The 138,947-nt window shown below is 38.9% G+C and overlaps 18 protein-coding genes across 18 annotated transcripts in view; 9 read left to right on the top strand and 9 right to left on the bottom strand.

Moving 5' to 3' along the window:
* LOC310747441 (olfactory receptor 5G9-like) overlaps positions 1-580 on the bottom strand; it is a gene marked incomplete at both ends in the record, with an annotated part of 981 nt that extends 401 nt beyond the window's left edge. The window contains one exon of the mRNA XM_083581810.1: positions 1-580. This exon is cut by the window's left edge and continues 401 nt beyond it. Within this exon, the coding sequence (XP_083437936.1) occupies positions 1-580 (580 nt within the window).
* Positions 581-4,997: 4,417 nt separating this feature from the next.
* LOC310747440 (olfactory receptor 6B1-like) lies at positions 4,998-6,005 on the bottom strand (the record flags this gene model as incomplete). Its single annotated transcript, XM_083581809.1, has 1 exon — positions 4,998-6,005. The coding sequence occupies one exon, from the start codon at positions 6,003-6,005 to the stop codon at positions 4,998-5,000; it is 1,008 nt and encodes a 335-aa protein (XP_083437935.1).
* A 19,714-nt stretch (positions 6,006-25,719) lies between these two features.
* On the bottom strand, positions 25,720-30,059 carry LOC310747439 (uncharacterized protein; the record flags this gene model as incomplete). The annotated part of the gene is made up of 3 exons (XM_083581808.1): positions 25,720-26,772; positions 28,180-28,298; positions 29,126-30,059. The coding sequence occupies 3 exons, from the start codon at positions 30,057-30,059 to the stop codon at positions 25,720-25,722; spliced, it is 2,106 nt and encodes a 701-aa protein (XP_083437934.1).
* Positions 30,060-36,765: 6,706 nt separating this feature from the next.
* LOC310746724 (olfactory receptor 5AP2-like) lies at positions 36,766-37,695 on the top strand (the record flags this gene model as incomplete). The annotated part of the gene is made up of 1 exon (XM_083580716.1): positions 36,766-37,695. Exon 1 carries the CDS (start codon positions 36,868-36,870, stop codon positions 37,693-37,695), a length of 828 nt encoding a protein of 275 aa, XP_083436842.1. The 5' UTR covers positions 36,766-36,867.
* Positions 37,696-39,974: 2,279 nt separating this feature from the next.
* On the top strand, positions 39,975-40,940 carry LOC310747438 (olfactory receptor 2AP1-like; the record flags this gene model as incomplete). Its single annotated transcript, XM_083581807.1, has 1 exon — positions 39,975-40,940. The coding sequence occupies one exon, from the start codon at positions 39,975-39,977 to the stop codon at positions 40,938-40,940; it is 966 nt and encodes a 321-aa protein (XP_083437933.1).
* Positions 40,941-44,856: 3,916 nt separating this feature from the next.
* On the top strand, positions 44,857-50,653 carry LOC310747437 (uncharacterized protein; the record flags this gene model as incomplete). Its single annotated transcript, XM_083581806.1, has 2 exons — positions 44,857-45,783; positions 49,700-50,653. 2 exons carry the CDS (start codon positions 44,857-44,859, stop codon positions 50,651-50,653), a joined length of 1,881 nt encoding a protein of 626 aa, XP_083437932.1.
* Positions 44,956-59,950, top strand: LOC310746654 (olfactory receptor 11L1-like; the record flags this gene model as incomplete). The annotated part of the gene is made up of 2 exons (XM_083580634.1): positions 44,956-44,982; positions 59,117-59,950. The coding sequence occupies exon 2, from the start codon at positions 59,123-59,125 to the stop codon at positions 59,948-59,950; it is 828 nt and encodes a 275-aa protein (XP_083436760.1). The 5' UTR covers positions 44,956-44,982; positions 59,117-59,122.
* LOC310747436 (olfactory receptor 6B1-like) lies at positions 53,112-54,065 on the top strand (the record flags this gene model as incomplete). The annotated part of the gene is made up of 1 exon (XM_083581805.1): positions 53,112-54,065. The coding sequence occupies one exon, from the start codon at positions 53,112-53,114 to the stop codon at positions 54,063-54,065; it is 954 nt and encodes a 317-aa protein (XP_083437931.1).
* A 4,431-nt stretch (positions 59,951-64,381) lies between the features above and the next one.
* On the top strand, positions 64,382-65,338 carry LOC310747435 (olfactory receptor 2AP1-like; the record flags this gene model as incomplete). The annotated part of the gene is made up of 1 exon (XM_083581804.1): positions 64,382-65,338. The coding sequence occupies one exon, from the start codon at positions 64,382-64,384 to the stop codon at positions 65,336-65,338; it is 957 nt and encodes a 318-aa protein (XP_083437930.1).
* Positions 65,339-69,326: 3,988 nt separating this feature from the next.
* LOC310746659 (olfactory receptor 2AP1-like) lies at positions 69,327-70,280 on the top strand (the record flags this gene model as incomplete). The annotated part of the gene is made up of 1 exon (XM_083580639.1): positions 69,327-70,280. The coding sequence occupies one exon, from the start codon at positions 69,327-69,329 to the stop codon at positions 70,278-70,280; it is 954 nt and encodes a 317-aa protein (XP_083436765.1).
* A 2,832-nt stretch (positions 70,281-73,112) lies between these two features.
* Positions 73,113-74,063, bottom strand: LOC310747433 (olfactory receptor 10A7-like; the record flags this gene model as incomplete). Its single annotated transcript, XM_083581803.1, has 1 exon — positions 73,113-74,063. One exon carries the CDS (start codon positions 74,061-74,063, stop codon positions 73,113-73,115), a length of 951 nt encoding a protein of 316 aa, XP_083437929.1.
* A 4,845-nt stretch (positions 74,064-78,908) lies between these two features.
* On the top strand, positions 78,909-79,841 carry LOC310746692 (olfactory receptor 13H1-like; the record flags this gene model as incomplete). Its single annotated transcript, XM_083580673.1, has 1 exon — positions 78,909-79,841. The coding sequence occupies one exon, from the start codon at positions 78,909-78,911 to the stop codon at positions 79,839-79,841; it is 933 nt and encodes a 310-aa protein (XP_083436799.1).
* Positions 79,842-85,997: 6,156 nt separating this feature from the next.
* Positions 85,998-86,964, top strand: LOC310746691 (olfactory receptor 13H1-like; the record flags this gene model as incomplete). The annotated part of the gene is made up of 1 exon (XM_083580672.1): positions 85,998-86,964. The coding sequence occupies one exon, from the start codon at positions 85,998-86,000 to the stop codon at positions 86,928-86,930; it is 933 nt and encodes a 310-aa protein (XP_083436798.1). The 3' UTR covers positions 86,931-86,964.
* Positions 86,965-93,273: 6,309 nt separating this feature from the next.
* Positions 93,274-94,194, bottom strand: LOC310746710 (olfactory receptor 13H1-like; the record flags this gene model as incomplete). The annotated part of the gene is made up of 1 exon (XM_083580698.1): positions 93,274-94,194. The coding sequence occupies one exon, from the start codon at positions 94,192-94,194 to the stop codon at positions 93,274-93,276; it is 921 nt and encodes a 306-aa protein (XP_083436824.1).
* Positions 94,195-96,586: 2,392 nt separating this feature from the next.
* Positions 96,587-97,507, bottom strand: LOC310746711 (olfactory receptor 13H1-like; the record flags this gene model as incomplete). Its single annotated transcript, XM_083580699.1, has 1 exon — positions 96,587-97,507. One exon carries the CDS (start codon positions 97,505-97,507, stop codon positions 96,587-96,589), a length of 921 nt encoding a protein of 306 aa, XP_083436825.1.
* A 4,905-nt stretch (positions 97,508-102,412) lies between these two features.
* LOC310746708 (olfactory receptor 13H1-like) lies at positions 102,413-103,333 on the bottom strand (the record flags this gene model as incomplete). Its single annotated transcript, XM_083580696.1, has 1 exon — positions 102,413-103,333. One exon carries the CDS (start codon positions 103,331-103,333, stop codon positions 102,413-102,415), a length of 921 nt encoding a protein of 306 aa, XP_083436822.1.
* Positions 103,334-108,992: 5,659 nt separating this feature from the next.
* LOC310747432 (olfactory receptor 13H1-like) lies at positions 108,993-109,922 on the bottom strand (the record flags this gene model as incomplete). Its single annotated transcript, XM_083581802.1, has 1 exon — positions 108,993-109,922. One exon carries the CDS (start codon positions 109,920-109,922, stop codon positions 108,993-108,995), a length of 930 nt encoding a protein of 309 aa, XP_083437928.1.
* Positions 109,923-116,256: 6,334 nt separating this feature from the next.
* On the bottom strand, positions 116,257-120,491 carry LOC310746703 (olfactory receptor 13H1-like; the record flags this gene model as incomplete). The annotated part of the gene is made up of 3 exons (XM_083580684.1): positions 120,429-120,491; positions 119,006-119,752; positions 116,257-116,466 (listed from the first exon to the last, which is right to left on the bottom strand). Exons 2-3 carry the CDS (start codon positions 119,738-119,740, stop codon positions 116,257-116,259), a joined length of 945 nt encoding a protein of 314 aa, XP_083436810.1. The 5' UTR covers positions 119,741-119,752; positions 120,429-120,491.
* Between the last annotated feature and the right edge of the window lie 18,456 nt (positions 120,492-138,947).

Genomic DNA, 138,947 nt, shown 5'->3' with positions numbered 1-138,947 from the left:
CACCACAGGCAAGCTTTATAACTGGGGTGAAATCACAGAAGAAATGATCAAGAATACGAGGACCACAAAATGAGAGCTGGGACATCAAATATGTTGTTATAGTGTTAAGTAAAAAACAGCTTGCACATGATCCCATCATAATCTGTATGCACAATGTATGATTCATTAAGGCTGAATAGTGAAGAGGCTTGCAAATTGCTAAATACCGATCATAAGACATAGCAGCCAGCAGATAACATTCTGAACCCACAAGAGAGCCGAAGAAATAATATTGTAAAAAACAGCCCCACATAGGAATTGTCCTCTCTCCAGTCAAGAAGCTTGCTAGCATCCTGGGTACTATGGTTGAGCTGTAGAAGGTCTCCAGGCATGAAAGATTTCCCAGAAAGAAGTACATGGGGGTATGGAGATGCTGGTCACACATGATAAGAACAACAATCAGAAGGTTTCCAGTCATGGTCACAGTGTAGATCAGAAGAAACATCAAAAAGAAAATTAACTGTAGTTCAGGAACATCACTAAATCCCAAGAGAATGAATTCCGAAAAGTCTGTCTGGTTCCTCCAGTTCTGGGTTCCCATTGCATTTACTATGCATGAATAACAGAAACAGAAGTACACTCGTGAAGATAACCATATACACAGTTCTTAAAAAATTGAATCTGTTCATGGATCTTTTAATAGTTCAAAGATGGATAAAATCTGTAAGAAACATGGCAAATTAAGAGGTTAGATGAAATAATTCCACAGGTGTTGCAAAACTAACTCTTTAGTACAGGAGTGACCCACCAAAATGTTCTATTTGACATAGGTCTGTAACTTTGCCTCTAACTTCTTAGGAGAATGAGGTATGAAGCAGAGGATGGGCTATGCATGCAATGTAATGTCAGCCAGACATTGCAGAGTTCAAGAGGGAGAATGACTTCTCAAAGGCAGGATATATATCCATAAAATAAAGATTATCAGTCTCATATAAAGGTTAATATTTCACATACTGTATATATAGAATTTGGGCAAAAAAATTAGTTGATCTGAGAAAGCAGACCTTTGCATGTTCATATCTCGATGAACATGTTGAGATTGGCTTGGAAGTGTCTTCTAATGAAGGGTGGTTTTATCAATTAACCTGGTAATCACAATAGTATTATTTGCTAACTTAGCTGATTGTGGGACCTTATTGGTTCCTGCTACTTTGGTAACTGTGTGTGAATAAAAAATATTGAATTTTGCAGAATTTCCAAACTTATGAAGCTGCGTCATACTGACTCAGACCACTGATCCATCTAGACGAGTATGGTCCATTCTAGCTGGTAACAGCTCTCTGGGGTCTCAAAGGTCTTTCACAACACATGTTGCCTTTTCATAAAGTAATCACAGAATGGGTGGTATGCCAGGGGTTGAAACTGGGACTTTCTGCATGCTCTGCCACTGAGCTACATCCATTTTTTGTGACAATGGTAGCCAATGCTTCTGTTGCATTCAGCCTGAAAATAACATCTACAGAGATTGTTATGTGGATTCCATAGGTGTACACAGAACTCAGCCCACATCATATTTATTTTGCTTTTCTACAAAGGTTGATCTCAAAGTGGCTCACAGTAACAAGAGTGTTAAAAAATGATCACTATGATCACTATAATATCAAAACAATAATTTAAACAAAAAATATCATCAAAACAATGCAATTCAATGCAATCTCATAGTGATTCAAAATATCAGGAATAGCTCCTGAACACAAGCCCTGTGCCGGTTGGCATGCTCTCTCTTAGAAGAGGCTTCCTCGTTCAGCAAAACACTCTGAAGCTGCAAGTTATTTCATAGTTTTTCACCCGCAAAGAGAGAAACTGATTACTTCTATGTTGTGTTTGGAGTGGTGGTGCAATAGGTTTCATAGAAGACCCACACTGTCTATGGTGTCTTTCTTACATGTGGGATATTTATGATGACTCCTTTCCACAGTCCCTTTGTAGGAGTGTACTGGACTTTCTCTCTCCTCATAGGGGGCACAAGCCTCACGCAAAGAGTGATAGGACAACATTCCTTCAGTTCTTGCCCTTTGGCTCACATCACAGAAGCTTCTAGCAAACCCTTAAAAGCAACCAGCAAGTCCTGCTTACAGTTAACCCTGCTAAAAGTCAATACTCATCAAGCTCTGTATGCACCATGAGCCTCTACATGAATGATCCATGTACCCCATTGATGGGTAAAAAAAAGTGGCTGATTTTCCAACTTTGAGCACTTATTTTAATCTAGACATACAGAAGTTCTTCAGAACTAAATGCTGAACCAGTTCTAGTGGGTTAGTAAGCAGAACAAACTCAACGTTTGATGCAAAATACTCTCAAATCGTGATTTCTAGTGAACTTGATATCACACTCTTATTAAACCCATGGTTGCTGTTATGCTGAAGACCAAAATTCTAAATGTATAAATATACAGGTCATTTAATAAGTTCCTCATTTCTGCATTAACATACCTTACTGGAAATAATGCTCCATTCATGTCTAACTTAGGAGACAGTTAGAGTGTCTATTGATTTTTCGTAATTTTGCTAAAGGATTGAAATCCCTACCGCTTCTGAGGTGTTATTGGTGCATTTGATTGTTTTGACTGCAGCATCCTTCCAGTGTTAGAAAAAAGTGCAGTGTATCTCACAGAGCACGTGGCCTTACAGATTTGCAAAAATAAGGAAAGAAACACACCTAGTTCATTGCTATATACTCAGTTTAATTGGTGCCAGTTGTGCAGGCAACTGTAACTTGAGGTGCCTAAGGAATTCATTACCTACATTTTCACTAATGAAAGCTGCAATAGGGGAAAATGGGTAGTCATGGGGGGGGGGGGAATAACTAATTTTTGATCAGTTGACAAAACTGAATTATATTGTATGGATTCATAAGAGACTCTAAATGCGTAGTTAAGTTGCAATCCTGTACACACACTTATTTTGAAGTAAAACCCGCAAAGGCTAGTAGGGCTGACTTCTAAGTAAAAATACCTAAGATGTATATCATATAATTGAATTGCTTTATGGCATAAAACCATTGTCTTGTTTCAAAGCAGAGATGGGGGAGAAATTTAATTCAGTTCACATTTAAAGGCAAACCTATCTAATTCACACATTCTGAAAGATATGTGAATCCAAACATGGGCATCCCTTGAAATTTGCATTTCTTCAAATTTTGCAATGGAGCTCCCGGCCAAGTAGAGTGCATAAAAATGCATATAATGGGGTATAAAGCGAGCATAGAAATGTACATGTGAGTGAAAGTAACATACACCCTCCAGGTTCTCCTCCTCTTTCCCTCCAGGTTCTCCTCATTCCAGCACCATGTAAAGTTGGAATATTCTGCTTAACATCAGTTAAGTGAAAGGTTCTGACCCTGCATGGTGCTGTTTCTTCATGAGTGACTCATTCATTAAAGAGCTGCTCATAGGGAAGAAGCTACCAGGTGGGAGGATCTGATCTGGCAACCATCCTTTCCTGTCTATTTTGTTTTGTTTTGTTTTTAGCATTTTAGCACTGCTTCAGGGATGAATCCAGGGTATGGTAGGTAGCTACAGGGGTAGCACAGAGCAAATAGGCCCAGTCTGGGGGATACAGATCAAGGCCACACAGGGCAGATTGTGGGGCCTATGCACAGACCTACTTAGTACTAAGTAGACATGTCTAGGATTGCACAGTAAATGGTTTGAGAGCCTACTCTGGAATAACCCTCTTAAGGTTTGAATTCTGTTTCAGTTTTATTCAAGTGAAGTAATTGAGTTGAACAAGTGGGTGGATATGATGGTTCATTGTAAGATAATTCACAACGTAAGACATATGCACTGCCTACCCCCACCCCAGAATAAAGACTTGCACACAGGAAAGTTGGACTAAAGGGTCAAACTTTATTAACAGAACAAAAGCATTTGCAGCTGTGTTCTAAACACATGTGGGATGAATTTTGGCATACAGCAAGGGAATGCCAATAGCCTTTGGACAACAGCATCCCAGTAAAAGCCCAAACCCTAGCTTCAGAACTAGAAGAGGTTCCTATTGCCAGCCACCTAGCACAGCTGTGAGATGACAGGAAACCTGTTTCCTCACACTGTCCAGCATTCAGCTGGGTAGACCTCCAAGTTCCAGGATCATCAGACCAAGCAACAAGTCACTGTAACCAGCTGGCAATGTGAGGTGGTTGGTGCCTCAGGGAGCTTACATTATGGGGATGAGCTAGCTGCTATATTCTGGAAGATCAGCACTACATAGAACTATAGAACCATAGAATGACAGATTCATAGAACTGTAGAGTTGGAAGGGACCCTGAGAATCATCGAGTCCAATTCCCTGCAATGCAGGAATCCTGGCCACAGCCATTCCTGGTTGGCTTGTACCACAGATGCACTGACCCATTGCGCCACATGACCTGCATAAGCTTATTTGGAAGACCTAGGCACCCAAAGGAAAATATAGGAAACAGTGTTGTGGTCTCTTATGTGATAAGGAATACATTTGCTGCTACTAAACAGCAGTGTTTCAAATCCCCATAATGTAAATGTCATTTGAAACACTGCTGTTTAGTAGCAACAAATGTATTCCTTACTAAATCTGTCTGAATTGATTTGTGTTTAAAGCTGCTTGTGATAGGAAGAAATATGTTCCCCATTCACAAGTCCAGAGCATGTGCATGAGTTTGTACATAGGTGCAATTGCATTTTTGTCATAATCACATACATATTAACTGAATGGATCAGACGAGGCTGTATATGCAATTTAGCATTCTAATTCAAACAAGTCACTTCCCTATGAAAGCAAGGTATGATCATGGTAGCCATCTCATTGATATAGTAGCAGCAGCTTTTACATTTTTATTTAAATAAAAAAAGGCCCTCCAGATGTTGCCAAACTGCTTCTCCCATCAACCCTGACCATTATCCATGGTAGCTGGAACTCATGTAAGTTGAAGTCCAACCAGTTCCCCATTCTGGGAGTATACAGAAGAAAGCCTGATGATGCTTATGATCTATCGACAAAATATCTCACACCTTTCCTTAGCGCTTGTTTAATGTCTTTATTTCTCAGGCTGTAAACGAAAGGATTCACCAAGGGTGTTAAGACAGTGTAGAAGACAGAGCAGACCTTGTTAAGGTCTCTAAGTGTTCTGGTTTTTGGTAACACGTATACAATCACTATAGTGCCATAAAAGAGTGTAACCACAATGAGGTGTGATGAGCAGGTGGAAAATGCTTTCTTCCTTCCTAAAGTGGATGGGATCCTCAGAATGGTTTTTATGATGCAGCTGTAGGAAATAAGTGTTAAAAGAAATGGCACCAATCCAAACAGAGCTGACAGAACAAAAATCAGCAGCTGTATTTTCAGGGTATCGTTACAAGACAGTTGAAGTAATGGTGCAAAATCACAGAAGAAGTGGTCGATTTCATTAGGTCCACAGAATATTAAGTGCATCATTGAAGAGGTTGTTAAAGTATTAACGATGAATCCAATGACCCAAGAACCACTTGAAAGTTGCAGGGAGAACCTGGCATTCATAATGGTCATATAATGCAATGGTTTGCAGATTGCTAGATACCGATCGTAAGACATAGCAGCAAGCAGATAGCATTCTGCAGTAGCCAAGGCCCCAAAGAAATACAGTTGCATGAAACAAGAATTCACAGACATAGACTGGTTTCCAGTTATGAAACTGTTCAGCATTCTGGGCAAAATAGTTGAGATGTAGCACGACTCTAAAGAAGACAAATTTGCTAGGAAGAAGTACATGGGAGTGTGTAGGTGTTGATCAGCTGCAACTAAGATAACAATCAAAAGGTTTCCCAACATGGTCACAAGGTAAATCACTAGAAATACCAGGAAAAGGAGCTGAAATGAATGGATATTTCCAAATCCAAGGAGGATGAATTCTTTGACCATTGTTTGATTGTTCCATTGTTTATTATCCATGAAATGCTCCTCAGGGTATTTCAAGGAACTGCAAAAGGCAATAAGTAGAAATACAGGTTTCATCATTCAAATCTGATACATAACATTTAATATACAAGTATGACTACACCCTGAGTTTTTATGTGCATGTGCACAAGTGTGTGAATGTGGAGATCATTCTTTTAATAAGCAAGTTCCTCGGTTCAGCAGATGAAAGGAACAGATTATTTATTGTTTTCTGATGAAGTTTGGTTTTTTTCTATAAAACATAAATCTCTTTGGTTTTCTGCGATATTATGAACAGACTAAATGTAGCCCTATACAGTGGTACCTCGGGTTACAGACGCTTCAGGTTATGCATTTTCGGGTTGCGCACTGCGCTGAACCCAGAACGGGTACCGGAACGGATTACTTCTGGGTTTCGGCGCTAACGCATGCACAGAAATACTAAATCATGTTTGCACATGCGCAGAAGTGCTGAATCGCGACCCGCAAGTGCGCAGATGGTTCCACTGCACATGTCTCCTGAGAAGTCCCAAAGAGTCCAGAAAAATATGTATAGTGAAGTATAATACCAAACAGCTTCTAGAAGAGGAAACATAATTTTCTCTAATTATTTTATAGGTGAGACACAGGTGACATCAGTGTAGATTTTAAACAAATATTACCAGTACTTTGAAACTTACTCGCTTGCAAAAAAGGGAAAAAATGAAGTTGTACAGATTACCTTTTATGAAATAAGCAAATATTTACTCAGAGAAGGCCCACTGAAATGAATGGACTTATTCATGTTCATTCATTTCAGCAGGTCTATTCTGAGTAAAACTTAGTTTAATGAAACCCATTGTTCATGACTTCCGTTTGTTGTTCCTTATTTGTCTCTGTCAGAAGCAATTCAAAAAATCTAGTTGCCTATGGAAATTGACAGTACTGCACTCAGATAGCACTAACACATGTGCAATAAGAGTAAGTAAAGCTTATTGGATCTTAAGTGCCACTTAAGTACCATTTTAAGTGCTACATGTAACCACATTTCTCTTCTATTTATGTTTTTCTCATATTACATGAGTATGGTCTTTCAGGTCAAATGCAAAGACAAATGAGCACTTTTGTATCATCATTTAAATATCTTCTATTTCAATTTGGTAAGCATTTGCCCAATCATCTAAAATTGGCAAGTTCATTCAAGTTTAGCAACATATTTAAAAGGTAATGGTGATTTCATTATTATAATGAGATGGCATGTTTTCCTTTTAGGCCAAATTATCATGAATATCTTATCTGAAGATGCTGCATCATATCCCTCCTTTGTGCTACATTAAGGCTTTTAATTTACATCCTCACAGCCTACACTACAGTCTAACCAGCAGAGTCTACAACCTCTTAGAGTGAAACCAGCTGTCTCCATTTTTATTTGTTACCCTGTCTTGAGATTCAAGTAGAATCCAGTTGTTGGGCACCATCAAGCAGCCAGCTTTGCTCCTTGTAGATCACGCATGGGCAGCTAATCAAATGTGAACAAAGAACTTCGAATAAAATCACCTTATTTTTTCCCCTTCTGAATTTTGTCACAATGATCCAGATCACATTTGCAACAACAGTACCCCAACAACCATAGTTACACTTCTTTCTTTCTAGAAACGAAAAGTGAATGATTTTACAGGACGAAAAATGAGCTGCCCTCAACAGGCAACATTATATCCTTATGAAACTGTCATGCATGGAGGTTTGTGGACTGCTCTACTGTGATGTCAACCACAAATCTGTTTACATTCAACACGCTAGGGAATTAATTAAGGTAAATGTATGAAGAGAGGGAATTATTAAGGTCTAGTTGCAGATATCCAGAAATCCCAAAGTGGAAGACCCAGAATTCCCAAAGCTAGCATCAGTATTTTTGTTTAAATAATATATGCATAGTAAATAAATTTACATCAGGCATAAGAGAATCTCCATTGATTATTTTAATAAGCAAGTAGGCTCTTATGGGATACGTATGAGAACCAGTGTGGTGTAGTGGTTAAAGTACTGGACTAGGTCCTGGAAGACAGGGTTCAAATCCCAGCTCAGCAATGAAGTGGGTGACCTTGAGCCAGACGCTTCTTCTTGACCTAATCTAGCTTAGGGTTGGTTTGAGCATAAAATGGGAAAAGAGAGTTCTGTGTTTGCGACCTTGAACTTCTTGGAGGAAATGTGAAATTTAAATGTAATAATAAAGAAAATAAAAATAAAAATATGAGTGAAGGTGGTCTTTCGCATATGCCTATCCTAAATATGTGCCATAGTCAGTTCTTTTGTCCTTCAAGCCATTAAGAAGCAAGTTGAATTCTGTCTTCTTCTTTTTCTCATAATATTTTATTAAAGCTTTTTCATAATACAGTAAGATAAAAGAAACTAATCTAAATAAAACAGAGAAAGGAAGAGAGAGAGAAAACACAGAGACCTCTCTCAAAGGCAGCACTTAACCCTTGTCATGCACAGAAGGTGGTGAACCCTCCCAGCTCTCATCTGGGAACTCTTCATCTCCTCCCAGTCTCTCACTCTGGGATATCTTCTCTTCCCCACCTCTCACTCAGGGTCTTTCCACCAACCATCCACTGCTTTCATGTGTGTGCCATCATTGAGCACTATGTTTGGGGGTATTGCCATCTGGATTTGGCATTACTAGTATGGCCACCTTCCCAAAGAATTCAGTCTGAATTTGAAATTGGTCTGAAAACACTAATGAGGTGGAAATACTATGGTGCAGAAGCTTTAGCCAGCTGGGGCATGACTGCAACTTCTAGGGTTCACGTAGTGGAGTGTATTTTGAAACATATCTCACTAGGATTAACCATTTCAGTTAATTATATATGTGCTAAACTAAGACCAATTTTCTACACAAAATGGTACCCAAATTGTAAGATAGCTTCTACTACTCTGCTGCCTCTTTTTGCATGTAGTCAAAAGTGTCATTCTTTCAGGGATGTTAGGCAGACTGAGGTTGCTGCATCAAGTGGCAGATACTGAGAGACAGGAAGTGGTGTTCAAGGACAGAGTTGTGTGTGCTACTGAGCCCAAATTATCCTGCTGCCTTGAGGTGTCCTAGAAGCTGCTAGCTTATTGCCATTATTAAATATTCAACTGTCTATGCAGTTGACTTCTTTATGTGCAATGGTGTGTGTGCGTGCACATACACATCTTGTTCTCTGCTGCAGGTAACTGAAAGAGTTCTTAGGTGGGACTGAAAAGACCACATTTCCTACAGCATCTTGGCATCAGTTTCCATCAGAGGAGAGAACACCAGAGACTTTTAGTTTATCTCTTATGACCTCTTTATTTACACTCTTTATTTACACTTGTTGAGAAGGTTCTAGAATACAGAAGCAAATATTTAGGCACACAAGTTGTAGCATGGCTGGGGAAACCCAGCCAGATGGGTGGGGTATAAATTATTTGTTATGTACTGATGTTCTCACCCTGGGCCAGCAGGGGGATACTGTAGATAGTTATGCAAATGAAGGATCGAAAGTAACGTTCAGTGATTGGATAGTTTGTATGCAAATGAAGGATCGAAAAGTGACCTTCTATGATTGGATAGTTTTAGAAAGTTGCAACAGTTACAATTGTTCTGGAGCTCTATATAAGCAGGCTGACTGAGCTCCTCAGTGAGTTCTGTTCCAGCTTACAAATAAAGAGCTGCTTTGGAAGAATCGCTGTGTCATCTGATATGTTTGCCCACAACTACTTATTATTATTATTATTATTATTATTATTATTATCATTATCATTATCATTATCATTATTATTATATTGACCAGGAACTACCTGTATCATCTCTCAGGCACTGTGTGCTTGTGTCAGTTGTTTCTCACTTCATAACAATTTGTATTAAAGTTGTTTTTGTTATGCATCCTCTCTATGGCCTTACTTACCTTCACGATAGTTTTCACCAGAAATATTAGTCCGGCTTTTCTTTTTGGCAAGAAGTGGTAGGTGAATGGGATACATTTCTGAAAATGACAAAGACACCTTTGTCATATAGATTAAGTGGTTTTGCATATTCTTTTCCTTTGCTCAAAAATAAGAAGAAGCATTTGGGTGGTTGGGGGCTGCACTCTACTGCACTACTTGATCTGAATGACTGTGGGAATGATGGCATATAATGATGTCTCCCCCCCCCCTTTGGGAATTCTAGGAAAGGTGGAAGGCTATAGAAAACTTCACTAACCATGAGGCCTTTTAAACTATAAAGAGGCCTTCCACCCACATTTCCCAGAAAAGAATACCCATGGGAATTCTGGAACTGGAAACATGGTGGGGAGGGTGTACAAGCCTCATACTAACTCAGAGTCACTACATGTGCAAAAAGAACATAAAGATTATCCCACTTTGTTTAAACTAAGGTAAGGCATCCACCACATTATTTTCCTCAAAAATGTCTCCCCTCTCTCAAAATCCTCTTATACATTTGCAAAGAGAAAATTTCCCCATGGAAGGGGATGATTTTTTTGGACATGTTTTCCAAGAGTCCTTCTTTCCTTGCTAGGAATGTAAGAGCAAAAGAGTCTTTTATTCTTATAACTCATTTATTTGTTCCAGCATTTGATTTCTTTAGTAACTTCCTTTTGGTGTTCTGGTCAGGCCTCATGACAATAATGTAGACTTTGGGGAAGAAGATGCATCCCAGCACGCCTGCACTGGAGGCTAAGATGGAGAAGACCTCTACAGCCACCATAAACTTCCCTTTAGTGCTGAAATATGTGGGAATAAATGAGATCCAAATGCTGCAAAAAATCAGCATGCTGAAGGTGATGAACTTGGCTTCGTTGAAAATGTCTGGCAGCTTCCTGGCTTGAAAAGCTACAGAGAAGCTTACAATAGCAAGAAAGGCCATGTAACCAAGGACTGTGTAGAACATAGGGGCAGCTCCTTCATTACACTGGATTACGATGTGATTAGCCTCAGATTCAAAGTCAAAATCAGGGAATGGAGGAGAGGACTTAAGCCAGGCAATACAGATGATAACTTGAGTAAGGGTACAGAAAAGAGTGATGGAGTTTGTCAATTTTGTTCCATTCCATTTCCTAATCTTATTTCCAGGCTTAGTGGCCATGAAAGCCAGAACAACAGTGACAGTCTTTGCCAGGACACAAGAAATAGAGGCAGAAAATATAATCCCAAAAGTAGTTTGTCGGAGAAGGCAAGTCACTTTTCCAGGCTGACCAATAAATAGGAATGAACAAAGAAAGCAGAGCATCAGGGTAATGAGAAGGGTGTAGGTAAGATTCCGATTGTTGGCTTTTACAATGGGAGTATCCTGGTTCTTAATAAAAACCCCTAGCACCAAAATTGTGATAAGAAAAAGGGAACCAGCTGTCCCAGCCAAACCAATCCCCAAAGGCTCATGAAATGACAAAAATGTGACTGACTTTGGAATGCAGTTTGTTTTATCTGGATTTGGGTACTGATCTTCTGGGCATTTCTCACAATGATCTGCATCTGAATGAAAGGAAGAAACATTAAATTTGAGGGGGGAATGCTTTGCAGCCAGGACGTCCAACTGAAGTGATGCAAAGACAATCCATTTTAGTCTCAGAAACTGACATGGCATGCAGTGTGAGCTCCTGATAGTTTGATAATATATCTAAAGGTGCATGTGTCTCCCTCCTGTAGTTACAAACTGTTTGCCCAGGTTTGGGATTCAAACCAAAAACTGAGCTCCATCTCCCTTAGGTTGGAAAGTAAGCTCATCTGTTCAGATGAGGGGGATCTGCTTATCTTAGTAGTAGCAGTGGCATTGGTGCCAGCATCCTTTTTTTAAAAAAGTGTGAGTTTGGCAGCATGGGGCTTCTTCTGATCTTTCCTGCACCTACAAGTCCCCTCTGGGGTTCAGTGGTCAGAGCTCTTGTTCCAACCACCCCCATGTTTCTGCAGTAGAAGTATGCTGGGTCATGTATTGGTCTTTGGTTGGCCCTCCTTGCATTAGAGAACGAACCACAAGCCAACTAAACTCTGTAGGACTTAAATTTAAGATAAACCAGTATATTGATTCCACTGAGATTAATACAGCAAAATATATGCACTTGTTTGTTTAATCAGGCTGTAGAAACATCATAGGTGTCCTCTCCACTAGACATTGAAGGTAGTATTAAAAATTTTCCTATGCAGTTTCTACCACACTCATTTCACTGTCACATCAAGTAAACAGTTTTGCTGGGCTTTTCCATTGCATCAAAAACAGAAACAGTGAGTCAAAATACATGATTTTATGCCTGACATGAAACTATGTCTCTAACTCACTTTCAACTATCTTAAGGCCTATACTCACTAACTAGATCACCCTTCCCCAACCTCATGCCCTCCCAATGGGAGTGATGGGTGCTATAGTTTAGAACATTTGGAGGGCAAGAGGTTGGGGAAGGCTGGGCTAGATAAAATTCTGAGACCACTTCTTTCTAATCAAATAGGTTATGAAGATGCCTTCTGATAAAATGAATGAATTGTAAAAAACAAACAAACAAAACACCCTTCTTTACATGTAATAGAGTATTTGCATACAGAGCATTTGCAAAGAACAAAGTCCCTTCTGATTTTTCAGAGCTATATGTGTGGGTCTGAAATTCACAGAACATTGACTATATTCCAGGTTTTTGCAAGACATTGTCTCTCCATAGCTCTTACTTGTGTAGTTAGAAAACGTTCCTTCTGGGCATGGAGAACAAGCAAAGCAACAGACAGGATTCCCTTCAATGGCTATCTTATGCTGCCCTTCAAGGCAGCTCTTGGTGCAGATAGATTGTGGAACCTAAAACAACATGAAAACAAAGTTCACCACAGCCAATCACAAACAAACAACCACACCTTAGGCCAACCCCAACCTCTCTCACAACCAAAGGAACACAAACGAATAGTAAAGAGAACCCACACAAGCAATGCTGACACAAAACCTCACACACATGTAATAGAAACATTGCCACCCAACCCCAACCCCACTCACCATGCCTCCCTTCACCTCTTTCCCCCTTTTCTTCTTAGGTAACACTAATGTCTCAACAAATGAAACTGATCTGTAGAAAATGTAACTTGAAAAAAGAGACATTGCACATACTTCTGTAAACCAAGAAATCTTTAATAAAAATATGTTTTATTTATATAGGAAAAAAATAGAATAGAGATTCACAAAAATGATGGGGGAGAGCAATGGTTCATGTCAGCATGTGAAAGAGATTACTGAAAGACCATATGTTTTTTGTGAATATAAGCAAACTTTATATATCTGGGAAAACAAAATAAATGGCTCAAATGAAGGCTTCAAATGTATTTTTTATTCTTTTGTACTTTACTGGGAATCTGTATATTTGTGGACATTTCCATGGGTCAAATGCAATGTGTATTTATTGAAGCTGCACACAGGACTCCCATTCTGATTTTGGGGCTGATCCAGGGCTTCCTATCAGCCCTGATTTATCCTGGAACCAAGCCCCCAAGTGAAACAGGGGGAGCCCTAATGCTTAAATAGGCTTGAAAACCTAATTAAACATGCAGTTGAGAGGGAGGAAAGGAGATGCAGTGTCTCCTTCTCCCATCTTGCTGACTCCATGTTCCTGACTCCAAGCCCTGCTGATTCACGTCAGTCAAGACAGAAAGTATGGGGCAGGTGTATATTTTTTCCATATTTAAATACATATTTTGAGCGAATATATTTTAAAGAAATGCAAAAGTATGATGGAGCAGAAATAGAAAGATTTTCTGATTCTCATCTACAATTGCATTCAATTTAAAAGATTTAAAGATATATGAAATTACTACTTAGTGTGGTAGGGGGAGAAATTGCTAGTGCATAGTAGTATATTATATTAATTATCAGTGATTAAAATAAATTAAAAAAACAAACCACAACAACAACCCCATAGCAATTCTTACTTTCTTGAAATTCTTTTGCCAAACAATTCTTGTTGAATTTATAAAGAAAAATGGTTCAATTGATGGATGGCGCATGTAGACTCTACCAACTTTCCTGTTAATTAATGTATCGTTTGGTAGGGTAAACCAATTGAGAATGTCATATCCAGATGTTGATTCCCCCCTCTCATCAAAAAAGACATCATCTGTTGAAGTAATATGATATCTGACTTCCTTCAGAAAAGGATGCAGCTGCATAGCATGATCAATTAGAAGAAGGAAATGCACAATGGTCAATATTTTTTGCTCAAATGCAAGCAACATTTTTTAATATACTGCAATAGCATTTTTTGCATTCATATCCCAAATAATAAAAACATTAGACCTGTACAGACATCCTCTGTATACATGCATGGAGTAATAAAGTTATGAACTATGCTGCAGAAGCCTGACTCTGGGCACTTTCATTTTTAGACGTGGACTCTTCTTGTGCTCAGAGCAGAGCTTTCACGGTAATGGATCCACAGCTGTTGAACCAAGTTACCTGGCAAGCCAAAGTAATTGTTTGGTTAATTTCAAATGTGGAAGACAAATATTGGATTACACCCAAACTTGAGTCAATATGAAATCAATGTGAGATTTCAATCATGACTAATGTAATTCCTATTGATTTTGGTGGGAAGTAAGTACAACTAATTTAGTCTGGATGCAAGCTATTGTTATTTTTAAAGTCATTTTTGAAGACAATGTGGTTCTTTTGGTGTGTGTTTTTGTAATGGGAAGTAAGGGTAATAGTTTTATTTTTATGCATGATTTGCTTTTATGTGTATACTGCAAGTCCTCCAAGTTGGGAACAATGTAATTAAAAACATCATCACAAAGCATTCATAACACCATTAAGACTCCAAAAACACAAACTTGGAAAAAGTTTTCAAGCATTTTCAACTACTGGGTCTTAAAGGCCCAAGCGAATGGATAAAACTTTAACTGGCTTCTAAATGCCACCAATGACAGGCTAGCCATATTTCCTCAAGGATGGAATTCCAGAGACCGAGGGCCACTGCTGGAAAGGCCCTGTCTTTTGTTATCACTCAATGAGCCACCCCCAGTTGTGGGACCATGAGCATGATCTCTCCAGTTAATTGAAACACATGGACAGAGTAATATTGCAGGCCATGATTTGGGATGTTTTATGTCCCATTAGCCCCCATCTGGGGGCTAATCATCAAAACTTTTCTCATGGACCCCTTTACCAGACTACCCTTAACATTTTGTTGCAGTTTTGACTAAGGATCCAACCTGTTATGGCTTGGCCTCTCCCACAAATGCGAGACAACTCTGGCTGTTAATTATTTCAGATTTATTGCTAAAACAACAAAATAGGATGGAGCTCCTCTACTCACCATCCTCCCCAGAAGATGGAGTTGCCCAGACTGAGCTCCTCCCCCTTCCCCAGCACGAAAGCCCCCACCTTCTTTTCCAGTATCTTTCGCACATCTCAGACACTTTTGAGATCCTACGAGATTTGGGAGAGAATGTTTCCTGCATTCCAACGTCTAACTCACTATTGGAGCTCTCACACAGCCGCCTATCACTTTGGCCCTGTCTTTTGTCTCCCCTTTGTTCAGAGCTCAGATTACAGCTGCTCTCCCCCTCCTCTCTGTCTTCTGCTGTTAACTGTTCTCTTTCTATGCCTGGTTCTTCTTCTCCTGTCAGCATCTGAGCTTCACTGACACAACCCAATGCCTTTTCTGCCAAAAGTTGTGACTGTTGCTATGAGGTAGGCAAAAACTCCAGACAGGCTTAATTTGTCTGCAGGCAAATTCCTCCCTGGCCCTTAATACAGCAACTGATTAATTCCACAGCAAGGCTGTGCTGGAGCACTCTCTACTAGCCTTTGGGCAGGGCCAAAAGATACAGAGTGAGTGTGTTGACTGTGCTGGCCACTCAAAGCACAGCAAGAATTTATGCAACGGAGATGGATCTGAGTGGAGAATAGCTCCCTAAGGTTCATCTCCCAAACCACACTCACTATTGGCCAATCTTAAGTTTGGAGAGATGTCCCAGAAGTCCCTGCTACTGGTGAAAGCTGTTATTGCTGCTGGTGGTCATGCAGGTGAGAACCCCTGGTTTACCCATGGCCACGCAGAGCCACGATTGCCGCCACTGGAAAAACAGTTTGAAGAACAATAGTAATCTGACTAACAAGAACACACTAAAGCAAGTAGTAGAAAGTGGTAGCAATAACTGCAACTGAATTGTTTCATTGGTGGGACTAGGCGGGTTTTTGGAAAACTGAAAATTTGGTTGCCCCTTGTTTAAGCTGGAGACCATCATTGCTGTCATTCATCTTTCAGTTTCTCAGGAAATGGAAACCTTGAATAATAATATTCCTTTGTTAGCATAGATCCATCCTGAGACATACTTTTCTTTAGTGGAAACAGAAGCTAGCAGCAATTGCTCATAACCTTAAATAAGTAGAAAGTAAATATTCTTACTACCTTCCATGGTTTAATTTTATGCATCTTTGGTCTTGATCTGTTCTCCAGCTTTGTTGTGATGTATCTGGATGAATACATTTCATGTAAAGATTTTGCGATAGCATAAACAGCTTTGTATATATTGTAGCTCAAGTCCAATGTTTGCAAATCAAATTTGTACTTAGGCAAATCCTTAATCCTTTCATTTCCAGTACATAGTTGCCAAAACATGCTGCCTGAATCTAGTGATGGAATGAAACAGCTGAATGCAGCCCCCCAAAAATGTGGCAGAAAGACATCATCTGGGTATTTGCTGAGGGTTATGTTCTGAAGAAAATGGCGAAATCCCACAATTTCATGTTTATGGAGAGCAAATGACAAGGTGCCACTGAAGGAAGAAAATCCCATATGCAGATAAGAGACACTAGATAGGAAGTCCCATTGGGATGTGATGATTAAAACCTTCCCTGAAACTGCAGAACTTTCAATAGTTATCTTTACCCAGATGAGGAAATCTGTATCTCCATACACCACAATGATACTGGAGGATGACTTAATTATTTTATTTTTTACATGCATAGTATTATCAAGCATTTTTGGAAGCATTTCTGTAAATTCAATGCACACACCCTTTTGGACAAATTCCTTCTTCAAGTTCAGGACAAAGGTTTCACCTTGATCATTATAAGATGCTATGAGGCCAACCCAGGTCCAACCAAAGTGCAAAACTAATTTGGTTATTCCTAAGGTCTGAAGACCTTCATTTGGGACAGTCCGGTAGAAAAATGGGAAAAGGGTTTTACTTCTCAATACTTCATCAGATGATCCATAGCTGATCTAAAATGAGGGGGAAAGAAGACAAGTAAACTTTTCACTGAGAGTCACAAACAAAGTATCACACATTTCCGTATTAATTTACATCCCAACATCCTTCCTATTGGTGGTGAAAGCGTGCTCACATATAAACTGTCTAATATCGCTAGAGATAAATAATATGCCAAAAGAAGATCTGGATGTCTGAATGTTCTATCATGAAAGTCTCTCCCAATATACACACCTGTGGTATCTTGTATAAACCTAAGATAGTTGACATCTGAATGGATGACATGGACTTTAGCCCTCCAATAACAGCTATTAAGTTGTTCTGTTTCCTGCAGGTGTAGTTGGGAACTGCTCTGCCTCTTCCTGAAAGGATACTTAATGAACATTCATATGTTTTCCTTGCATTGAAATAGTTTTCATGGGTGTGAAATCCCAGAGTCATGTTGGGTAGCAGATTGGGGTTCTTGTCTATCTCCTCTACTGCATAGACCAAGGCAAGAACATGTTGATAATTGCGAGTCAAGGGACTGTAATGAGAATTAATTCCGTAAATGCACAGAAGATGCAGTATTCGATTACCACCACACATGCACACACACTGCAAAATTTAATTTCAAGAGTAATTGCAAGAAACCACTTATAAAAAATGCAGTAATCATAACAGAATGCATTGAACTGAATCATAAGCACACCCCATTGAAATCACAACTGTTGGCAGCTGTTGAGTAAACATTCACAGGCAAACCAAGGTTTACTTCTGCGTAATGTGTGGAATGGACAGAAATACCAGCTTGGTTTGGAGTGATCATTGAGTAGTTTGGGGAAAATATATGTAATTGCTGAAGATTTAAAAAAAAATTCTTCCCAGTTTAGCCCTTATTTAAATATTTTTGTATATGTATTCAAGTATGTGTGAAGAATATGAAGAACCATGTCTGTATACCCACCAAAAACACACACACAAAAAACCTTACAGGGATTCATCTTTATTGAAATAAATGAACTTTTTATAAGAAGCATTTCACAACATATTTGAAACAGCTTTAACACATTTAAAGGAAGAAGAGTGACTTACTATGGGTCTAATGAGTAAGCAAGAGGAGGCTGAATATCAAATCTCTCTAGCTTTTCCCATGTAAGGAACTGAGATACAAGTGCACCAATAATGAAATCCCCATCTTTATGGTACCCCTCTGGGTAGCGGTGTTCAAGTATACACTTAAAGTGGGTTTCCTTCCCTACCACATTTGGAAACAGCAGTGAAAGGAATACCAGAGAGAGCATCATGAACATTTCAGAACAAGGTCTGCCAGGGCATGTTTCCTTCACATGTATCCCAGGGCTATGATAAGAAAGTAAGGCCTTTAGAAAAAGGATTGACTGAATAAGAGAGAGGAAGAACAAGGATTTTTGATGCATGCCTAGACTGAGGAAGTAAGTAATAGAAGAAAACCTCCAGATGAAGATACATTCCAATCTATCTCTCTATCTGCCTTCTGAATTGGACACAAATGGGAAAGGTGTTTGAGAAGAATTTGGTGTTTCCTGTGAAATATTCAAGGAATTTTGAAGAGGATGGAGAGTTAAAATGAGTGGATATTTTTTCAGAGGTGCCTCATACCTCTGTGCTGCCACCTGCTTCACCAAAAATAAAATTGCAAGACCAACTCAGAGGTCCAGATGGAACATGCAAAGAATTTTGTCAAGAAGTGATTTGATAAGGCTAGAAAAACATATTCCACACATGAACTAGATAATCTCAATATAAACCATCTTGCTTATAAAACAATACAATCTCACTTAGGAGTTAGGTATCTGAGGTAGAAATGTCAGGTCAGGCCAAAGGGTGGTCTTATTTATAGCTTCACTTAAGTACTCCTAGCCACTTTCACTGCAACATTTTTTCTTAATACATCCCTTCATTGCTATAATTCTGATGATCCTCAGCTGAATATGGGGCATGAGGGAATTTACCCAGGTGCTTCAGTAATTGAAAGGTAGATAGACAACTAATTTCACCCAGAAGAACTAGGTGAACTGTGGTAAATTCTTTTGTTTTAAGCTTGATACAGGTCAAACCAAACTAAAGCAACTGACAGATTGCCTCTACCCAGATACACCCAACTGTTGTTTACATTCTCCAGCCCTTGTTCCATGTGCCAACATCATCTGAAGTTATGATATCATTATAATTCATTTCCACATTTACTCTGTGGATGTGGAATCTCCCCGAAGAGATACAAAAATCTGCTCTATTTTTGTATCTCTTCAGGAAGGAAGCAAAACATATCTGTTTTCAGACACCTCAGTCTGCAAGATGTACATTTCAGCCCTGTATTTTTTTTAAGTTGCTAATTTTCCCCGGTTCAATGCCACCAATAGTCTAAATTAATACACAAAATTAACACACAATACTCAACAAAACATTAAATCCAAGATAAATATATACCACAACTACAAAAGGTAAACCACACATGCACACCCCACCAAAAAATTAGTCTTAATTCCCACCAAAGGTGAACTTGTTGCAAAAATACAAATACAAATTGTGATCAAAACAAGATACTTGTTCTTAATCAATATTAAATGATTGAGTGACTACTGTACTACTGTTATCATTGTCATCATCAACAACATTGTTACAATATGATTACATAGCAATTACAAATGTACTTCACATATATAAAAAGCTCTGCGTCTTGTAGGAATATTGCAAAAGTTAGAGACCTTGAGTTTCCAGGACAGGAGAGGATTTGGGGTCAAGGGGAGAGAGGGAGAGGAAAAGACAAAAATGAAAGGTAAAACAGGAGGATAAAAGGTAATGAAGAAAAGATTAGAAAAATCCCACATACAATTCTGATCTAACAGTAACCAAGTGAAAGCATCAAAGTTTAGTTGTGTGTGTGAGATGCATGATTCCTGGGAAAGAAAATGTAGTTTCTTATAAACTTGTACCTCTCTCCTGACTGAAAATATAGAGCAAGGCCTACCCAGGTATTTCTGTGGTTCTCTAGCCAGATTCAGCCTGTGGAAGGAGGCTAGAAATTTGCTAAATTTGGGGTGGAACTAGTCCAGATTCTGGCATTCCACATTCAGTGTGTTTGTGTGTGTGTGTGTGTGTGTGTGTGTGTGTGTGCTGTTCTAATGTGCACAAAAAAGGAGCACATTTATCTATAAAAATGAAAGCATATATGTTTAGTGATGCTATCAAATTTGAAGTCACTTTTGAGAAAGCAACACCTTTAGCAAATCTTAAGTCTGTCTTTTCTTCTCATTTTGCACTACTAGGAATGAGATATGTCTCCTCACTGCTTCCTTTACTTCTTTATTTCTTAAACTATATATGATGGGATTGATCATGGGAGTCAGGATGGTATAACAGATAGAGAAGACTTTGTGAAGGGCATTCAGTCTGTCAGTGTTCGGAATCACATAGACAGCCATCAGTGTGCCATAGAAAATTGTAACTACCAAGAGATGAGAGGAACAGGTAGAAAATGCTTTTTGTTTTCCGGTTGCAGAAGGGATTTTCATTATGGCTATAATTATGAAAGTATATGATGTGAAGGTCAATATAGATGGGGGAAAGGTGAATACAGAGCATAAAACATATATATACCACTTTAACGTGCTAGTGTCACCACAAAATAGTTCTATGATGGGGAAGGTGTCACAAAAGAAATGGTCGATTTTATTGTCACCACAGAAAACTAACTTGGACATGATAATCGTTGTCATAGTAATTGACAGAAAACCACTAAACCAAGAGCTGACTATGAGTTGGAAACACAATTTGCCATTCATCATGGTGACATAATGGAGAGGTTTACATATAGCTAAGTACCGGTCATAGGACATTGCTGATAATAAGTAGCATTCCACACCTCCAAAAAACCCAAAGAAGTAATGTTGCACAAAACATGCATTGACTGAAATCACTTTCCTTCCCGTAAGGAAACTGGATAACATTCTTGGCAAGATGTTTGAGCTGCAGAAGGTCTCCAAGCATGAGAGGTTCCCAAGGAAGAAGTACATTGGGGTGTGAAGGTGTCGGTCAGTGGCAACTAGTAAAATGATGAGGATGTTCCCAGCCATCGTCACAATGTAGATAAAAAGGAACAAAAGGAAAAGAAGAATCAGCAGTAGCTGGTGGTGATCTCCAAAGCCCAGAAGAATAAATTCAGTTACATGTGTATGATTTAGCTGTTCTTTATTTTCATATAACTGCACCTGTAAAAAAGAAATAAGTTCATGGCAAAATTGAATGGTTTTTATATCTTGGATCTTAACACTTCAAAAGGAGCACATTTCTTTTGTTCTCCATATGATAATTGTTCAGCTGCATCAACTTTTAACCTGGCTAGTTTTTGCAAGAGTTTATAGTTCCAACAATGATAATTTCATTTCTCAAATGGAATATGGGTTTCCTGTCTCCACCTAACGGAACTACAATATCTGCATTAGAAATCCAACCTGCCAAATTTCCATTTCTCCATCTAACTCACACCTCCAGCAGCCTTGCACCCTTGTAATTCTAAGCATTGTTAAGTACTATATTGCATGCATTTTATATATTTCAAAAGAGAGTAAAAGGCCACATACCTTTAATTGGGCAGTCATGACTGATTCACATAGGTTAATTTTGTCCAACATTTCAGCAACCAACACATAATTTCATTAGAAGTTCTTCATCTATAGAATTTGTTTTGTCATGTTGGATAGTCTTACCCATACTATCTAATATCTCCTTTGTGATTCTTCTGCTGTTCTTTCATTTAATATATGGCAGTACTTAGTCTGAAGAAAAAAATGTGGGTGACACTGAAAGTCAAAATATCAAGAAACGTGTTAATTGAAACCTCCTAAATGTGGCCAGGTTCCTTTCCACCTTCATGTCTCTTTCTCTAAACAGACAAAGGGAGACAACCCTACTTAATCTGGATCACAAGGTCCAAATATATATTTCTAGGCAGATGCTAACAGAACCATGTCCATTATTATTATATTACTGGAGAAAACACAGAAAGGAACCTTTCACATCTGAAAGAATCTTTTGAATGTGAGTTGCCTTTTATACATTAAGATTAGCTTCTCCTTGGTATAGTGATTATTACAAGATGCCCCTCCTTATTACTAGTGCATTCTGCACTCAAGGGGAATTTACAGGACAGGGAGCAATCAGCAATATATAAATTTATTTTCTTTAATGATGTCTGCTGAGCATCTTAATTCAGGAGTGGGCAATCTTCAATTCTGGCAAACAGGGAGGGGGCACATGGCAGTGGTAGATAGAGTCAGAAGCAAAAAGAGGGTGGAAAGATGGGTTTTATGTTTATACAGTAGCCTAGTGGATACACACACTCTCACACCCATCTCCACCATCCATCTGAACAAGCGTCATTAGAGTGCAAGGACACATTCCAGCAAGGCAGGGAATATCCAAGGATACAGTGCTACCTCGGGTTAAGAACTTAATTCATTCTGGAGGTCTGTTCTTAACCTGAGGTACCACTTTAGCTAATGGGGCCTCCTGCTGCTGCAGCACTGCCGCCGCGCAATTTCTGTTCTCATCCTGAAACAAAGTCCTTAACCCGAGGTACTATTTCTGGGTTAGTCTGTAACCTGAAGCGTCTGTAACCCGAGGTACCACTGTATTGCAAAAAATACACAAGGAGCATGAGGAATGTGGCCTGGCAAAAGAGGAGTTGACTGTGGTGGGTACCAAATGCAAAACAGAGAGGCCTGGAAGGCAACATTTGGCTCCCAGACCTTAATTTTCCCCACTCCTTCCTTAAATTAAATCCCTTACCTGGCTTAATTTGGATATGCCATTCCCTGCCCCTGTGTGAAATATAAAACTGCTTGACCAAGAGGCCAGTGAACAAGGTTGGAATTTTGACTGAGACCAAACAGGCTTGTCTTAAGCCCATGGTCGGTTTAGAATAATTAGAAGAAATTAGAATAAAGTTCTAAACTCAAACATTAAAAGCAACTGGTCCCTGGCAGGGGCCTTCATATGGCTTAGCTCTCCAAGGTGCAGGGCAAGGGTACCTGACTGCCCCCCCCCCATCTCTGCAGAGGCCTGGGGCTAAATATCCCAATGCCCAGTCATAAATTGATCCTTGAATCAGCTAATCCCTATGATTCATACACATGGATAGATGTAGTTCCTCAAGTCAGAGGAATTCCCAGAGCCCAATAGAGCCACATGGGCTAACCAGCATTTCTCAACCTGATACCTTCCAGATGATTTGAACTATAATTCCTATCACCCCTGACCAAGGGACATGTCGACTGAAAAGAATTGTTGTCCAGAGCAACTGGTGGTTAGCAAGATGGAGAAGGCAAGGCTAACCATTTTTTTTAAAAAAAACTGTCCTATGTTAGCTATATTTCCACTGCATGTTTTTTCTGAGCATCATGTGCTTAACGTTACAACAGCCATTTAGTATTATAGAATTGTAGAGTTGGAAGGGCCCTCAGGGCTCATCTAGTCCAACCCCCTGCAATGCAGGAATCTCAACTAAATTGTACTTGACAGATAGCCTAAAAAACTTCCTTAAACATACAGTACTTCAAAAAGCAAAAAGGCCTGGCTTGGTGCAGAGTAGAATGAAATAATTCCATAGGCCCCGCCACTCATAAGGGTCAAGATAGCATGCTGATGCACACAGAGTCCATTGGGCAGTGTGTCATGTTAAAAACTCAAGTTTATTGTTCATAAAATGTTATGTTTGTATTCATTGTATTTGAAATGCTGTGCAGAGGTTTGCATTAGGTAGGTGACGAAGCATGGAGGGGTGAAGGTTTCTTTCCAGTCAAATTTAATTGATGCCCCATCTCTTGGAACTGGAGATCACTTTATTTTCACAGCAGGAGAAGAAGTCATTCAGCTCAGCGTTATGAACAAACAAGTTGCATGTATGGATCTCTCTCTGGGAGCAGTGAGAGGCTAGACCTTGGACTGTATGAAGAACTTAAAGAAGACTGGGCTGCATTGCTAGTTGTTGAAGAACAATGTGTTAGTTTATTTTTGCAGTTTATTTTGTAGCATTTCTATTCTGCACAAGGTCCAGATCAGGGATTCTCCTTGCAACAACTCTTAGACTTTGTACTTGAAATACACACAAGAGTCACTCATAGGCTTTTGTGGTGAATGGGAGAACACACATGGTTTGCTTGGGTGGAGAATAAATTGAAATCTTACTAAAAGAAAAAAAGTTTCCATAATTACTGCTTAATGAGGGCTCCCACACAGTACAACTCTGAAGTTCAGTACCATTTTTCATAAACTTATTAAAAATGCAACTTAACCTATAGATATTATAGTTTCTGGAGTACAAACACTGAATAAATCCTGCCATCGAATTCACCTTCATTTGCAGGTAACAAATTGGGGTGGCCATTTCAGTGCTTTTTCCAGGGCAGCATTTTTATCCATAACATCTTTTGGGGGGAAGGACTTATCAGAGCAACCCTGAGAAAGAAAAAGTGTAACCAACAAAGCTCTGCAGCTGATGCCAGGACCCCAAAATTACTAGCAAATATGTTGACTTTAAAACATGAGGGGAGGGGGGAAACAAATTTATTGAAAAATAGAATGTGTTTGATGGTTTTTGGAATCTATCATTCCAAGATATTATGCAGCCCTTTACGCTGTAAATATAATAGCAGACAAGGTCACTGAATACGTATTCTTAATGTTATTTAAACCATATTTTATTGTCTCCATATGAATATATGAGATTATTAATTTATATTGGTATTTCATGTTTACATTCCTATATATTAAATATGACTACAAATACTAGAGGGAAGGAGGAAGAGGGAAGGGGAGAGAGAGAAGAAAATAGGTATGTTGCTTCACACCCATTCCCTAAAAAAGGAAATCCTTTTACAATGTTGCACTTGCTGTTGTTGTTTAGTCGTTTAGTCGTGTCCGACTCTTCGTGACCCCATGGATTAGAGCACGCCAGGCACTCCTGGCTTCCACTGCCTCCCGCAGGTTGGTCAGACTCATGTTTGTAGCTTCGAGAACGCTGTCCAACCTTCTCGTCCTCTGACGTCCCCTTCTTCTTGTGCCCTCAATCTTTCCCAACATCAGGGTCTTTTCCAGGGAGTCTTCTCATCTCATGAGGTAGGCAAAGTATTGGAGCCTCAGCTTCACGATCTGTCCTTCCAGTGAGCACTCAGGGCTGTTCTCCTTAAGAATGGATACATTTGATCTTCTTGCAGTCCATGGGACTCTCAAGAGTCTCATCCAGCACCATAATTCAAAAGCATCAATTCTTTGGCGATCAGCCTTCTTGATGGTCCAGCTCTCACTTCCATACATCACTAAATGTTGCACTTACTCTCCTATTATTTCATTTCAGGTGTTTGGACCCAAATGCAACCTTCCCCAAATCAGACAAACCCCTGAAACCAAACAAAAGGAGACCAGCTACGTATATCTGCTACAATTACCATTGCATAGTCAACCCCACCTTCCACCCTTACTGGCACAAAGTCAGTAGGATTTTGGATTTGGTGGTTCTTCTGCCCCAGATTCTACCTTCCCAACCCCATAGGATTGATTTCCCTATGGTGCTATAATAGGTGAACACTTATTTTTAATGGTTTTCATGAGAACTTTCCATTTTCCTTCTTATTATTTTCCTATCTCTTTGTTTACACATTCTGCAGAATCCTCTTTTATGATCAATTACCCTAGTTCTGACCCATGCTACAACTGCAGACCTCTGAAGAGACTCCCTTACATCCTTGTTTCTTAGGCTGTATATGAGAGGGTTGATCAGAGGTGTTATGATTGTGTAAAAGACAGAGAAGGCTTTGTTCACATCTCCCATGGTGGCAGAGTCTGGTAAGGCATAAGCAGCTGCTATTGTGCCATAGAAAATGGTTACCACAGTGAGGTGTGAGGAACAGGTGGAGAAGGCTTTTTGCCTCCCAGTAATGGATGGGATCTTCAGGATGGCAGTAATGATATAGACGTATGACATTAAGGTTAGTGTAAATGGAGGAAGGGTAAATATAGATACAAAAATTAAAATCAGTATTCTTAAAAGAACTGTGTTACTGCAAGACAACTTCATGACTGGGAAAGTGTCACAAAAGAAATGGTCAATCTCATTAGGACCACAGAAGACTAACCTTGACATCAATATGATTGTTGTAGTACTAGCGAGAAAGCCAGTCACCCAAGATCCAGCTGCCATTTGGAGGCATAACTTGCCATCCATTAGGGATGCATAATGGAGAGGTTTGCATATGGCTAAATAGCGATCATAGGACATAGCAGAAAGGAGATAACACTCCACAGCTGCCAGGTATGCAAAAATATAATGTTGCACAAAACAACCATTGACTGAAATAGTCCTGTCTCCAGTCAGGAAGCTAGCCAGCATTCTAGGCAATATAGCTGAAGTGTACAGGGACTCCAAGCAAGATAAGTTTCCCAAGAAGAAATACATGGGAGTGTGAAGGTGTCGATCAGTCACAACCAGCACAACTATGAGGACATTCCCAGCCATGGTCATGATGTAGATCAGGAAAAAAACCAGTAGCAGAATAATTTTCATGTTTTGAAGATGACTGAATCCCAACAGAATGAATTCCTTGATGGCTGTTTGATTTTTCAGTTCTGGGGTTTCACCAGCTTGCATCTGTACCAAATAAATAATATTGTGGATCACTTTAATCACTACTTATGTTGCACACACTTCCACTGTAGAAGTCAGTCCAAAAAGTAAAATTTCTATTTAACACACTGGTTTTACTTACTGTCATGTTTTTCTTCCATGTGGAAAGCCAGTTGCTTTCAAATTCATAGATCCAGTCCAATAACACTCCCCAAAAAACTATATATCTGGAAATGACAGATATAAAACTACAACTGACTTGAAAGCAATTGTTTGTTGTAGAGAACAGCTCACTCCCTATTTTTAAACATATTCCTTTGCATAGCTCTTGCTATGGATAAGATGCCTATTTTAAAACAGTATTCAGCAACATCAACAGTCCCTTGGAACCACAAGGGGAAAATATGAAATCCCCAGAGGAAATTTGCTGTGTATGGAAGAATCTGCATCTTCTAATGAATGTAACAAAGAGAACAGTGGATCAGAGGGACCCATTGTGGGATGGCAAGTGAGTAGAGTCCCTCACTCTTCAGGTAAAGACAGCTTAGAGTAGAGAGAATTAGGAGCAAGGTGAGTTAGAAATTTCAAATTTAGGATGGGAGTTTGCTGTGATGTGACTGAGAAGGAAAGCTGCAGGCTGAAAGGCAGCATGATGTCTGATGTCTGCTTGAATCCAGGGCTACAGCTATGAGAGGAATAGGACCCTCTTGGAGTGTCAATGCTGTGAATCCCTCCATCAGGCTAGACTCAGGCTACATATATGTATAAATGAACCATAAATGACACCACAGTCTCTGCTATGCCTCATTTTCCAAAAGAAAACACAAACCCTGGGCAAGCCATTTGGAACTCCCCTGGAGTCTTGCATCGCTCAGAGATTGGGGTGGGGTGCAACAGTATGATTACTTAAAAAGATAATGAGAGCCAAGGTCAATGAGATCAGAGTCCAGCATTCAAATTACCAGATTAATATGGGAAGCCTACAAGCAAGGCATAAGTGCAGTAGCATCCTTCTTCTCCTAAACCCAAGTAACTGATGTTCAGAGGCAAACTAGCATATAGCCATCAAATCTAGTATTTGATTGATTGATTGATTGATTGATTGAATTTATATACCGCTGTAAACCCGGGGGTATATGAACAAATATTCTATGCTGGAGGGGAGGGTCTAATCCCATTTTTTGGTCTAATCCCTCTTTCAATGTTTTGCTATGTTTTTATCGATTTGAAGTTACCCAGTATGGCTGGGACTACTCAGCCAGATGGACACTGCATCTTTCACATGAGGGAATAATCTCACTTTGGCCCATCCAGGATACGCGGACTTGTGGGTGGATGCTCAGGTGTTTCCCCATTGATTTGCAGCTGCGTGGACACCAGCCAAAAGTAAGATACTGTGGCCAAGGATCCATACATGCTTGCTGGGCGTACCTGGAAAGGAATGGTCACAGGGAACTCATAAGTGACTGCTGACTTCACTGGATGTAACCCTTCTATGCTTTGGAATGCCATGGCCTTGATGGGTTCAGGATCCAAACCCCAAGCTGCCACTATTGAGAATGAAATGTTACCTTGCAGGCATTCTAACACAAGAGGCAAAGGACTCGGATGATGCACTCAGATTTGGCTGACTGTTTGCCTACCTGGCTTAATTCATTAATTCTGCAACAGTCACTATGTTAATTACTAGTCAATATTAAATGATATGTAAATTCAGCATGAATGCTTTATCACCACATTATAAGTTGGTAGATTCATGCCACTGATTGCTTTGGCCCCCTTTTATACAAGCGGACCAGAGTGAAATTTCCCTTGGCATAGTCTGCTCCTGTTACCCCAGCCCCTGGCCCCTGCAGATTGACTGAATTTGAATCTGGGTTTGGTGGGAACCCAGAGGCCACCGTGACGGCTGTTGGGGACATGGCAATGGGCAGGAAGAAAGAGGCATGGCTGTGGGATGATGGGAGAGCCTTGCACCGGGTCACAAACGTCGCCCACTGCTGGATTGGTGAATGGTCATTATAGTTAAACTGTGTGCTGTATGAAAGTGTATCCTTTTACTTGTCCTGAATCACCCACCCTTCAACTTAATTGGATGACCCCTGTTCCAACATTATGAGAGTATGTGTGTGAATCTTATTTCTTTCCACTTTCTCCATGGTGGGTAGATCTGCGTTCACGTGAAAGATTGGGATAATGTTTCCCATGTGTCAAGATAAACTGGTTTTGAAATTGAGCAGTGTTTTATTTATTTATGTGTTTGTTTGTTTATTTGTTTGTTTATTATGATACAGTCTGATAAAATCCAATTTCCTGTTTGGTACATGAAAACATATGGATTCATCTTGTTTGAGCTATGTATCTACAAGCAACTGACGGATCTGTCTCTTCAGTGCCTTCTTTACTTCTTTGTTTCTCAGGCTGTAGACAAGTGGATTTATCATGGGAGTCAGGACAGCATAGAAAACAGAGAATACTTTGTTAAGGTCTCTCAGTGTGACAGTGTTTGGTAACACATAGACAATGGCTATTGTGGAATAGAAAATTGTGACCACAATAAGATGAGATGAGCAAGTAGAAAAGGCCTTTTGTCTGCCACTGGTGGACTTGATTCTCAATATGGCAGTGATAATGGATGCATAAGATATCAATGTCAGCAAAAATGGAGGAACGGTGAATACAGAAGCAACAAGGAATATCAAAATCCTCAAAAGACTAGTGTCACTGCAAGACAATTCTATGAGTGGAAAGACATCACAAAAGAAATGATTTATTTCATTGGGGCCACAGAAAGCTAACCTGGACACTAATATTATTGTTATGGAAATAGCCAGAAATCCACTGATGAAAGAGACACCAACTAACTTCACACAGAACTTACCATTCATGTGGGTTGCATAATGCAAGGGTCGGCATATAGCTAAATAGCGATCATAGGACATCACAGATAAGAGATAGCACTCAGCTGCCCCAAATGATGCAAAGAAATAGTGCTGAACAAAGCAGAGATTGAACTGAATAGATCTGTCACCAGTTAAAAGGCTGGCCAGAGTCTTGGGCAGAATAGTAGAACTATAGCAGGTCTCCAAGCCAGAAAAATTCCCAAGGAAGAAGTACATGGGGGTATGAAGATGTTTATCAGCTATAACAAGCATGACAATGAGAATGTTCCCAACCAAGGTAACCATGTAGAAAAGCAGAAAAAGCAAGAAGAGAAGAATTTGCAGCTCTCGGAGATTACTAAATCCTATAAGGACAAACTCGGTCACATTAGGTTGATTTTCCTTATCGGTGCTGCTTAGAAGTTGCATCTTTGGGTAAAACATATTCAGACATATAATCTGGTGCAAATAAGAGAGGAACACAATATTGCAAATATTATGGGTTGGCCTTCAATTTCACCATTCAGAGGAGCAATCAAAGCAATGAGTCTTAAGCACAGTTGAATGCTTAAAACTCAATGATGTGAATGGTACTGATGCACAACAACATTATGATGCACAGCAACATTCTCTGATGCACAGCAACATTCTCTGCAGTGTGCTACAGCTTAGCTGTTGTTGTTGCTGCTGCTGCTGTGATATTCCACCCTTCCTTCTAAAGGCACCTAGGGCAACAAACACATAAGTAATAAAATTAATTAATTAATAAATGTATTAAAAACATGTTTGAAACAATTCCATTACAGATGCAGAATGGGAAATATCTCTACTTGAAAGACAAGAGGCATTATGGAGAAATGTTAGCTCTCCAGACTCAGAAAAGAGCCACTACTTTTTCTTGAGAGAGGAGGCTAAACTATGCTTCTAAAAGCAAAGCAAAACAAAACAAGCTCCACATATTACCATCACCTGAAGAAATAACAAAAAAATATTGTCCCTGCAAATGGGGCTACATACATAGGAGCTTGAATGCAGGTCTTCCCAGTCTCTCCTGCTTTCTCCTACTCTGGATCTTAAGAGCAGGACTCATAAGCATCATAGAATCATAGAATCATAGAGTTGGAAGAGACCACAAGGGCTATCGAGTCCAACCCCCTGCCAAGCAGGAAACACCATCAGAGCACTCCTGACATATGGTTGTCAAGCCTCTGCTTAAAGACCTCCAAAGAAGGAGACTCCACCACACTCCTTGGCAGCAAATTCCACTGTCGAACAGCTCTTACTGTCAGGAAGTTCTTCCTAATGTTTAGGTGGAATCTTCTTTCTTGTAGTTTGGATCCATTGCTCCGTGTCCGCTTCTCTGGAGCAGCAGAAAACAACCTTTCTCCCTCCTCTATGTGACATCCTTTTATATATTTGAACATGGCTATCATATCACCCCTTAACCTCCTCTTCTCCAGGCTAAACATGCCCACCTCCCTTAGCCGTTCCTCATAAGGCATCGTTTCCAGGCCTTTGACCATTTTGGTTGCCCTCCTCTGGACATGTTCCAGTTTGTCAGTGTCCTTCTTGAACTGTGGTGCCCAGAACTGGACACAGTACTCCAGGTGAGGTCTGACCAGAGCAGAATACAGTGGCACTATTACTTCCCTTGATCTAGATGCTATACTCCTATTGATGCAGCCCAGAATTGCATTGGCTTTTTTAGCTGCCGCGTCACACTATTGGCTCATGTCAAGTTTGTGGTCAACCAAGTCATCATATATTAGTTCAAAGACCTCTTGATTTCCATGGGAAATTTTAAAAAGTAAGAATGTGATTAATTCTCCCACTAAAAAAAGAACCAGTTGACCTTAAAGGTGTCTAATTTTTGCACCTTTCTTTTAACTTCCAACAATGATAAATCTCTTTAGATTTATGTCTCATTTCTCCTGCTGCTTTTGTCACATGGGACAATTTTAAAAGCAGTGCTGACCCAGTCCTGCATTTTCATCCATTCCAACATTTATTAAAGATAAATATTATTACCGCTGTCTCAGTTTTCATCTTTTCCTTCATTATTCATCCTACCTTATACTTTGCCCATAATCTGGGATTTTACAGTTGGAGAAGTTATTAAGTCTGTGGTTTGCTGACAAGACATCCAATTAGATTCCTCACAGCATTGCAGCATGCCACTTTAAAGCATTTAACAGAGTTCGTTACTAAAAAACTAAATGTCTTTTGGAATGATTTCAATTCTTTTAAATATCAACATGGCCTGTTAATTTACAGACTATTAATTTCAGTAAGGATGAGTTTAAACTGCAAGCATGATAATCAATGGCACAAGAGTCTCCAAGGAAGAAGGGAAATTATGAGAAAAACCACTGGGGCATCCTGTTATACTTAAGCAAAACTCTAATCCCACAGGAAATATTAATGAGGAAGCAGAGGCTGATCAAAACATAACAATAATAAACAATGCCATGATCTAGGGTTAAATTGAACCTCACCTGTATTTCTTTGTCCCATTCATGAGCAGTGAAATCAGGGTCACTGGGTTTTGGATTTTTTTGGTTTTTTCTAGGATGGGTGGCTAACAGTACCACTCACAGGGATATTCAAGGAGATAAAACTATTAGCCAGTCAGGTCACCTCTATGGACAGGGTTGCAGTGCCTTAAACAGGGGGGCACACCCTGAGCCTCTCCCCTTTTGAACCTTACCAGGATTCACCACCCACTCTCCCATTTGTATATAGCCTGTATGTAGTCCTGTTCAAAGATGAGTGGGCAGGACAATGTGGACCTTGCTATGGTATATGTGGTCACCATATTCAGGGCCAGGGAGGATTTTTCCTGCAGACAAATTGGCTGGTCTGTAGATTTTCACCTACCTCATAGAAAACATAACAACTTTGGCGGTTAAGGCATTGGGTTGTATACTTAGCTGATCAGGTAAAGGGGCCAGGGAGGGGCTGTCTCTGTCTGAGAGCCCACACAGGGGCCAACAGGCCATAGCAACCTTCTCAAAGGTGGCCCTGGCAGGTGACCCCCCCTTTCTACACCTACTTATCAACCAGCAGTCGGGCTGCTTGATACCAGATACATACCCAATGACTTTGGCCAAAGCCTATTCCATCTGCAATCAATAAAAGTTTTGACAATTTCCACCCAACATCAATGTCCTATGTCTTATTTCATACTGAGACCCTGCACCAGGTAGCAGGCATCATGTGCCTGGGTATGCAAATGACACCTGTTTTCTGTTAATAATCTTGTGTGGTAGCTGGAGTCCAAGGATTGAAAACTGTTGCCTTCCAGATATTGTTAGGTTCCAACTTTTGTCAGATCTAATAAGCATAGGTCAGGGGTTATTGGAGCTGTCACGCAGACACACCTGGAGGGACATAGATTTTCCTTCCCTGCTGTAAGCATCCAACACCCACACCAGAACCAGAGTGTTTGTTTAGCTACAAGTCAGCTACAGAAAAACTTGTTTGGTAAAATAAAATTATCTGGAAATAGCTATAGAATTTACCAGTATTCTCATGACCTATTTATTGGATTTTTTGGTCATGTAAATATCACATTTGTTGCACTCTCAGCCAGATCACATAATTTTCTTCTTCATGTCTAAATAATTCAATGATAAGAAAGAAAAGGGGGGAACAACCTGCCATTTTAAGATGAGAGTTAAGACTATGGCATGTTGGCTCAAGTGCCACAGAATTGTGAAATCAGAAGCTAGGGTGGATGCCTCAATGAATGTATCCCATGACCATGCAATGTCACAAATATTGCTTGCTTACAACCATCAAAGATCACTATTGCTGCCTTGGTCTTCCATTGCTAACCACCTGAGCTTTACTGGATTGCTAGAGGACTCCTCATGTGAGTTTTTGCTTTTTGCTTACCTCATTCCTTTTTTGTTGACCATTTTATTCCCTCTTACCCCTTCAAGGAAAGCTGTCAGGGTGAGTTACATGAAACCCCTCATGAGTGCTTTTCCCTCCTTAAAAAATGTTTAGGAGTTCTCTCATTTTATAGTTCAAATCAGGAAAAATAAATGCACTAAATGGACAAAAGTACAAAGATTCACAAAATGTTTAGGGGTATGCATCCCCTTGTCCCCCCCATCTCTTTCTGTCATTCATATGCCCCCCCACTCACCCCAAGCATACACAGTAATACATTTTTCCTCATTATCTTGGGTGCACTTGATGCTCTCCCTCCCTTGAGTGTCTTCTATTTTTTTCTTGCCGTTATTGATTGTTAGGAATTTGTACTCATTAATTTCCCTTATGGCTTTAGTGTTTTCTTCTTCTTTTACATTTCTTACTGAGATTTTTTCAGGTTGATTAATTGGTTTGGATATATATATGATCTATAGATTAATTGTATTATGCAGGGGGAGGGATCTCGCAAAAGATTCATCCACATTTTCAGTATAGGGCAAGATTGTCAAGGTGTCAGAGACACCTAGGCAGCTTTGAAGTGTTGGATATAATGATGTTTCGCTAATATAATGACTTCTACCTAACATACAACTGATGAAGATCAACAGAAATTATCTTATGTGTCCAGCTATTCCCATGCTCCAGGATTCCTGAACACTCTTTGCCTGTGACCTGATCACAGCCCGGGTGAAGTATTATTTTATATTTATTTTTCAATTCCCATTTAGATTTCAGCTGTTTAAATTAAATAGTTTTATTTGACAGAGCATCAGGATGAAAACAGGTAATATCTTATACTGCTCTAACACACAAACATAGGAACTAGGGACTCAATACTAGAGGCAGGAAAGGTGTGAGACTGCAGCGGCATCAATAACAGCAAGACTGGCCAGCAGATCATGCTCAGGCATAATCTTGACTCCAGTCACAGGAATGACATGCAATAATCATAGTGACTGACTACAGTTTTCATATTTCTCTTTTTCACATTTTGTTTATCATCTTTCCAGTGCACTCTCTCTCTCTCTCTCTCTCTCTGTGTGTGTGTGTGTGTGTGTGTGTCACACAGACACACATACACGTGTGCACAGACACACACAAGCCCTTGTAGCTGTTCATTCATTAAATGGATGCACAGAGAAAATGTAATCAGAAATGCTCACTTTCAAGATGCAGAAACATCATGAAAACTGACATTGGGTTCTATGGTTTTCAACTGGTTTTGCAGTTTGACTGACAATGGAGTAATACACCAATATTTGGGATGAATTAATTATTAACAGGAAATCAAGGTGAACATTCATTGTTTTATTACAGCCTGACAAACAAATAAGAACAAATGCTCAATAAATCCAACCCTGAATAAACTATATGCAAACAAATTAGGATGAATACTCAACAAATAAGTCATCTGGAGGTGTTCCAAGTAGTTTTTGAGTCTGTTGGTGAACAAGTATGCATTTTCAATCATTTAGGCTCTTTTATCAGACAATTCTTAAGTTTGATAGTGAGCACTCACACTTTACATTGTGGGTGCCCTTTGCAGGATTGCACATGGTGCTACAGTTCCCAGGGAACTTACTGGCAAACAGGGACTGGCCTGCCTCTCAGTGTTAATTTTTGGAGGTTCATGTCCAGCCTCAGTAGTCAAGTTTCATTGCTGGGAGGTGGTGCCAACAGTATCCAGGCAGTTGGCTTAGGAGATTCACCCTCCCTACCCTCCCTTAGTTTAATGTTCTCTTGTTTGCAGGTTAACTTTTTCTTCCTGTTTAGCAGGCACTGCTATGGTCTTTGACTGGTTGCTGTTGAAGGACAGTGAAGAAATTTTCCTGCATTGGCAGGTTTTGTCTTCCCTGTAGCAGTTTGTCACAACTTTGGCGGTTATGGCCTTGGATGGAATCCTTTAGTCTTTTCTTCCCTTTATGGGGGGGGCATTAAGTGGTGATTCACCCCCCCTGCAGCGGCAATTCCAGGGTCCCCTCTTAAAGGGGTTATATATAAGGGGTGTCACTGGCCATACACTGAAAGGTTGTCAGTAAACTACCCTGCGTGTGGTAATATGGGCTGGGCTGCCTGCTACATTTATGTCTCACAGAGCACCCCCATATCCCATTTACCCTGATGAGCCCCAGTTCCTCCCAGCTGGGGGGTTGGGAGGGATACACGCCCACAGCCTAAGCCAAGGTCTTTCTACATTCAGAAGTTTAATAAAGTTGTAGCCTAATTTTAATTCCATATAACATTATCAGAGTCTTTATTCTTTCCTTATGATCCCTGGGGGCTGGGGCTGTCACTGCCTGGTCACGCAACTGGCAGAACTTCACCCTCTCTTTTATTTCATACTGCATTATATTTGATGCCAACTGCTTGCCAATGAGATCAATTCTGCATGATATTAGAAATTAAGATGCCTCTAAATGTGCATATGGATTTGTGTGTCTAGATACTGGTGAGCTGTTGCATGCTGCTGTATTGTTTAAAACAGAACTTGCACAGATGAGCTATGTAAGCTCCTTTATTGAAATTATCCATACAAAATACTATTAACTTTAGTTGCTGCCAGCATAGAAATTGAAGCAACTGATGCATAGCATTCACATAAGTTTTGCCTCACCATGAGCTTGAAAGCAGCCCTTTATCTGTTCTGCTGACTAATGTATGTGACCTATATTTGGTAGAAATGTCCCTGAGAAACCAATGAGTTACATAATTTATTGGTGAAACTAACACTGAAAGCAAAGAACATTGAGATTTTTCCACAAATCCCATCCTTAAATGTAAACATCAATTTATTTGGATTGTTGTCTTTGGGCTTTAACTGCACATAATGTTAAAGGACTGAATGCAGTTGAAATGCAGTGTTTCTTTTGTAAAATAAATGAAATGAAATCACCCTCAATAGGTGCTGAGTAAAAACAGGGAGACTTTTCTCTTCTAATGTGATCCCACCTACAAAGTTTCTATGCATTGACAGGACTACAGTCTTAGCAAATAATTACATGTCGTGCCCATTTGAATGTCAACTTCATAATATAGAAGAATTGTTTATTTAACCTATATATAATGTGGTTTGCTCAGCCTACCATCCTGCCCATACACTGAGTTAAAGAAACTCCTGCATCAGTTCTACAAGTGCAAAGCTTTATTAACACTACCTGCTGTTATTTAGATACACCTCAGCATGAAACAAGAAGAAGGAAATCAGACAGCCCCTGTGGCATTTATTCTCCTGGACTTCAATAGTGATGATGTACCGATACTACTTTTCATCCTGTTTCTACCAATCTACCTTGCAACCATGGCTGGAAACATCCTCATTATTATTCTAGTGATTCTTGATCAGCATCTTCACACACCCATGTATTTCTTCCTGGGAAACCTGTCATGCCTGGAGACTTGTTACAGCTCAACTGTCATGCCAAGGATGCTGGTCAGTTTTCTGACTGGAGACAGATCCATTTCTGTTCATGGATGCTTTGCACAGCTATATTTCTTTGGGCTACTTGCAACTACAGAATGTTACTTTCTGGCAGTGATGTCTTATGATCGTTACTTAGCAATATGTAAGCCATTGCATTATGCAATACTCATGAATGGAAGAATTTGCTTTCTGCTGATTGCTGGATCATGGATCAGTGGGTCACTACCTATCAATGTCATGATATTCTTGGTATCTCACCTGAGTTTCTGTGAGGCCAACAAAATAAACCATTTCTTCTGTGATTTCACCCCAATGATAAGACTTTCCTGTGATGACACCAAAGTGGCTGAAATGACAGCCTTCATTTTCTCCTCCATAGGCACTCTGCCCCCTCTTTTAATAACCATGGCATCTTATGTTTGTATTATCAAGAGCATTTTAAGGATCCCATCCACCACTGGGAAACAAAAAGCATTTTCTACATGTTCCTCTCACCTGACCATGGTTGCTTGCTTCTATGGCTCCCTGATGATAGTCTATGTATTACCAAACAAGAGTTATCTGAGTGAGTTGAAGAAAGTATTCTCTCTATTCTATACTTTGCTCACCCCACTGGTCAATCCTCTTGTGTACAGTCTGAGGAACAAAGAAGTGAAGGAAGCAATAAAGAATACTTTATTTAAGATGATTCATAGAATTCATTAAGATTGAGGATAATGTGGGGGACGATGAGGATGCTTCATTAACATAGATTTAATTATTTCAATGTTTTTCATTGTCTTCTATTATATCCACATGATGTATTTAGTTGAAATCTTAATCAGGTAAGGATCTTTTGCATATGCTTTTTCTCATTGAAACTGCACTGCAAAATCTAGAGAAGCATGTGAGTTGCACTCTTATCCATAATCACATTTGAAACACAAAATATTTTCATTGTGAAGAGCAGACCAATCAATTTTTTCATCCTTCCCTATTCTGAATTCTGAAGTAAGCCTCAACTGACAGTAGGACTCAAATCCTCTCACATGCCAGCCACTAGTATGACTTTCACAATCTCTCCTTCAAGCCCACTCCTTACTGAGGAGACAGTAAAGCCATTTCTGGACTATGCCAGCCTAAACAGCAGGAGTAGTCACAAATGACACAATGTTCAATAACACAATATGAATTCCATGCACACAGAAAACTGGGCTGTCAAGCAAAATAGTGAGATGTTAACCTATACTGAGATTAATATGCACTAGACTGAAAGTTTAACTCATTCTTTTCTGAGTTGGGATGAATAAAAGGGAGTGAAAATTGCTCTGAAACTTCAACACAAGCATTTGTTTTGGTTGTTTTTGCCAACACTTGCTTCTTGATACCAGATTCCCTCCCACTAGGAGTCCCCTCAAAGCAATGCCCATCATTATACAGCATCATTCTATGGAAAAGCACCAGTCATTAGTTCTGTGAGGATAAACATCACCCCAAAAATATATGAAATGGGTGTTCCAGTTTTGCCACGTACAAATGTGGAAACTAATTGGGGTGGACATGTTTTGGCTCTTAATTATATGTTTCTACTTGACATGCTAAATTTCTGTGATCAGAGAATGTATTTCTATAGATAAAATTATTTATTAATAATGTTTATATACAACCCTTCATGAATAAAGAAAGCAGGTGGGATCTGGAATGCTTTCATGTGAGTCCAGACTTGAAGTTTGGGGTGAAGCAGTCTAAAAATAGATTTACCATTTCATTTTATATTTCTGTGAGAACTAGGTGTAAGTTATATTATGATAAGATCAGTTCTCCTGGCTGAAGGACTGCCATTTGAAACATGTGAGAGAAATAATGAGATGATATCTGTTCATTCTTTCATTCTCTATGTTTATGCTCTGCCTCTCTCTCCCACCTGACCAGTGGTCTCCCTTGGGTAGAAACTTCATTTGCAGTCAACAATGGTTCTTGGGGGCTTTTGTGTTCTGCTTAGCTTTTCCCACTGAGAATAAAAGAATGGTGTAATTAACCTGGAATATGAGAAAGAATGTGTCTGTGAGACTGTGCAGATACAAATATAAATACAAATTGATATATTCAGTGTGTCAGAGCCTTCTTCTTAATAGTATAAACAGATCAATGATGTTACCTGGCCTTTCAAACATCATGAAACAAAGAACTTTCTAGAAATGGATGTGAAAATGTGTTGCCCTCAGCAGCAGGTACACTGAGATTTTGGGTAAAATTGCTTTAGGTACCCCCCCCCCATTTTTACATTCATTTCAGGGATTTTTGACTCATTTAGGATCTTGTTGATGATTCTTCAATGGGAACAATCCTTAATGAGAAGAGAAGCAAGTTTTCCTGATAGCCAGCTCCCCATTATTACAGATTACCTTGCAATGCACCCAGTTCTCTCCCATTATTCACAGGGTTTCGTAATTTTTTATTTTATTCAATTAGGTTTTCCACTGCTTAAAAGAGGGAGAATTTTGCAAATTTTATACCATGCAACATTGTTCAAAATATGGATATCAGACATGAGCATTTTTTAAAATTAATTTTTAAGGATCTCTGACTCAGTATGTTATCCTTTACTTATAGAAAACATGACTCTCTTTCTAGAGCCAATATAAAATAATTTATTTTTATCCCACACTTTTAAGTGCAGTTCCTCCTATTGTGGATTTGTAGGGAAGCAGATCTGCTGCACAACCAATTTTCTTTTTCACTTTTGCACCCTGAATTTGCCTGTCTGTGATTGAACCTCCTCCTGAATAGTGGCAGTTTGACAGTGCCCTTCTTCTGAGTGAAGGATTTTCTGCAGCTCATGAGAAGTGAACAAACACACTACATAGCAACGTGTTAATAGATGCAGCAAAAACAATGCAAGCACTGGTGTATGTGTGTTGAATGATGGTTGCTTAATTCTTGTGTGGGGATGGGGGTGGAAACCTATTTTTTCAATTACTCAGTATATTACTTCCTATCTATAGATGCAGCATTTGAAAAACTCAGAATGGCAAAACATAACAGGTATCACCGAATTCCTTCTCCTTGGATTTAGGAATGTTGAGAACTTGAATATACTCCTCTTTTTGTTATTTCTAGTCATCTATATTGTGACTCTGTCTGGTAATCTCCTCATAGTTGCACTTGTCATGGCTGAGCAGCACCTTCACACTCCCATGTATTTCTTTCTGTCCAATTTGTCCTTTGTGGAGATATGCTACACCTCAAATATCTTACCCAGAATGCTGAACAGTTTTCTTACAGGGGACAAAACCATTTCTATTGTGGGCTGCATCTTACAGATGCATATATTTTCCACCCTGGCAGCTACTGAATGTTACCTCTTGGCAGTGATGTCATATGATCGCTACCTAGCCATATGTAGACCATTGCATTATGTCACGCTTATGGACAACAGAACATGCATCCTGCTGGTTTCAGTATCCTGGTTAATTGGGTCGCTGCTTATAACCATCTTAACATCTTTGTTGACCCAGCTCACTTTCTGCAGTCAATATCAAATTGACCATTTCTTTTGTGATTTTACACCTTTAGTAAGACTGTCTTGCAGTGATACCTGGGTTATTGAAACTGCTGCTTTCATAACATCATCCATCGGAATTCTACCCACATTTCTCATAACTGTAACATCTTACATTTTTATCATTAGTACAATCCTAAAAATCCCATCTATGACTGGGAGGCAAAAGGCCTTTTCCACCTGCTCTTCTCATCTCACTGTTGTTTCGGTTTTCTATGGATCTTTAATGTTTGTCTACATCTTACCAACAACTGGTAAATTCAAAGAACTAAATAAGGTTTTCTCCTTCTTGTACACAATCCTAACTCCAATAGCTAATCCCTTCATATACAGCCTAAGGAACAAAGATGTAAAGGACACCCTTAGAAAAGCATTGTGCCAATTTGGGTTTTTTTCTTGTATTCATTGATATCGGAGAATACCAGAAATAAAGACTGGTGTAACTGTTATTGAAGGTCACAGAGATCTGTTATTCACGTCTGTGCATTTCAATTACATGAATGGGTTTGAATCCAACTAAGTCATAGATACATTGAAATCCATGGACAAGACTAATTAAATCCATCAATTTTATTAGGTCTGTTACGATTGTGAGTAAGGGCCAACCCATATCATATATTTAAGGTACATGTTTTTCCCCAAAGAACCGTGGGAACTGCATTTTTCCATTTACAGAGATACCATTTTCTGCATTTTTAACAAATACATTTCCCAGAATTTTCTGGCAGAAACTATGTGCTTTAAGTGTACTTTGGATGCATTTTGAATGTTCGGTGTGGATCTGCTCTTAGATGGATACAAACCGTGATGAATATGCCTCAACTCTTATTCTGCTGTTAATGGATACTGTCTATGTGCTGTTACATTTTATATATCTCAAAAACCTTGTATATTGATTTACTGATTGTGTATATTATATATGATCACAATGTATTGAAAAATTGTATAAAATGCATTATACAATATTGTATACCTTAAACAAGATAACTATTGACTGAATGGTTTTAAATAATCATACACCCATAAAATCACAATTTGACATTTATTCCAATACTTAGCAGCAGTTTTAGACTGGATGCTGTCCACTTAGGATTACAGTAGTTGTTTTGTTCTAAAACCAAGGGCAACCATGTGATTCGTGTTGGAACAAGCTTTGATCACCTAGGTAAGGCCTCAGCATCGACTTAAAATAGACTGAATGTCACTTCACTCTCCTCAACTGCTGTTAAAGAGCAATGCATTACTTTGTATTTTGCATTGTTTCTTTGTGAATATTTTAAGGCTGTTTCCAGTAAATCTTTGAAACGCATTCTTGTGGTGGAAAGCTATTGTTCTATTATTTATTTATTTATTTATTTATTTATTCCCTGTTTTTTTTCCTGATGGGACTCAAGGCATCTTATTAAAATGAGAACTGCTGAAAATATAAAAGCTTAATTTTGTATGTCTCTTTAAAATGGGTTACTTGAAAACAAAAATCTTTTGATATGTCATTTATATTACCCTATTAATTACAGTGATTTCAGCATCAAATATTCAAGTCTTTATTTTTTCTAGCTATCATCTGATTTATTTAGATGCAACTGAAAAGCAATAAGAAACAAGGAAATAAAACAGAGTCCATAACATTAATCCTCTTATACTTTAATAATGAAGATATGTGAGTTTTATTTTCTATATTGTTTCTACCTATATAACCATAGATGGAAACATCCTCATTATTATTCTAATGATTCTTGATCAGCATCTTCACACACTCATGTATTTCTTCCTGGGAAATCTCTCCTGTCTGGAGACTTGCTATATCTCAACTCTCATGCCAAAGATACTGGTCACTTTTCTGACTGGAGGCAAAACCATTTCTATCAATGGATGCTTTGCACCACTATGTTTATTTGGGCTTCTTGCAACTTCAAAATGCTGCAGAACCCCTCACAGAAGGAGCCGCCTCAGAACAATGGCATTCACCATATAGCAACATCCCATGGGAAAGCATTAGTCATTAGCAACTGTGAGGAGCACCATCATCAGTGCCACTGGAAAGCCAAGCTAGTGTTCTAAAAGCTTATTTCTAATCCCTGAACAAAAAGTCCAAAATGGGTGTGCCATTTTTGCCACATACAAAGGTGGAAACTAATTGGGTTGGATATGTTTTGGCTCATTCTTAATTAAATTTCTGTGCTCAGAGAATGTATCTCTATCTATAGTTGGACATTTCTATTAATAATGTTTATATCCCACCCTTCATGAATATAGATAGCAGGTGATATTTGGCTTGAACAGTCATGTGAGCCCTCACCTGAAGTCTGAGGGCATACAGTCCAGAAATAGGTCTACCATGTTATTTTATATTTCTGTGAAAATTAGGCATAGTTATATTATGATAACATTGGTTCTCCTGGCTGGAGGGCTGCCATTTTAAATATGTGAGAGACATAATAAGATGATATCTGTTCATTCTTTCATCCTCAGTGTTTATGCTCTGCCTCTCTATCTCCTACGTGACCAATAGTCTCCCTTGAATAGAAACTTCATTTGCAATCAGCAATGGCTCTTGGGGGCTTTTGTGTTCTGCTTGGCTTTCCCCACTGAGAATAAAAGAATAATGCAACTAACCTGGAATATGAGAGAGAATATGTCTGTGAGACTGTGCATTTACAAATATAAATACAAATGAATATATTCAGTGTTTCGTAGCCTTCTTATTAATAGTTTGGACACATCAATGGGTAAGCCAGAAAGACATCACCTGGACTTACAACTATCATGAAAGAAAGAACCTTCTAGAAATGGATGTGAAAAAGCAGGTACACTGAGATTTTAGGTAAATTGCTTAAAGTAGATTTTTAAAAATTCTACTCCTTCCAGTGATTTTTGACTCATTTAGGATCTTATTGAAGATTCCTCAGTGGGAACAATCTTTAATGAGAAGAGTAGCAATGTTTGGCATGTTTTCCTGAAATCCAGCTGTCCCCATTATTACTGCTCTTCCCTGCAATGCACCCCATGTTCTCCCATGAATATCATGCTTTCATAATTCTTATTTTGATTCTATTATGTTTTCCACTGTTTATGAGGAACTCAATTATGCATTTAAAAAAAAATACCAAACAACATTGTTCAAAAGATGGATACAGTATCTGACATGAACATTTATGTTTTGGATTGCTGTTGACTAATTCCGTAAGAGTCCTTGACTCAGTATATTTTTTGTTAGTTGTAGAAGACATGACTCCCTTTCTGCAGCCAATATAAAACCATTTACTTTGCAGTTTTGCACCCATGGTGAAACGTCCTTGCCATTATACCTGGGTAATTGAAACTACAGCACCAGCCTCAGGAATTCTGTCTATTTTTCTTGAAACTGTGATACCTTTTATTTTCGACAGCAGCACAGACCTGAAAATCCCATCCATGGCAAAAGCTACTATCTACCTGCTCTTTTCACCACACTGCAGGTTAGATTTCTAGTTTAAAGGAACTGAGGCTATGATTTTTTTTAAAAAAGGAGGGGATAATAATCAGCAGCCAAAACATTTAGACTAACATTGGCTCAAAACTTCTATCATGAATCTTCCTTACATTGCACACACCTCCTTTTTCTTTTACACCAGGCAGAGGCAAACTGTTTTGGAACTACAATTTCCATCATCCCTAGCTAACAAGACCAGTGGTCAGGGATGATGGGAACTGTAGTTCCAAAACATCTGTAGGGCCAGAGTTTGCCTATGCCTGTTTTACACCTTACACCCATCCAACTTATCTATATCTGCTATGAAGTGCACACCTGTTTCCACATGTCTCAAGTTGCTTCTAGATGACTTAGAATCAAGAGTCATCTTGATTGCTTTGCACAAAGTTTGCAGAGAGGATAGACAGCATCAGGGAAGTTACACGATGTTGCAATCGTTATTCCACACATTTAAGAGCAGTTCCCCTTATTGTGGATTTGTGGGGAGCCAGATATGTTGCACAACAGCACAAGCCATTTCTTTCTTTTTTACTTTTGCACCCTGAATTTGCCAGTCAGTGATTGAATCCCACCCCCAAATAATGGCAGTTTGAAAGTGCCCTTCTTCCGAGTCAAGAATTTTATGCAGATTTTCTGCAGCCCATGAGAAGTGAACAAACATATTACATAGCAACTTGTCAAGAGATGCAGCAAAACCAATGCAAGTGCTGATTTAAAATGGCCCTGCTAAAAAAGACGTGTATATGGCACAATGGTGTATGTGTGTTGAGTGATGGTTGCTTAATTCTTGTGTGGGGATGGGGGTGGAAACCTATTTTTTTCAATTACTCAGTATATTACTTCCTATCTATAGATGCAGCATTTGAAAAACTCAGAATGGCAAAACGTAACAGGTATCACCGAAATCATTCTCCTTGGATTTAGGAATGTTGAGAACTTGAATATACTCCTCTTTTTGTTATTTCTAGTCATCTATATTGTGACTCTGTCTGGTAATCTCCTCATAGTTGCACTTGTCATGGCTGAGCAGCACCTTCACACTCCCATGTATTTCTTTCTGTCCAATTTGTCCTTTGTGGAGATATGCTACACCTCGACTATCTTACCAAGAATGCTGAACAGTTTTCTTACAGGAGACAAAACCATTTCTTTTGTGGGCTGCATCCTACAGATGCATATATTTTCCACCTTGGGAGCTACTGAATGTTACCTCTTGGCAGTGATGTCATATGATCGCTACCTAGCCATATGTAGACCATTGCATTATGTCACGCTTATGGACAACAGAACATGCATCCTGCTGGTTTCAGTATCCTGGTTAATTGGGTCGCTGCTTATAACCATCTTAACATCTTTGTTGACCCAGCTCACTTTCTGCAGTCAATATCAAATTGACCATTTCTTTTGTGATTTTACACCTGTAGTAAGACTGTCTTGCAGTGATACCCGGGTTATTGAAACTGCAGCATTCATAACATCATCCATCGGAATTCTACCCACATTTCTCATAACTGTAACATCTTACATTTTTATCATCAGTACAATCCTAAAAATCCCATCTATGACTGGGAGGCAAAAGGCCTTTTCCACTTGCTCTTCTCATCTCACTGTTGTTTCGGTTTTCTATGGATCTTTAACGTTTGTCTACATCTTACCAACAAGTGGTAAATTCAAAGATCTAAATAAGGTTTTCTCCTTCTTGTACACAATCCTAACTCCAATGGCTAATCCCTTCATATACAGCCTAAGGAACAAAGATGTAAAGGATATTCTTAGAAAAGCATTGTGCCAATTTGGGTTTTGTTCTTGTATTCATTGATATCGGAAAATACCAGAAATAAGCACTGGTGCAACTGCTGTTTGGACACTGTGGATGCCAATCCCCTCCCTGCATCACCCTAATTCAATACTGTTGCTTGGATTAGTAAAGTTGCTGTTGACTTGAATTCTCAGAAGATCGTTCAATTGGTTGATCTGTAACCAATCCAAGTCTGAGTTGTTTCTATTTCCTCTCAGTTTTTAGTATGCTACTATATCGTCTTCATTGTAAAAATGGTTTAAGGTGTAAGTTTAATAGGCATAAAATGCATTTTTTGTAAGCATTGTGTTCGAAAACATTTTACAAGAAAAGTTTGCATTAGGCACAAGTGGCTAAGCTCTGATGCTGATGGAAGCAAGTTGCTTAGGATCTATCTGGCACTAGAAAAAGGAAAGTTTTTGGAACTGTATGAAGGACTTAAAAGAAGATGGGGCCACATTGCTTGCTGTTAAAGAGCTATGTGTTACTTTGTATTTTGTTATGTTTCTTTGTAAATATTATAAGGCTGTGTCCAGTAAAGCTTTGAAACCCATTCTTGTGGTGGAGAGCTATTAATATCTATCTATATCTATATCTCTATCTATCTATCTATCTATCTATCTATCTATCTATCTATCTATCATCTATCCATCATCTCCCATCTTTTTCCCTGACAGGAAAAAGTAGTGCTTTCCCTGACAGGAAAAAGTAGTGCTAAAAGTATCAAATATTTTTGTATGTATCTTTAAAATGGGTCATATGCAAACCACAATCATTTGATATGTCCTTGATATTACCTTCCAAAGTGACTTCAGCATCATATATTCAAGTCTATTTTTCCCCCTAGATTCTGTATGATTTATTTAGATGCAACTGAAAAGCAATGAGAAACAGCGAAATCAATCAAAGCCTATAAATTTCATTCTTATAGTTGAATAATGAAGATATTTGGGTTTTGTTTTCTATATGTTTCTACATATCTAACTTGCAACCATGGCTGGAAACATCTTTATTATTATTCTAGTAATTCTTGATCAGTATTTGTACACACCCATGTATTACTTCCAAGAATTATATCCTGGCTGGAGACTTGCTACAGCTCAACCATCATGCCAAGAATGGCAGTCAGTTTTCTTTAAGAATCAAGCAGGAGTAATGTGAAACAAAGCTGTCCCTCCTACTCTGCCTCTGTACTGTTTTGTGCTGAGCCACTTCTTGATAACTGTTCCATTTGTCTGCTGTATGGGTCACTGAGTTTCTCTCACTTTCTGATCTCCTAACTCACTTACTTAGCTCTTCCTCATCCAGCCAGTCCCTGACACAAAGATTCAAATGGAACAAAGTTGTATGTCTATATTTAGCCAGCCAATGGCCATGTGACTTTATGATGTAGTATTTCATCTATCCTCCAATTTGGTGGCTTTCTTTTTGCCATGGCAAAGACCAAACTAACTAGTAATCAAGTAAAAAGCATGGAAATAAAATCAATAAGACTACAAAGAAAAACCAACACTACTAGACATAAACTAGTCCTAATGGAGAGAGAATGAAATTTCTAATTGGCATGCTGAATAGTGGTCCTGTATGAACATGGTGCAGCCCTGGAAGTCTCACTATGCTAGCCTAGAAGGATCATTCATGTCATATAAACCAGTATTCCAATTTATATTATGGAGAATGAAATGGGCAGATATCACTTAGTCAGAATACAGAATCTTGGCTTTGGATAACCCAGAAAGGTTTTTATAAATTATGATTTCTAACAGATATTTATTTTTTGGTAGTATGCATATTTATGGATTTCTAAACTGTCCTTGAGCTTAAGATATCACAGGGTTCCCTTGAGTTAAACAAATCCATCAGGGATTTGCCAGGAAGGAAGTTATGGATATAGTGTTAGGAGAACCACTAATTTCCCTTATGATTTAGGCACTGACTTTTCTGTGTCGATTTCCCATTGAGATTTTGCAAGCCGATTAATAGATTTGGATGCTTACATAAACTATAGAATGGTTGCATCTTGCAAGAGCTGACAAATATCAAGAAGAGATGCATCAAAATTTTCAGTGCAGCATCAGATTTTCAAGACTTCAGGGAAATCCTCCAGATGTATACTTGAAACTACTAGATACAGAACAGTTGCTAACAAGACATACATTCAAGATCTGACATGTGTTGGTCGTGCAGAAATGATGCTTGTGCAATTTTTTCCATGAGACACATTTTGGTATAATGCAGAGGGGGAAACCCATAATTCTTCAAGAATCCGGTTTGTTCTGGCTTTAAGGTAAGGAGCACAGTCAACTATTTAAGCGCAATCCTATAATGTGTCTCATGAATAGTAAATTCAACTAATTTCACTGGCGCTTACTCTCAGTTAAGCCAATATAGGATTTCAGCTTCCCTCCCTTCAAAATAGCTCTGAGAAATGAAAGCAAACAAATAGCTGGGAGTATTTACCATGTGGCTCTAATATTTGGCCCCTGGGAGGCATAGTTAAAATATTTTAATATTATATCATATTTTAACATACAAGACACATAGAGTTTAAATATATGGTTGGGAAAGGGTGTACCAGAACTGTGCAGGATCAGATCCCCCCACTTACCAGTTTTTAAGCAAGGGGATCTAATTCTGCTCCTTTGTGAGCAGATTCCCTGTATGGAAGGGAAACTGCTCATAAAAGAAAAGCAACCAGTACTGAACAGCTTCCAGATTTCCTGGTTGAGAGTTGTTAAATGAGAAGATCCAATTCTGTGCAGTGCTGCTTCAAGGGTCAGCAAGATGTAGAGGCCTGGCAGGAAAAGTTAGAGGTTGGGAAAGAAAGGCATCCACCTGCACCCATACCTTGTCCCTTGAAGATGCAGCTGCCCAGTAGGTCCCTCCATTTTATGCTTCCTCCTCCTCCTTTCTCATGCCTGCCTCTCCTTCCTGCCTGAATTCTCACACCCTGCTGTTCAGGTTTTAATTTAAGAAGCCCAGGCAACTCTTTCACCATGAACCTGAATATGTCCAATCAGCTGCAATCTTTGGCTCCCAGATAGAGCCAATTTGCCTTGGGTCAAACTGGAAACTACTTACCTCTGCTGCATTTAACAAAGAGTCAACATACAGCTTAAAAATGCAGTTGGAAATGAAAGCACCAGCACTGTGAAGGATCAGATTCTCCTGCTTCCCAGCTTCCCAGCTATTAAGCAGGAGGAGCCAATCATGTATGGTGCTGTTCTTTCACAAGCAGCTTCCCTACAAGCAAGACAAGCCTCTCACAAAAAAACCTAGTGATCAGCACTGTGCGAGGTAAAGAATTTCCTGGTTAAGAGCTCATAACAGAGAGAGTTTGATCCTGTGCTATGCCACTTTAGAAGGCAGGAAGGAGGAGAGGCCAAGCAGGAAGAAGGAGAAATCCATCAACCTGTCCACCTCACACAGATACATTCTCTGTCAAAAATGTAGCTGCCAAATGGGTTTTCTGCTCTTTCTCATTTTTCTGCCTCATGACAGTCTCTCTTTCCTGCCTGAAATTCCACTCCCTGACAGCCCAGGACAAAGGGATCCACAGTTTCCCCAACCCAACTCAGCTGAAGCCTGGATCTCTCCAAATAGGTCTTATTTAGCTCCGGATTTAAATCTCAGTCCAATCCTTTGCACAGCCCTAGCCATTACCATTGTAATTCAATTTGTGTTTCACTTAATGTGAACACTCTGTCATATACAGTGCTATTTGTTCTAGAAAAAGAGGTGCCAAAACCATGAATGTCTCCCTTGCTCTCTTATAATGGCAATGGTGACCACCTGAGAGGGGCCGGAACTGAGTTCCAGTAACTTCTGGTTGACAAACCCCCCTGGTCATATATACATGTCAATGTTTTTCTCTATATTGTCTGTCCCCCCCCCCCAGATGTCAATAAAGAGCAACGAGGAAGATGGAAATCAAACAGAGCCCATAACATTCATCCTCTTGGACTTTAATAATGAAGATCTGCAGGTTTTATTTTCTGTGTTGTTTCTACCTATCTACCTTGTGACCATGGCTGGAAACATCCTCATTATTCTATTAGTGGTGAATAATCAGCACCTCCACACACCCATGTATTTCTTCCTAGGAAATCTCTCCTGCCTGGAGACTTGCTATAGCTCAGCCATCATGCCGAGGATGCTGGTCAGTTTTCTGACTGGAGACAGAACCATTTCTGTTCATGGATGCTTTGCACAGCTGTATTTCTTTGGGTGTCTTGCTGGAACAGAATGTTACTTCCTAGCAGTAATGTCATATGATCGGTATTTAGCAATTTGCAAGCCACTGCATTATGTAATGCTCATGAATGGAAGAATTTGCATCATGCTTATTGTTGGATCATGGGTCAGTGGATCATTGGGTATTAGTGTCCTAATATATTTGGTATCTCAGCTGAGATTCTGTGGGCCCAACAAAATCAACCATTTTTTCTGTGATTTCACCCCCATGGTAAGACTTTCCTGCAATGAGACAGATTTGGTTGAACAGACAGCCTTCATTGTCTCCTCTTTAGCCACACTACCTCCTCTTCTAATAACTGTGTCATCTTATGTGTGCATTATCAAAAGCATTTTAAGAATCCCATCCACCATTGGTAAACAAAAGGCATTCTCTACATGCTCCTCTCACCTGACTGTGGTTGCTTGCTTCTATGGCTCCCTGATGATAGTCTATGTCTTACCAAACATGAGTTCCTTGATTGACCTGAAGAAACTATTATCTTTGTTATACACTATGCTCACCCCTCTGGTCAATCCCCTTGTGTACAGTCTGAGGAATAAAGAAGTAAAAGATGCAGCAAAGAAAACTTTCAAGCTGCTTCAGAGAGCTCACTAAATTTCTGGTAAAAATGTGGAGGAGACCACTGCTGCTATTGGCTTTATGATGTCAATGTTTTACTGGGACTGATTCTGATTAATTAACATATTTTGCCGATGACTTCTTTATCAAAGCAGGAGTTCGACCTTGTATGAATTATATAGCTTAGCTTCATATTGGTATTGAGTCCAGCATCAAGAGAAAGGATTATAGAAATAATCCTTTGGTTTATTCGTGTGGTTTATCCTTGTGGTTGTGATTTACAACAAGAGAAACCTTGCAGTGCATCATAAAACTACCTAAAAAGAAAAGAGGAATCTGAATCGTATGTTGTCAGCCCATTGTTCCACTGTGTTGCCAATACTGACTGGTGGCAGCTCTCCAGAATTTCAGGCAGGACTCTCTGCAAGACATATGAGCAGATGCCAGGAACTGAACTTGGGATTTCCTGTGTACAGCGACTGAACTATGGTCCTCCCCAAAATGCAACATATACACCTAACTGCAACATTTTAAAAAGTAGCTGTCTTTCAAAATCAGCACATCTCCAAATTTTGCAATGCAGGCCTTTCAGCAAGTAATGTGTACAAAAGACATACACTAGTAAAATTAAGATGGAAAGGTTTGTTATATTAGGGGGAAGTGCTTTGCAAAAATATGTTATGTCAGAGAAGATTGTATGCAAAAATGTGTTTATTTAGAGAGAGTCACACTACAATTCTTAAGCATTTTCATGAGTACATATTATTTGTTCTGCTTTTAAAATACAAACTGCCTTGGCCACTGGAGTTAAGAATGGAAAAATGAGAAACTGAGAGAAACCAAAACTGAATGTTTTGCTCATTCCTCTTCACAGTGCTGGGGCAGGTGGAGCTGATGAACATGAAAATCACTATCTCTCTGGTCATCTCATCATTTTCTGAGTGAAAAGGGAGTGCAGTAGTATCAACCCTATTATCTGCATGGATTATCTGAAGAGAAGGGCTTTGTGTGTAAGAGTCTGTGTATATGTGGCAAATATTTTCACTCCTGAACACATTTTTGCATCCATTTTTGCTGGTTTCAGAGACAATGGAACAGGCACTATAGTTGATCCTCCTTAGCCCAATTCAACATGGAAATAAAAAATCATTTTTCTATTTTTTATCACCCTTCTTAGACAGACCAGACTTGCATAAGTGACTGACCACTACTCCCCATTTCCTGTCTTGAACCAATACACTTATGCTTCCTGTTATAAAAAAAACTCCTTCATATTGTATGTTTTAATCAATCTTAAACAAAGCTTAAACAAATTTGATGGGGGAAAAATGAGCTCAAACAAATTTAGCTTAAAGAAATTGTGTTCACAGCAGTGGTGGAGTGTAAGGTCCCACTGCCTGGGGCAGGTGCACAGGGTGCCCCACCCACCCAAGGGGACAAGGTGAAGAGGGAGCCTGCTATTCACAAAACAAAATTTTTATGTTGCTCCTCATTACTAGAGAACTGGGAGTTTCTTTGATCTCAACAAATCCATCAGTGATTTGCCAGGAAAAAGCTTTGACATTAGAAACAGTAATAATTTCCCTCATGAGTCAGGTATCTCCTCTGTGTTCATTCTCCTTTGAGATTTTACAAGCAGATGGATAGATGTGAATATTAACTTAAGCTATAGATTGCTGATATTCAGCAGTAGCTAACCCATATCCACATATCCATAATCCACATTTTCAGAGCAGCACTAGATGGCCACAAAATCTTCCAGATATATATTGAAAGATACTGGATGTAGGACTGCTACTAGCAGGACATACATTAAGTTGATGCCTGTGGAAATAATGATACTTGTGCAATTATTTCCATGATCTACGATTTTGGGTAAATCAGAGGAAAACTCAGAATTCATCTGGAATCTGGTGAATTCTGGCTTTAAGGTAAGGAGCACATGAAACTTTGGCAGGAAAATCCTCTATAAGTTTCTTCAATAGTATGTTTCGCTAACTGCAGAGAGACTTACCCCAAGTTAGTGAGCATAGGATTTCAGCTTTAAAAAAAACAAAAAAAACCCACAAACCTGTAGCTCTCAGAAACTAAGGAATATACTTCCCAGAAAGCTTTACACAGCCCCTCCTATGCACCTAGTGGCTCAGATTGTTCTGGAATTGTCTTTGGATTAGAAGCTCTACTGACTGTTGCACAAATTGACATTGAATTCAAAGTGATTTGCTTAAGAGTAGATGTGCATTGGATTGGATAACACTCTAAATGTGTCAGAGATTGTTGGATAACAGTGGATAGCTTGTGGCATTGATATATTTGGATTGCTGTTGTTAATGTTGTGATGTAACGCAATACAGAGAGTTTTGTTTGCTTAAATGTGGGTTGAGTACAAGCTACCATCCTTTAGAATGTCATTAATATAATCCTATGAATTAAAGTGAATCCAGAATCAAATGCTCAAGTCAAATTCTTTCTTAATAATGTCTTATTTATTTAGATGCAACTGAAAAACAATGATAGAGATGGAAATCAAACAGAGACCATAATGTTTATCCTCTTGGACTTTAATAATGAAGATCTGTGGGTTTTATTTTCCATACTGTTTCTTCCTGTTTACCTTGTGACCATAGCTGGGAACATCCTCATTGTTATTCTAGTGATTCTTGATCAGCGTCTTCACACACCCATGTATTTCTTCCTGGGAAACCTGTCCTGCCTGGAGACCTGCTACAGCTCAACCATCATGCCAAGGATGCTGGTCAGTTTTCTGACTGGAGACAGATCCATTTCTGTTCATGGATGCTTTGCACAGCTATATTTCTTTGGGTTTCTTGCTGCTACAGAATGTTACTTTCTAGCAGTGATGTCTTATGATCGTTACTTAGCAATTTGCAGGCCACTGCATTATGTGATGCTCATGGATGGCAGAATTTGTATCATGCTCATTGCTGGGTCTTGGATCACTGGCTCATTGGGTATCAGCATCATAATATTTTTTGTATCTCAGCTGAGATTCTGTGGTCCCAACAAAATCAATCATTTCTTCTGTGATTTAACCCCTGTGATAAGACTCTCCTGCGATAAGACTGATTTAGTTGAAATGACAGCTTTCATCATCTCCTCTATAGGCACTCTGCCACCTCTTCTAATAACCATATCGTCTTATGTTGGCATCATCAAAAACATTATAAGAATCCCATCTACCACTGGTAAACAAAAGGCATTCTCTACATGCTCCTCTCACCTGACTGTGGTTGCTTGCTTCTATGGTTCGCTGATGATTGTCTATGTCTTACCAAATATGAGTTCACTGAGTGATTTGAAAAAACTTTTTTCTCTGTTCTACACTCTCCTCACCCCACTGGTCAACCCCATTATATACAGTTTGAGGAACAAGGAGGTAAAGGATGCAGCAAAGAAAACTTTCAAGCTGCTTCACAGAACTGATTAGAATTCAGGTGAAAAAGGGTGGAGAACATTGACTGCAATGGCTTCACAATATGAATGCTTACAAAAACAGGTCATTAATATATTTTGCCTCTGCCTTGTTTATCAAGGAAGGAATTTGAAAAAAATAATTTTACTTGACATGAATTTTACACTTTGGTTTCATATTGGTTATTGAATGCAGCATTGCTGTGTTTTGCAATGAAAGAAAGAAACAATCTCACAGCACGTCACAAAATTTCCCAGAAATAACAAAGGAAGGTGACCGATATAGAGTCCAGAGTTTCAGGCACTATGATAGTTCCCAAGTATGTAACATATAACTCCAGAATTCTAAATGCCTATCATATGTGATGCTATTCAAGCTGGCTTTGGGCAGCTAAGAAACAGGAAGTTTAGGGGCATAAACAGATTTCTGTTGACTTTTTGACTGCAGGAAGGATCAATGTGTAATTCCAAGCAAGCAACAAATGCACATCATTTGTTGACAATATGTGTGGTCAGAAAGGGTAAGGTCTGTCAACTGTTAAGTGTAAAACAAAAGAAGAGAATTAGTATGAATAAGAACTTTTAAGTGATTCTGAAATAATACAATAATCTTTCATAACAAAATACACAGGCACCTACACATATCAGAGAAGTAACTGAGAGGTCAAATAATGTGAGAGCATGCAAATGGTTGAAAATAGAAAAATAGGTGGTTCTGAAAATGGAAGGGAAATTGCTAAAGACTTAAAAAGAGTGCTGATGGATAATACCAAACTCCTTGTTGACAATGGGTTCAAGAGTCTGTTCCCTCCATTCTGTTAGGGTAAGGAACACACACACACACAGGCTTTGAACTATTCACACACACTTTATGGAAATTCTTAATGGACTTCTAAGATTTGGGGCTTTTAGAGTTAGGGAAGAGGTGGATGAAACCCAAATTTGAAGGGTTGATGCAAGACCTGAAGAAATTAATTTCTGGCCCTCAAAAGTCCCACAATTTTAATGAGGGAATAATTCATTTTGATTCTCATTTCAATGTGAACTTACCAAATTTACCCTTTCTGAAATAATACATGAACCAAAACATTGCCATGTTTAAAAATCCTCCCTTCTTTGAATTTTGCAATGCACTTCTGACGTCACATAACGTATACAAGAAGGCGTATATTAGTGAAAATATGCATTATGTTAGGGGTAATTTATTTGCAAATATGTGTATGTTAGAGACAATTGCATAGAAAAATGTTTGTATTTTGAGTAATTCTCAATAATTTTAAGAAGAGCCTGCTGTGTCAGGCCTTTGGCATCTAGTCCAGCATCCTGTTCTCACGATGGCCAACCAGATGGCTGTAGGAATCCACCAAGCAAGATTCCAGCACAACAGCATTCACCTCACCTATGGTTTCCAGCAAGTGGTATTCAGAAGCATTGCTGCCTCCAACTGTGAAAGGCAGAGCATGAATATGTCTAATTCTCTTCTAAAGCCATCCATGTTGGTGGGTATCATCACATCCTGTGGAAGCAGGCAACTACACATTGCATAAAGGAGTGATTTCTTTTATTTCTCCTCAATCTTTAAACAATCAGTTTCATAGCATGTCCACAAGTTCTATTGTCAATAAGACTTCTTAAAATTAAATTGTAAACTGATGTGGAATTTTGGAAAACTGAAGCTATGACTGGGAAATTGAGAAACTGTGACTGAATGATGTTAATTCCAAGTTATGGTGCTGCAGTAGATAAAACCCACTACTGTGATGGTGGTGGAAATAATTTCCTATCCGATAAAGCCTCTCCTCCTTCAGGAGGGGAGGGATTGTGAGCGGGAAACGATTCCCGCGTCACACAGGAGACATTCTGCCTCCTGCCCTCTCATCATCGCTTGCGTGCCAAGCCTCCCAGTTGGACACCCAATCGGGTGCCACCGTGGGGGGGGGGGTGTGGTTTAGCTGCTCAAATGCAGCCACGCCAGCTCTCCCCACCATTGTGCTTCAGATTTTCCACAAGTCACCCATCCACCACTCCCTTTAGGGTGTCGCTTCTTGCTCGACCTTGCTATGGACCCATGGTTGGTCACCCTGGTAGGAGCTTTTTCCAATTGGCAAATTGGCACCGGCCTCTTGGTTTTTTTCGCCTACCTCGTAGCAATCGTCACAACTTTATTGGTATTTGGCGGTTAGGCATTGGAATGTGTTGTTGGTGTATGGAAGGGCAAGGTGTGACCATTGCCTACCCCTTCACTTATGGGTATTCCGTTAAAGGAATCCGGCGGTCATGGATCCTGTCCGATGCCCTGTGTGGCGGGGAGCCATGGCACGACCCTCGGTGACATCAGGGGAGAGCTTATAGTTGTATTGGCATCAACAGGCTTCCCCTACTGGTGGTTAACCCCTCATCAGATTCACCCCTCTCCGAGTGGGTGGAGTCAAATTTGCTGTGGTCCAATGCCTAAGCCAATATCTTCTCACATGCTGTAATCAATAAAGTTGTGGCCTTTTCTTGCCCATTAACCTAATATACTGTGTCCATGTGTCTTCATTCCCCCAAGCGGGGATCGGGTCCTCAAATCACAATCAACTCCCTCTTTCCATGAGCACAAACAGGGCAATAACTTCCTTCCTTGGATTATCTGCATGGATTATCTGAAGGTACAGGCTGTGTGTATGCTATATGTATGTTTGAACAATAGTGTATGGTCATCCCATTGGGGTTTTTTTGGGGGGGATATGAATAGTGGCAAGTAAAATAAATAAAAAGGTAAAGCAAATATCTTTAACATGCAGAATGATCAGTAGTTTCTGCCTGGTTTGAGCAACCTGGCTTGCAATAAAAATAACAGATCTCACATAGATGGAATCCTGATCTAAATTGGATGGTGCGAGTTTTGAACAGATTTCTTCATGGAATTCACTGCAGATCGCCCAAGAGAATATGCCAGAAATCAAAGGGGAATCATTGATTTCCCTTGTGCTTTCTGTGTTTTCTTCTCCGTGTTCATATTCCAGTGAGATTTTTCTGATTTATAAATTGAACTGAGAGGTTAATTTATGTTATAGATTATATTCAGTAATGGATGACACCTCTGAAGAAGACAGCTATCTACATATTTATTATAACAGAAGTTTCAAAACCTTTCAGATAGATTGATTTTTTGGAGGATTGTCCCTAGTTGGAAGATTGTCCCCTCTCATAAATTTGAGAGTTGTTATGTGCTAAAGAAACTGTTTGTTCAATGAAGTCCATTATCCGGAATTTTTTTGTAATAGGAAAAACAACAAGCAATCAACTTTTGAGGGCATTCTGGCTTTAAGGTAATGACACCTGAAAACTCTTTATCACCTGATTCAGAACCAGACACATATATTTTCTCATATGTGAAGGTAAAGGACCCCTGACAGTTAAGGCCAGTCGCGAATGACTCGAGTTGCAGCGCTCATCTCGCTTTACTGGCAGAGGGAGCAGACATTTGTCCGCAGACAGTTTTTCCAGATCATGTGGCCAGCATGACTAAGACACTTCTGGCAGACCAGAGCAGCGCACAGAAATGCCGTTTACCTTCCTGCTGGAACGGAATGGTACCTATTTATCTACTTGCACTTTGACATGCTTTCAAACTGCTAGGTTGGCAGGAGCTGAGACCGAGCTCCAGCAAAGCACTCTGATGGATTGTCTTCACTGAGACATAAAGGAAATAAGCCAAGATGCCACTGAAATTTGGAACTCACTTTCTGCTTTATTTTTGCCCCATATTGGGTGGACGATTCTTACATTGCAGGAAATTGGACTAGATGACCCCCATGGTCACAACTAGAGTCAATTCTATGATTCTATGATTTCTTAGGAGTCTGCAACTTATAATTTCCATGCAGAAAGTTAGCTAGTGTGGCCAAGGGTCCTAGTTTACATAGGTCCATCATTTATCTATTTGAAGGACACTCTGGTTCAAGGCTTAAGAATAAATGACTGTAAGAAGGGAGGACAGGAACTTTGAAGTTGCCCATGAGCACTTAGCTTCGAGAAAGTGGACCGTACAGAGAAACTGGCCACCTATTGATTCTTTCTCCATTCCTTTCAAAATTACATAGAAATTAGATTATGCAGTTTTAATGGAAATTTAGCTCCCCTTCTGTTCTCTTCTTTAGTGCTGCTTCACTGGCTACCTTAACAGACACCAGTAAAAGAATGCAAAAGCAGCAATGCTACCCTGATTTGGATGCACCTATGCAAAATGCCCTCTGTGCAGCCCATTCTTAAAGTGGACTTTCTTTCCCCCGCTGACCTGCATCATTTCTCATCATTGACTATGCTGCTGGGGGGAGGGGGGAGCTGATAAGAATTAGAGTCCAACAACATCTGAAGAGCAGACAATGGCTGCTTTGGATTTAGAACACTAGAAATATCACAGCAGGTTTTTTTCCTCAGGCCAACATGTACACATTGCACTATTTGGATTATTGTTTTCACTACTGTAATATACCTAAAATGTGATTGGCTGAATTACATATCCTAAGCATGATTCCAAAGTGTAATACAGTGGTACCTTGGGTTACATACGCTTCAGGTTACATACGCTTCAGGTTACAGACTCCGCTAACCCAGAAATAGTACCTCGGATTAAGAACTTTGCTTCAGGATGAGAACAGAAATTGTGCTCTGGAGGCGCGGCGGCAGCGGGAGGCCCCATTAGCTAAAGTGGTGCTTCAGGTTAAGTACAGTTTCAGGTTAAGAACCGACCTCTGGAATGAATTAAGTTCTTAACCCGAGGTTCCACTGTATGATTCAATAGGGCTTATACCCTAATAAGTGTGTACAGCAATGCAACCATAATTAAAGATACACTCAAACATACTTTCATATCTTTGAGCATATGCTGAATTAAAACAACAAATGAATCAAATAGTTCAGCCTAAATATTTCTTAATTTTTATTGCAATTATTTAGATGAACTTAGATGTCAACTCAGAAGAGGAAAATCAAACAGCTCCTGTGGCATTCATCCTCTTGGACTTTAATAGTGAGGACTTACAGACATTGTTTTCCATACTTTTTCTTCCTATCTACCTTGTGACCATGGCTGGAAACATTCTCATTCTTATTCTAGTAGTCCTCAATCAGCATCTTCACACACCCATGTATTTCTTCCTGGGAAACCTGTCATGCCTGGAGACTTGCTACAGCTCAACCATCATGCCAAGGATGCTGGTCAGTTTTCTGACTGGGGACAGAACCATTTCTATTAACGGATGCTTTGCCCAGCTGTATTTCTTTGGTTATCTTGCAGCTACAGAATGCTATTTTCTAGCAGTGATGTCTTACGATCGCTATTTAGCAATTTGCAAACCATTGCATTACGCATTGCTGATGAATAGCAGAATCTGCATCATGCTAATCACTGCATCATGGATCAGTGGATCACTGAGTATCAGTCTTATAATATTTTTGATATCTCAACTAAGATTCTGTGGACCAAATGAAATCAATCATTTCTTCTGTGATTTGATCCCAATGATAAGACTCTCCTGTGATGATACATATTTTGTTGAAATTGCATCCTTTATTGTCTCCTGTATAGGCATCCTGCCTTCCTTTCTAATAACACTTACATCTTATGCTTTCATCATCAACAGCATTTTAAGAATTGCATCCACCACTGGTAAACAAAAGGCATTCTCTACATGCTCCTCTCACCTGACTGTGGTTGCTTGCTTCTATGGCTCCCTGATGATAGTCTATGTCTTACCAAACATAAATTCATTGAGCGACTTGAAGAAAGTATTCTCTCTGTTCTACACGTTGCTCACTCCCCTAGTCAACCCCCTTGTATACAGTTTGAGGAACAAAGAAGTGAAGGAAGCCATAAAGAAAACACTCTTTAAAATGTTCAGTAGAATTTATTAAAATTCAGAAGAAAAACCAGGATAACTCTTTTACCTCTAAAGTGTGGGAAACAAGGTGGAAACCTCTTTGTTTCCATGATGTTGATGTTTTAAGCTATTGAATAAAGAAAGAAATCTTAATGCATTTTGTCAATGTTTGTTTTGGAGGCAAGGTCCAGAAATCAGTCTGTTTTGCAATCATATATGTAGACTTCCTGTTTGTGTTTAAGTTGAGACAGAAATTCAAATTCTAACACAACTATCAGAAAACCTTTCAGCTACATTATATATTTTTGTTTAGAAGTTTTCTATTCAAATCAGCATTCCACTGCCCACTTTCATGGGATTGGTGAGCCTTTCAATTTTAGTTTATTTACTTTTCTCATCACCACCCCCCCACTCTTATATTCAGGTCTCCACCTCTCCACATTCGTTTTTTTAAAAAAAAACATGACAAAAAATTATCTGCATTTTATTAATTTCTCCTAGTACTCCCATTTTGTATGTGATCTGTCCTCTCCCCAGGAATGTTGCTACATCATACACATCTTAAGAAGCCATTCCATCATCTCCTTATAATTCTCATAAGGAAATGAAATGGGATTGCTTGCACAACAGTAATTGGATAGGAAAGGCAGCTTCAGAATTGTTTCTATGCCCACCCTTGACAAAAACTGGAGCTAGTTTGTCTTGTTACCAGCACATGGTTATCACTATTCTGATTAGAACATCTAGATCAGACTTTCATAACCTTAGGACTCCAGATGCTGATGGACATCATCCTTTGCTAGCAGGACCAGAGATCAGGGATGACTGGAGTTGTAGTCCAACAACATCTGGGGACCCAAGACTGAGAAAAGCTGATATTGACAGAGTGGTACTCTCCCTGCTGCCAGACATTTGAAACATACAAAAGGACAAAACAAATGAACATATATCAGCTAAAATCCTGAATCCTAGTCCAGATGGTGCAATGATTTCTCCAGGGCTCTTGGTCTGAGGAAATCTACAAAGGATTTCTCAGAATGCGGAAAACTCATTAATCATTGTGGAGTCCTTGGTTTCCCATATGATTTTGATAGGTTTTTTGTTTTTGTTTTTTTACTCTTGCATACTCCTTTCCCAGTGAGACTTTTCAGATGCAGTGATAGATTTAGATGGTTATATAAGGCATAAATTGGTTATATGCAGCAATGGCTGCACAGTTCAAGCAGAGACAATAATCTTTTCATTATTACAGAGGATTGCCAAATTTTCATGGAATACATGATACAATATGCATTCAAAAGATAGAGTGCACTGAAGACCAGCAGAAAGTGCATTTATTTCCATTCTTTTACAAGTACTTTGCATTCTAAGATGAAGCAAAACCAACTCTTCAGCCATCCAGTGTGTTGTGGCTTTAAGGTAAGAACTCCTCGAAAGGAGCACTTTAGCATGAAATCAGTGATCTGGTCCAGAATATGAATGAAGTTGTTGGACATAGTTTCAGGCCAATTTAAATTTCTATGTATTTAGCTTCTAGTTTGAGTTAAAAGATGTAAAAATGAAGATTTAAAATGGCATCAGTCAATCTATTCTCTCTTGGACTAGGAGTCAAATGACCAGAAACCAAATGGCTGTTATGTTTGAAGAGAGACATGTCAATGGAATTGCATTTGCGTCTTTTGAGCATGTCAGCTAGGACTTTTGTGTTCTATATCTGATTCCATATATTTAGTGGCCCCTTAAGAAATTGATCTGCCAACTTGGACTCTATTTCCCTCCCTTCCTTATGGGAAAATCAAGTACTCTGAGGCACACTGATACATTGAACTAGCATTGCCTACTGCATTATGTTCAAACTAGGACAGGGAAATCACACCTTGAGGTAGTGGGATGGAGCAGTTGATACAGAGGGTGTGCTGATAGAGCAACCACTGTGTAAGTGATTTTTATTGTGGCTCAGAAGTGGTGAACTTCTCTCCCTACAGATGCTGCTTCGCTACAAGTCCATGTGGAAGGTGACAGTTTCCCCACCCTTGACTTACATCTGGACAGCCATAGGTTCCCCATTATTGATCACATGGTTCCGGTTGTGGCACTGATGGCCTCCACAGTTGCCTCCCAGTGTCTTAAGGTAAAATGTAACTCAGCTATATGTTGTAATAGGCTTTTCAAGTCTGAAACATTATGGAAATGATACAAGACTCTGTTGAATCCTGTGCTTCTTCCATCCTTTCTTTGGTTTTATTTTTGCTGTCCTCTCAGTGAATGGGGTATTTTTTGTTGTTGTTGCTTGTTTATCTGATTTTTAATTTATATATTTTATATTGCTTTTTACAAAATGTTTCACAGTAATGTACAACAATGTTAAATAATAAATGCTTAGGCAAACAGGAATGTCTTTGACTACTAGTAAAACACATCACTGACAGTGCCACCACAAGGAACAACCTTTTCCTGATTTACACCTGATTAATCATTTGTTCTCCATGTGTCATAGACTATGCATTCTTTTTGCTTGGCTCATTGGCTCCAGCCATTGTAGGGATCTGATTTTATGGAGAATTAAGCCCTCTTTATCTGCCACCATCTTCTTGGGTGACAGTCAGTCTCTTCTCTCTCTTCCATATCCAAAAGACTTATGTACGTATTTACAAGGCCCAAGCCTCATAAACTCCCCCTGGCCTGAGATTTAGACAGGGACCCTCTTTATTGACCTTTTGGCATGTGACAAAACACTTTCTTATATCAGCAGGCTTTTTGATGATTTTGAAATGATTCTTCTATTTTATATAGTTTACTTTTTGGAATAGTATGTACTACTTAGCAATATTAATGGATAAAGTGGATGCGGGTGGTGCCTCTTGGGCTTGCCGATCAGAAAGTTGGCAGTTCAAATCCACACAACGGGGTGAGCTTCTGTTGCTCTGTCCCTGCTCCTGCCTACCTAGCAGTTTGAAAGCATGCCAGTGCAAGTGGATAAATAGGTATCACTGTGGTGGGAAGGTAAACGACATTTCTGTGCACTCTGGCTTCCATCACAGTGTTCCATTGCACCAGAGGTGGTTTAGTCATGCTGGCCACATAACCTGGAAAGCTGTCTGTGGACAAACTCCAGCTCCCTCAGCCTGAAAGTGAGATGAGCACTGAAACCCCAGTTGCCTTTGACTGGACTTAACCATCTTTTACCATTACCAATACCATATTTTTCGCTCCATAAGATGCACCCCACCATAAGACGCACCTCATTTTTAGAGGAGGAAAACAAGAAAAAAATATTCTGAATCAAATGTTGTACTATACTATTTAATAAACAACCGAAGGGTTTCATCAGAATACCCTGAACCTTGAAGATACTTATATCACCCCCCCACGCCACACACATCCAAGGAAGCTGCTAGGTAGGAGATCAGGACAGACAAAAAGAAGAACTTTGCACAATGTATGGTTAAAAGACAGAACTTGCTACAAGACTGAGCGACAGCTACTAACTTGGGTGACTTCAAAAGGGGATTAGACAAGGGGTGCTGCACAGTTCTCCCTCTCTGTGCAGCGCCTCTCCAGCAAAGCGGGAGGAGAAACAGAAGGGGCTCCATTTCGCCTCCTGCTTTGCTGAAGGGGCACTGTGCAGCTTTCCCTCTCTGCGCAGCGCCTTTCCAGTAAGCGAAGTCAGAACAGCAAGAGGGATCGCTGCGCAGCGAAAGCAGCAATTCCTCTTGCTGTTCTGGCTTCAGTGAAAGCTGCACAGCCTACATTTCCTCCATAAGACACACACACATTTCCCCTTACTTTTTAGGAGGGAAAAAGTGTGTCTTATAGAGCGAAAAATACGGTACCTTAAACAAAGTGTTCATGTTTCTAAAAAATATATTAGTAGAGATGTGTGGTGAAATAAATCATTGCAAACATTTTGGGGGGTCAGATGGGCTCAACATAAGGAAATGCACTTGATTTTTTGTGTTCAACAGAATCTTCCAACATCACTACTAGGGAGTAAGTGTGTGAGCTCCTGAGAGACTAAACAAAATGAGCTTTATTGTAACTAAAGCAAAACAATTAGACCAATGAAAACCAGGAATTTGGAATCTGTGGCCATCATGAATAAATGTCGAATCCCAAATGGACAGCCGCAGGCTCCCCACATCTGTTGCACCCACTTCTTTCACATACACACATTATTTTATTGTCATACTGAATTTTGCAATATATTCTTGCAAAAGATTTCTTGTTTAATTTTTCTTAGTTAATACTGGATATACTCACAAAACAAAAATAGAGCCTTTGAAATAAAGGGGGGAAAGTTGGTCATGAGACACAGAATGTTGTGGTGGTTAGTGTAAGAGTGCAGCTGTACTCCTTGGAGTTAAAGCCATATATTTCAATCAGTCTGCTCTAAGTCATAAACTAATCTTCTGAGGATCCTGAGGAAACAAATATTCATGCCTAATTGCTATCTATTATCCCTTAGATGCACTTGACTGTCAATGAGAAAGAAGAAAATCAGACAGCTCCTGTGGCATTTATTCTGTTAGATTTTAACAATGATGACCTACAGATGTTATTTTCCATACTGTTCCTAACTATCTACCTTGTCACCATGGCTGGGAACATCCTCATTATTATTTTAGTGGTTACTGATCAACACCTTCACACACCCATGTATTTCTTCCTGGGAAACCTGTCCTGCCTGGAGACCTGTTACAGCTCAACCATCATGCCAAGGATGCTGGTCAGTTTTCTGACTGGAGACAGAACTATTTCTATTAAAGGGTGCTTTACACAACTGTATTTCTTTGGGTCTCTTGCAGCTGCAGAATGTTACTTACTAGCAGTGATGTCTTATGATCGCTATTTAGCAATATGCAAACCATTGCATTACACAATACTTATGAATGACAGAATCTGCATTCTGCTGATTGTTGGACCATGGATCATTGCGTGTCTGGCAATGAGTCCAATAATATTCTTCATGTCTCAACTGAATTTCTGTGGACCCAACAAAATCAACCATTTCTTCTGTGATTTCACCCCCATGGTAAGACTTTCCTGTAATGAGACTGATTTGATTGAAACTACAACCTTCATACTATCCTCCATAGGTACTCTGGCACCCTTTGTCATAACTGTGTCATCTTATGTTTACATTATCAAAAACATTTTAAGAATCCCATCCACCACTGGTAAACAAAAGGCATTCTCTACATGCTCCTCTCACTTGACTGTGGTTGCTTGCTTCTATGGCTCCCTGATGATAGTCTATGTCTTACCAAACATGAGTTCACTGAGTGACTTGAAGAAATTCTTTTCTCTGTTCTACACTTTGCTCACCCCACTAGTCAATCCCCTTGTGTACAGCTTGAGGAACAAAGAGGTAAAGGAAGCAATTAAAAAAACATGCAAGATGCTTCAGAGGCATTATTATTAAGGAAAAACTTTCTACCTTCAGAATGTGAACGCTTTATGCTGACTAATAAAGGAAGTGATATTAATGCATGTTGTTAAATCATAATTTTAGAGGCAGGATCCTGGGGAAATGTCTGCTTTGTAGCTCTTGTTGACACTCAATTTGGAAAGACATTAAACACTGACACAACTATCAGGAGGCATTCTTCCAACCACAATATATGCCTTAGACCATTTGGTCAACCCCTTATCTGCAGTTTGAAGAACAATGGCATAAAGCACACGCCAAGAAAAAAAGTGTTCAAGGTGTTTCATAGAATTCATTGAAATTTAGGGAGAAATGGGGGAAACTGCATAATAAGAAATCAAGTAGATACCATTCTATATCCTCAGTATGAATGTTTCTGGTGTCTGGTGTCTAATAAAGAAACTTTTTATATATTTTGTATTGGTCTACACTTTGGACACAGGACTCTGGAAAGTAGTCTCTTTTTAATTGTTATTTAGTTAAGCTTCCTGTTGGCATTCAAACAAAGGGGCAAAAGATTCCTGCACTGCAGGGGGCTGGATTATATGACCATCCAACATTAGGTCCCCTTCCAACTTTATATTTCTGTGTTTCTATTGTTCTAAGTACCAGCCACATTGGCTATTCATTTTTTAAAACTAAAGCGGGGGGACTTTTTTCATAAATGCCAGATGTTTCTTCATGGACATCTCTCAAACCCAGCAAGCAAGGGGCTTTATTAGAGTTCAGGGAGACCTTCCAGGAACTGGAGGAGGGTATGAAGCAGGACAAGTGAAGGGTATGACCTAGAGGGAAAGTGTGCCTGGAGCTTAGAGAGCAAACATGGCCTGAGGTTCCTCATCCTGCTTTAAAAGAATGTATTATAGCCTGCACTTTCCCCCCTAAAAAATGTTTTGGGGTACTCTCATTTTGACTCAAGAAAAGCACCATTTTATAGTTCAAATCAAGGGAAATAAATAAAGTAAATGGACAAAAGTACAGTGGACCCTCTAGTTACGTACTGCTCTGGATACGTAACTTTTGGGTTACGAACGCGGCAAACCCGGAAGTGTATACTTCCGGGTTTCGCCATGCATGCATGCGCAGAAGTGGCGCCTCTGCCTATGGACTTTTCGGGTTGCAGACAGACCCCTGGAACAAATTTAATTAGTATCCAGAGGGTCCACTGTACAAAGATTCACAAAATGTTTAGGGGTATGCATATCCCTAGAAAAAAGCACTGATTATAGCACACAGTAAAAGTTCATATATCAGCCATCAAATGATGGCTTAACAAATATTTACAAATAAATTACCTTCCTGTGTATCCATTTCAATGTTAATTAATTTTGCAGAGGCCTGTTAGTCTTTTTTCAGGAAAACATTGCAAAGAGCCTTTAGGCACTTAAAAGACAAAGTTAGTGAAGTGAGGATTGACTCATTTCAAAGCTAGGTATGGTGAAGAAGTTCGTTAAAAGCAAGCGGAAGTATGAACAAGGCTCCAGACATGACATGTTTCCCAGGAATTGCTAACATGCATTACACTATAATGTATTCACTGTCTTGATTATAACAACCTGGGTTGAGTGGCGATCTCAGTGTTGGTAGATGGATTTGCAACTTGCAAAATAAAGGAAAAGTGGAAAAAATATACAAAATCATATAGAGCTCTGAACACAAGATTTACTGGCAGGGATTATTTTTCTAGTGAATTTCTTCATAGCTCTTGACCTCAGGGGGGAAAAACTACAGAGAATTTGCAAACATTAAGGTAACCCACTGATCATGGGGGAGTCGATGATTTCCCAAATGATTTTGAAATGTTTCTTCCATTTATCAGTGAGACTTTTCAAGGTGCATTATATAACTTTATATAAGATATATTTGGCAATGGATTACATTAACCAAGAAGAGACATTCATATTTTGAATATAAACAGAGAATTGTCAAACATGCAAGGACATTTTCTACATGGATGTTTTGAGGGATTGTCAGTAATAGGATGACATCCATGCAATTTACATTTGACAGCAGATGTGTGCTGAATACCACAATGAAAAGTAGATTGATCCAGAACTTTATGGGATTCATCATCTAATGTGTTCTGGTAATAAGGTAAGGATCCATGGAAATAAAGCTTTTAGCACCAATTTGCAGGTGTGCTACACAATCCAAATAAAGTGCTTAGGATTTTGTAATGTCCATTTAGTTCAATGCATTAATCTGTCAGTTTAATGTAAAAGATCTGAAAATGATTATGAAAATATAATAGGCCTATCCAGTCTCTTGTACACTGGAATCATGTAATGAGGGATCTATCACCCACAACTGCTAAGGCAGAGCTGAAAGTTGTCATTGTAGTGGGACATGTTACTTTTTGGCTTGTCAGCAGTCCACTTAGTGGACTTAAGATTTAGGACTTGCCATTTCACACCTGACCCCATTCACAGTGGCCCTAAAAGCAATCTAGCTGTTATTCGTTCTGCAAACCCTAAAATATGCCTGTTGGAATCCCCTATGTCTCTTCATTGATATAATGCATTTTGTTCTGAACTCATGTATACGAAAGAAAAATCTAATTATGGTATCCAGATATCATCACTTAAATAACTTCTTTTTGGATTCTACATTTTAGATTGCTATATCTATGGTAACATAGCAGCTTTCAGTCTTTTATGATTGTAATCCTATAAACACTATGTTTGGGAGCAAGCCACACTAAGTTCAGTAGGATGTACATCTTAGTAGACAGGATTTCTAGTCAAATATTTTTTTACTATAAATTTTGTTCCTCCTCTTTGCCATGCAAGGATGAGCTGGCTAGTAACTTCCTGAGTTCCTGAGAGAACTTCAGTATGTGTAAAACAGGCCTAGGAAAATGATCAAGCTACAGATTTTTAGTGGAACAACATTTTTTTAAAAAAATAATAATACTGCAAACCAGATGGACTCCAGCTCTCACTATACATTGTCATCACGGTCAATGGTCAAGAGTAATGGTACTTGTAGTCCAATAACATAAGTAGAGCCATAGTGGCCCATCACGGTTAGAAACTTTAGAAAAGAACTTACATGTAAAGCATTCTTAGTTTCATAACATAGTTAAAAAGAGTTATGGTGGGTTGCTTAACTTTCATAGATATACACCAGAAACCACTGCTGGATTTTTTAAATCAATGGGGCTTACGTTAGTCTTGAAATCCAGAATGGAGTAGTGATTAGAACATCATGCCTGGGAAAATCCAGTTTCAAATCCTTGCTTCCCCTTATCCTAACCTCACAAGGTGAGGATAGAAGCTGGTGGGAGAGGAATGTGTATTACCTTGCACTTCTTGGAGAGAAAACAATAGAAGGTTAATATAATAATTAAAAGTCCATTGATTTCATCATGTTTGATCTAAATACAGCTAACAGGCTGTAACTTCTCAATCACATATTCAAACCTAAATATTCATTAATATTATCTGATATTACTTAGATGAAACTGAATGTCAACACATTGCACTATTTGGATTATTGTTTTCACTACTGTAATATACCTAAAATGTGATTGGCTGAATTACATATCTTAAGCATGATTCCAAAGTGTAATACAGTGGTACCTTGGGTTACATACGCTTCAGGTTACATACGCTTCAGGTTACAGACTCCGCTAACCCAGAAATAGTACCTCGGGTTAAGAACTTTGCTTCAGGATGAGAACAGAAATTGTGCTCTGGAGGCGTGGCGGCAGCGGGAGGCCCCATTAGCTAAAGTGGTGCTTCAGGTTAAGTACAGTTTCAGGTTAAGAACAGACCTCTGGAATGAATTAAGTTCTTAACCCGAGGTTCCACTGTATAATTCAATAGGGCTTATACCCTAATAAGTGTGTACAGCAATGCAACCATAATTAAAGATACACTCAAACATACTTTCATATCTTTGAGCATATGCTGAATTAAAACAACAAATGAATCAAATAGTTCAGCCTAAATATTTCTTAATTTTTATTGCAATTATTTAGATGAACTTAGATGTCAACTCAGAAGAGGAAAATCAAACAGCTCCTGTGGCATTCATCCTCTTGGACTTTAATAGTGAGGACTTACAGACATTGTTTTCCATACTTTTTCTTCCTATCTACCTTGTGACCATGGCTGGAAACATTCTCATTCTTATTCTAGTAGTCCTCAATCAGCATCTTCACACACCCATGTATTTCTTCCTGGGAAACCTGTCATGCCTGGAGACTTGCTACAGCTCAACCATCATGCCAAGGATGCTGGTCAGTTTTCTGACTGGGGACAGAACCATTTCTATTAACGGATGCTTTGCCCAGCTGTATTTCTTTGGTTATCTCGCAACTACAGAATGTTACTTTCTAGCAGTGATGTCTTATGATCGTTACTTAGCCATTTGCAAACCATTGCATTATGTAATGCTCATGAATGGAAGAATATGTATCATGCTTATTGCTGGATCATGGATTAGTGGATCACTGTTTATCAGTCTCATAATATTTTTGGTAACTCAGCTGCAATTCTGTGGACCCAACAAAATCAATCATTTCTTCTGTGATTTGATCCCAATGATAAGACTTTCCTGTAATGATACCAATCTGGTTGAAACTACAGCCTTCATAATATCCTTCATAGGTACACTGGCACCCTTTATCATAACTGTGACATCTTACATTTTCATCATCAAGAGCATTTTAAGAATCCCATCCACCACTGGTAAACAAAAGGCATTCTCTACATGCTCCTCTCACTTGACTGTGGTTGCTTGCTTCTATGGCTCCCTGATGATCGTCTATGTCTTACCAAATATCAGTTCACTGAGTGACTTGAAGAAACTCTTTTCTTTGTTCTACACTTTGCTCACCCCACTAGTCAATCCTCTTGTCTACAGCTTGAGGAACAAAGAGGTAAAGGAAGCAATTAAAAAATCATTCCAGATGTTTCAGAGAACTTATTAAAAATTTTAGAGGAAAGGGGAAACCTTCTCACTATCACTGACTTCATGGGTGGACTTCACCATTGATATATATGAATTTCATCTGCATTAGATCTAGTGGATCTTTCTTAGCCACATTTCAGTGATGGGGAGGACCGACCCCAAACTGAATGAACCAATAGATGTGTTCTTTTCCTTTGCACATAGGCTACATTTCAGCCATTGAAAATCAGAGGGTTGTACACATTCCCACTTATTTGTCCATCCTCCATCCAAGTAATTAAGAGGCATTATCATATTTTGAGATCACGTTTAACCAGGCAAACACACTTATAGAAGGGTCACACCATGAGGAGATGTGTAGTCTGGAAAGAATCCCAACAGCCAAAAAGGGATGTCTGGAGGGTTGCCATGGGCCTCCAGGGCTGAAGTTTTTCAATCCTAGTCTACCACTTCACTGCTGAGTCAGGGAACTGAGAGGCGGTCTCCATTGCCACTAATGATCTAAACTGGCTTCCTTTTGAAAAGATTTTGAACACAGACACAGTTACTAGGAGACATTCTTATAACTGCACTATATACATTCTGATAAAGAGTCTCCCCCTTCAAATTTGTTTCATTCCTCTTGTGGCTTTAACAAAATTCCACACATGGATTTTTAAATGTTTATTTCCAGCTTTTGCAAATGTAATTATTAAATAAGGTATGTTAACTGGAATGGGAAATTAACTTTCTATGCTTGATTTAGAGTTTATAGACTTTAGTCCTTTACTTGCCTGCTGTTTGGTTTGCTGAAAATGCACCTTATGATGTTATGCCATTGGAAAAAGGATTTCCACTTTTTTTCTGAGAAGGCAAAAATATGTTTGAGGCATAGTGGGCAGTGATACAATGTCATGAAGTGAAAAGGTTAAGAAGAGCCTCTTTTCCATTGTGGATCTTTAATGGATATGGCAGTTTTAAACCTTAATTTGGAACTTTGCCTGATGCATTCATAAAAGGAAATAAAATTCCCCCAATTGAATCTATGAAACAAGATGGAAAGAATGGACCAGAAGAACAAAAATATCAAGTTGAATGAAATCCTCTCATCACTGCTCAATATATTTGGTAACTACACATAAAGAAATATGACTTGTGCTGCAGTAGCTAAAATGTTAAATCACCATTTGGGATGTATGAATCTGTCCATTTCAATTTCTCTCCATTTCTCATTTTTGTAATCTTAATTATATTCATTTCCCACATGTCCACATCAGTTTGCATTATAAAACAGTCCTCATGAAACTCCATCATGTTTGTATATATTTTTGCCTAAGAGACACATTTTTGGAAAATAATGTGCCCTAATATAATGCATTTTTGTATGTTAATGTCACAAATGTATGAATTTTACTGTACATGTGTATGTATTTTTGTCAACATTTCTTCATGTGGGAACTGCACTGCAAAATTCAGAACATTGCAAATTTCACTCCATATAAGTTTCTCATTTAGGTGTCTATTTACATGGCTGTAAGAATAATAGAATTGTAAAGTTGGAAGGAACCTTAAGTATCTAGTCCAACTCTCTGCAATGCAGGAATCTCAACACATTGACTTACTCATTGAAATAATGGGTTTCTTACTTTGTTTATTTTAAAAATATTTAAGTTACACAGAAGAAGATATGATGAAACATGCAATGGTAAGTGAAGTGTGCACTGATTTTAAAAATAGAAGGTATGCATAATTCTGTATATTGAATAATAAAGCAAAATGATGGAGCTGTCCAAATATAATATGTTTACTAATGGGAACAGTTAATTTTTTAAAAAAAAATAATAAAGGTATACAAATATAATATAGCTTAACTAATTGAAATATATTCATATTAAACACCAATAAAACTGAGATAATTCTAAAACATTTCAGATACACTGATATGCTATCAGAAACCTGTGAAAACGATAGACCAAAATCTTTCTAGGAACAATTAGCAGCTGTACATAGATTTGATGGAGTTCTAAGAATCACTTCCGGGTGATTCTATACAATCATCATTTCTACACCACTATCTCTCCCCCCCCCCCAGGAACAAACATAATAATCAGGTAACCTTCTCCCTGTCCACCTTCCATGATGAAGCATTCTTATTAGCAAGCTCCTAAACTGGCAGATACATTCAAGCCAGAATACTGTGGGAGTCTCTGCTGGATTTCTAATTTCCATGTCACTCTTTCCTAGGAATCATATTTCTGAGCCAAAGTCTACTTACAAACAAGATTAGGGAAAGGAGTGATAAAAGCAGGCTTGATGGATGATACTGAGGAGCAAGGTCTGTGATAGGGGTGTGGGGAAAGTGACTTTTGTGGATTGGGGCAGAGCTATGTTTCTACAATTATTTCTGATTCTTGTATGGCTTCTTTGCTGTTCCTCCCACCTCCCCCAGATTCAAACTGCCCCTCCATACCACAGTTCAATTTCCAACTTCCAATTTCCAATTTTTACTGGGTTCCATAATTCTGATGAACAATTTGTTCTCCCCGACCCCTTTTCTCTCTTTGGATTTCACTGCCTATACTTCCCTGACATCTATCAATTATTACCTGTGCCGGCTGTCAATTAGTTAAGTTACATTATATGCTCCATAATAGGCAAATAGCTCTGGGAAATTGCAGGTAGCTAACCTGTAGATCTCCATATATTGCTGGACTACAAATCTCATCATCCATTACCATCAGCAGCACTGGCTGGGGCTGATGGGAGCTGGAGTCCAACAATATCTGGATGCCTACATGCTTGCTTCTCCTTCCGTAAATAGGATAAGTAAGAGTTCAAACTTGACCTGCTTCATTACATTTATCCATTTCTGCTACTTCCAGAATACAAGTTTTGCATCTACAAGCCTTTTTAAGGCTTCACGTACCTTCTTGTTCCTCAAGCTATAGATGAGGGGATTAATCATTGGAGTCACAATAGTATAGAAGATTGAGAAGATCTTGCTTGTGTCTACAGAGTGTTTAGCAGCAGGAACCACATACATTGTAATCAGCGTCCCATAGAAAGTTGTAACTACTATGAGGTGAGTGGAGCAGGTAGAAATGGCCTTTTTAGACCTGGTGCCAGAAGCCTGTTTGATAACAGCTGACAATATATAAGTGTAAGACACAACCGTAAGTAGGAAAGGGATCAATGTTAGACTGGAAGAAAGAATGAAAGAAGTCTTTTCAAACAGGTATGTGTCAGAGCAAGCAAGTTTCAGCAGTGGAGAAAAATCACAAAAGAAATGATCAATTTCATTGGGCCCACAGAAGGTCAAGCTTATCATCAGCAACACTGTAATTAAGGTTATCAGAAAGCCACTGATCCAAGAGCTAGCAGCCAGCCAAACACACATGTTGCTGTTCATAACAGTTGTGTAGTGGAGAGGGTTGCATATGGCGATATAGCGGTCATAAGACATCACTGATAGGAGAAGGCATTCAGTGCCACCCAGTGATCCAAAGAAATAAAACTGAATCATGCAGTCCATAAAAGAAATGGTCTTCTCCTCAGAGATCAAACTGGTTAGCATCCTGGGAACAATGTTGGATGTATAGATGATCTCCAGGAAGGAAAGGTTACCCAGGAAGAAATACATGGGTGTGTGCAAGCTACGATCTGTTGATACAGTGATCAAAAGTAAGAAATTGGTAGCAAGTGTAACCATGTAGAAGATCAAAAACAAAGCAAACAGGAAGGGCTGCATTTCAGGGGTATCTGAGAATCCGAGTAGCAAAAATTCAGTGACTGAGGTCCCATTCCATGTGGTTAGGTATGCCATGTGGAGTTAATCTAGAGGAAAGAGCAGGAACATAAATAGCTGCCACCAGGTCTGTTGTCAGTGTGGGAACACTGGAACAGAGTTAAGTACACCTAAATTAATTGAAACCAATAGCCATGTTTAGGTGGCTGGTGGATTGTGGCCAGTTCTTTATCTTCCCAAAAACCGCAGATGGAAATCAACGGATAGAATGAGGCGTTACTACCAATATGTTGCAGTAGAAGCCTCTGAAAATTTTCTCCTTAGAGTTGGAGTTACCCTCCAAAAAAGCATTTAATGCGGGAGAAATGAGGGGAGAAAAGACAGAAATCAGAGGTACCTGCCTCTATTTGCATACATGGAAATACCTTCTGCTTGGGATTGGCCCAGCCAACATGAATAACAAGTCAGTTATTAGTATAATTATTAAAAATATTATATGTTTATTTATACGCCGCCTTTTCCACTGACCCGACTCAAGGCAACTTAAAGATAAAATCAACAATTACTAAAAACATAATAAAAGCAATAATTAGAAAAAACAACTGAACATTAATGGAACTAAAACTATATACACATATAGATATCTAGGGAATCCTTACTCCTATGGTCCATCAACCTGATCTTCAGGAATGAAACAAGTGTTGTCCTCTCCATCTTAGGAAAGTCTATCTGCTTCCTTTTCCACATGTCTCATGCTTTTAGATACACACAAGCACAGCTACTTTACATATCGACATCATATATACTAATAGTGAATTCATTTGGGTGTGATTCCCCCTCCCAAGACTTTTTTATTTCTGCAAATTTTGGAGTGCCCCCAAGCCTGGTGGTATCTCTCTTGTGGTGGTGATATTTTGACTGCATAAGGATTGTTACCTGAGCAGGGGGGGGGGGATGCAGCAGCATGCTGAGGGGCAGATTTGTAGTAATAGAAAAAAAGGTAAAAAATAAAGAAACCAGCAAAAAGGGAAACAGGAAGCACCCCAATGACAGAAAAAGATGTTCAATGATGGCAATGCTGACTCTCTGTTGTGTGGGATGAAAATGGGGCAGATTCAAATTCTACAAGAGAGCCTAGCTCATGGGCTGGCTGGAACACTGAGCAGCAGAACTCCATACTGAAGCAAACTAAATATCCATTTACGCTAGGCTCAGCTTTCTCATGCTCTCAGGTCCTTCTAGTTTCTATACTCACAATTATCTTTTCCATTCAGCACTGCATTATATGCAGGAATGCCCTGCGTAGGTTTTGATCTCTTCTGGAAGACATGCCATCTCTTCACCCACCCAATTTGTAATATTTCCCCTTTTATATATATATAAAGGTATCACAGGTCACTATGTCCCTTAGTGACTTCTACTAGGATGTTTTGGTTGTCACGCAAGAGAATTAGGCTGGGGAATCCTCCCTCTCCCCCTTTTCCCTTTGTAATAGAAACAGAAAACAACAATGCAATTATTTCATTGTAAGATCCAGGAAGACAAGGACATGGAGCATCCCATTAAATGTCAATTGTGTATCCTCTGACAGAGGCATGGTCCCACCACTCACTTGTACACACACACTGCTTTGCATAGAAACCTGTGATTATCCTCCTAGTTAATGTTGTCCCCTTTACATGCTCCTTTCTCCCACTATCTCACACACTTGCCTCCACCATAATTTGTCTAAGCTTAATATCCTTCCTTGGAGTTTTGAAATTCAGGTAAGAAATGGGAAACACCTCATTCACAATATCATAATCTCCTTCAGTTGTGGGCAGAACGCTGGATGGGGGGGTGGACAGGAAAGGTAAGTGTGGATTAGCCCTTAGACCAGTGGTTCTCAACCTGTGGGTCCCCAGATGTTTTGGACTACAACTCCCATCATCCCTGAGCTCTGGCCTTGCTAGCTAGGGGTGATGGGAGTTGTAGTCCAACAACACAGGTTGAGAAAGGCTGCCTTAGACTAAACACCTGTTGTGACCTGAATTTCTTCCCTTTCTTTTTGAACTTCCAAGTCACACTAACTTATAACATGCCCTTCTTTATACTATGATTCTATCATGATTAAGATCCAGGCGCTCTTGGAGGAGACCCATTTTCTAGATCCATTTCAACTAGGATGTGGCCTGGCTTTGACACAGAAACATCCCTGGTTGACCTCTGTTGGGAGACAGGTGCAATGTATCCCTGTTAATCCTTCTTGAATTATCAGTGGTTTTCAGTACCATCAACTACTGTATTCCCTTTGAGAGGCTATCCAAATTGGGGGTGGGTGACCATGCTTTTCAATGGTTCTGTTCCTATTTGGATTCTCAACTTCAGCAGGTGATTTTTATTTTTTTATTTTTTCACCAAGGAGCCCTCAATGTTGGGTTCCTCAGGGTTCATTTCCATTGCCCATGTTGCTTAATATTTACAGTATATGAAGCTGCTGGGTGGAGTCATCTGGAGTTTTGGAGTGTATTGATGACACCCAGCTCTATTTTTCCTTTACATCTACAGGTGTGGCAGTGGATAGGCTGGACAGGTGTCTGGAAGAGAACCAATAAAGTGAAACTCAATCCAGATAAGACAGAGACACTGTTAGTGGGTGGTTCTCTAGACAAGATGGATGGGATATTGCCTGCTCTTCAGGTGGTTACACTTCCTCTTAAGTAACAGGTACATGGCTTGGGTTTGCTCCTGGATCCTTTACTATCATCTGAGGCTTTGGTGGTATGGAGTGTTGGAGGAGGATTTCCAGCTGGTGGCAGAGGACAGAGTGACTCCAGGAGACATAGGTGTAAAAACCCAAACTAAAACGAAGACTTTATTACAAAACAATAAACACAAACTCTGGTGGGTGTTATTCCTGCAGGCAGGCTATAAAACTCAGCTTTTTTCCTTTATAGCAATGGCCAGCTGCAGCCAATTAATCCCAGAAACTTCTTAAAGGTATACACACATGTTTCTGTGCTGAATGTCCTCTAACATGGAGGTCCTTCTATCAGCTTTAGCTCTATGGACAAGGACAGCCTAACATTTGTGCTTTGTGCTCTGTAAACCTCTAGGTTGGATTACTATAATGCGTTATAAATGGGTCTGCCTCTGAATTCAGTTCAGAAACTTCAGCTGGTGCAAAATTTGATGGCCAAATGGTTACTCATTAGAACAAGATGGTTTAAGCTTTAAGCCAAATTGCACTGGCTGCCAACTAGTTTCCGGGCCCAGTTAAGAGTACAATGCTGTACTATATCTTACATGGCTCAGGACTTCAATATCTTCAAAACCTCTTCTCCCCATACAAACTGACCCAGATCCTGTGCTTGTCATCTGAGGCTCTTCTCTATGTCCCCGCTCCTTGAGAGGTTCTGAGGATGACAACACAAGAATGGGCCTTTTCTGTGGTGGTTCCCCATCTGTGGAATGTTCCTTCAGAGAGGCTCACATGGAGCCATCATTGCATGTCTTTAGGCACCAGGCAAAAGCATTTCTCTTAACACCCATTCTTTAAATAATCTATGGCCCATTAAATGGGGGCTGTTATCATGATTATTTTATTATTATGATGTGCATATTGTGCTATATCTTATGTTTTTCTTATTATGCGGCATCCCTAGGAGTGCTGAATCACTGATGCTCCCGGGATTATGCCACCACTGAGAATTATGGAGAAAGTGGTTTTAAAATATTGCCCATCTAATTGAGCTAACTAAAACACTTAGACTTCTCTTTCAGTTCCAAGTTTTCATGGGAACAAAATAGTAATCGATGCCTCCTGAAATGTTTCTACTATATCTAGAGCGTTGCATACATAAAGATGCTATCCTGTGCTGTTTTAGTGCATTATCTTTCAAAGATTCATGTAATATGAATGCTTCTTCATATTCCATATTTATATTTTTTTGAATAGTGAACTGACAACATGCTTTTTATTGGAATGATTTCAGTCTTTCTCATCCAATACACTGAAGGCTTATTAGAATTCCAGTACAGTTTGAAGAGTCCTGCATCTCAGTTTAATACCAAATGCTGACAAAGGACATTCAGGAAGTTTGGAAAGACCAAAGCATTTAAAGGTATTAGATGTTTTTATACTTTTCCATGTTAGTTTTATTGTCATTACCCCATCTTAACAAATGATTGCAGTTAAAGAAATATTTGGAGAATTTTGATCTGGAACTCTGACTGTTCCTACAATCTGATCTGGTTCATTTGTATTGCTTAGAAGAATGCATAATGTGGGGGGGGGGGAGAGAAGAAACACTACAACTTCTTCGACTCAGCTTTATCTTTTGCAACCCTGTATTTTGCTCAGTGTGCTGAATCCGAAGGATGGCCAAGAATACAGGAGCTTTCCAGAAACAATTGCATTTATTTTGAAATTCAGAAAGGAGAAAATGTCACCCTTGCTTCTCTAAATGGTTTATCGATGAAAATGAGGATATGTTTGTTTCACAGTTATTTAAATGTAGGACACAAGATTCTTAAATTCTGTGTAATAGTGAAGTTGCTCTATTAGAGAGAGTCTAAGTTTCTGAGTGTTATTTTTGTAATTGATCATAGTGGAAGTTATTATGATTTCATTTTTCCTCATCTATTTCTTGCCAAAAGGGATCCTTTAGGCTCACCCCACCCTATGCTCAGTGCAAGAATCTTCAACACAGAAAACATTAAAGGGTTTCAATTTCTCCAAAGCAAGTGTGCAACAGCATTTCCTTAAATTTGCTGATAGCTGATAATGAACCAATAGAAACTTATCAGTAATCTGTTCTCACTATTACAGTACCATACTTTCCTTAACCTTCTAGCAAAATACCATGCAAATATTACAAAATGAGGTCCCTTTCTCTTTCTTTCTTTTTTGTATGTCATTGCAGATAATATTTGAATCTGGATATGAGAGAAGAAAATGAGACTGAATTGACTGAGTTTATCCTCATTGGCTATTCTGGTCGGCCAAAGACAAGGATGGGACTCATTGTTTTCCTGATTGTTGTATATGCTATCACTGTAGTGGGAAATTTTATTATAATCTTGGTGACCACAACTGATCCTCGGCTTCACAATCCCATGTATTTTTTCCTCAGTAACCTGTCCTTCCTTGACATTTGCTATGCATCTTCTTCAATCCCACAAGCCATTGCAAATCTTCTGGTGGACAAACCCACCATGTCTTTTGCCATGTGTTACTTCCAAATGAGTAGTGGTTCCTACTTAGCAGTGACTGAATGCTTCCTGTTGGCTGTCATGGCATATGACAGACTTATAGCCATTTCCAGCCCACTGCATTACATGTTAATCATGAACAAGAGACTGTGCATTCAGTTAGCAGCTGGGACATGGTCAATTGGCTTATTTTTAGGGGCTATTCCCATTTATGCCATTCCAGCTCGCTTTTGTGGGAAAAATTTGGTGAATCATTTCACATGTGAAGTCAAAGCAGTTATGAAGCTGGTTTGCTCAGATACTTCCTTGAGCCAGCTGGTTATGTTCTTCACTGGGAGTGTCACTTTGCTTGGTCCCTTTAGCTTTATCCTTTTCTCGTATTTGCGCATAATTGTGGCAATTCTAAGAATCCACTCAGCAGGGGGCAGGATGAAGGCTTTCTCCACATGTGCTTCCCACTTGACTGTAGTATCCATATTCTATGGCACCTTCATGTTCTCATATCTCCGCCCCCAAACTAAGACCACAAAGGATGTAGACAAGATAATTTCTCTCTTCTATGGTAGTGTGACTCCCATGTTAAACCCATTAATCTACACTCTCAGAAATCAGGAAGTTATAGGGGCCTTCAGAAGACTTGTGGGAAAGAAAGTAGATTCATGAAAAAGATACCTTGATCATATTGAGGATTGAAATATTTTCTGTGCCTCTTGATGTTATTGCTTCTGTTATTATCACAACCTTAACAGCTACTGAATACATTTGAAACTAGGAAAGCTGAATGTGTTGTGTATAATGGAAATAAAGGCTCCTTCAAAATCTAACTGATATGCTAAAGGTAAATTTCTCCTCTCTTTCAGATGCAGCTAGGTGGAATGATTGTCAATTGAAACCAAGGAAAGGAGACAAACAGTTGGTTTCAGCTGAATTGATGGAGTGTGCTTTAATGTCTGCCATTTCCCTCAGATGCAGCCAGCTTGTAAAACAGGCTGCAATGTAGCTGCTGAACAGGGATAGAAAAACCTCTGTATCTCCTGTTATAATAATGCCAGGTCCTTTCATTTTCCATATGTTCATCTAGTGTAGGGGTAGCCAACATGGTGGCCTCCAGATGTTTTGGACTACAACTACTATCATCGCTGACCAGTGACCATATTGACAGGGGTGAGGGATGGACAAATCTGTAGATGTGGTTATCATTTTTTTCCTGTCTTAAGTTCAGGTCTCTGCATTTCTACATCACTTTCTGTTGTTTTCTTTATTATTTCTAATAAATCCATGAAAATTTATTAGCATTTTATTATTCTTATGGATTTGTACATATGTATAATTTTATTCAAAGAGCTTATTGTATTTGTTTTCTTATTATTCTTATTCTTATTTTGACAAAGAAACAATCATAAATAAATAGGAATAAAAATGTGAACTCCACCACCGAGACCATTCCATTGTAACTATCCAACCTCCAAAAATTTCAGCACCTCTTGCAATGGTTTGACCCCTTTCCATTTTAACAGTACATATTCTACAAACATTCCCATATCTCCTCAAAATCATTTCTCCTGCATATCCCCCATTTTATCTTAATGGCACATGTTAATTTATCATTAATAGCTATATCACACACCTATTTATACCATTCTTTAATTTTATATTCTGCTTGCTACTTCCCAGCTATCATAATTCATACAGCTGTCAATAAATTTGTGAGCAAGTCCTTCATAGCCTGTGAACCTTCCACCCCATCATAAACTCACAATCATGCTACCTCTGGACTTTTGGTCAGCTTTAACCCAGTGATTTCTCCTAAAACATATGTACAATTTTTCATTAACATTTAGTGCAAATTTCTCCTAATAAATTCATTTGCTATACAATTTTCACTAAGGTACACATTTTTGCAAGCAATTTTGCAAATGTAATGCATTTTGTATTAATATATGCAGTTTTATGCTCAGTTTAATACATGCATTTTGTTTGCATTGAGACCTATGTCACAAAATTCAGATGAATGGGAATTTTGAGAGATACAAACCTGGAATTAGGCAAGTAAAACTATGGGGAGCTTATTCACTTTCGGGTAACTAATAGGGGGTGGGTTGACTGACTTTTTCTTTTTTGACAAAACACTTATATGATGGGTTAATATGCCTTGTCTTATCAAAATCTTCTTCCATAAACAGTATTTCACCTATCTAAAATTATTGCATCATTAATAGGAGTATTAGTATCAGCATTATTTATAACCCAGACTTGAAACAAATACAAGTATAGATCTATGAATATATATTTTTTTCCTAAAAAAATTGGATGAGAACCTCAATAACAGTGGCATGAGTTTACTGCTCAAGTATTCCCAATTTGCCTTTTTTGAGATTTGAACATCTGTTAGGTCCCATCATGTACCCTGATATTCTTCCAAGTCAAAGTAAGAAACTATGAAGCAGAGTACTGTTAATTTCCTGCAGAAAGACATTTTCCCACTAGAGCCCAACAGCACTAATTAGGTCTTAACTTTGAATCCCATCAGGGAAAATGTAGCATTCCAAGAAACTTAAGAATTGCTTCATAATGTAGTTGTTGCTTGAGTGGGAAAATATATTAAGGTTATTTTCTTTTTTATATGTATTCAGGGAAGTGGTCATCAGAAATGGCCTTCTGCAGTTCAAATATCTTTCTCAAGATGAACCAAAGCCCCCTTCAAAGTCTGAATGAGATTTGATCATTTTCAGCTTTCCCTCTTGCTGATTTCTGCCAGGTCCCATTTATTCAATAGTTGTGGAGAGGCTAGGAGGAAAATTTTAGGAGAGGAGGCAGGTGACAGTGGATAGCAAGCCTCCAAGGTTGTATTGTACCATCATAGACACAGGGATGTGTTGTCATTGCTGCTGCTAACATATGATTTAGGCACCAAACTAATGGGTTTTCCAAATGTAACCCCTGTAAGCATGGGACTTCCAGCGACCCATGTTTTTAATTCTGCTTGCAGACAGACCCCAATGCACTGCCGTCATAGCAGCCCCAATTCAAAAAGAATGGGCTGCATATTCCGACGCTGGAAGCCCACAGGCCTGAATAGCCTTTCTCATCACTCTGGTAAACTGGTGCCTAGCTAAATGAGTTCCATCACTGTGATTAAGGAATGGGCCAGCTCCAGGAGGCCTGAGTTGCAGAAACCTCCTGGCTTCCTTGACCAGGCAGAGACCCCTCTGTGCTGTCAAAAGCAAATATTGATTTGCTGAAAAATGAAATAGTGACAGACTGAATTCTTAATGTCTTGGCTGGCCGCCCCAGGTGGAACAAATGCATGAGATAATGACAAACTTAGATCTGTAGTGGGTGGAAGACCCAATGCAATGGCCAATGTCTTCACACGATAGGCTATAAAATCAGCCCAAGCTTTCTTGTAGGACCTGAGTAGAGGGGGTGAAGAAGGCGACTACTGCCTGTGTCAATATATGCTTCCAGGGTTCCAGAGGTGGTCTTCAAAAGGCTTGGGCAGCCATCATGCTTCTGGTGCCAATAATCTGAAGCAGTATATCTGAAATCGAGACTGTGCAACAGCAATTTCATTAGACACCCCAGGGATAAATTTGGCTGAAAATACAATGCTAAATTTTAAACAATGCAGGACAAAGGCCCGCAGAAGGCATGTAACCCTGTGGGAACACGATGACTGCTTTGCCAATACACTCAAAATGATTGGCCAAGAGGACTGGGATGATCGTGGTGCCACCTTGGTGTGAGGATATTACTCCACCCATGCCAGGGTGGGGAGAACTGGGTTGATGGCCTTCCCGCAACCAGGGCCATATTTTAAGATGATCCCACTAACCCCTAAAAATAAGCCACTTGATTATGTCCCAGCTGCTAATTGAATGCACAATCTCTTGTTCATGTTTATCATGTAATGCAGTGAGTCTGGAAAGGGCTATGAGTCTGTCATAAGCCATGACAGGCAACAGGAAGCATTCAGTTGTACAAAAGTAGACACCCCTGCTCATTTGCAAGTAATACGTCACAAGTAATACGTCACAAAGGACATGGTGCATAAGAATCCACTCAGCAGGGGGCAGGATGAAGGCTTTCTCCACATGTGCTTCCCACTTGACTGTAGTGTCCATATTCTATGGCACCTTCATGCTCTCATATCTCCACCCCCAACCTAAGACCACAAAGGATGTAGACAAGATAATTTCTATTTTCTATGGAGTAATGACTCCCATGTTAAACTCATTAATCTACACTCTCAGAAATCAGGAAGTTATGGGGGCCTTGAGAAGACTTGTGTGGAGGAAAGTGGATTCATGAAAAAGATACCTTGATCATATTGAGGACTGAAATATTTTCTGTGCCCCTTGCTGTTACTGCTTATGTTATTATCACAACCTTAACAGCTACTGAATACATTTGAAACTAGGAAAGCTGAATGTGATGTGTTAAGATGGAAATAAAGGCTCCTTGAAAATCTAACTGATATGCTAAACATAAATTTCTCCTCTCTTTCAGATGCAGCTAGGTGGAATGATTGTCAATTGAAACTAAGGATAGGTGGCAAACAGTGATGGTCACAGACAAGTTTTCAAGCAAAACAAGGAAATTTTCCCAGTATCATTTGAAAAGATAAAAACGCCATCTAACTACAGTGAAATGATGGAACTGATCCTGAATGAATGCTCTTTTATTAATCAGTATAAGAATTTGCTAATGGATGCGCTGGGAAGAGGCACTAAAAATGAAGGGCAACAATGGATCCTTCTGGAGAATGCAGCAAGGATCACACAGTCTAATTTTTTTTAAAAAAAAAAATTTCTTCCAGTAGCACCTTAAAGACCAACTAAGTTAGTTCTTGGTATGAGCTTTCGTGTGCATGCACACTTCTTCAGACAGTCTAATTAATAATTGAGCCCAATTCTGAGACCAGTGCTGAGGTAATATGTCTTACATGGCTCAGGACTTCAGTATCTTAAGGAACGCTTCTACCCATACAAACTGACCTAGATCCTACACTTGTCATCTGAGGCTCTTCTCTATGTCCCCGCTCGTCAAGAGGTTCTGAGGATGACAACACAAGAATGGGCCTTTTCTGTGGTGGCTCCCCATCTGTGGAATGTTCCCCCAGAGAGACTCACATGGAGCCATCATTACATGTCTTTAGGCACCAGGCAAAAGCATTTCTATTAACCCCCATTCTTTAAATAATCTATGGCCTGTTAAATGGGAAGGGGGCTGTTATTATGATTATTTTATTATTATGATGTGTATATTATGCTATATCTTATGTTTTTCTTATTATGTGGCATCTCTAGGAGTGCTGAATCACTGATGCTCCTGGGATTATGCCGCCACTGGGAATTATGGAGAAAGTGGTTTTAAAATATTGCCCATCTAATTGAGCTAACTAAAACACTTAGACTTCTCTTTCAGTTCCAAGTTTTCATGGAACAAAATAGCAATCTATGCCTCCTGAAATGTTTCTACTATATCTAGAGCACTGCATACATAAAGATGCTATCCCGTGCTGTTTTAGTGCGTTATTTTTCAGAGATTCATGTAACATGAATCCTTCTTCATATTCCATATTTTTATTTTTTTGAATAGTGAGCTGACAACTTGCTTTTTATTGTCCACTGGAACGATTTCAGTCTTTCTCATCTCATACACTGAAGGCTTACTAGAATTCCTGTACAGTTTGAAGAATCCTCCATCTCAGTTTAATACCAAATGCTGACAAAGGACATTCAGGAAGTGTGGAAAAACCAAAGCACTTAAAGGTATTAGTTGTTTATATACTTTGCCATGTTAGTTTCATTCTCATTACTCCACCTTATAGCAGTTAAAAAGGCATTTGGGGAATTTTGATCTGGAACTCTGACTTTTCCTCCAATCTGGTTCATCTGTATTGCTTAGAAGAATGCATAATGTGTGTGGGGTCGGGGGGAGAAGAAGCACTACAGCTTCTTCTACTTAGCTATATCTTTTGCAGTCCTGTATTTTGCTCAGTATGCTGAATCAGAAGGATGGTCAAGAATACAGGAGCTTTCAAGAAACAATTGCATTTATTTTGAAATTCAGAAAGGAGAAAATGTCACCCTTGCTTCTCTAAATGGTTTATCCATAAAAATGAGCATATGTGTTATGCACTAAAAAGCTATGTCAAAAGTGACAAAATAAATAAATTTGTTTGTAATGCAAATATAACTATAAAATATTAAGTCAATATTTCTGCAAAATATTGGATCTTGAAACATATTTGTAGAAATACAGCAGGATATAATGCTGCTGGATTAAACTTCATAATATTAAAAAGTTGGATTTTTATGTAAATTGTTTCACAGGTATTTCAATGTAGGACACAAATTTCTTAAATTATGTGTGAAATTGAAGTTGCTCAATTAGAGAGATAATTTCAAAGTCTAAGTTTCTGAGTTTTATTTTTATAATTGATCATAGTGGAAGCTATTCTGATTTCATTGTTTATTTCATTTTTGCTCATCTATTTCTTGCCAAAAGGGATCCTCTAGGCTCACCCCACCCCATGCTCAGTGCAAGAATCTTCAACACAGAAAACGTCAAAGGGTTTGAATTGCTCCAAAGCAAGCAATGTGCAAATCATTTCCTTAGATTTGCTAATAGCTCATAATAAACAAAAGAGAAGTTTAATAGATTTTTGAAACTAATCATTAATATGTTCTCATTATTACAGTACCATACCTTCCCAAACCTTGTAGCAAAATACCATGTAAATATTACAAAATGAGGTCCCTTTCTCTTTCTTTCTTTTTTGTATGTCATTGCAGATAATATTTGAATCAGGATATGAGAGAAGAAAATGAGACTGAATTGACTGAGTTTGTCCTCATTGGCTATTCTGGTCGGCCAAAGACAAGGATGGGACTCATTGTTTTCCTGATTGTTGTATATGCCATCACTGTAGTGGGAAATTTTATTATAATCTTGGTGACCACAACTGATCCTCGGCTTCACAATCCCATGTATTTTTTCCTCAGTAACTTATCCTTCCTTGACATTTGCTATGCATCTTCTTCAATCCCACAGTCCATTGCAAACCTTCTGGTGGACAAACCCACCACGTCCTTTGCCATGTGTTACTTCCAAATGAGTGGTGGTGCCTACTTAGCAGTGACCGAATGCTTCCTTTTGGCTGTCATGGCTTATGACAGGCTTATAGCCATTTCCAGCCCACTGCATTACATGCTAATCATGAACAAGAGATTGTGCATTCAGTTAGCAGCTGGGACGTGGTCAATTGGCTTATTTTTAGGCGTTATTCCCATTTATGCCATACCAGCACGCTTTTGTGGGAAAAATATGATTGATTATTTGACATGTGAAGTCAAAGCAGTTATGAAGCTGGTTTGCTCAGATACTTCCTTGAGCCAGCTGGTTATGTTCTTCACTGGGAGTGTCACTTTGCTTGGTCCCTTTAGCTTTATCCTTTTCTCGTATTTGCGCATAATTGTGGCAATTCTAAGAATCCACTCAGCAGGGGGCAGGATGAAGGCTTTCTCCACATGTGCTTCCCACTTGACTGTAGTATCCATATTCTATGGCACCTTCATGTTCTCATATCTCCGCCCCCAAACTAAGACCACAAAGGATGTAGACAAGATAATTTCTATTTTCTATGGAGTTATGACTCCCATGTTAAACCCATTAATCTACACTCTCAGAAATCAGGAAGTTATAGGGGCCTTCAGAAGACTTGTGGGAAAGAAAGTGGATTCATGAAAAAGATACCTTGATCATATTGAGGATTGAAATATTTTCTGTGCCTCTTGATGTTATTGCTTCTGTTATTATCACAACCTTAACAGCTACTGAATTCATTTGAAACTAGTAAATCTGAATATGTTGTGTTAAAATGGAAATAAAGGCTCCTTGAAAATATAACTGATATGCTAAAGATAAATTTATTGTTTTAAAAGTAGCTTCTTTCATGTCAAAGCAAGTAATTCCTAACAGTGTTTAAATCTACCGTTGGAGATTAAATCTAAGGAAGTCATGTACATGCACAATACAAACCAACTTAACACAAAATGCACTGTTGTACGATTAGAATTTCTGCATTAGCATATAAATAGTTGAAATGGTGTTGATTAAAGTGACTACAATTTTCTAAATGTTGTAGAGAAGTTAAATTACAAAATACCAGCCTGTAGGCTTAACCATAAAGCCCAAATGTATTTGCTTTCCACTTATGTCCCTATTTCCTAGTCCCTTTGTATTTGGATGTATATAGTTGTATCCAATGCTAGACCAACTTAGAGAAGACCCATTGAAGTCAATGGACATCATTAACTTAGGCTAATTAATTGTAATCAGTAAAAAGGTTAATCAGACACAATAGATGAGAGAAAAATGAGCAAATTCAGATACCAAAGGTTAAATTGTATTCACAACTGGTCCTATAGTGACCTACTATAATTGGCACAGGGGAGATAAATATTGGAGAAAAGGACCTAAAATGGCAGTTACTGATTCCAGCTAAGCAGATGGACTTCTCTCTCTCTCTTTTTTGTCCTTTCCCCTCCCTCTGGTTTCAACCCGAGGAAAATATCTGCACATAGAAACAGGAAAGGAGGAGTGAAATGGCCCTTGGTCAAAACCAAGCTGTTGGGTGGACCTCTCCTCTCTTTCAGATGCAGCTAGGTGGAATGATTGTCAATTGAGGCCAAGGAAAGGAGGCAAACATTTGGTTTCAGCTGAACTGATGGAGTGTACTTTAATGTCTTCCATTTCCCACAAATGCAGCCAGCTTGTAAAACAGGCTACAATGTAGCTGCTGAACAGGGATGGAGAAACCTCTGTATCTCCTGTTATAATACTGCCAGGTCCTTTCATTCTCCATATGTTCATCTAGTGTAGGGGTAGCCAACATGGTGGCCTCCAGATGTTGTGGACTACAACTACTATCATCACTGACCATTGACCATATTGACAGGGGTAAGGGATGGACAAATCTGTAGCTGTGATTTTCTCCACTCATTTTTTTCCTATCTTAAGTTCAGGTCTGTGCATTTCTACATCACTTTCTGTTGTTTTCTTTATTATTTATAATAAGTCAGTTGCCCAGGTTTCCTGCAACATTATCACATCGAAACTCGTTATGTACTCATGAAATGACTCATTCCCTACTTTGTTGGCACAACCCGCTATGTTCCATGAAATAATATTTAGGCTACTCTCGTCATTGGCAATTTGGCTTCATTGTGAAGGGCAGATTGTAGTCAGCTCTTCCTCTGTCTCAGTTATAACACAGCCATTCTTGAGGTGTCTGAAATGTTGTTCTTTCTGGGGTTGTTTTACAGACTTTTCCAGATTGCCAGCCGTCAGCAGTAGTGTCCAGTTGTTTGTGGCTTTCGGGAGATCAGAGTAAAAAAATGATTAGATCTGTCTCTGGCAGTCTTGATGTTGTGCTTTCCTTGGGTCATCTGGCAGTCCATCATCTGGCAGTGGGTGATCTGTTTTCAGTCCATGAAAATTCATTAGCATTTTTTAAAATAGATGTGTACATATGTAGAATTTTATTCAGTGAGCTTCTTTGTATTTGCTTTCATTATTATTATTATTATTATTATTATTATTATTATTATTATTATTATCATTTTACCAAAGCTACAATCATAAATAAATAAGAATAAAAAACTCTACCACTGAGACCATTCCATTCTAACTATCCAACCTCCAAAAATTTCAATACTTCTTCTAATGATTTTAACAGTACATATTCTACAAACACTTCCCATATCTCCTCAAAATCATTTCTCCTGCATATTCCTCATCATACCTTAATGACACATGCTAATTTATCATTAATACCTATATCCCACACCTCTTTATGCCATTCTTCAATTTTATATTCTGCTTGCTACTTCCCAGCTATCATAATTCATACAGCTGTCAATAAATTTGTGCGCAAGTCCTTCATAGCCTGTGAACCTTCCACCCCATCGTAAATTGATAATCATGCTACCTCTGGACTTTTGGTCAGCTTTAACACAGTGATTTCTCCTTAAACATAAGTACAATTTTTCATTAACATTTAGTGCAAATTTCTCCTAATAAATTCATTTGTTATGCAGTTTTCACTATGGTACACATTTTTGCATGCAATTTTGCAAATGTAGTGCATTTTGGATTAATATATGCAGTTTTATGCTCAGTTTAATATATGTACTTTGTTTGCTTTGAGACCTATGTCACAAAATTCAGATACACGTGAATTTTGAGGGCTAGTTGTGCATTGGTTTGTGTTTTTGTTCAAGAGGTGTGAATTAGGCAGCTTCTCATTTAAATACAAACAAAATTAAATTTCTCTCCTCTTCCTATTGATGCAAAAGTATAATTGTTGTAAACAAAATTGAATTAGGCAAGTAACACTATGGGGAGCTTATTCACTTTCGGGTAACTAACGGGGTGGGTCGACTGACTTTTTCTTTTTTGACAAAACACTTATATGATGGGTTAATATGCCTTGTCTTATCAAAATCTCCTTCCACAATGAGTATTTCACCTATCTAAAATTATTGCATCATTAATAGGAGTATTAGTGTCAGCATTATTTATAACCCAGACTTGAAACAAATACAAGTATAGATCTATGAATATATTTTTTAAAAAAAAAATTGGATGAGAACCTCAATAACAGTGGCATGAGTTTACTGCTCAAGTATTCCCAATTTGCCTTTTTTGAGATTTGAACATCTGTTAGGTCCCATCATGTACCCTGATATTCTTCCAAGTCAAAGTAAGAAACTATGAAGCAGAGTACTGTTAATTTCCTGCAGAAAGACATTTTCCCACTAGAGCCCAACAGCACTAATTAGGTCTTAACTTTGAATCCCATCAGGGAACATATAGCATTCCAAGAAACTTAAGAATTGCTTCATAATGTAGTTGTTGCTTGAGTGGGAAAATATATTAAGGTTATTTTCTTCTTTAAATGTATTCAGGGAAGTGTACATCAGAAATAGCCTTCTGCAGTTCATATATCTCTCTCAAGCTGAAACAAAGCCCTCTTCAAAGTCTGATTGAGATTTGATCATTTTCAGCTTTCCCTCTTGCTGATTTCTGCCAGGTCCCATTTATTCAATAGTTGTGGAGAGGCAAGGAGGAAAACTTTAGGAGAGGAGGCAGTTGCACTTTGAGCAGCCCCCCAAAATGAGACACAGTGACACAGGATTTTAGTTTAAGTTTTTGGGCAATTAACTTTATTAAATACAGAATTTGAGTGGTATTGGCTTAGGCATTGGAATCCCACAGACTATATCAGACTCCCGCTCGCATCGCAGGGAGTCTGTTAAGGGCAAAACATCGCCAGAGGGAGCACTGCCAGTGGCAACCAACTTGAGCTCACCCCCAGTGTCCCCATGGGGTCCTGGCATGGCCCAAGCCCCTACCACGGAGTTTCGGACAAGATCCAGACCGACCCCTGGATTCCTTTAATGGAATACCCTTGCCTTTGGAGGGGTATGTGATGGCCACACCTCCCTTCCCCCACACATTGCTGTTCCAATGCCTAACTGCTAAACCTTACAAAGTTGTGGCGATTACTATGCGTTAGGTGGAAATCAAATGGCCCTGCCAATCTGCCTGATTGAAAAATTCCTACCAGGCCCCCATTGCAAAACAGGCGACCAACAAAGTGCATAGCAAGGCCAGATGCACAAAGGAAAGGGTGGGTGGGTGGGTGGGTGTTCCACTCTGCAAGGCAAAAGAGGTCCAGCAAACATCGCACAGGGCTTATATTGTTTCACAGCCACCCCCCAAGCCAAGCGATTGGCTTTAGGGTCCAAGTGACTGCAAAATGACCAAACGGAGCGGAACAGGCTTACCCTGCCCGCACCAGATTGTGCGGCGTGCTCAGAGATCCAATCGCAACGTGTACCCTCAGTCAAGTGGATCCGATTTGACAGAGGATAGCAAGCCTCCAAGCATGTATTGTGCCATCATATACACAGGGATATGTTGTAATCACTGCTGCTAGCATATGATTGGAAGGCTTAATCTTTATATACAAATTATATTTGACCTTTCCCACAGCACACCCCCAAATATTGTTATCTCAAACAGTTGAGATGTTTTCAATATTGAACAGAATTTCAGCAACTCCAACATCACCACCCCCACCTTTCATCCCCAAACCCACTCACTTAACTGACCATCCTTGGGGAGAGCCCTGAAACAAGCCAAGGCTATTAGCCTTGCTATTCAGGAGGCTGTTAGCTGCAAGATCAATCAAACCAGGACTCTTCCTATCATTCTCAACATGTGTGCCTATCAGAAGAGTGATTCAGCTGTGTTCCTCTGCCTTAATCTGCTGAAAGACAAGTAACTGCTGGACTCCTTACTAGTGCGGTGCCAGATTTTAATTAAGTTTGACGAAGGAGGATTGCTTTGGATTGATGGCTAAGAAAAAAAAGCGGCAGCAAGAGCCCTCCGAGCCAAGTTGCTTAACCAGATCAAAAACAAAATCTAAACAATTAAGCCTGACAGACTTCTCAGACTGGACAATTGCCAAAATTGAACAAGAGGTGCTTGATGGGCTAGAAACAAGGACAAGAGAACTTTTCAAACCTTGTATTTAAGTGTTTGACTAAGAAGCTAACCAGGGGGAAGGATGGACAAATTATAGCAGAATAAGAAAGATCAAATCATTCATCAAGGAGACATTAAACCTACAAAGACCAGTTTCTCCAGTTCTAAGTGGCCAAGCATGAAGAGAAATCCTCATTATCCCTTATGGCCTCACAAACTCCACAGCATCACTGTCTATGATTTAGAGGAATGTGTGTAAAGGAGATGAGGTGGGGAAGCTTTTTAAGTCTGAGATCCACATTCTTACTAGAACAGCTTCAGGTTGTGTGTTACATATTACTGGTGGTGAGAGCAAAGGTAAAAGCAGTTGGGCTCAGAGGCAAACAGTGCGGGGAGCATCATACAAAATACTTGCTTTTCTCCTAAAAACTGCTTTCCTGCCATGAAAAAAAATAATCAAAGGCTTATACAGGCATAGCTCTTTCTTCCATCAAAGCAAGCAGTTCAAGAATACATTCATGCACTTGAGGAGAAAAGTCATTCTCAAAGGCAAAGGGGTGTGGCATGGTGAGAGTCCAAAACACCAGACAGAGCGAGCATGAGTACTGCATGCACCCCCTAGATCTGAGGTTCCACACCTCTGTACACATGTAGACTCTCCATGGTTAGAGGCTTTGGAATACCAGTTGCTGGAAAATGCAGGAGGAGAGAGTACACTTGTGCCCAGGTTCTGCTTGAGGATTTCCCATGAGCATATGGCTGGCCACTGTGACAGCAGGATGCTGAGTTAAATGGACCCTTGGGCTGAGTTCCTTTCCCTAGCCATAGTCCAAGAGTTGGACACTAGAGGGCAGGGACAGCGGCTCAGGGTCTGAAGGCATGACCCTGTTATTTCCCACAACCAAGTTGCATAAAACCTCCAAAGGGCTACTGTGTCATAGATAATAGTGACAATGTTAAATATGGCCCTTGGTTTACTGGGCATATCTAGGCACAATTTATAGTGCTGCTATTGAACTCTGAAAGCCATCTACATGTTGAGGAAGGCCAATATGCTAACAGATAAATGTACTCAGGTTTTAAGAATCAGCATAAGAGATCCTGCTCATAAGCCCAAGATCAAGATAAATGAATTTACTGGGATTAAGAGACAGGGCCTGCTTTATTGTCAACTCATTTTGGAGCAACTTTGACTCAACATGGTATAGTTAAGAGTGTTGACCCTGGGAGACCAATTCCCACTGTTGCTCATTTTAACTTGATACAGCCTTACTTTTTAAACTGACTGTGTATGAGTATATGAACTTGCTTGTGGGTATGTTTTTGTTTTTACATTTAAATTTTACTTAAACTCATTAAAAAGATATACAAAAGTTTATACCCAGCACAAAGTATTTTTTTAAAAAATAAACCAGAACGAAAAAATCCTAATCTAAAAAGAAACCATTCCTCAACAAGAGGGAATATATCTTTCCATAACTTGCTTCTTTTTCCATTGTTGATTCCATTTGTTTGTTTCTTTTAAATAATTCCTTTACCTTACAATAAGTCTTCTTAAGGCTCCTTTTACTTCTTGATTCCTGAGTGTGTAGATGAGTGGGTTTAACATGGGAGTCACAGTTCCATAGAAGAGAGAAATTGCCTTATCCAGTTCATTTGTGGTTTTAGTTTGAGGTCGGATATATGAAAATATAGCAGTTCCAAAGAAAATGGTTACCACAGTCAAATGGGATGCACATGTGGAAAAAGCCTTTAGTCTCCCATCTGATGAATGGATTCTCAGAACTGCCACAATAATGCATAAATATGAGAAAAGGATAAAGGCAAAGGGAGCAAGCAATGTGAGGGATCCAATGAAGAACATAAGCAGTTGCCTCATGGAGGTATCTGAGCAAGCAAGCTTCATAACAGCTATGAGTTCACATGTGAAATGATTGATCACATTTCTCCCACAAAAGCGAGCTGGCAGGGCATAATTGGGAATAACTCCTAAAAAAAAGGCACTTGACCATGTCCCAGCTGCTAACTGAATGCACAATCTCTTGTTCATGATTAACATGTAATGTAGTGGGCTGGAAATGGCTATAAGCCTGTCGTAAGCCATAACAGCCAACAGGAAGCATTCAGTCGTTCCTAACCAGACACCATTGTTCATCTGCAAATAACACATCGTAAAGGACATGGTGGGTTTGTCCACCAGAAGATTTGCAATGGCCTGTGGGATGGAAGATGTTGAATATCCAATGTCAAGGAAAGACAGATTACCAAGGAAAAAGTACATGGGGTTGTGGAGTCGAGGATCAGCAATGGTGCCCAAAATAATAAGAACATTTCCCGCAATGGTTATGGAGTAGACAACTGTCAGGAAAGCAATTAATCCCATTCTTGTCTTTGGTCGACCAGAATAGCCGATGAGGACAAATTCAGTCACTGCAGTGTCATTTTCCTCTTCCATAGCCTGAATCAAATATTCAATGACACTGAGAATGGAATTTTCTAAAGAAAGGACATAACCAGCTTGCTGGTCAATAGTATTCAGGTATTTCAGTCATTAACACGCTCTAACATGCTAAAAAAATCACAACCCCACTAACATCAGAGATTACTAGGACTTGTGAAGGTAAGTTCATATAGGATTGCATCCAACAACATGTCTAATCTTAAGTAAAGAAATACTGAATTCAATCAGATATACTCTAAGTTTATTTGGAGGTTATCAAACAAATATGATTTGTGTCACTGCATTTTGTGTGTGCTTACAATGGATCCCCAATCCAATAAATCTGAGTGAATTGTTTTTGAATTTTTCTTTTCTTTTGTTTATGCTTCCCAAAAAATTTAACAAGATGAATACATTATTCAAGTTCATTTTCTCATTTAAAAAGAGATGGCTGCTCATTCAATACATATAGAAATACACTTTTAAAATAAAAAAGTTTTTTCCTTCCAGTAGCACCTTAAAGACCAACTAAGTTAGTTCTTGGTATGAGCTTTCGTGTGCATGCACACTTCTTCAGAACAAGTGTGCATGCACACGAAAGAAGAAGTGTGCATGCACACGAAAGCTCATACCAAGAACTAACTTAGTTGGTCTTTAAGGTGCTACTGGAAGGAAAAAAATTTTTTTGCTTTGACTATGGCAGACCAACACGGCTACCTATCTGTACTTTTAAAATAGACAGTGAATACCTTCAAATGCCTTTGACCTTCAAAACATTTTTGATGTCCTTCATCAGCATTTGTTACTCAAATTAGAATTGACATTTTTTAACCACTGGTCTTCACCTGGTGGATCATGATCCATTCATGGGTCACAGCCAAACACAAGATGGTCTTCCAGAGGAGTCTTTCAGATATGGAAGGTAAAAAAAAATAAGAAGCTGGCTGAAAAATTAATATTTGCGATAAAGTGGATCCTGAGTCTAAAAAGGTTTTATAACATTATGGGATAAAGGATTGCCTTAATAAAGTATCAATTTCTGATCCTTGGAGAGTTTCAAAATGTTCTAAGTAGAGAGAAGGACAGTGCAGAAGGTAGTGGGTATATGTTTTGTTCATATCTGGGGGGAAAGAGCCCTTCTCTCAGGTTTTTTCCTTAGTTAGTTTATATTTTTAAATACACATCCTTATTCTGCATTCCCTTGGGTACATAGTCCCAGGAGCCTCATTGATTCAGCAGCCTCAAAAACACTCTCTTGCAATGCAGAATTGAATCTGTACCTGCTCATATTGTAAAGAAAAAGAAAGGAATCTGGTGCATTTTATGTGGGGGTGGTCCATAACACAGCAGTTGAGTACATTTTAAATGAAAAGTTGCCCAACACCTCCGGGTAGGGTTGCAAATTTCCCTGCCTGAAATCCTGGAAAGCTGACATGGGCATACTTATTCCTAAAAATGTTTACCTTTGACATGGCAACTAGATTTGCAAGAATCTTTTATTAGCAATATTAACACAACAGGTGCAGATAAAACCTTGCTCCCTGCCTAAAATAGATTTTACAATAGTTGTAGAATCATTCATCCACTTTAAATGTGGTGCCTTTCCCCTTCCCACACGTCTTCTTAATGCTCCTTTTACTTCCTGATTTCTGAGTGTGTAGATGAGGGGGTTTAACATGGGTGTCAGTACCCCACAGGGAAAAAAAATGGTTTTATCAAGCTCTCGTGTGTCTTTACTTTGAGGTTTGAGGAATGGAAATATAGCAGTGCCGAAAAAAATGCTTACCACAGTCAGGTGGGAAAAGCCAGCTTGAGAAAGCCTTCTACCTGCCACCTGATGAATGAATTATTAGCATGACCATTATAATGTACAAGTATGAGAAAAGGATAAAGGCAAAGGGGCCAAGAAATGTGAGAATCCCAGTTAAGAACATTAGCAGTTAGTTCAAAGAGGTATCTGGTCAGGTAAGCTTCAGAACTGCTTTCACTGCACATGTCACATGGTTAATTATGTTGTTTCTGCAAAAGTGAGTTGGCATTGCATACATTGGGACTATCCCTAAAAATACACCACTGCTCCATGTTCCAGCAGCTAACTGAATACAACATCTCTTGCTCATGATTTGCATGTAGTGCAGTGGACTGGAAATGGCTATATACTGGTCATAAACCACGATGGCCAAGAGGAAGCATTCAGTCATACCTAACCAGACACCACCGTTCATATGCAAGTAACACACTGCAAATGGTGGGTTTGTCCACCAGAGGATTCACCAGAAGTTTGTTATCTGAGCTAAGTCCAATAACTTTGTCAACCATTTCTCAATAGGAAGGACTATATCTTCCCACAACTTCCTTGTTTTTTTCATTGTTGATTCCATTTGTTTGATTCTTTTAAATAATTCCTTTACCTTACCATAAGCCTTCTTAAGGCTCCTTTTACTTCTTGATTTCTGAGTGTGTAGATTAGTGGGTTTAACATGGGAGTCACAGTTCCATAGAAGAGAGAAATCGCCTTATCCAGTTCATGTGTGGTTTTAGTTTGAGGTCGGATATATGAGAATATAGCAGTGCCATAGAAAATGGTTACCACAGTCAAATGGGAGGCACATGTGGAAAAAGCCTTTAGTCTCCCACGTGATGAATGGATTCTCAGAACTGCCACAATAATGCGTAAATATGAGAAAAGGATAAAGGCAAAAGGAACAAGCAATGTGAGGGATCCAGAGAAGAACATAAGCAGTTGCCTCATGGAGGTATCTGAGCAAGCAAGCTTCATAACAGCTATGAGTTCACATGTGAAATGATTGATCACATTTCTCCCACAAAAGCGAGCTGGCAGGGCATAAATGAGAATAACCCCTAAAAAAAAGGCACTTGACCATGTCCCAGCTGCTAACTGAATGCACAATCTCTTGTTCATAATCAGCATGTAATGTAGTGGGCTGGAAATGGCTATAAGCCTGTCATAAGCCATAACAGCCAACAGGAAGCATTCAGTCATTCCTAACCAGACACCACTGCTCATTTGCAAGTAACACATCACAAAGGACATGGTGGGTTTGTCCACCAGAAGATTTGCAATGGCCTGTGGGATGGAAGTTGTTGAATATCCAATGTCAAGGAAAGACAGATTACCAAGGAAAAAGTACATGGGGTTGTGGAGTCGAGGATCAGCAATGGTACCCAAAATAATAAGAACATTTCCCGCAATGGTTATGGAGTAGACAGCTGTCAGGAATGCTATTAATCCCATCCTTGTCTTTGGTCGACCAGAATAGCCGATGAGGACAAATTCAGTCACTGCAGTGTCATTTTCCTCTTCCATAGCCTGAATCAAGTATTCAATGACACTGATAATGGGATTTTCTAAAGAAAGGACATAACCAGCTTTCTTTTCTAAAGAAAGGACATAAGCAGTCAATAGTATTCAGGTATTTCAGTCATTAACACACTCTAAAATGCAAAAAAAAAAAAATAAATCACAAATCTTACTCCCTTTTAAAATTACATCAAAACTAAATTGCAGCCATGCGGGCACTCGTTTAACATGCTTACATTCTATCCCCTTTAACTGAGGAATCGTTTGGTTGGGGGGGGGGGAGTTTGTATAAATGCATTGCAAACTATGGAAATCCCTTATCGATCTGCCATTTCTTCTTCTGTATCTTGCTGGTTTAATCTCATCATCAAATGGCTGGCTGATCATGCATAATCTTGGCACACATTGGGGTCTGACTTCTTAATAGTATAGCATACATCTCCCACAGACCATCTGAAATACATGTTTTAGAAAAGCTGCATTAATAATTCAGAAATTATGGTCACACGGAAGTTTTCCAGCAAGACGAGGAAATTTTCCCAGTATCATTTGAAAAGATAAAAATGTTGCCTAAGTACAGTGAAATGATGGAATTGATTCTGAATGAGTACGTTTTAAAGTAATGAATATAAGAATTTCCTGATGCATGCACTGGGAAGAGGCACTAAAAATGAGGGGCAACTTTTGATCTTTCTGGAGAATGCAGCTAAGATGACACAGTCCAGTTAATAACTAATTCTTGTACTTTGAATTTATGCCGAAGTCTCCATATTGTCTTAATTCAATTGGACTAATGGGAGAAAGTTACTATGCTAACTTACTTAAATTCATTTAACTCAGGATTCAAGTTACACTTTTGTGATTTCCCCTGCCACTGAAGCAATACATTGTTCAGGGAATCTCCCTGACCCTCCAAAACAGCTGCAGAAGGATGATGGAAAACTGTTCTTCTGCAAACCTCCATAACATTATAATTATACTGCTGCTTCTAATTTAAGTCCCACTAACATCAGAGTTCACTAGGACTTGTGAAGGTAAGTACATATAGGATTGCATCCAACACCATGTCTAATCATAAGTAAAGACATATTGAATTCATTCAGATGTACTCCAAGATTATATGGAGATGATCAAACAAATATGATTTGTGGGACTGCATGTTGTGTGTGCTTACAATGGATGCCCAAACGAATAAATGCAGATGTATTAATTGCTGTTTTTGCGTATTTAAATTTTTGTTTTCATTTTGTTTAATCTTCCCAGTATATTTAACAAGCTGAATACAACATTCAAGTTTATTTTCTCATTTAAGAAGAGACAGCTGCTCATTCAATACATATAGAAATATACATTTAAAATAGACAGTGAATACCTTCAAATGCCTTTGGCCTTCAAAGCATTTTGGATATCCTCCATCAGCATTTGTTATTAAACTGAGAGTTGACATTTTTTAACCACTGGTCTTCACCTGGTGGATCATGATTCACTCATGGGTCACAACCAGACCAAAGACAGCTCACCAGGGCAGTCTTTCATATATGAAAGGTAAAAAATAAATAAGAAGAAGCAGGTTGAAATATCAATATTTGAGCTAAGTATGGATCCTGTGTCTGGAAAGGTTTTATAACTTTATGGGTACACAGGATAAAGGATAGCATTAATAAAGTATTAACTTCTGATGCTTGGAAAGTTTCAAAATGTTCCCAGTAAAGAGAAAGGCAGTGCATAAGGCAGTGGATATATGTTCAGGGAAAGAAAAGCCATTTCCCCCTTAGTTAGTTTACATTTTTAAATACACATCCTTATTCTGCATTCCCTTGGGTACAAAGTCCCAGGAGCCTCATTGATTCAGCAGCCTCATTGATTCAGCAGCCTCTTGCAATGCAGAATTGAATTTGTACCTGCTCATATTGTAAAGAAAAAGAAAGGAATCTGGTGTGTTTTATGTGGGGGTGGTCCATAACACAGCAGTAGAGTACATTGTACACGAAATATTTCCCAACACCTCCAGGTAGGGTTGCAAATTTCCCTGCCTGAAATCCTGGAGAGCTGCCACCAGTCATTGAAGATAATACGTAACCAGATGGACCAGTGGTCATAACTTGTATGCAGTTCCAAACTCACCCCCCTCACTGTTTCATTTCATTATGAGTTGATTTCCAAATTCCCTTTATCTACATACATCTCCTTAGAATTTGAATAGATTCGCCATCGAATGACATGGGTGGAGATTCTTCTACCTAAAAGCCAAGTTATAGGGAACCAGGCAGAGGGCCTTCTCGGTAGTGGCGCCCTCCCTGTGGAACGCCCTCCTACCAGATGTCAAAGAGAACAACAACTACCAGACGTTTAGAAGACATCTGAAGGCAGCCCTGTTTAGGGAAGCTTTTAATGTTTGATGTATTGCAGTGTTTTAGTATTATTATTATTTTTTGAATCTGCCCAGAGTGGCGGGGGAAGCCCAGCCAGATGGGCAGGGTATAAATAATAAATCATTATTATTATTATTAAAAATGTTTACCTTTGACATGTCAACTAGATTTGCAAGAATCTTTTATTAGCAATACTAACAGAAGAGGTCCAGATGAAACATTGCTCCTTGTTTAAATATACTTTTACTGTGGCACCTTTTCCCTTCACACAAGTCTTCTTAATGCTCCTTTTACTTCCTGATTTCTGAAAGTGTAGATGAAGGGCTTTAGCATGGGTGTCACTACCCCATAGAAGGAGAAACAGTTTTATCCAGCTCTCGAGTGCCTTAACTTTGGGGCTTGAGGTATGAAAATATAGCAGTGCCATAGAAAATGCTTACCACTGTCAGGTGGGAAGCACATGTAGAGAAAGCCTTCAACCTGCCACCTGATGGATGAATTCTTAGGGTGGCCATTATAATACGCAAGTATGTGAAAAAGATAAAGGCAAAAGGGCCAAGAAATGTGAGAACCCCAGTTCAGAACCTTACCAGATGGTTCAAAGAGGTATCTGGGCAGGTAAGCTTCAGAACTGCTTTCACTTCACCTGTCACATGGTCAATCATGTTGTTTCTACAAAAATGAGCTGGCATTGCATAAATTGGGACTATCCCTAAAAATACACCACTCAGTGTTCCATGTTCCAGCTGCTAGCTGAATACAACACCTCTTGTTCATGGTTAGCATGTAATGCAGTGAACTGGAAATGGCTATATACTGGTCATAAGCCATGATGGCCAAGATGAAGCATTCAGTCGTACTTAACCAGACACCACTGCTCATTTGTAAGTAACACATTGCAAAGGACATGGTGGGTTTGTCTACCAGAAGATTTGCAATGGTTTGTGGGATGGAAGTTGTTGAATATCCAAGAAGGATCCAAGAATGTCAAAGAAGGACAGTTTACTGAGGAAAAAGTACATGGGGTCGTGGAGTCGAGATCAGCTGTAATATCTCTTCCTCCTTCTGCCATTCCTATCCATCTACGTCTGCTCTTGGGGGCGGGGGCATGTTGCAACCATCTAGAATAGATCTAGACAGGACTGGGGGAACCTCAAGGGTGGAGAGGAAATAGCTGGAAATTGCTTCCCTGGGATGATCATGAAATATATTGTAGTCAAGGTTGATGAACCATCATTTTTACTTTGGTTAATAGTTTCAGATTTGTTAAAAAAATGAAAAGTATGTTTTTTTTAAAAAAAATGTTCAATAATATTGAATGTGAAATCTTAAACATATTTATTTGCCGATTAAATAAGATGTAAAAAAAAAGTATACATTGCTTGGTAACAAATAATAAACAAACAAAAAACAAAACTCTCAAAGCAGTTTACAAAAATGATAAAACTATCAATAAGAACAATTAACAGTAATAATTTAACACTTTTGAAAAGTTTAAGTAACAATAAATTATAAACAGATTAAAAGTTGCATAAACCTAAGTATCTGGGTATTTACAATACTTTAAATATTTTTGTCATTTCTCCTGGGTGTTCTTTATTAGTAGTTGGTATTAAATGAAAGAAAAGCCCAATAAGACTTATTACTTTGTTTCTTAGTTAGCTAATATTTTTAAACCATGTTCTTCCTCTACATTCCCACTGGAGGATATTCCCAAGAATGTCACTGATTCAGCACCTAAGAACAGCCTCACACCATGCAAAATTCATGCTGTTAATACTTAAAGAAAGAAATTAAGCCTCCAAATAATTTTTCATTCAGGTAAAAATGAACATGGGCAAATGGGATTGCTGCCGTCTCTGAAACTGACTGCAGTCATAGACTAATTAAAATAAACTGATTTTACCGGTGCCTATTGAGTACACTCTGAGTAAAACATAGTTGAAAACCACTCATTTAAAATAAAGGGGAGGAGGGCTGCAATAGATGCTAGAATATCAACCCACATCAATATTAAATAAAAAGTTGAAAGAACAAAAAAACAAAAAAAAGCTGTCCATATATCATGCTCTGGTGAGGGAATTTCAAAGATGTGGCTTCACAATTAAAAATGCCCTTGGTGGTAACTCAGAATTCTAAAACTTCAGAAAAAGATTATTATTATTATTGTTATTATTATTAAAAAGGAGGGAGTAAAAGGGGGAAAATAAAAAATAAAATACGAAAAGACTTTTGATTCTCTGTGTTCACTGAAATGGATATCAAACTATTTAATTTTTATAAACCAATATTTTTTTCAATCTTCATATCCAGTTACTACAAGTTCATCTTCTCCTTTATGCAAAATGTTCATAAGAAGTTTCTAACCCTAAAAAAGAATAGAATGATTTTTTCCTGATTAAACATGATAAGTTTGTTATCTCAGCTAAGTCCAATAATTTTATCAACCATTTCTCAATAGGAGGGACTATATCTTTCCATATCTTGGTTGTTTTTTCGTTATTGAATCCCATTTGTTTGTTTCTTTTAAATAATTCCTTTACCTTACAATAAGTCTTCTTAAGGCTCCTTTTACTTCTTGATTTCTGAGTGTGTAGATGAGTGGGTTTAACATGGGAGTCACAGTTCCATAGAAGAGAGAAATTGCTTTATCCAGTTCATTTGTGGTTTTAGTTTGAGGTCGGATATATGAGAATATAGCAGTGCCATAGAAAATGGTTACCACAGTCAAATGGGAAGCACATGTGGAAAAAGCCTTCAGTCTCCCACCTGATGAATGGATTCTCAGAACTGCCACAATAATGCGTAAATATGAGAAAAGGATAAAGGCAAAAGGAACAAGCAATGTGAGGGATCCAGAGAAGAACATAAGCAGTTGGCTCATTGAGGTATCTGAGCAAACAAGCTTCATAACAGTTATGAGTTCACATGTGAAATGATTGATCACATTTCTCCCACAAAAGCGAGCCGGCATGGCATAAATGGGAATAACCCCTAAAAAAAAGGCACTTGACCACGTCCCAGCTGCTAACTGAATGCACAATCTCTTGTTCATGATTAACATGTAATGTAGTGGGCTGGAAATGGCTATAAGCCTGTCATAAGCCATAACAGCCAACAGGAAGCATTCAGTCGTTCCTAACCATACACCACTGCTCATTTGCAAGTAACACATCACAAAGGACATGGTGGGTTTGTCCACCAGAAGATTTGCAATGGCCTGTGGGATGGAAGTTGTTGAATATCCAATGTCAAGGAAAGACAGATTACCAAGGAAAAAGTACATGGGGTTGTGGAGTCGAGGATCAGCAATGGTACCCAAAATAATAAGAACATTTCCCGCAATGGTTATGGAGTAGACAGCTGTCAGGAATGCTATTAATCCCATTCTTGTCTTTGGTCGACCAGAATAGCCGATGAGGACAAATTCAGTCACTGCAGTGTCATTTTCCTCTTCCATAGCCTGAATCAAGTATTATCTTGAATGACACTGAGAATGGGATTTTCTAAAGAAAGGAAATAACCAACTTGCTAGTCAATAGTATTCAGGTATTTCAGTCATTAACATACTGTAAAATGCAGATTAACATGCAGTTATTTTTAAAATCTTACAAATTGCTCCCTTTTAAAATTGTATAAAAACTAAATTGCAGCCATGCAGGCACTCTTGTAACTTTCCTACATTTTATCCTGTTTAACTGAGAAATAGTTTAGTTATAAAAGAAAAAAGTTTGTATAAATGCATTGCAAACTATGGAAATCCCCTATTGATCTGCCATTTCTTCTTCTGTATCTTGCTGGTTTAATCTCATCATCAAATGGCTGGCTGATCACGCATAATCTTGGCACACATTGGGGTCTGACTTCTTAATAGTATAGCATACATCTCCCACAGACCATCTGAAATACCGGTGCATGTTTTAGAAAAGCTGCATTAATAATTCATAAATTATGGTCACACGGAAGTTTTTCAGCAAGACGACTAAATTTACCCAGTATCATTTGAAAAGATAAAAATATTGCCTAAGTACAGTGAAATGATGGAACTATCCTGAATGAGTGCTGTTTTTAAGTAATGAATATAAGAATTTCCTGATGGATGCATTGGGAAGAGGCACTAAAAATGAAGGGCAACTTTTGATCCTTCTGGTGAATGCAGCAAGGATCACACAGTCCAATTAATAATTAAATCTTGTACTTTGAATTTATGCAGAAGTCTCCATATTGTCTTAATTCAGTTGGACTAATGGGAGAAAGTTAATGCTAACTTACTTAAATTCATTTAACTCAGGATTCAAGTTACACTTTTGTGATTTCCCCTGCCACTGAAGCAATACATTGTTCAGGGAATCTCCCTGACTCTCCAAAAGAGCTGCAGAAGGATGATGGAAAACTCTTCTTCTGCAAACCTCCATAACATTATAATTATACTGCTGCTTCCAATGTCAGTCCCACTAACATCAGAGTTCAAAGGGACTTGTGAAGACAAGTTCATATAGGATTGCATCCAACACCCTGAGCCCGGCTTCGGCTAGGGAGGGCGGGATATAAATAAAATTTATTATTATTAATCATAAGTAAAGTCATACTGAATTCATTCAGATATACTCTAAGCTTTTCATAAAGTGATCAAACAAATAAGATTTGTGGGACTGTATTTTGTGTGTGCTTACAATGGATGCCCAAACCAGTAAATGCAGATAAATCGATTGCTGTTTGCTCATTTGAATTTTTGTTTTTATTTTTGTTTCATCTTCCCAATAAATTTACAAGCTGAATACATCTTTCAAGTTCATTTTCTCTTTTAAAAAGAGACGGTTGCTCATTCAAAATATATAGAAATATACTTTTAAAATAGACAGTGAATACCTTCAAATGCCTTTGGCCTTCAAAGCATTTTGGGTGTCCTCCATCAGCATTTGTTATTAAACTGAGAGTTGACATTTTTTAACCACTGGTCTTCACCTGGTGCATCATGATCCACTCAGGGTTCACAGCCAGACACAAGATGGCCCTCCAGAGCAGTCTTTTATGGAAGGTAAAAAATAAATAAATAAGAAGCAGGTTGAAAAATTAATATTTGAGGTAAAGGTGGATCCTTAATCTGAAAAGGTTTTATAACATTATGGGTACACAGGATAAAGGGTTGCATTAATAGAGTATCAATTTCTGATCCTTGGAAAGTTGCAAATGTTCCCAGTAGAGAGAAGGGCATTGCAGAAGGCAGTAGATATATGTTCTTGGAAAGAAAAGCCCTTCTCTCAGTTTTTTTTCCTTAGTTAGTTTACATTCTTATTCTGCATTCCCTTGGGTACATAGTCCCAGGAGCCTCATTGATTCAGCAGCCTCAAGAACACTCATGCCATACAGAGTTTCATCTGTACCTGTTCATATTGCAAAGAAAAATAAAGAAATCTAGTGTGTTATATGTGGGGGTGGTCCATAACACAGCAGTAGAGTACATTGTACATGAAATATTTCCCAACAAATTGCAAATTTCCCTGCCTGAAATCCTGCTACCAGTCAAGGAAGACAATGCCGAACCACATGGATCAGTGGTCTGAGCTTGTATAAGGTGACTTTCAATGTTCCTGTGTTTCACAGCAGTTCCAAACTCATCCCCCTCACTGTTTCATTTCATGATGAACTGATTTCCAAATTCCCTTTGCGTGGACAGGCGGAGTCCCCAGATCCCGCGCGGTCCCCCCGTCATGTGGAATAACAACTCAAGACAACGTGCTATGGGATTAAATTGGCCACAGCTTTATTACATTTCAAATGTGGGTAGACCTTGGCTCAGGCATTGGGCGTTCTCCCTCCCCAGTCCCCCGCCGGGGACCTAGAGAGCATCAGGGTTATCCAGTGTGTGGGGGAGGGATGGGCCGGCTCTGGAGAACATATGTTCAAGCAGAGATAGCCGCCCCCGTAACGCCGCCGCCGCAGGGGAGAGCAATGACGACCTTTCGGTGTACGGTCAAAGCCTCCCTTCAGAAAACCCCTTTAACGGGGAACCCTGGTATCGCCGCCGCAAAGAGGAAGATGGACAAAAGGATTCCGCCCAAGGCCTGATACCGCCAAAGTTGTGACGTTTTGCTACGGGAAAGGCGAAACCTGCCAATGCAGGGAAATTCCTTTCCGGCCCTTTACCAGCGACCTTAACGTAGCAGCGCCCGCATACCTGTGAAGAAAAGTCCCAGGTAAGATCCTCCTTCTATTGTGTGGGCAGGTAATCCCTCTCTACCTGGCCTGGTCTCCTTGGCAACGCTTCCCCCAGGTGGGATTGGACAACTGACTGAGGTAGGCGGAGACCTCCAGGTATCCCACCTGAGGGAAGGCAAAGCCAAGCCTATGCTGATGGAGCCGCTCCAGATCTAGGGGCTGCACACGTCCACGCAAAGGGCGCCCCCCGTTTTAAGCGGGGAGCGGTCATTATCTACATACATTTCCTTAGAATTTGAATAGGTTGGCCACTGAATGACATGGATGGAGATACTTCTACCTAAAAATGTTTACCTTTGACAAGTCAATTAGATTTGCAAGAATCTTTTATTAGCAATATAATCAGAACAGGTCCAGTAAAGCATTGCTCCCTTTTTAAATATACCTTTACTGTGGCACCTTTCTGCTTCCCCCAAGTCTTCTTAATGCTCCTTTTACTTCCCGTTTTCTGAGTGTGTAGATGATGGGCTTTATCATAGCTTGGAATCTGTGATGTTGGCTCTAGGGGTCAATTTTATTTGTCTCATTCACTATTCAATGCAATTTACATAATTTTTTAAACTTCATTTATGTATGTTACAAATTTACATAAATAACATACTTTATTTCCACAGCATTTATTGTCAATGCAAAGGGCGGGGGGGGGGGGGGGACACAAATTAAACAGCAGGGGATGTCGTACATTACATGTCCATTGCACAGTGTCATTAAATAACAACAGTTATTACCGATTTCTAGTCACTGGGTTGATTGATTTCTGATCTGGACACAGGATGAATATGGGAATATCAGCCATTTCCACATCTTCAACATCCCTAGTAGGCTCCACTGTGATTTAGGACCCTTACAGTCCAGGATTCTAAACTGTGTGGAGAGCAGAGTAATCTCCCCAAAGTATTTCAGCTCCCAGTTCATGAAATGATATATAGTTGCGTGTGTAGATCCCCAAGCCACCCCTCAAAATAATTCACAAAACACACGTAATTTAAATTTAAGGTTTGGGGGCACTATTTTGGCCACAACTTTATTAAAATACAAAATCTGTGAGTGGTTGCTTAGACATTGCTTATGACTATCTGTCCCCCCACTTGGGACAGAACTGACATTCCGAACTCCATCGGAAGCCAGTGAAGGGAAAGACAATGTTGGGGATCAGTTGAGCTGAGCGACAGCTCTCACCGCTCACCCAACCAGCTCCCCAAGGCTTGCCGGCCCTGGTCCCATTTCAGGGATTGGACAAAATCATGGCAAGCCCCAGGATTCCTTTAACGGAATTCCCTTCGCGCACCATTGGAGGGGTAGGCACAGCCTATCCTGACCCCTCCACCACCAGCTTTTTATAACCAATGCCTAACTGCAACCTTACAAGTTGTGACAAATTGCTAAGTAGTAGGCAAAAACCAAGTGGCACCAGCCAATCAGCCAAATGGTAAAATTCCTACTAGGCCCCTGCCCCAAGGCAGACGACCCCATGACAGGCAAAGCAAGGTCAACCAGAACACAGGGCGGGCGGGCGGGCGATCTGATGCACTCTGCTAAAGAGAAAGCAAAAGCCAGAGTGCCCCAATATTTAAAGACTATGGTCCCACCCACCAATTTGCTACAAGCAATTTGCCCCAGCAACCTAGTCAGCCAATCATTGCACCAGGCAATAACCATTAACCTCCCTGGCAACAGAGGGCTGGCCTGGCAGCCCACACCGCAACCCGTGCTCTCATTTTAGGGAGAACACGCTTTGTGTGATTAGAATTGAATGAAGGAACAGGGCAAATGGCCTTTTCCCCACTCTCCTTCTTGCAAAAATCTAATCACATAGGCATGGACCTCTGAAGAATGCTACTGAGTAACCATATTCTAATTCCAAGCTCTTTTACAAGTTTCAATTACTTCTCCATGAGTTAAAATGGAAGGATTGGGAAATAAGAAGGGGGAGAAGCATGAAAAACAAGCAGCTGACCAACTGAGATATGAGATTTAGAAGTGCAAGAGCCTCAGAAGTATGGTGCCCATAAATATTAGACTTCATTGACTGACATAGAACCAGTCATAGCAAGAAGGCATGTCCTTGAGTCCTGTACCATCTGTTTCTGATTCTTACATTCATATTGAATATATAACACAGGATAATAAAGGAAAGAAAGAAGCATACTGGTCATAAATGTTTATAATCTCTGACTGCTTTGAGCTATGCCCTAGAAAAGCACCCTGGTTATTTGAGCAACACATTTGACAAATGAAATTACAGGTTTTCTAGAAACTGTGCTCTGAAAGGTGAAAAATATTAGCTACAAGAGAAGGAGAGTTCATGAGGAAAAAAGTACATAAGGTTGTGAAGCGAAGAGTTAGTACTCACAACCAACATTATAAGTCCACTTCTAATTAATTTACAGTGCAATTGTGTGCATGCTTATTCAATTAGTAGTAAGTCCCACTATGCTCAGTGGGTCCTACTGCAAGTGAAATGGAACTACAATTACCATGTTTCTTTGAGGGAAGCAATGTGCTTTTAATATATGGTATGGTTGTGAACTCAATCACTGCATGACTGGAACAACTTTTGCAAGTCCCAACCTCTCCTTCCCCTGTGCACCCCAGAAACTTGCTTAGTATCATCCCCAATCCTTCAGAGTCAACTGGGAGGAGTGTGGAGAAAGCATGGGGAGAGAAGAAAGGAAAATTCAATCGCACTTGCAGAGATCATTGCACAACATAAGCTTAATTCTACATCCCCAGTAGATTTAACTAGGGGATAGAAAATAATAGAATATAGTGGTGCCATTGAATTTTTTTTTAATCACAATCAAGTTGAACATACCAGTGGATAAAGGCTTGTTCAAAAGTAGCAGCACCTATGAGAACTTAATTCTTTTCACTATATCTCTATGCTCATTTTTTAATTATTATTTCTCTTTTCTTCCAATAAGTCTTTTTAATGCTCCTTTTACTTCCTGATTCCTGAGTGTATATATGAGTGGATTTAACATGGGAGTCACAATTCCATAGAAGGCAGAAATTATCTTGTCTAATTCATGAGTACTTTTAGTTTGTGGTCGGAGATATGAGAATATAGCAGTGCCATAGAAGATTGTTACTACTGTCAAGTGGGATGCACATGTGGAGAAAGCCTTCAGTCTCCCACCTGATGAATGAATTCTCAGAATTGCCACAACAATACGCAAATATGAGAAAATGATAAAGGCAAAGGGGGCAAGCAAGGTAAGAACGCCAGTTAAGAACATCACCAGTTGGTTCATGGAAGTATCTGAGCAAACCAACTTCAAAACTGCTTTGAGTTCACATGTCAAATGGTCAATCACATTTTGTTTACAAAAGCGAGCTGGCATGGTATAAATCGGGATTACCCCCAAGAATATGCCACTTGTCCATGTCCCAGCTGCTAACTGAATACAAAACTTCCTGCTCATTATTAGTGTGTAATGTAGTGGACTGGAAATGGCTATATACCGATCATAAGCCATGATGGCCAAAAGGAAGCATTCAGTCACACCCAAGCCAACACTAATGCTCATTTGCAAGTAACACATTGTATAGGACATGGTGGGCTTGTCTACCAGAAGGTTTGCAATGGACTGTGGGACTGAAGATGTTGAATATACAATGTCAAGGAGGGAAAGGTTACTGAGGAAAAAGTACATGGGGTTGTGCAGTCGAGGATCACCTGCAATCACCAAGATGATGAGGCCATTTCCCACCACTGTTATAGAATACACAACAGTTATGAAAACGAGTAATCCTATCCTTGTCTTTGGTCTACCAGAATAGCCGATAAGGACAAACTCAGTCACTGTCGTCTCATTTTCCTCTTCCATATCCTGAATTCAGTATTATCTGCAAAGACATAGAGAAAGGAATTAATTTAAATCAAGGCCACGGTCAAATTACAAAAATGTTATGCAAGTAAGCCTTTCAGTCAGAGGGGAGGATGACTTTTTCTTATGATGCATTATTTATTTTATTTAATCAGAAAGTTAGCATGAAAATATTACCATATTTTTCGCTCTATAAGACGCACCAGACCACAAGATGCACCTAGTTTTTGGAGGAAGAAAACAAGAAAAAAAATATTCTGAATCCCAGAAGCCAGAACAGCAAGAGGGAACGCTGCGCAGTGAAAGCAGCAATCTCTCTTGCTGTTCTGGCTTCTGTGATAGCTGCACAGCCTGCATTCGCTCCATAAGACGCACACACATTTCCCCTTACTTTTTAGGAGGGAAAAAGTGAGTCTTATAGAGCAAAAAATATGGTACTTCTCTTCAAGTATCATAGGAAAAATAATTCACACTGTATAATTATTTGCATGCATTCTTTTTATTCAAGTGTAGGAGATTATTGATTAAATTATGAAAAACAATACTTTGAAAGCAATAAAATGTAATCCAGAATGTATTTGTTTAGGGCTTTTTAAGTTTATAAATGTGTTATATAAAAAACAAAAACATAAATGCATTTTTGGTAAACGAAAAACGAAAAAACTTACTCAAATTTATAGACAATATTAATAAAGATGTAAATATAGTTAAAATAAAATTATTATATAAAGTATTAATTATTTACCTTTTCTTAAGAAAATAAATAAATGAATGTTGCTTAACTATGATTTTATTATTCCATTAATTTACAAAAAGAACCATTTTCCAGTAAACTTTTTATCTTTATTTATGAAATAGCTTTGGTTGTTGGGGCACCTTGGAAATATAGCTTTTTGTTGCAGGTTCGGAATATAAATTATACTAAATCATTAAGTGATTCAAAGCACATCCCTGGGCATATCTACTTAGAAGTAAGCTCCATTCAGTTTGGCTGGAGCTACTCTAAGGTGAGTGGATATAGGATTGCAGTCTATGTTGAAACATTTGCATGGTGATGAAACAACTGAACTAAAACTCACCTTACAAACAATATATCTTTCTCCACCTATGTTAAATGAGATACATCCAAATGAAATTAATAATAATGTTGGAGATGTGAATATGTTAGGACAGCTTTAATGCATATTTGATAGTTATGCCCACTTATTTTGGAAATATGTTTTACATGATTTTTTAAAAAAATGAACCAGTACATCTAGAGCTGTTAAGAATTTTATTCATGATAACTTAAGTTTGTATTGCTGTGCATTGGAAAACCTCACATTCCACTTTAGGAATAACTGAAAAACAGCAACAACACTTCAATGTCATTTGTGAAGCTGGCATAATATTCAATATAGCATTTCAGTTGAAAGACTATTTTATCAGGCCAGACGTGAATTTTATAAAGTATAAAATAGCAGCATTGAAACGTGCTTATTTTTTGTCATTTAGTTTTGAATACCTTCAAGAAAAACCTTTAAAACTCTGCTGAGAATCTCTCTCACTCTCTGGACACCTGCCACTGCAAAACAAACACACACATCACTACTGGATCTCTCTCAGAAATATTAACTCAAGTATTTCACTTTATATACCGTAGAAACTGCAATATGTGAATTGCCTAAAAGCAAATCTAGATCCAAGCGATTTTGCTTCATCTGATTGCAGTTTGAATACTCACAGTTTGTCAAAATAGAGCACAGCATCTTTCAGCTGGATAAATTTGGCAAGAGAAATAAAGAATGAAATGAAAACACAACAATACCTTTAAATGCTTTTGCCCTTTAAGGCTCTGTGGATGTCCTGTGTCTGCATTTGTTATTAAATCAAGAAGCAGCATTCTTTAAATTACATGGGAATTGCATCCAATCAGTATGTGGAACAATGAGAAAAATCTAAAGATGTTTGAATAGCAACTAGGAAAACTAATTCAACTTAATATTTTATGAGATTTCAAAATAATAATAAGAAGAAGAAAATTAAGTAAAACTAGATACCGTATAAGAGGATGAATTTTGCATCTCTTTCATGATGGCATCATAATTGAAAATGTGTGGAATTGTCCTTGTGCAGCCCCACAATAAATACTTGCATTAATAAAGTCTCCTTTTGTGTTCCACAGAACAAAAATCCAACTATTTTGTTGTTGTTGTTGTTCTTATGCATCCATATAACAGCAAAAAAAAAAAGCCCAATAGGACTTCGTTTGACTTTGTTCCTTAGTTGCTTGCTATTTTTAATGAATACTCTCCCTCTTCACTCCCATTGGTGCATAATCCCAGGGGAATGAATCAGCATTCTCAAGAATATTCTTAAACAATACAAACTTTCACGCCACTCTGCAGGAATATGGACCTACATAATGCTTAATCTGAAGGAAAACTTGTGTTGGTCAGGTCCTGCTGGTGAGCCTCCCATAGTCTCTTTGGGAAACAAGATGTTGGATTAAATGGGCTTTTTCCTGTCCCAGCTAAAAACTCCTTGTCTTCTTCTTTGCTGTGTATAGGGTAATTAGAGTCCAAATGAACACACTGAAAAGGAGCTTCTAATATCCATGCATTCACAATATTGTTTAAGAGCCTTAATTCCTGAATGTACACAGAAATATAGAATCATAGAATTATAGAGTTGAAAGCAACCCAGAAGTTCATCTAGTCCAATCCTCTGTGATGCAGAAATCTCAAATAAAGCATCCATGACAAATGGCTTAAAAAACATCCATGGAAGGAGAGTCAACATCCTCACAAAGGAGGCCATAGGAAGGTCTATGGATATTCGCCAGCTTCATTTTTGCCTTTATTTATTTGAAGATCTTCACAGATTAGGGTGTGTGCTAATGTGAACAGGGCTAGTAATCAAACTCATTAAAGTGTTGCATTAATATCTATTGAGGCATAGTGGGTCACTTTTAGAATTTATACTGGGATGACATGGATCCTAGCATTCACCACCATCTAATTGCAGTCATTTAAGAAAAAGTGCACAACTGTGTTTTTTGGTTCCATCACCTCTGTCTCTTCCCTGTTGCTCACTCTCACTAAATTGCACATTGGAAGGGCTGGTCTGAACAGTAATAGCAGGCAAGCACCTTCATAGTCTTGTTTTTGGCACCTCTTGAAAAACTCTTTTTTTCTTTGTTTCCACAAGCCTCCCCAGGCATGTAATTTCAACATGCCATTTTATTGTGAAAGATTGTTTTTTAAAACAATCAGGAAGGCTGATCGATCACCAAATGGCTGATATATTGCAACATAGCAAACAGTCTGCTTAATAATTATGAAGAATAACTCAATAATGTGGAAGGTACTGTATTTTTAAATCTCAAAAGGAAGGTTTGGACAACAGATTGGACTGGAAGGATTAATGATTTGGGAGTTGCTGCGATATTAAACTTCAGAGAGTTGGATAACAGCCCAGATTGGAATGGAGACAGTTGAAGCTGCGCTAGCAAAAAGACAGTCGGAAAAGTATATTACACAAATAAAGCTATACTCGACGGACGAAAGGATATATGAATTCTGACATGATAGAGAATCGCAGAGCCAGAGACAAGGAGTTAGAGTGTTATAATTGAGATGTGGAAATATGGAAACAACAACGAGAGGCAGGATTGAGATTTGGAATTATGCTTCAAGGTCCAGACTATGAGAAGCCTGAAAAAGTAATAATTACAATTTGTAAGATAATTTGACCTTTTTATTTTAGTTTTTTTCTTTTTATTGGATTATGATTTGATATGTTAATTGGATGTTTTTTTTACTGGGAAATTAATAAAAATGATTTAACAAATAAAAGCACAATAAAACATCAAACGTTAAAATTAAATTAAAAAATTCCTTCCAGTAGCACCTTAGAGACCAACTAAGATTGTTATTGGTATGAGCTTTTGTGTAAATTCACACTTCTTCAGATACATCTGAAGAATTCATAATTTGAAGAAGTGTACATGTACACGAAAGTTCATACCAATAACAAACTTAGTTGGTCTCTAAGGTGCTACTGGAAGGGATTTTTTTTTATTTTGTTTTGACTACGGCAGACCAACATGGCTACCTACCTGTAATCAAACATCAAAAACTTCCCTAAACAGGGCTGCCTTCAGATGTATTTTAAAAGTAAGATAGTTGTGTATTTCCTTGACATCTGATTGCAGGGCTTTCCACAGGGTGGGCACCACTACCAAAAGGCCCTCTGCATGATTTCCTGTAACCTCACTTCTCGCAGGGAGGGAACCGCCAGAAGGCTCTCAGAGCTGGATCTCAGTGTCTGGGCTGTACGATGGGGGTGGAGACGCTCCTTCAGGTATACTGAACCAAGGCCATTTAGGGCTTTAAAAGTCAGTGTCAACACTTTTGAATTGTGCTCAGAAACGTACTGGGAGCCAATGTAAGTCTTTCAGAACTTATCAAGTTAGTGGCTGTATACCCTCTGTGCTAACTTTATGCAAACCATCAAGCCACTCGATATATCTTGGACGGTTTCACCCAAGGTTTGAGGATCCCAGTGATGGGTGAGCACAGTTGCCATGAGGCTTCCAACCAGAGTTTATTCTTGGAGCATCCTGACATTGCTGCAGAAAGAGAGAGAGCCACAGAGCAGATTTCTGACCCCTGCCTAGCCCCATCCCTAGGGGATTTTCAGGTGCATACTTTGGGCATCATACCCAAAAAGGCTCTGGGCAAGTTAATTCACAATCTGTCATATCCTAGGCAGGGGGCGGGTGTGTCTGTGAATGATGTAATCCCACATAAATTATGCTCAGTGTGGTATGCCTTTTTGTATCACAATGAAGTTGATCAGATTGAATCACTGCTGGTATATTGATAAAGCCATGCCCATGGGCAGTGCCATTAAAAAAAAAATAGAAAAGAGGTGCCGGAACTCAGCATGAACACCTTCCTTGTTCTCCTAGAAAGCGTGTTCTCTTTAAAGGAGAGCACGTGTTGCGGATGGGGCCGAGCAAAGCACCCCATGGTTGCCAGGCAGGATAGATTGAAGGGGCTTGGATCGGATTGGTGGTTGGTGTTACTGGGGTAAATTTGATGTTGCCAATTTAGGGGTGGGAACAGAGGTTATTTAAACAAGGCTCACAGCATGTTCCTTTCTCTTTCGCTGTGGGCACCGGATCACCCGCCCGCCCTCCCTTGATTGGGTTGTGCTTTGACCTTGCTATGCCTGTCATGGGGTCGTCCGCATTGGTGCGGGGGCCTGGTAGGAATTTTTCCTTTTGGCTGATTAGTGTGTGCCAATTGGTTTTTGCCTACTGCGTAGCAAATTGTCACAACTTGTAAGGTTGGCGGTTAGGCATTGGTTAAATTGGTTGGTGGAAGGGTATGGATTGGCTGTGCCTGCCCCTCCAATGCTGCTGCTGCATGGGAATTCCATTAAAGGAATTCAGGGGCTTACCATCCTCTCGTCCAAATCCCTGGAATCGGGTGCAGGCCGCGTAAGCTCCTGGGAGCATGCGGGGAGAAGCTGAGGGTCTGTGTCACAGCTCCAGTTATCCCTGATCTTGTTCCTCCACACTGGCTCTCGCTGGAATCCGGGAGTCAGTGCTGTCCCCCAAGGCAGTGGGGACAGCTAGTCATAACCAATGCCTAAGCAACCGCTCACAATTTGTATTTTAATAAAGTTGTGGCCAAAATTATGCCAAAAACCTTAAACAAAAATTATGTGTGATGTGTGAGTTATTGGGGTAGGGGTGTTTTGGGGACCTCAGCACACAATGGCAATGGTACCCACCTGAGAGGTGCTGGAACTGGGGTCTGGTGAGTTCCAGCTGAAAAACAGCTCTGCCTATGGGCTGCTTAATTCAGGTTCTGTAAGTGCTTTTGCACAGATAAAATTGGCTAGAAGAAATGCTTTCCCCATGAGGATATCCTCATGGGTAAAGAATTTTTCTCATCACTATGTATTGGAATGCATTTTTCTTTTTAAAGTCCTCATAGGTTCATATTATGCATTCTCCCCAGAGCTTAATTTGCTGTAGAGAATTTGTTCATTATTTGAATATATTCTGCTCTCAGGATATATCAGATTAAATCCTTGTAGTAGGATAGCACACAGATCTGATTTATAGAACCACTGGATTGAGTAATTGAGTATATACAGTGGATATGTTATATAAATGAAACATTTTTGTTTCTATTTCTATTATTATCAGTATTATTCACTCTGTTTAGAAAAATATTAATGCAGCTCCATTACCCCTCCCTTTCACCCAAAGAAAACCGAAAATATAAGTGTCATGACAGTTTAAAATAATGTGTAAACACACTAGATTCAATCAACACTATGACTGCAGTTTCTTCTCCACCAGCCTTTTAAGTGCTCCTAACACATCCTGGTTTCTCAGTGTATAGATTAAAGGGTTTAACATGGGTATCAGTGCTGCGTTAAAGATATAAATAATTATTTTATAATTATTTTTAATTTTATCAATAGTATGACTGTCCTTAGATTGAGGTTTTATATATGTGATTATAGAATTTCCAAAGAACACCAAATTAAAATTAAAATTAAAAACGTAATATACAGTTCTGGATCTAGTGTATTACTAACAACACATGTTCAGAATCCATGTTACTGATTCCTTTTGACTCACTATGTTCATCAAATTAAAAAGAAAGGAAAGCAATAAAGGTCTGAAAGCTGGCTATAGCTCTTTTACTTTCTTAATTATTTTTCTTACATTATCCAGGCCTTCAGTAATTATCCTTATATAAGTAGCATGAGTTTAATTCCTAAACAACAGGTATGTGTATTTCTGTGTGTGCATTGTTACATCCAGCTAAAGATACACAGTGCTATATTAGTTCTTGATTTCTGATTTGCCCTTCCGCATTCCCATATGATACAATCCCCACTGACTACTTTGTTTGAGAGCGTTGAAAATAGATCTACAACTAACCAGCTTATAAATCTGAAGTTATCATCAGAAAACTAGGTTTCACAATGAAACTGTAGACCTCAACAACTTGAGCAAAATTAATCCCACTGAACTTACTTGAACACACTCAAGGGTTATTCTGATCCCCTCCTGCATCCACTGAGTCTGGTCTTAAAAAAGTGTAGGTGGCACTTTAGAACTTTCTACCAACAGATATTAGGCAGACAACATTATGGCATTGTTTTGGGTGCCTGCTATTATCTTTTGTGCTCCAGAAGTTGTGTTATGTTAAAAAGTATACACATTTTATACATGCTAGTTTACACACACACACACGTCCACACACACCTGAAATTAATGTTTATTTTGCATTTTATTGGTATTCTGGAAGAATATATTAGACTTGTAAAATGCTTATAGGTCTTCTGTTCTATTATATAATACACAAATGTTGTCTATATTATGCTGTATCTCATTTGTCCAAAGAAATGACTGGAAATATTTCAAGGATGTGCATTGGACTAAAAAATAACCTTGCAGTTGTAGGTGTTAATTTTTAAAAGTTGCCTATTTATTTTTCTTTTTTTTAGTAAATGTTATTGAAATTGGGGGGGGGGATACAAATATGACTATCAGATATCTTTTTATCAAGACTAAAATGCTAATCTAAATAAAAATACAGGGCAGAAATAGATAAAAGAAGGGAATAAATGAATGGGAAAGGGGGGGATAAGAATAAAGAGAACTTCTGATTCTTCATCTGCCAGCTATATAGAAAATTATTCAACATGCCCACTCCAAGATAACACCCAACAGGAAATCTACCTTCTATAAACCAACATTATTTTCAGTTTTCAAAGCCAGATATTAAAAGTTCATTTTCTTTTTCATGCAAAAAGTCTATAAGAAGTTTCCAATCTTTAGTAAATATTAACAGTGATTATTCTGATTAAGCACATTGATTTCACTAACTCTGCTAAGTCCAGTAATTTTAATAACTATCCTCAACTGTAGGTATCTGTGCATATAAATGTATTGCTGCTATATTGAAACAAATGTATTTCTGCTATATTGAAACATATTGAAATAAAGTTTCAGTCTTTTTCTAATTCTATATCCATTAGTCCCAATAGGAAGAGTTCTAGTTTCAAATGAAACTTGATCTCCAAAATCATCTGTATCAGCGTATGTATTTGAATCCAATACTTTTTAAAAGCTTTTTTACATGTCCACCAAGCATGATAAAATGTCCCTTCATTTTTCTTGACACTTTCGGCCAGTATTTGGAACATTTTTATACATTCTAAATAACTTCTCAGAATTTAAATTTTTGACATCAGGTGTAGGGTGGGAGGGCATGGCTTGACTTGGCAAACATGACTTTGCAGAACAAATTAAGATCTCTGCCGGGCTTATTTAGTTCCGGAAACCAGAGGTGATTCAATGCTAGGTTATAGGAAGATTTCATCTGATAAATGGGCCTTTTGGTTTCCAAATTATTTGCTTTATCATAGGGTTGAGGAACCTGTGGACTTCTAAATATTGTAGGACTAAAGCTTCTATCATCCTTGACTACTTATTACGGTTGCTCAGGCTGCTGAGAGAAGGTGTCAAACATCATTTGTAGGACCACCAATTCACCATTTCTGCTTTATCAGTAAAATAATAGCTTATCTTTCTAATATATTGAACAGATTAAATCATTCGGGTAGGATAGCCCATATCTGATTTACAGAACAACTGGATAGATAGATGATAGATAAAGAGGTCATACATTATGACAACAAAACCTGTGCTTTAGTTTCTTATTATAATGTTTTATTTTTTATGTTTTTATTTCCTTTTATTGCACATTTCAGAAATATAAAGTTCTTTACAAGGATTTTTTTTAAAAGCTTATTAAAAACATGACAGTGATATGATAATTTAAAATGCCATTAAAACTCACAAGATTCATCCAATATTATGACTGCAGGTTCTTCCCCACCACCTTTTTAAGTGCTCCTAATACATCCTGGTTTCTCAATGTGTAGATTAAAGGGTTTAACATGGGTACCAGTGCTTGATTAAAGATATAAATAATTTTGTCACTAGCCTGTTTGTTTTTAGACTGAGGTTTGATGTATAGTGCTATAGCATTTCCAAAGAACACCAGCACCACAGCTAGGTGAGATCCACAAGTAGAGAAAGCTTTCAGTCTGCTTCCAGATGAATGGATTCTCAAAATGGCCACAAGGATACGTGCATACGAAAAAAGGATGAAACAGAAGGGGAAAAGAATTGTGCCGGTGCTGGTGAAGTACATTGACAGTTGTCCCACAGCCATGTTAGAACAAATTAATTTCATGATGGCTGTGAGCTCACATGCAAAATGATCCACCTCATTATGTCCACAGAAGTGGGCAGGGTTTGCAAGACAGGGAACAATAGCAAGTAAGAAGGCCATTGTCCATGATACAATAGCCAAAACAATGCAAACTTTCCAGTTCATGATCAGCATATAACGGAGTGGATTGGAAATGGCAACGTACCGGTCATAAGCCATGACTGCCAACAAGAAACATTCTGTTGATCCAAGGTATATACCAGTGTACATCTGAATGTAACATTTAGCAAAAGACATGACGGGTCTGTCCACTAAACAGTTGGCAATAGATTGTGGAACTGAAGATGTACAAAGACAGATATCAATGATGGACAGATTACAAAGGAAGAAGTACATTGGATTATGGAGCCGAGGATCAGCTATGACTACAAATAGAATGAGTCCATTTCCGATTATGTTTCCCAAGTAGATGATGGTCATTAAAGCCGCCAATCCCATCTTTGTTTTGGGATGTCCAGAAAATCCAATGAGGACGAATTCAGTTATTTCAGACTCATTCATATCCTCTAAGTCCTGTATAAAGATTTATTTTTGGTGATCAGGGGAGAAATAAAAGTTGCTTAATATTTGAGAAAGTAAAAGAATTGACTATATATAAACTAGACATTTACAGTATTGAAACTACAGTATCAACCTTGAAATTGATAATGCTATGATTAGATAAAAATGTGTAGGGTGAAAATTATAGCAACTCCCTGGATAGACAGATCAGCTAATATTTCTATGCATCACAGGTAATTTATTGAGAAAGCCTGAGATCTTATTAGAAGTCTCCCTTTTTTTCTTTCCTACGTTCCTGCGTTCTCACACCACATCTGGGGAAACATCACAAACACATTTTAAAAAGATTTCTAAGTGAATTCACTAAAAAATTGTTTAACATAAAAATAACAAGTCAATAGAATGCAAAATAATTTTGCCTATTTCTTGTGCTATATTAGAGTGAGATTTCAGACATTTGAATATATGACTCCCATATAATATAATTTTATTTCTAGATTAGGACACTGGGTAAGACTTTGAAAAATTTAAGTACTTTTTCATTCTTGTCAGTGGTAGATATGTAAGTATGCATGTAACTCTTCTAATGAAGCTATATAGAACAGAGGCATAGTATTTAATGTACAAGCTAGCATATCCAAGAATAACTAAGTGGAATACATAAGGTTAATTAAAAATGATAGCTTACCTTTTAAATACAATCTTCAAATCTATGCAGTTTTGACAATAGGCTTTCTCCAAAAACATTCAGTGTATTCTGGTTATTTCCAAATATTTTCCTCATAGTTCTGGTAGGATAACACAGCAACAATTTCAAGAGACTTTGGGAAAGAAAGTGGGGCTTTTTGCAGCTATGATGGAGTTCCTTGCAAATTAAAAAGTAATATTTTTAATTATCCCTTAAATTCAAAACTGTTCTGTATCTAGCACATTAATATCAATATGTTTGCAGAATCCTTTTTTTCTGATTCCTTTTGGCTTACTAGCTTTATCAACTTAAAAATGAACTAATACAATTAAAATCTCAAAGCTGGCTATATGGCATTTACTTTCTGAGTTCTTTTTCATATGCTCTCTGGTCCTTCAATAGCTATCTGTGTATAGATAACACAGATTTGGTTCTTAATCAGGTGTATTTATGTTTCAATGAAAAAATATACTGAAGCATTGTCACATCTGGATAAAGATACATAACATTATATTACTTCTTGATTTCAGCTATATCCTTCTGCATTCCCATATGAAATAATCCCTATTGACTAATTTACTTGCAAGCATTCAAGGAACTCTTATAACTAGTCATATAAATATATCGTTATTATCACAAAACTATTTACAGTGGTACCTTGGTTGTTGAACTTGATCCATTCTGGAAGTATGTTTGACTCCTGGAACTGTTTGAAAACCAAGGCATGGCTTCTGATTGGCTGCAGGAGCTTCCTGCACTCAATTGGAAACTGCTGAAGCTGTGTCACACGTTCAGCTTCCGAAAAACATTTGCAAACCAGAACACTCACTTCAGGGTTTGAAGTGTTCGGGAGCTGATTTGTTCGGGAGCCAAGCCCCTTCGACAACCAAGGTACCACTGTATGTTCAGCAAAGCGTGTTTAGGCCTCAACCATTTAATGAAAAGGAATCACACCAAGTTTACTAGAAAACAGTAGAGTCTTCTAAAGTGCTGGTGGCACTTTGCAACTTCCTGCCCAGAAATATTAGGCCAGTACTATCATCCTGGAGGAACTTTAGCCAAACCAATACATAAGCTTTTAAAGCTTTTGTGAGACTGACATGATGATGGGGAGCCAATATGCAGGAGGGCTAGAGTTGGGCTAGAGAAATGCAAAAGACTCTGCCTGGGGCTATAACCTGGCAAGTGAAGTTCAGGTGACTGAGACGGGATTGCACCTGCCTTGAAGTGGCCTTCTTTTGCTGTAGCAACTGAGCAATCAGACCTTACAGACTAACTTTTCAGTCTGGGCCACTGAATCTTATTATATCCCTAATAGTGGCTGGACCGCCAGTCTTATCTGTGGCCAGTGGAATGCACAGTTCCCCTGTCAAAATGGTAAACTCCATGAGTTGCCAACAAGCCTGCAATGAATTAATGGCCCCATTAATACATAATCATCTAGATAGTGTCCACTTCCCTGAAGGCCAGACCTGAAACCCTAACCAGTAGAAATCATCCGCATGTCTAGGTAGCAGGATTCAGTATTACATTTTGCCATTAATGTGTCCATGCTGCATTTTCTAACTAGCCTTACAGCCTGTAATGAAGGCTAACAGGGAAAGCGTGTTCTCCTTCAGGGAGAGCACGTGTTGCGGTGGGGTCTGCTGAGCCACCCCCTTTGTTGCTGGGTAAGTTCTCCAAGATGGCCAGGGGGCAGTGATTGGATTGCTGAGTTGCTGGGGGGAAAGTTATGTTGCGATTTTGGTGGGAGGGGTAAAAGGTTTAAATACTCTGCACGCAGCCTTGTACTTTCTCTTTTGCTGCGTGCAACGGATCACCCGCCCACCCGCCCTAGAGTAAAGGGTTGTTGCGTTGACCTTGCTATGCCTGTCATGGGGTCGTCTGCCTTTGAGCAGGGGCCTGGTAGGAATTTTTCCACCTGGCAAATTGGCTGGCTGGGTGGTTTTTGCCTACTGCGTAGCAAATCGTCGCAACTTGTAAGGTTGTGGTTAGGGATTGGTTATAAATCTGGTGGAGGAGGGGTTAGGATAGGCTGGCCCTGCCCCTCCATGGTTGCTGCGGAAAGGGAATTCCATTAAAGGAATCCTGGGGCTTGCCATCTTTTCGTCCAATCCCTGGAATGGGACTAGGGCCGGCAAGCCTTCGGGGAGCAGGCGGGTGAGAGTTGAGGGTCTGTGACTCAGCTCCAATTCTTCCCCGACTTGTTTTCCCCCGCACTGTCTTTCGGTGGTGCCCAGAAGTCAGTTCTGTCCCCAGGTGGGGGGACAGATAGTCTTAACCAATGCCTAAACAACCACTCACGGTTTGTATTTTAATAAAGTTGTGGCCAAAATCATGCCAAAAATCTTTTAAAAAAAATTACGTGTCCGTTGTGAGTTATTTGGGGGGTGGATTGGGGACCTCGACACGCAAGTGCCAGGCCCCCGCAGGTCAATAAGAAAGAGGCCAGAGACTTGGAATGCACTTGACTTTTTATTCACAGAAAGTAACATAGTGAGTTCTCCCGGGCTTAACTCCTTCAGCTTGAGATGTTAAAGGAAACTTGAGCTCTGGCCCTGCCATTCCCCTCTAGCCTCTCACTCTGGAGCCGTCCCCAACAGACAAGAGACTGTGACGTGGGGATGAGCTCCTACTCTGGGTCTTTCTGGCTCATTGCTAGGCAACATGTAGGACTCTACTAAAGGGGTGTGTGAGAGGAGGAGAGCCAGCAGGACTGAGACTACCCTGCTATGGTATGGCAGGTGTACTCTGATTCCTCCCTGTTTGTGTCTGCATTCACACCAAGACGCTCAACCTCCAGTCCTGTCCTGGAAAGGCCTTCTAACCCCCCTTGATCACTCCACCCTCATGCTTCCACCACCACCCAGCTCAACCCTCCCCATTGTCCCACCACCAGGACCAGGGGTCTAAGTCTTCATCTTCCCTGGGGAGCTCCTGGGTGGAAGGATCCTCACACTCCTCATCCAGACAGTACCTGACACAGCCTGATTAAAGGATGCATACTAACTGAAGAGAACTCATGTTATATAGAGTAGTTAACCAACTCACCTCTTAGATTTATTTATTTATTTATAATAATGTTTATTATTTTATTATCTGACTAGGTTCACACTCCTGTCTCAGTGACATCTATGCTGGCTTGCCCATGTCCACAGTATGGAATATGTCAGGGTCTCCAAGGATGTGCTCTATGTGGAGATGGCTTCTGGCACCAGGCCTGTTGGCAGACTAACTCTGTGTTACAAAGATGTCTGCATACATGACCTCAAGGCAGGGAACATCAACCCTTGTATACAACCACAGTGCCTAGAGACAGACAGGCAAGTTGTGTATCCATAGCAGTGACCAAAAGAGGAATGCCTACAGGGAGGAGCACAATGAGAAGAAGAGCTATGGTGCATCCTTTGCAGCACAACTGGATGCCTTCATCTGCCACAGCTAAGGTACTTATATACAGCAGATACATTATGTGAAGAAAAACTGCACATTTCCTTTATTTTCATTTTTTGTTCCTTTCAGAAAAAAAATAGACATCTCCATATTCTTAATTAACAAAACTAACAACCTATTAAAAGGGTTACATTAAAAGAGAGCACTGTATAAATATATATGTGGCCCCTTCACATCTCTTTGGCCTAAGGAAAATGCAAAAATTAAAGCATCATTTCAGTTTAACATACAGTGGTAACTTGGGTTACATATGCTTCAGGTTACATATTCTTCAGGTTACAGACTCCGCTAACCCAGAAATAGTACCTCGGGTTAAGAACTTTGCTTCAGGATGAGAACAGAAATCGTGCAGCAGCAGGAGGAGGCCCCATTAGCTAAAGTGGTGCTTCAGGTTAAGTACAGTTTCAGATTAAGAACGGACCTCCGGAACGAATTAAGTATGTAAACAGAGGTACCACTGTACTCTCAAGTATTAAGAGAAACCCTAAGGTTCAGTCAACAATATGATTACAGTTTCTTCCGTATCAGTCTTTTAAGTGCCCCCAGCACATCTTGGTTTCTCAGTGTATAGATTAAAGGGTTTAACATGGGTATTATTGCTGCATTGAAGACAAAAATAAATTTATCACTATCCTGATTGTCCTTAGATTGAGGCTTGATGTATTGGACTATAGCATTTCCAAAGAAAACCACCACTACAGCCAGGTGAGATCCACAAGTAGAGAAAGCTTTCTTTCTGCCACCAGATGAATCTATTCTCAAAATGGTCACAATTATACGTACATAGGAAAAAAGGATCAAGCAGAAGGGGAAAAGTACTGTGAAGGTGCTGGTAAAGTACATGATCAGTTGGCTCACTGCCATGTCTGAACACATCAACTTCATGAGGGCTGTGAGCTCACAGGCAAAATGATCCACCTCATTGTGTCCACAGAAGTGGGCTGGTTTTGCAAGACAGGGTACTATAGCTAGCAAAAAGGCCATTGTCCATGATGCAATAGCCAAAACAACGCAAACTCTCCAGTTCATGATAATCATATAACGCAGTGGACTGGAGATGGCAACATACCGGTCATAAGCCATGACTGCTAACAGGAAACATTCCGTTCCTCCTAGGTATATGCCAGCATACATTTGAATGTAACATGATGCAAAAGGCATGACAGGTCTGTCCACCAAACAGTTGGCAATAGATTGTGGAACTGAAAAAGTACAAAGACCAATATCAATGATGGACAGATTGCAAAGAAAAAAATACATTGGATTGTGAAGCCGAGGATCAGCTGTGACCACGAAGACAATGAGTCCATTTCCAACAACATTTCCTAAGTAGATGATGCTCATTAAAGCCGCTAATCCTGTTCTTATTTTGGGATGTCCGGAAAATCCAATGAGGACAAATTCAGTGATGTCAGTCTCATTCATGTCTCCTAGATTCTGCATAAGCAATTTGCTTTTGGTGATCAAGGGAAGAAACAGAAAATGCACAATATTTGAGAAAGTATTGGCTACATATAATACAGGCATTTATAAAAAGAATAGTAGAAACGTGATATTGAAATTGATAATTTTATAACTAGATTGAAATGTTTGTAATCTGAATCATAGACGCACACAAACAGGTTATATAGGTCAAATTAAATCAATTTTTAGTTTTACAGCCAATGATCGTACAGAATAAAAGGAAAACAAGTGGGGAAAATATGTACATTATTCAATGAAAAATAGGTCAAGAGTTATTTCTATGCATTGCATATATTACAGGCAAAAAGCCTACATTTTAATTTTTTTATTTTAAAAAGAAATGTTATACAAAATTCAACAAAATACAGTATTATCAAACAGGATTTTGCAACAATAAACATAGTCCATATACAATTATAGATCACTGTCAAATGAAATCAGAAATAAAATAAAACCAAATAAAATAAACCACGGGTATCTGAATATGTGGAACATAGTAACTGGAACTATTTATAGGACAGACATAATGGTTAAACCAGAGAGGGTTACAAAACATGGATGCTATTATACCAGAGAAAAGTAATTAAAGTTTTCAAATACTCTGAGTCACAACCATAATCATTCACAGGCCAAGGGAGTTTCTCAGCCATGTTGTTCCTTGCTTACAAAAGAAATGAAGTCAAACCAAACAGGTATGGAATCATCCTTTCTTTCTTTGGCCCCTAATGACTCTAAGCTCATTAATTAGTGCCCCCCCGGGCAATAACCCACATGTAATTTATGGTCAGTTTTGCTTATATTTTTTTTCAACTTTCTAAAAGAGACTCATATTTGGGGAAAGATCTCAAACTTAAAAATAAATAAATAAATAAATGGCAGTGTGTCGATTAAGTTGTTTAACATACAAATCACTGGTCAGTAAAATGCAATTTTGAGGCCTATCTTGTGCGATATTAGACTGGGTTTTTAGATATTTGAATGTGCAAGTTTCCTAGAGATGCAAACTACAACTAAGTGGGGTTCAAGTGGGAGAGAGCTTCCCACCTGCCATGTGCTGAAAAGTGTTGCAGAATGGCCACAATATTACCTGTTAAGGGGAAAGAGCAGTATATGTATTTCATAACCAAGTGACCCAGAGCACCAGCTGAGCATTTAATGCAAGCTTTGACATCAGAAGCTCCATGATACATTCTATTGTTTCCAAGTCACCCTGCTGGCTTAGGCAAGGCTGGAAAAAGGGAACATAGGAAATCCATGAAACAACCAGCAAACCATGGAACAAACACCAGTGCAATGCAAATTTACCAGATCATGATAATCTAATTACGTAGGTGCTGGAGATTTATTTTACTTAAAGCCCATTTTAAATTTGTTACATTTTCACGTTTCTAAGACATCTTTAACAGTAGATGAGCAATATTTTGTTTTGAATTGACTGGTATTCTATTTTAGTATCCCTATTTATTGTTTTGTTGATTATTATCCTTTTCAGGTGCAGGTTGTTGATTCCTTATCCTCTTCTGCAAAATTACAAGCTAAACAACACTGCAGATTGCACAAGCACACATATACAGAAAAATGACACAATGTTATGTTATTTCAAAATCATTTCACAGGGTAAGACTTTGTGTAAGTTAAAAACTTAAAAGTCCAATTGATTTCAGCGAGATATATGTAAGTAGGCATATTATTATTATTATTATTATTATTATTATTAACTTACCTTCATCCAAGATTAATGAGAATTGCAACATAAAAACACAAAATGTATAAAATAAATATGAAAAATAATAACAATCAAACACTTCTAATGAAGTTTTATTGAACTGAGGTTCAGTGCATAATGTAAAATGCTGCACCCAGTTATAAGTAAGTGGAATACAAGTAATAAGCTCAATTAAAAGAGAAAGTTACCTTAAAAAAACCTCTTCCAAATATTGAGAATAATCTACTCAGTTGTGACAGTATGCTTAAAAAAAATTGGTGCAATGTGGTAGTTCCCCTTTTTTTCAGAGTTACAGCAGGATGATGCAAAAATAATTTCAAGAGACTTGGGAAAGGTGAGAGAAAGAGCTTTTGAAGCTAAATTGGAGTTCTTTGCAGATTAAAAAGAAATATTTTAAATTCTTCCTTAAGGTTATTCCAAATCTATTGCACTCACATCAATACATTTTAAGAATCCATTTTATTGATCATTTTTGATCCACTATTAGCGAATTAAAAAGAAAGTTATACATTGAAGGTATCAAACTAGCTACAACATATTTACTTTACAAGTTCTTTTTCTTATGTTATCTGGGCATCCAATAACCATAGCTATGTAGGAAACATATCTTCCATTCTTGAACAGCTGGATCTATCTATATGTGAGTGAAAATGCATCTTGAAGCATTGTTACTTTCAGGTAAACAGGAATAACCTTATATTAGTTCTTGATTTCTGCTTTAACCTTCTGCATTCCCACATGACCTAATCTATACTGATTAATTCGCTTGAGAGCAATCAAGAACCACCAATAACTATTCAACATATAAATGAAGTAATGATCACAAGACCATCTACGTTTCAAACAGAGAGAATAGCCCTCACCCATTTAATCAAAAGGAATTCCACTGAGTTCACTAGAAAGCAATAAGATTTGCTTTGATTTCACCTCATGAATCCAGTTAGATAAAGTATAGGTGGCAGCATCTACACTTATTTTTATTATGAAAATGCTTTTGTTCCAAAAAGCCTATGCAGCCCTGTGATTTTAGTAGGTGTAAGAGTTTTAAAAATTCTTCTTTGAAATTATATTTTGTTTAACAGAACCCGTTTTTCAATATTTGGCTTTTCATTGGCATTTTATAACCAATTTTTAAAGAGTTTCTTGAAAACTAATTTTTCTTTTCCCTAGTAAAGGGTTTACAAATGTTTGTCAAATAAATAAATAAATAAATAAATGCAAATCAATGTGATCTATTTAAATTTCCAAACATTCACTTTGCACTCAACTTGCTTTTTTGCTTTTTTTAAGGCTCCATTTGCATGCCCAGCCGCAGTCCCCCATCCCAGCGCGCCTAACAGCTGAGTGGTAAATGAATGGACACAACTGTCTTGGATTTAAACAGCCACAACTTTTTTGATTTCAGATGTAGGAAGCTTTGGCATAGGCCAGGGTTCCACAAACTTTTTCAAGAGTCCCTCTGACCTTGTGGGTTGCTTGATCCACCCTCTCCTGAAAGGACCCTCTGCCACCACTCACGCCGCCGCCACCTTGTCTTTGGCAGTGTCGTCGTCCTCTGCCTTGGCCAGGGGTCCGTGGGGCGCAGAGCCCAGGCCACTGGCCTGGTGGTGGAGGCAGCCTCCCTGCCACTGTTGCTTCTTTCTGCTTGGCTCTTGGCCATACATGGCCGCCTCAGCGGGAAGGGGCATTGTCCAGAGGCACCCGCAGCTTCGGATTGGCTGCAGGAACTTCCTGCAGCCAATCCGAAGCCGTGCCAGCATAGTGGAAGTCTGTCCCCACACAGCGAGGCCCCTGTGCCATGCAGGTTTAGTGTGGGGACTGACTGCATGGGCAGCAGGGTCCACAGGGTCTGAGGGCCAGATTTACGATCCTGGTGGGCTGCATCCAGCCTCCGGGCCTTAGTTTGCTGACCCCTGGCATAGGCATCGGGTGTGTATCCGTCTCAGCCCCCCCCTTCTGGGGCAACTGAGGCACGACAGAGTCTATTCAGGGGTGAATTCATCACAAAACACAGGTTTTACCCAATGCTCATTCCCCAAGGGGGAGAAATGGACACCATCAGGATGAAACAATTTGGGCATATTGGGCTTAATGTCTGGGTATTGAATTATGCGACACTGAAGATGCTGCATTACTTGTCGCAAGGCCCTATTGATTTTTACAAGGGCATAGTTTAGGCGGCTGATCTCATTGTGCCACGCCACTGACAATGTGGGAGGAGCTATGACTAAAAGATGCAGACTGCAGTTGTTCTAGGTCAGCGATTGCTGTCAAAATCAAGTCCGTACTTTTTCAAATGACAAGGTTGTTCTCACCCAGTTGGAGGATCGGGGCATCAGGTGGGCCGTGACTGGCGATGGCTATCTGGAGTGTAGGCATAAACACATTCCAATGCAATGTGAGAGAGAGTGAGAGCAAGCACAAAGGCTTCAGAGAGTCACTCAGGGTCCAAGTTAATGCTTTTGTGTGTGCAAGTGTGAGTCAGTAACTGTATATTACAGTTATGGACTGCTTCATTATCTCTAACCATTGGTTAATACACATTTTACTTTAATCAATTACTAGTTCTTAGATTGCTGTCCCCCAACCCAAAGTGTAAATATGACTGTGATAAACTCATTTCAACATAGTTACTTTTGATAACTTATAATTTTATTATTGGTTCATTACATAAACAGATATATACATGCATTTGGAAAGTATGCCAAAAATAAAAATAAAAATGGGAGAGTGTTAATGCTCCTTACAGTTTGTTTCTTCCTTACATTTTGGTGTATCAAGACAGAGAAAAATTATATTTCTATCGGCTTATTCTAGCTTGAAACCTTTGGGGAAGATAGCCTAAGACCCAATATACATATAGTAAAACACTTACAGTAGATATATACAGAAAGTCATGTTTAAATGAGTTTTCCTAATTTTACACTAGTGATGCTGATGATGCTGATATATTTTGGGGAAAATAATAAGTATTATTTTGAGGACAAAATTATCATGTGAAATAGGGCCAATGCAGATAGAAGAAGAGTGAATTTGTACATGTCTACCTCATTATCATATAAAGTGAAGGCAAGGTGAGGCTGTTTAAAACCTATTGAATGGAAGTATGGAACTCAGCCTTCTCATCTCACACACACTAACTCCCCATAATTCATCCTATTCTTCCACCAGTAAATTGCTGATGTACTGGAAGTGAGATGTGTATGAAGCAACAGAATTGGGCAAGGAAGGTTCAGCTCTATAAAACCAAGCACAACTCTTGACATAAAAGAAACTTCACACCCCCCACCTTGTTTGGTAATAAGACAGACACATGAACCATAAATATGGCCAACCCCTTCTGGTCTATATTGGCCCTAAGGAAATACAAAAGACAGGCATTTTAAGGACCTTTAGGCTGAAATCCCAAATAGTCTTTCTAAAGCGGAAACCACATTGGACACAATATATACATACAGTGCTTTTTTCTGGGTGATGCGGGGATATGCATATCCCTAAACATTTTGTGAATCTAGGTTTGGCCTCACTCATATTTCAATATGAGTAGGAAAATGAGAGTAACCCCCTTTTTAAGAATTCATATATATATATAAATACAGATTCAATGCTGAGATCTCTGTTTCTTCCCAGTCAGCCTTTTAAGTGCACCTTTCACTTCTTGGTTTCGCAGTGTGTAGATTAGCGGGTTTAACAGAGGAACAACTGTTCCATAAATCACAGTTATAACTTTGTCTTTTTCTTCCATCACCTTAGACTGAGGTTTCAGATAGGTGAATATGCATGTTCCATAGTAGATGCACACCACAGTCAAGTGGGAACCACAGGTGGAGAAAGCTTTCCACCTCCCACCTGACGAATGAATCCTTAGGATGGCCACAATAATACGTAAATAGGAAAAGAGGATGAAAGAGAAGGGGAAGAGGAGAGTGAAGCTGCTTGTAAAATACATAACAAGCTGGCCCACAGTGTTATCTGAGCAAATTAATTTCATGAGGGCTGTGAGCTCACATGTTATCTGATCCACTTCATTGTGTCCACAAAAACGTGCTGGGTTAGCAAGACAAGGAACTATAGACAACATGAAGGCACCTACCCAGGAGATAGCTGCCAAAGCAATGCAAACTTTCCAATTCATGATGACCATATAACGTAAGGGATTGGAGATAGCAATATATCTGTCATAAGCCATGACAGCAAGCAGGAAGCATTCTGTTGATCCAAGGTATAAGCCAGTGTACATTTGAAGGTAGCACATATTAAAGGACATGACCGGTCTGTCCACCAAGCAGTTGGCAATAGCTTGAGGGACTGAAGTTGTAGTGTAACAGACATCAAGTACGGACAAATTGCAAAGGAAAAAATACATTGGATTATGAAGCCGGGGCTCAGCTACGTATACAAAAATAATGAGTCCATTTCCAATTATTGTCACCAAGTAGGCTAAGATAAGAAAGCTCATTAAACCCATCCTTGTCTTGGGTTTCCCTGAGAATCCAATGAGGACAAATTCAGTTATCTCAGTATTATTCAGTTCTCCTAGTTGTGGCATCAGGATGTTACCTGAAGCAAAAGAAATCAAATGCCATTTGGATTTCTATAGCCATTATAATATCATTAAAACCTGGTCAGGTATAATATGTTAGTAGTACTTGGGTTACACTGAATTCCGTGTGAAAAATTAGCCATCAGTCCCATGAATTTCAACAAAACCTAAATGTGACTAACTCTATGATTCTATGATCTTAGGTTTGATTCAGTCTAATTCTACTAACCTAATGCTATCATACTGATATTATAATAGAAACTGCAAAGTTCCCTTACACTGAATGTGTAAATTCTTAAACTGAAAATTAGTAGAAATTACAACAAATGTGTAGCTCTAGACAACCATGCAGAATGAAACACATTTTAAATAAATGTTCCCTTAATCCTATTAAAATAATTTCCAAGAGGAAAAGAAAGATGTCATTCACCAGAAGTACCATATGAAATTTCTAAGACATTTCTACACTACTCACTTTTCTAATATAAAGAGAGTTGAGGTAGCAGGTCACTTCCTTTACAAGCACTGAGTCTACAGAGAAATAGTCATAATGAAATTCATTTGTACAAGGCTGTCTCTACTATGCTTGTAATGGTCAAAGTGTGTAATGTTCAAACATCTTACTACAAAGATGGAACAAAGAAGAATAGGTGGTGGAATCATGTTATGCTTGTGAAAAGCTCATGTAACAGCACCTTTGACAGTGAGAAGCACTGATTAGAAGCACTGAACTGACAATGCATGACAAAGCATGACAAAACTTATGCTCCTGTTTAGCTCCAACTTGTATACCTTTAACTGTTTGGCTGTTTGGTCCCTTCTAATCATGTTTAAAAGAACCTCCAGGACCGATATGAAAAGCAATGGAGAGATTGGGCAACCTTGTCGTGTTCCTTTCTCTATCTTAAATTCTTCCGTCACCACATTATTCACAATTAATTTAGCCTTTTGTTCTGAATAAATTGCACCTATACCATTTTCAAAACCTTGACCAACCCCCATCCCCTGTAAATTTTTCTTCATAAAACTCCAAGAAATATTGTCAAAGGCTTTCTCTGCGTCCACAAATATCAAAACTGCTTTAGTATTAATATTCACTTGTAACTTTTCTAGAATGTTAATTATGTTCCTCGTGTTGTCAGACAAGTGTCTGCCCGGGAGAAAACCAGCTTGGTCTTTATGAATTTCTTCTACTAATACCTTTTTTAATCAGTACAAACTGAAAGCATTTGCTGATGATTTGGTATTGACATTACAGGAGCCAGAATCTAGTACCAAAAGAGTACTGGAACTGATCCAAGAATTTGGACAAGTAGCGGGATTTAAGTTGAATAAGATGAAAACTAAGGTTTTAGAGAAAAATTTAACAGTGACGGAGAGAGAAAGGTTTCAGAAGGAGACAGGACTAACACTGGTTAAGAAAGTGAAATACCTAGGGGTTAACATGACTGCTAAGAATGTGAATTTATTTAAGGATAACTATGAAAAATGTTGGATGGAAGTGAAAAAGGATTTAGAAATATGGTCAAACCTGAAGCTATCATTGCTAGGCCGAATTGCTGCGATAAAAATGAATGTATTGCCAAGATGCTGTTTTTGTTTCAAACATTGCAAATTTTGGATAAAATGGAGTGTTTCAAGAAGTGGCAGAGAGATATCTCTAGATTTGTCTGGCAGGGCAAGAAGCCTCGAATAAAATTCAAGGTATTAACTGATGCTAAAGAAAGAGGTGGATTTGCCCTGCCAGACTTAAAACTTTATTATGAATCAGCCGCTTTTTGCTGGCTGAGAGAATGGATGCTTCTTGAGAACACTGACGTGTTGGATCTAGAAGGCTTTAACAATGTTTTTGGGTGGCATGCATATTTGTGGTATGATACGGTTAAAGCAGATAAAGCGTTTAAAAACCATATTGTCAGAAAAGCACTGTTTAATGTTTGGATAAGATATAAGGACTTGCTTGAAAATAAAACCCCAAGGTGGCTGTCACCAATGGAAGCGAAGGCTCAGAAAAAACTCAGTATGGAGGCCAAAAGGCCGAAATATTGGGAAATTTTGGAACAAGAGGGAGACAGATTAAAACTGCAGAGTTTTGAAAAATTAAAAAATAGAGTGCGAGATTGGCTTCATTATTACCAGATAATGGAGGCATATAACTTGGACAAAAAAATTGGCTTCCAGGTGGAAAAATCAAAATTGGAAACAGAACTGCTAGATGCTAAAATTAAGAATTTGTCAAGAATGTATAACTTGCTGTTGAAATGGAATACTCAGGATGAAACGGTGACATCTGCTATGATTAAATGGGCACAAGATGTTGGACACAATATTATGATGGCTGACTGGGAACAGTTATGGACCACAGGTATGAAGTTCACGGCATGTAATGCCTTAAGAGAGAATATAATGAAAATGATATACAGGTGGTACATGACACCAGTCAAGCTTGCAAAAATCTATCATTTGCCCTATAATAAATGTTGGAAATGTAAAGAGACCGAAGGTACATTCTTTCACCTTTGGTGGACATGCCCAAGGATTAAGACTTTCTGGGAGATGATCTACAATGAAATGAAAAAGGTATTTAAATATACCTTTCTGAAGAAACCAGAGGCCTTTCTCCTGGGCATGGTCGGCCAATTGGTGCCAAAGAAGGACAGAACTTTCTTTATGTATGCCACAACAGCAGCAAGAATACTTAGTGCAAAGTACTGGAAGACACAAGATCTACCCACCCGGGAAGAATGGCAGATGAAGGTGATGGACTACATGGAACTGGCGGAAATGACTGGCAGAATCCGAGACCAGGGAGAAGAGTCGGTGGAGGAAGATTGGAAGAAATTTAAAGTCTATTTACAGAAACATTGTAAAATTAATGAATGTTAGAAGGATGTTGGAATGATGTTATGTGGTTTTAGCAGAAATGTTATAAAGGATTAGGAAAAAATTGACTGTTAATTGGTGAAAGGAGGGAAAGTAAAGTTACATTATATTAAGATAAATTCCAGGACAAAAATTTGAAAAGATAGAAAGGATTTGCTGAAACAGATAATCGAGCTAGAATACAAAAAAGGGAGGTGTGAGGAGGTCAAGGAAATAAGCTAATGAAAGTTAAGTTATGGGAAGATTCGCTGTATTTTTTGTTGTCTTTTTTTAATGGATGTTATTTTTCTGTTTTTTTTCTTTCTTTTTCTTTTGTATCTTATCCTTTTTTCTTTACCTATTGTGATGTGTTGTATTGTTTTTTGTTTAAAATGATGTTTTTTGTTTTGTTTTTTGTACCCCTTAAAACTTTAATAAATATTGTTTTTTAAAAAACAAAAAAACAAAACTTATGCTCCTATGAGATATATGAGACCTTCATTTGGAAGAAATAGTACCTTTACATCTGGACTTTTTATCTGACTGCAATACTATATCAACTTTTCTACAAGTAAGCATTGATTTTAATGGGACTTCTGAGTAGAAAAATATAGAATTGCATTCATTTATTTCATTATTATATCTGGATGCTTCCACACAATTATTTAGTGGATTTATTCCCTTCCGCCAACAAATTTCCAAGGTATGTAGAATGAAATGTTTGCAATTGGTTGAAAGTATTTCTGGTTGCTGTTTAATTGATTCCCCCTCATTTTGAATTTAGATCATTCAACCTGCTTCCCTGAAATGGTGATCTTAAGAGAAAATGTATAAATGCGTAAGATGTAATTTGTATGCTAGTCCATACAAGAATAGTAAGAAACTTATTAAGCCAAGCCCCATGAAGTGACCACAAATATTTCAAAAATTCATAACGAATAAACAAAATAGCTTACCATTTATTGTTGGGTTTTTTTTACTCACTGAAGATTGGAGGGAGAATCATGGAAAAAATCCTTCAGAACATTGAGCATTTCTCGCCCTCCCCCTGCAAAAAAACCCACATTAAGGATGCTGTTCCATTTAGCATAAATCTGCAAAATGACCCAAAGGGAATTCAAGAGGATTCAGAAGGCAGAACATAGATAGTAAAGTTCTTGTCATGTTAAAAGCTAGTACTTTACATATGTCCCTAAAATTCTGAGCAGTTCTTATCTTAGCTCATCTATCAATACATTTAAAAATCCTCTTCAAATAAAGGTCTCACAATGAATGCCTGAGATTAGCTACAGCATTTATGGTTCCTGACTTCCCTTGGTCTGATGTTTCTATAGTTTTATGTGACTCCTTTTATTTATAGAATATAGATTCAGGTTTACATGTGAGTAAATAAATACAAGTAAATCACAGTCATTTCCACAAATAGGTAAAGGTGAAGATGACTTTATTAGTTCTGACTTGTATTTCTTCTTTGTGGGTTCCCACATGAACGAATCTCCATTGACTAATTTGTTTTACATTTAAAAAAGAAAACTTTAAGCATTCAACATGTAAATCCCAAGGTTTTGATCACCACCACATGCTAAGTGTCATGAACAGGCTCCTACAGGGCCTCCTACTGTCACCTCATGGGACCCCACCAGCTCATCTTAGAACTTTGGGTCTTCCCTTGATAGCAGCCATAATTGATCTAGCCTAAATGATGTAGACCTTTGAAGACCATATTCTTACCATGCTCTGCTGGTTGGAGCAACTAAGGACAGGAAGTTCAGCACAGAAGTGTCAAGACAATCTTAGGCTTTATAATGTCCAAATGAATAAATATTTATCACTTAATTTACGTGAACTTAGAACTTGGAACTTCAGTTATGGTGCTAACCAATTTAAAAAATCCATTTTTTCTGCCTGTTACTCTATTTGATACGCTCAAATTAAAAACAACCATTCAAGGCCTCACTACCTTGAAAGGCTGACTTTTTCACAATTATATAGGGCCTTTGTTGAACTTAGGTTTCAGCAGATGCCTTCAGCATATTTAGAGGTGAAATACATTGAAATAGCTCATATGGAAAGGAAATGCATTTATGGATGTAAGCAGGTTGACGATATAATGTACTATTAATTGTTTTTATAAATTTATAAATAGTGCTCAGAGATTTTTTATCTCCTATTCTTTATTGATTTTCAGGTCAATCTAAACCTCCCCCCCAGTGATAGTTGAACTCTTAGCCAATAAATGTCTACAAACTGGTAGCCAAATTTGGACTGGAAGATAAGAAGCTTTGCTCCAGTTATGTTAGTGCATTGTAATTCTAATTTTTTATGCTGTAAATGTTTATGCTGTAGGCTTTTACACCATAGACTTTAAAGGTTATGGTGTGATTTTAGAGAAATACCTTGCTGTTGCCCCCTGTTGTTCATTTTGAAGGCCTTTGGCTATATACAATAAATTGATTGACTGAGCATGACACTGAAGAAAAATAAGGCAGTCAACATTACATTTCCAAAAGTATGTAATAGGGATAAAGAATAGAAACCATGTCAGAACAATTTTTGTCACTCTGAGAAAGTATCCATACAACTAGGCTTACAGAAAGATTTGAATTCATATCCTACATGGTCAATCTCATTTTTTCCAAGCAATTTATCTGTCTTATCAAGACATGGGATTACAATAATTATGAAAGTCCATATAACAGTGACCAACACGATGCAAACCACCCTCTTAATGATCTGTGTAGTACTCATGGATTGGTGACAACAATGTTTCAGTCACGAGCCATGACTGATGCAAAATCTTTTTGTGACAATTGTAATTCCCCCTCCTTCTCCCTCGAAAATCATATTTCTCCTCCTCTTTTATTTCACTTGGTGGATTCAGCCAAAATGTCTGCTCCCCACCCAAACTGATAGAACTGACATCAACTAAAATGAAAGGAAGCCCGTCTTAGGAGCGAACCAAAAGCAGGTAACAGCCTGTCAGTCTGCTGCTGAGATGCAAACACTATTTTCACCAAAAGTATATTTTTGAGTTTCAGTTCTTGAACTAGCAAGTGTTTATACCATTATATCCAACTTGTGAAGCACCCAAGATGGAATATGTGTTCTTATCACAGGACCATTAATTGAGATTCCTGGGCAAATTATATATACACGAATGGGCCACCAATATTGTGACTCTGCTGAGCTAGAGATCAAGCTGTTGACAGGTTTATAAGACAGGGAGAATAAAAATAACACCACAGCTAAGTTCACATTCTGTAGGTAATTATATTTTTGGATAAGATATGCCATAACATGAACGTTAATTTTACATTCCTGTAGTGTATTTCCATTTCATTGCCAAAAACAGTAAAAAGAAGTGACACTATGGGACAATCAAGGAAATGTTGTTTCACATTATGAAGGAACAATGCAACTAAAACAGCTGCATAAACAAGTTTAGTATGTGATGCCTGGCTTTTTGTTACCTAAAAGTCTCTTCAGTGCTCCTAAAACTTCCTGGTTTCTGAGTGTGTAAACTAAAGGGTTAAACACAGGTGTAAGCACTGCACTGAATGCTGCAAGTACTTTTTCCATCTCATGAGTCTTCTCATTCTGAGGGAAAAGGTAGACAAATATGGCTGTGCCATAGTACATAGTCACTACCGCCAGGTGAGACCCACATGTAGAGAAAGCCTTCATTCTGCCTCCTTCTGAGTGCATTCTTACAATGGCTGCTAGAATGCGCATATAGGAGAAAAGAATAAAACTAAGGGGAATAATTAGTGACAAAGTGCTGGTGAAGTATACACTTATTTGGCTCATAGAGGTATCCGTACAAATGAGCTTAAACATAGATTTGAATTCACATCCTATATGGTCCACCTCATTGTTTCCACAAAACCTAGCTGGCTTAGCAAGACAAGGGGCTACTGTTATAAGAAAGGCTGCTATCCATGTGGAAGTGGCCAAGATGATGCACACTGTCCTGTTAATGATGAGTGTGTAGCGCAGTGGATTGGAGATGGCAATGTATCTGTCATAAGCCATAACAGCCAGGAAGAAACATTCAGTTGTACCAAATAAGAGAATAGAATACATTTGTGTATAGCATGCAGCAAGAGACATTACAGGCCTATCCACTAAGCAGTTGGCTATAGATTGTGGGAGTGACGTTGTTGTGAGGCAGAGGTCAATAATGGACAAATTGCAGAGGAAAAAATACATGGGGTTGTGGAGCCGTGGGTCACATATCACTACCACAACAATAAGTCCATTCCCAAGAACTGTTATGAAGTAGGAAATTATAAAAACTGTCATTAAAACCATCCTTGACTTGGGTCGACCTGACCAGCCGATGAGGATAAATTCAGTCACAGCTGTCTCATTTTCGCCTACTTCCTGCATAAAGGCTGGCCTGGAACATAGCAAAAGAAATACAATGTGAATAATTTGAAAATAGCTATACTTAAGCAAATTTAAAATAACA

This window comes from Podarcis filfolensis (genome assembly GCF_964270895.1).
Source record: "Podarcis filfolensis genome assembly, chromosome: 13".
NCBI lineage: Eukaryota > Metazoa > Chordata > Lepidosauria > Squamata > Lacertidae > Podarcis > Podarcis filfolensis.
This window is presented reverse-complemented; position numbering and strand designations above follow the sequence as displayed.